Below are 144179 nucleotides of genomic sequence, written 5' to 3'. Positions count from 1 at the left end.
GAGGCAGAACTGCTTGGAGGGTGGGGGGGCACATTACCAGGTTTTTTCCACAAAGGGGAAGTACTATTGGGGGAGGGCTGTAATACCAGGTTGTGCCACCGGGGGGAAGCACTGCTCAAGGAGTACTGCGCTGTATATAAGGGTCGGTCTGAAGATTGCTTGATATGCCTCTCAATCATCGTCAGACACTGATACCCTGAGACCCCTACCACTCACTTTGGGCAGGAGCTGCTGGGCCTGGCAAAGTTGGATGCTTACCAATGGACTGTGTTCGGGTGTGTGCTTTACTGTCACGGTGCACTGCGTTCAGGCAGGTACAGGCTAAAGGAACTGTACTTTCTGTATCTGAGCGACAGGCCTCACACACAACAGTCCATAAATCTTCCCACCTTTTGACCAACGACCACTCGCCTTAAAACGGACTATAAAATGACTACTTTCTGTAGAGACTGCCAGATTTCTTTCTCCCCATGGAGGGCAGACATTGACGGATGATCTGAGGACGTCCCATCTGTTGGTAGCTAACCCCCTCACTCTCTCTCTCTCTCTCCTTCCACACCTTTATCCCTCTCCCTCTTCCCCTTATTCTCTCTCTCTCTACTTCATCAACTGTATCTCTTTCTCCCTCTTCCCACTACCCCAAAACTGAATTGATGGCCCTCAATAAACTGCTTTACTGCTTGTTACTGAGCAAAACTTTAGTCTCTTACTGTTGTCTTTTGCACCCTGTGGTCAAACGAACCATCACCATCCCTGCTCCAGTTGTGCGGACCGTGACACTGTAGTACTTGGTTGTGTCCCCCAGGGGGCAGCACTGACAAGAATTGGGTGGTTACAGTACTGGGATGTATCCACAAGGGGGCAGTACTTTCCTGAGAGGCACAGTACTAGGTTGTGTTCACCAGGGGGCAGCACTGCCCTGGGGGTAGGGAACTGCAGTTTTGAATTCTGTCCACCAAGCAGAAGCACTGCCTGTGGTGTGAGAGCCCGGTACCATGTTGTGTCCACAAGGGGGGGGCACTAAACAGAAGTGGAGGGCTGCACTACCGGTTTGTGCCCACAAGGGGGCAGAACTACTAATCAGGGCAGGGGCGGTTGCGGTACCCTGTTGTGTCCACTTGTGGGCAGAACTACTGTTTGTGGGCTACAGTACCACGTTGTTTCCAGAGGGGTGAAACACTTCTCAGTTTGTGTGGGGCGTGGGAGGAGCTCTACTAGGTTGTGTCTTAAGGAGACAGCACTTCCTGGGAAGTGGGACACTGAAGTTACAAGTTGTGACCACCAGAAAGCAGAACAACCAAAGGGGTGGGGTACAGCAGTACCGGGTGGTGTCCACAAGGGGGTAGCACTGCTGGGAGGGGGGTGCTGCAGTACCTGGTTGTGTCCACTGGAGGGTTGCACTTTATGAACAGGTGTGGAGGTGCTCAGTACCAGGTTTTGTCAACAAGGGGGAGGCACAATTGCAGGGGAAGGGCAGTAGTACTGGGTTGTCCTAAGTAGGGGGTAGCACTGCCCAGGAGGTATGGTTGTGAGTTCAGTACTGGGTCGTGTCCACAACAGGAGAAGCACTTCTCGATTAGTGTGGAGGAATGGGAGGTACTGTGCTAGATTGTGTCTTAAAGAGGCAGCACTCCCTGGGGGGTGGGAGGCTGCACTACTGGGTTGTGTCCACTAGGGGGCAACAGTGCCCGAGAAAGGGGAGATGTGTGCAGTACCAGTTTGTGTCCACCATGGGGTAGCACTCCTCGGCAGTGCAGAGCTGCTGTACCGGGTTGGGTCCACCAGGGAGCAGAAACATTTAGTGGCTTGGAGGGCTGCAGGACTGGGTATTGTCCGCCAGGTTCCAGTATTACAAGGAAAGGGGCGTTTGGGTGCGCAATACCGGGTTTTGTCCACCAGGAGGCAGCACTACTGGAAGAAGGGAGAAGGGGAGGGGTCACGTGCAGTTCTAGTCTGTGTCCATAATGAGGCAGCACTTTTGGAGGAGGGGATGTGGTAGGTTGCAGTACGGGGTTATGTCCACCAGGGGTCACTAGTGCCCAAGACGTGGGAGTCTGCAGTTCCAGGTTGTGACCACCAAAATGTAGCACAGCCCAAAGGGTGGGGTACTGAAGAATTGGGTTGGGTCCACAAGCCAGTAACACTATTGGGGGGGGGAGGAAGGTTCAGTACTGGCTTGTGTTCACCAGGGGGCAGCACTGTTCAGCAGTGGGGGGACTGTAGTACCGGATTGGGTCCACCAGGGGGCAGTACATTCTGTGGTTTGGAGGGTTTCAGTATAGGGTTGTGTTTGCCAGGTTCCAGGGCTACCTGAGCAGGGGGGTGTGGGGGGCACAAACCGAGGTTGTGTCCATAAAAGGACAACACTTTCCCCAGGGGGCACCGTACTTGGTTGTGTCAACCAGAGACCCGCACTGTCTGGGGGGTGGGGGGGGGGGGGGGGGGCACAGTGAGGGTTTATGTAAACCAGGGGGCAGAAGTGACCAGAATTGGAGGGGTTGTGTCCAGAAAGGGGTAGCAGTACGGGGGGCATGGGGGCGCAGTTCTGGATTATTTCCACATGGGGGCAGAACTACTGGGCGAAAAACTGAACTACAGGGTGGTTTCAAAAAGAGTGCAGAGTTGCAGGAAGGTTAGGGGAAATGGGGGGGTCACACTACCGTGTTGTGTCTACAAAAGGGCAAATATGCTTGGTGGGATAGAGAGGCGCAATACAGGGTTTTCTCCACAAGGGGGCAGAACTGCTGAGCAAAGGGGGGAGCTACTGCAGTACCAGGTTGTGTCCACTTGTGGGCAGCACTGCTAGGGGTGGGCTGCAGTACCCGGTTGTGTCCAGAACGGTGAAGCATTTCTCAGTTTGCGTGTAGGTGGGAGGAGCTGTACCAGGTTGCTTCTCAAGGAGGCAACATAGCCCAGGAGGTGGGTCCTGCAGTTGCATGTTGTGACCACCAGAAAGCAGAATAACCCAGGGAGTTGGATGCTGCAGTATCGGTTTGCATCCACAAAGGAGCAGCACTCCTGGGGGGGAGGTCGCAGTAGCTAGTTGTGTCCACTACAGGGTTGCACTTTTTGGGTGGGGGTCGAGGTGTTCAGTACCGGGATTTGTCAACAAGGGGGAGGCACAACTGGAGGGAGGGGGTGTCATGGTCCTCGGATCATCCGTCAATGTCTTCCATCTGTGGGGAGAAAGAAGTCTCAAAGGTCTCTTCAGAGAATAATAATTTTACAGTCCATTTCAAGGCGAGGGGTTGCTGGTCAAAAGGTGGGAAGATTTATGGACTATTGTGTGTGAGGTCTATTGCTCAGGTGCAGAAAATATGATTCAGCCTGTGCCTGCTTGAATGCAGTGCACCGTGACAGTAAAGCACACACTCGAACACAGTCCATTGGTAAGCATCCACCTTGGCCAGACTTGGTGGCTCCTGCCCAAAGTTATTGGTAGGGGTCTCAGGGCCTGAGTTTCTGATGATGATTGTGAGGCAGAATCAGGCAATCTTCGGACTGACCCTTACAGGGGGCAGGAGTACCGGGTTGTCCCAACTAGGGGGCAGCACTGCACAGGAGGTTGCGGCTGTGTGCAGTACCTGCTTGTGTCCACCAGGGGGCAGGAGTGCTGGAAGGGAGGAAGGGTGCACCTGTAGTTCCAGTCTGTGTTCATAAAAGTGCAGCACTGCTGGGAGGGGGCGGGGCTTCAGTACTGGGTTGTGTCCACAACGGGGGGAAACACTTCTTGGTTGGTGTGGGGGGTGGGAGGCCCTGCACCATGTTGTGCCTTAAAGAGGAAGCACTGCCTGGGGGGTGGGAGGCTTCAATTTTGGGTTGTTTCCACTAGGGGGCAGCACTTCCCCGGAGGGCACAGTACTAGGTTTTGTCCACCCAGTAGCACCACCCTTGGGGTGAGGAGCTGCAGTTTTGGGTTGTGTCCACCAAGGGACAGCACAGTCTATAGGTTGAGGACGCGGTACCATGTTGTTTCCCCGGGGGCAGAACTGACCAGAATTTGGGGGCTGCACTACCGGGTTGTGTCCGCAAGGAGGCAGCAGTACGCGGGGGATGGGGGCACAGTACTGGGTTATTTCCACATGGGGACAGAACTACTGGGGAGAGGGCTGCACTACAGGTTGGTGTCAACAAGAGTGTAGAACTGTTGGGTGGTAGGGGCGTTGGGGGTCACCTTACTGTGTTGTTTCTACTAGGGGCAGAACTGTTTGGGGGGCGTGGGGGGACACATTACCAGGTTTTTTACACAGGGCGACAGGACTGCTGATTGGGGAAGGGGGGGTTGCATTACCAGTCTGTGTCCACATGTGGGCAGCACTATTGGGGGTGGGTTGCAATACCGAGTTGTGTCTACAAGGGGGTAGCACTCCCCTGAGGGGATGGGGTCTCAGTGACTGGTTGTGCCTAAAAGAGGGCAACATTGTTGAAAAGGTTGGGGCGGAGCAATATTCTCCCCACCCTGTTACAGTGCTGCCCCTTGGTTGTCAGAATCCAGTACTGCGATTCCACCTCATTGGCAGTACTGCCCCCTGGTGGACACAACTCGGTACTGGAACCTGCCACCTTTTTGACAGTGCTGTTCTCTGGTGGACACAACCTGGTACTTTGCACTCTAGTGCAGTTCTCCCCCTTGTGGACACAACCCAGTACTGTGCCACTTCCACCCCCCCGGCAGTGCTGCCCCCTGGAAGACGCAAACCAGGACTGCAACCCCCCCACCACTTGGGTAGTACTTCCTTCTGGTGGACACAACCCCGTACTGAGCCCCCTCCCCAAGAGGTGTGCTGCTTCCAGGTGGACACAACCTGCTACTTACCCTCTACCCCCCAGGTAGTGCTACCCCCTTGTGGACATAACCTGGTTCTGCAGATCCTAACCCCCAGGGCAGTGCAGTTCCCTGGGGGACACAACCCCATAGTGCGGACCCACCCCCAGGGTCATGTTGTTCCCTGGTGTACACAACCCAGTACTGCATCCTCAAATCCAGTGCAGAGCTGCCCGCTTCTGGTGGCCCAGTACTGCACCCCCACTCTGAAGGTTCTGCTGTCCCCTTTTGAACTCACCCTAATACTGCACCTCCCCACTCCCTGGGCTGTGCTGCCCCCTGGTCGACAAACCCTGTACTGCAACCCTCCCCCCAAGCAGTGCCACCCCCTAGTAGACACAACCCAGTACAGTAACCCCACATACCTAGGCAGTGCTGCCCCCTCGTGGAAACAACCTGGTACATTAGAAGCCCAGGCCCAGGCCAGTGCTGACCCCTGGTGCACACGACCCGGTACTGCACTACCACCTTCTGGATACTGCTCCACCCTGGTAGACACAACCCAGTACTGCGGCCCTCCAAAACCTGAGCACTGCTGCCACCTGGTGGACACAATCCGTTACTGGGCAGGCACCCAAGGGAACTGTTGTGCCCTGGTTGACACATCCCAGCACTGCGCCCCCACCCCCCCATCCCTGGGCAATGCTGCCCCCAGGTGGACGCAACCCTGTACTGCAGAACCTCCAATCAATGCTGCATCCTAGTGGAAAGAACCTGGTACTGCAGCCCCAACCCAGTAGTGCATGGCTGTTGTGAACACAACCTGGTTCTGCATGTGCCTGCCCAAGTCCACTTGTGTTCCAGTTTGTTTTAGTGTTCTTGAGTATGGTCGAGTGTGCCTTTGTATAGATGAGTGTGTCAGATTGCGACTGAGTGTGCCAAGTGTGTATGATTGCACCCGTGTGAGTGTGGTCGTGTGTGGTCGGTGTCCCCAAGTGATCCCGAATGTGTGTGAATGTTGTCAACTGTGCCCGAGTATATTTAAGTGTGTCTGAGTGTGCCCGAGTGTGTATGAGTGTGCCTGAGTGTGTGCGAGTTTACCCAAGATGGTCTGTGTTTGGTCGAGTGTGTCTGAGTGTGTCTGATTTTTCCTGGGTGTGTCTGAGTGTGTTCGAGTGTGTCCGAGTTAGCACGAGTGTTCCCTAATGTGTCCCTATCTCTTTTGTCGTCTGAATTGAAAGGGAAATCTTCTCAACAACCTTCCAAACATAGAACAGCTTCACAACAGCTTCACACCCAAACCTGTTTCTCTGTGGCTTCATTCTTTCCATTTGTGATTCGGGCAGACATGGAAGCACTGCAATGCCATTCAAAACTTTGCCGCTATTCAACACGCATACTACACAGACCTCCTGTGTGTCATGTACGGCTATTCCTTTACTTCAGGTATACTCGTATCTTTTCTGTTCCACAGAGAACAAACTGTTCTTGCCGCTCTAGTTCAGCGAAACTTGGCAGGAGAGAGAAGCACTCTCTGGATTGGTAGCTCTGTGTCCAAGGCACTCAAAACAATGCAGCATTTTGGGCCACGGGTTGGAGACGTGAGGAACGTGACTTTGTTCCTGCACATTTAGCTGCACAAGATGTTTCCCTACATTTTTGGTTCTTCGAAACTCTAGTGTGGTACTTCGCGCTGAGAAGCACCGTGCAGAGAGAGCGGTGACCTGCCAGAACTTTGTAGGTTGCAAAACAAAAAGGACTGACCCTTAAATGTGAGTCAAAAACAAGTTTCCACAAGTTTAAAGCATGTGTTCTCCACGCTCAATGACACTCACACACAAGCGGGAACACTCGACCACACTCGGACACACTCAAACACATACAAAAACACTCGGGCAAAATCAGGCACACTTGGGCACACGCGATCATACTCAGGCATTCTCAGGAACACTCGCACAAAATTGGACACACTCACACACACTCGGGCACACTTGACAACACTCACAGGCATTTGGGAACACTCGCACACACTCAGACACACCCAGGTGCACTCAAATACACTCAGGCACACCTGGCAACACTTACACACATTCAGGAAATCTGGGGCACACTCGTGCACATGCCACAACACCCGGGCACACTCAGGCACACTTGGCACACTCAGACACAGTCGGACAAACTCATGCACACATAGGCACATGGGGGGAAAATTCATACACACTCGGGCACACTCAGATACACTCAATAACACTCTATAAAACTCAGGCACTCACAGGCACCTTTGTACACACTTGGACACACTCGAACACCCTCATACACATTCAGGAACACTCGGGAACAATCAGGCACACTTGGAGGGGAACAGTACAGTGTCATGTCCACCCGAGGGTATCATTGACCGTGGGTTGGTTACGCAGTACTGATTGTGTCCACTGGGGAGCAGAACTGTCTGCAAGGATGGGGGGCAGAAGTACTGACTTGTTTCCACCAGGGGGCAGCACTGCTTGGAGGATGAGGGGGGGCACAGTAGCTGGTTCTTTCCACCTATGGGTAGCACCTCGCCTAGGGTGAGGGTGCCGTTCTGTGTTGTGTCCACCGGGGGCAGCACTGACCAGATGCGGGGGGCTGCAGTACTGGGTTGTGTCACGTGAAGGAAGCACTGCTTGTTCGGTGGGGGCACACTACCAAGTTGTGTCCACAAGGGGGCAGTCCTGCCCAGGTGGTGGGGAGCAGTACCGGGTTCTGTCCACTAGGAGGCAGCAGAGACCGAAAACGGGGGGCTGTGGGCAGTTAAGGATTGTGTCCACTGGGGGCAGCACTGACCAGATGTGGGGGGGCTGCGGTACCAGGTTGTTTCCACAGGGGGGAAAGCACTGACCGATCAGTGGGGGCGCAGTATCGAGTTGTGTCCATAAGGGTGCAGTACTGCATGGGTGGTGCGGGAGCAGTATCGGGTTGTGTTAAGCAGGGGGCAGCACTACCCGGGGGGATGGCGGGGCTGCAAAACTAGGTTGTGTCCACCAGGGTGCAGAACTGCCCTGGTGATGGCGGTACAGTAAAGTGTTTTCTCTACCACAGGTCAGCTCAAATCGGGGAAGAGTGGGTCTCAATATTGGGTTGTGTCCACAAGTGGGAAGTACTTCCCTGGAGGTGGGGGGTCACAGTACCTGGTTTTCTCCATCAGGGCGCATCAGTGCCCTGGGGGTGGAGATGCCACACCGGGTTGTGTTTATCAGGGGGCAGCACTCCCTGGGATGTGGGGAGGGGCGCAATACTGGGTTGTGTCCCCCAGGAGGCAGCACTGCCCAAGAGGTGGGACGCTGCAGTACCAAGTTGTGTCAACCAGGGGGCAGCACTGCCCTATGGGTGCGGGGGGGGGGGGAGGTGTACTACTGGGTTGTGTGCAACAGGGGGCAGTACTGCCTGAGGCGTAGTGCGGGCACAGTACCCGGTTTGTCCACCAGGGACTACACTACCCAGGGAGTCGGGGGGTTGATGTACCGAATAGTGTTCACAAGGGGGCAGCACTACCCAGGGAGTGGGAAAGCCACATTGTGTCCACCAGGATAGAGTACTTCCTGGAGAGTGGGGAGGGACGCAATACTGGGTTGTGTCCCCCATGGGGGAAGCACTGCCCAAGAAATGGGGGGTTGCAGTACCAGGTTGTGTCCAGAAGGGTGAAGCAATTCTCGGTTTGTGTGGGGGGTGGGAGGAGCTGTACCAGGTTGTGTCTTAAGGAAGTAGCACTGCCCAGGAGGTGGGGGCTTCAAGTACAAGTTGTGACCACCAGAAAGGAGAACAACCAGGGACTGGGGTGCAACAGTACCGGTTTGTTTTCACCAAGGGGCAGCACTGCTGGGGGGGGAAGGACTTCAGTACCTGGTTGTGTCCACTACAGGACTGCACTTTTTATGTGGGTGTGGAGGTGCTCAGTACTGCGTTGTCAACAAGGGGGAGGCACAACTGAAGGGGGAGGGCAGCAGTACCAGGTTGTCCCAACTAGGGGGCAGCACTGCCCAGGAAGTAGGGGGGTGTGTGCACTACCGGTTTCTGTCCACCAGGAGGCAGCACTGCTGGAAGGGAGGGAGGGGGCACCTGCAGTTCCAGTCTGTGCCCATTAAAGGGCAACACTACTGGGAGGGGGCGGGGCTTAAGTACTGGGTCTTGTCCACAATGGGGGAAGCACTTCTCGGTTGGTGTGGGGAGTGGGAGGCACTGTACCAGGTTGTGTCTTAAGGAGGAAGCGCTGCCTCAGGGGTTGGAGGTTGCATTACCCGGTTCTGTCCACTAGGGGGCAGTACTCTTTGGCAGTGGGGGGCTACTGTACTGGGTTGGGTCCACCATGGGGCAGCACATTCAGTGGCTTGGAGGGCTGCAGTACTGGGTTGTGTCCACCAGGTTCCAGCATTGCCAGGGGAGGGGGCCATAGGAATGTAATACCAGGTTTTGTCCATTAGGGGGCAGCACTGCTTCAAAGGTGGAGGACTGCAGTACATGTATGCGTCCACCAAGGGGCAGCACATGTGGGGAGGGCAGAGTGCCAAGTTGAGTCTACCAGGGGGCAGCACTGCCAGAAGGTAGTTCTGGTCTGTGCCCATAAAAGGGCAGCACTACTGCAGGTGGGGGTGGGGGGGGGGGTAGACTGCAGTACCAGGTTTTGTCCAGCAGGGGTCCAGGGGTCACCAGTGCCCAGGAATTGGGGGGGGGGGGGGGGGGGGGGGGGGGGGGGTTGCAGTTTCAGGTTATGACCACCAGAATGCAGCACAGTCCAGAGGGTTAGGTGCTGCAGTACCGGGTGGTGTCCACAAACATGTAGCACTATTAGAGGGAGGCTGCAGAATTAAGTTGTATTCACTAGGGGGCAGCACTGACTGGGAGGTGGGAGGTGTACGCAGAACTACCTTGTGTCCACAAGTGGGTAGCACTGCTTGGCGGTGGGGGGCTGTAGTACCAGGTTGTGTTTACCAGGTTCCAGCGTTGCCTGATAAGGAGGGAGGGGGGTGGGCAAAAACAGATTGTGTCCACTAGGGGACAGCACTTCCCTGAAAGGCACCGTACACGTTGTGTCCACCAGGATGCAGCAGTGCTCGGGGGGGGAAAGGGGGGGGGGGGGGGTGAGGGCGTGGTACCATGTTGTGTCCACTAGGGGGCAGCACTGACAAGAATTGGGGGGTTGCAGTACTGGGTTGTGTCCACCAGGTAGCAGCACTTCCCCGACAGGCACAGTACCAGGTTGTGTCTACCAAGGGAGAGCACTGCCCGTGGGGTAAGAGTGCGGAACCATGTTGTGTCCACCAGGGGTCAGAAGTGACCCGAAGTGGGGGGCTGCACTACCGGTTTGTGTCCACAAAGGGGTAGCAGTATGCGGGGAATGGGGGCGCAGTACCGGGCTATTTCTACTTGGGGCAGAACTACTGGTGGAGAGTGCTGCACTAAAGGGTGATGTCAACAAGAATGTAGAACTGTTGAGGAGTTAGTAGCATTGGGGGTCATAATACCTTGTTTCTAGAGGGGGACAGAATTGCTTGGGGGGATTGGGAGGCACATTACCGGGTTTTGTACATGAGGGCGCAGCACTGCTGATTGAGCCAGGGGCTGCTGCAGTACCAGGCTGTTTTCACTTGTGGGCAACACTACTGGGAGTGGGCTGCAGTACCGGGTTTTGTGCAGAAGGGTGAAGCACGTCTTGGTTTGTGTGGGGGGTAAGAGGAGTTGTACCAGGTTGTGTCTTAAGGAGGCAGCACTGCCCAGAAGGTGGGGGGCTGCAGTTACAAGTTGTGACCACCAGAAAGCAGAACAACCCAGGGGTGGGGTGCTGCAGAACTGGAATGTGTCCTCAAGGGGGCAGCACTACTGGGGGGGGTGGCTGCCATACCTGGTCGTCTCCACTCCAGGACTGCACTTTTTGGGTGGGTGTGGACTTGATATGGTCCCTTCCACTTCTCCTGGATTGGTCTAAAGTTCCAGGTTCTGATGCACACTGCATCTTCTGGTTGGAAAAGATGCACATGTGAGTTTAGTTCCAATGATCTGTTGATGACAATGTACCTTTTAAAACTTAAAAGAGTTAGTCCCAGTGCTATTAATTTGAGTAAAACCTTTGTGACTTCCCTAGCTTTGTCGGTGGGACATGGGAAAGTTTCTGGTCATCCAGAAAAAGTATCTACCAATAACAAAATGTACCAGTCCCCATTCTGCCTGGGCAGTTCCACAAAATCAATTTGCCAATAACCACCTGGTGAATTCCTCTGTTTTACTAGCCCTGGAAGTGGCCTTCTTCCTTTCTTGGGATTATTTTGAAAAAAAAATCACATATTTTTCAACAACTAATCTATGAATTTCTGTCATCTTTGTGCTCATTATATTTCTTTATAAACTAGTTACTATATTCTCTATTTCTTTCTGTGGTTCCTGATGCTTTAGTTCTGTTATACATTAATTGTGGAGGTACAGTTACCAGTCTGCATGAGGTTACCAATCACCTTCTAATGATGGGGTTAACTGCCTGTCCTGATTACTATAATTTGATTTTTGTTCCAGGACATTCAACTTTTTGTTAGATATTAGTGCAATGATACCTTTTTTACCAACCTCTTTAGTTGTTTTGTCAGCTAATTGATTCCCTATATTAACTGGGGAGTCTCCAAACTGTTGGGTTTCACAAGGGTATCACAGCCACTTCTTTTGGATTTTGCACACTCTGTAGTAGTTGACTAATTTCTTCTTTGTGCTGAATATGAGACCTCTGTGCTGATAATAATTCCCTCTTCTTCCATATGGTTTAGTATTCCAAAAACATATATTAAATCAGTCTGTATATTTACCCTTTTTTCCTTCAGTGATTTCTAGCACTTGGTATAAGGTCATTCATTCTGCTTTTTGTGCTATTTTAAAAGATAAAGGCTGGGTTTCTATTACCTGAGTCGAGGTTCCCACTGCATATCCGTCTGCCCGTTTTCCATTTTGTACCATGCTGTTCCCACTAGTGTGCAGGTCCAGTTCTGGGTCCTGGATGAGATTGCTCTTGAGATCTGGTCTGCCAGAACACACTTGTTCAATGGTTACCAAACAGTCATGGCACAAAGGTCTCTGGGCTTCTTCTGAAACCTGGAGAAACATGGCCAGGTTTAAAGTAGTTGTTACCTTAAGTTCAACATTGTCCTGCTCCAATAGGGCAACCTGGTATTTCAGCATTCTGCTGGTGATACCCAATGTCCTTTTTGCTTCAAACCATCTATTACTATCTGGGGTACATATCAGCTTTTGTGCTTCTCTGCAGCTACCATCAGTCTCAGGTATTCAGGTCCTTCTTTACTCGCATTGTCCAATTGTTTGGATAGGCTGCTTCCATGACCTCAAATGCTGCACCAGTACCGCTAGTGCCAGGTGTATCCTTTCATGCACAAATAACTCAAATGGTTTGGCTTAAGTGTGGGAGTCCCACTGCAGGAGTTGGCATTAAGGTTCTTTCAGGGCTTTCCAGGCCCTCTGACTCTCAGCAGTCCATACCAAGTATTTTCGGTGGAGGACCATACAAGGGTTTTTCCAGTACCCCAAAATTGACAATACATAGCCAACACCATCTGGCTATACCTAAGAAGGCTTGTAGTCCTTGGCTCTGGATTTCAGCAAATGGTTTCTTTTCACCTGCATCCCAATTTTCTTTTTTTCCTGCAAGATCTCAAAATTAAGATATATTACATCTTCTTTGCTTATTTGTGACATTTTCTTTGACACCCTGTATCCAGATTGTCCCAAGAATTATGAGAGACTTACAGTAGCATCGAGGTACTAACTTTCAGTCTTGATTGTTGGTCATCTACACACTGTAGTAAAGTTGTGTACAGATTTTTTCCCCAGCTTTCCCATTTAAAATTTTTTTTCCCCAACTGATTGTCATAGTGGAGCTCTTTTGAAGCCCTGGGGTAGCACAATCCATGTTAGCTGCAACTTCCACCCAGTGTTTGGATTCCCTCACAGAAAAGCAAACAATTTCTATCTGGGTCAGGAGGTATTACAGAAAAAGGCATCCTCATGATCAAGCACCGTGAACCATTTGTATTCCCCTTTCAGTGCTGTAAAGAGTGTGTACGGATTAGCTACTACTAGATGAATATCAGGTGTTGGATCCCAGAAATATGGGGTTTTAGAGCTTTCTGTGCTTTCTGGCACTCATCCCCTGGAGAACACTGATTTTGACCTGAGGCCTTGGAGAAGGCTTCTAAATTTGAGTGATGAAGTTAAAATCACGGGTGTGTAGTGAAATAGAAGTGTGTGCTTTCACATGGTAAAGGGTTTTAAATTTGAGGTTTTTATAGTATAATAATAGGTATGGGACAAGATGAATGATTTTGGGTGGTGTCCCTTTCAGTGTTCATCTTCTTCTTTCTTCTTCATGGGTTTCAAGTAGTAGTTTCGGGTTGGTCAGTCAGTGTCACACTGAGGGTCCCAGGAAGTTAGTTATTGGGTTAAATAATATAATATAGGCGTTAATTCTCTATTGAACTGTTTAGCTTTAAGAGACCTTGTAGCAGCTGGATCTTCCTCCATTTTGCTCGCTTCTAGCAGGTGGCTAGAAGTGCTGCTGAACGCTCTGTACTTTTTGATAAGATTTATTAAACAACCAAACCCGAACACGAGAAAATACATTTCTTTAGTGTATTTTTTAATCCTGGCTCTGAGTGAAGGCAGAAGAGACTGAGACAAATCGCTAATTAAGTGGCGCAAAACTCCCACCACTGTTACAATCAGGTACTTTCTATTAATGGCCCTTAAATCTTGTACTAATCTATAACTGGTAATATTGGTGTCCTTTATTCTGATTCACACTCTTTGAATAACCCGTATTCTAAATTTTTTAATATAAGTTCCTCTGACTTTCTCCTTGTCTCACATTTAATAAGATATTGTTTTTGTTTTACCAGTCTGGTTTCATGTTTGAGAGTAATCTTCACTGGTTTGGTCACCTTTGATCATCCAGATATCTCAGTTGTCCATACCATCAGGGTTATAGCATTCTCTGCCTCCTCTGGGATTTCTTCCAACTCTTCTGATTCCTGTAACATAAAAAATCTTTGCCACAATGGCTTTTGATTCTGGTGTTTGTATTTGTATTTCCCCATCCCAGAAGGTTATTTGAACATCCACTTTTCCCAAAAAATCTCTCCCAAACAAGGGGATTGGACATTCAGGCATACAAATTGGTGTTTGTGGCAGGATGTGTCCCCCCACCCAACCACAGAAAACTTATTGCCTCTGTCCATCAGCTTGTGCATATGGATGAGAGAACCCAGACCACAGATGCCCAGCAGGGGGTTATCTCTGGTGCCAAGAGGCCAAGACCCTCAGCTGAGAAAAACATCTTTGCCTTGTGAGTGAGATGTAGAGAGAGATAATTATTGACTGAAAGACACTACTTTTACACTATAAAAGCTACACAAATTTTCACAGAGGCAGAAACCTCCTACACACTCCCTGGAAATGTGCAGGACTTCTCCCATGAAGTTTAGATGCATCTCCATGGATACGTTTCCGGAAACTGAGTGAAAGTATCATATGTATGCCTCATCAGAAATTGGATGGTAAGATACACTGAATCCTAATCTGTACTATTTCTCCACTAGATGTAAAAATATAGGTACCTCACTCATGTCCTGAATTGTTTATGTACTAGTAGTGTTTCTTTGTTTATCCTGCATAGTAAGTAATCTGGTAAATTTGTGTCTATTAAATAAATAATTCATTTTTTAGTTGACCTAATCTGTCATTATTAGGAATCTGCGAACTAGAGTGGGTTTTGGGCTGCTGGTTGCCTGAGTAAAGCTACTGTCTACTGACAGAGGCCTGGACAGAGACAAAAACTTGTTTAAAATTCCCCTCTCCATTTGTAACAGTGTTTCCCCCACTGCTTTCTTAATTCAAGTAGTAATAGTAGTAAAAAAAAGCCTGTTCTCTTTCCGCCCTGTCACACTCACAGAGCTTACAGGTTCCAATCTATGTTTCCCTCTGCACGTATTCAGTACTGAATAAGTTACTCCTGTATCAATTTAAAAAAAATATCTTTTCATTCCCCAGAGGTAATGTTACCAGGGTCTCAGCTGAGGGTGATTCCCCTGGTCCCCTTCAGGGGGATGCTTCATCTTCACTTAAGGTCTCGAGCTTGATGGCTTGAAGACCTGGGTTTAGATTTTCTGTCTGATTTCCCCTCACTTAGGAACACTCCCTTTTTCAGTGTCCCCTTTGTTTATAAATTGCCAAATATACTTCAGACACTAATTGTTACAATACAAATTGCCAAAGTTTACTTCAGCTGCCAAGTATTAAAATATTCAACCAATTGTTTCTGAGTGAGGGGGTCCTGAGCCTTAATTACAATTTGAAATACTTTAGCAACTCTATCCATATCTTCCCTATAAACTTCCCCTGCCTTTCTCCATTACATTATATCCACTACTAAAAATCTGTTTATTAATGTTATAGACAATGATTTTTGACTGCCTGCTGGAGGGGAGCCATCAGAACTTCCCCAGCATTCCCCTGAACATCTACTTGCTGCCTTCTAGTGCATCCCTCAATCAGACTAAAATTCTATGATCCCCTAAAACATTTTCATTCCAGTACAATTTCCTGCAACCTACTCACACATCTAAACATATTTCCTGGTGATTCATCATTTCCCCAGCTATTCTTTGCTGAGGAGCAACCATCCATTCTCAGTCCTCCTCCTCCTCTTGCCTGTACTTTAAGCGCCTCTGTCCTATGCTGCATGCAGAACAACATATCTTCAACCCTTTGCCTTTCTTTTCCTTTCAAGTTCTAAAATTAATGGACCTTGCTGGGTCCTCCTGCATTCCTTTTGCCACTCCAGATGATTTCTTAGGGTGAAAAACAAATAAATATAAGGAACTTCATTCCACTTATTCTCTTTTCTACAAAACAACATTAACTGCAATATGGTATTATACTGTAAGGTTCCCTCCTTAGAGCACTTCCAATGTGTAAAGTGGCCAGCACTGATTACAATCTGTAATAGGTTTTTGTTGTGTGAGGGGATTGTGACAGCTACAGCTGGTCTGTAAGCTGCACAGATAACATTGACCATAACAGATACCAACTCAACTAGCCTAGTTTGATAAAGAGTAGAAGTAAACAAGTCCTCACATAAGAAAATCATAGGTTGGATCCAAACTCAAACAAGGGACCCCAGACAATCCTATTCAATCCTGAATGCAGACATCTAATTGGCCAGTGAGCTAGGTGTTGTTGGGACCTCGACCAATCGGGTGTTCAAGCGCAGGAATTTTCAAACCCCTATAAAAGGGGGCATCCATCAATAAACATTGGCTGTTGTTGCATGAAATTGGTGTGTTCAGTCGTTTTCTTGTCTCCAAAACTGTGACAGGGATCACCCCCAATTTGTTTCCAATGTTTCAAGATACATCCCAGCAGTAACACCTGTGATACCTCTATCAAGGTTTTTTTCCCATTATAACCAATTACCATTTAGGAGTTCGTGGAAGAGACTCTAACCCTTCCCTCTTCCCACCTTAGGTACCATTAAACCAAACCCTTCAAAGCTTTTGCTGTACCTTCCAGGCAGGTTAACAGTTAAAACCTTTAAAGTAACTAATGCCTTTATCTTACTAGGGGGCTTGCTGCAATTTCCTTTGGACTGGGGATCAAAGGTTCTAACCTAGAATCCCTTGGTGGTAGCTGTAGGTCCTGCGATCCCTCAGATCCATTGAAATTTAGGAACATGTTCCATCTGGGTTACCAAAACTGTTACCAAAAATTTGATAAAATAAACAAACTCCTTAACACTGATGTAGCATTAAGAAGCAGGCATTCTTTCTTTGGCCAGATGCACAATGGGATATCTCCTCCTGAAGTCATGCATGCTGAGTATAGGAAAGTTTCTGTTTATATACCATATTCTACATATATATTCATTGATTGTCCCAGAATAAACATATATATTATAATAATTTTCTCAAAATCATTAACATATTTCCCCTTCCCTTTATGCATGCGTTGTTCTGTCCTGGGGGTTGATTCCAAGGAATCTACTCCACAGCAGGTTGTGTAAAGTAAAGCACAGCTTTATTGGCACCAAGAGAACATGTAGGGAATAACACTTCCATACACATGTCTGGCTGTGGTTCATTTTACACAGGTTTTCACACTTTAACAATTCTGGCATCCACCCTTGTTTGTTTGCTTACCTAAAAGTTACAGTTTTAAGGGATGGGATATTATATAACGTGTGGTTTCTTTATCTCAGGGTTACAAACAGCACACAGTATGCACCTAACTTTACTGTTACAAGACATATATACTGTTTATACCTGTGCTTTATTGATTATATCCTTCTGTTTCCTAATCAATACAACACAGTTTGTTTTTCTAGCCTTTTCTGTCAGTTTTCCTTCTTATCTTCTTAGCCCACCAAGGCTAGAGGTTTGTTTACAGAAGTAGTTACAGTTAGACACAGCAGTCATGCTTAAGCCTCTTCCTTCTTATATCCTTAACCCACCAGGGATAGACCCCTGCTTTGCAGAAGTGGCAGCAGTTACATTCAAGCTCTTCTCTTCTTTTCTCCTTAGCCCACTTAGGGCTTGGTCCCTATTTGCAGAAGTGGTTACAGTTATGCACAGCAGTCACAATTATTTTACTAACTTATGTGGAGGCAGACAAGCCTGCCCCAGTTCTGCCCTGGAGGGATGTCCCTTGAATGGGCTATGGTTAGTTTATCTCAACCCTCCTAGAGAGATGCCCCTTAGGTGGGCACATCCTCCCTTATCATGATGAGATATCCCAAGGGTTTCAGTTATCCCACCATGCCTTAGTACCCATGGTAATCCTTTGTAACACATTGGTCTTTCCCCCTTTGGTATCACCCTTGCTTTCCCCCATAAAAACCCCAGCATCTGCCCAGTTCAGCAGGGAGTCGTCATCCCTGGCCCCCTTCACAGAGCTGCTGGATAATAAAGGAATCTCTGTGGAATTTGCCATATGACACTTCTGTCTCTCTGTCCCTGAGTCGGCCTGGGATAGCCTTGCAAGCAGAACTGAAATCACTGAGCTGAAATCACTGAGAGCTGATCACTAGCAGCCTCTGGCTGCCCGCTTGTTGAGGTTTATCCAGCGGCTAGGAGACCTGCCAGAAGACCCCCCCTTAGAAGGCTATCCCTTGCGGGACCCTCTCTCTGGGAAGGTTGCGGCTTTCCAGGTCAGAGAAACAGATCTCCACAGACCCCCGCCTAGCCACTACAAACTTATACCTTAATTCTTCTTAAACCTTAATTCTTTTGCTAACTTATGCTAAGGTGCTTATGCCAAAGTGAGGTCAGTGTTTCAGGGTCTCCTTGGTGGTCCCTGGTGGTTGAGGATCCCAATGTTACATTTGACCTGGTCAAGTTGGCAGGGCACTGGGGTTGGTGAACTTCCAGTTCTCCTTCTTACACAATGGGCATTGTGCAATTCGATAGGTCAGTGGTTTTTGGAGAATAAGTATTGTGTTATCTCACCAGATGTGGACAATTTATCATCTGGTAACACCAGTAAAGATCATTTTGAAACCAAATGCCAGACCATTAAGATATAAACAGTAGTCTTTGGAATTGGAGACTAGGAAAGGACTGGAATCGTTAATAGAAACTTTCCTAGAACACCAACTGACAGGGATCTGTGGACAATACAAAAAGAAGTTTCAGAAATCAGGCTCATGACAACTTTGTGCTGTACTTTTAGATAAAACAGTCATACTAGTTGCATAATCACCAGTACCAAGTTTCTGGTTGTCAGCTCCTCTGGTACAATGAGCTGGTTTAGTTTGTCCTGCAGCCAAGGGGTTGGTGCGACACCCCTGTCTCAGTTTGAAAGACAGGTGTCTGCCAAGGAAGGCAGGAACCTCCCTTGGAATGGCAAATATGAACCCCCTCCCTCTGAATTATTATAATTTTGAAATTAAGGGGCTTTCAGGCAAAGATATGGGAAAAGGAATAACAGTTCTTTAGTAATATTTATGTGTATAAGGCAAACAAACAACAACAGCAGCAACAACAAAAAAAAGGAAAAAAACCCAGGAAACCCAATAAAGAGTCTCTTCCCTGCTCTTTAAGCAATTTCTCCTTTGGTGTAGTTATGGTCACAGCTGGCAGAGGTGGTAGCAGTCTCCCAGTGGGCAGGGCAGGTGTGATGCTTTCTCTGTGCCTGCAGGGGGTGCTGTGGTGCAAGCTTGGAGACCACATGATTAATGGCAGCTTGGCCAAGACAGGAAGGAATGGAAAAGGGGCTTGCTTTACAAACCCCCAGGAGCAGTCGATCCTGGTCCCCCAGCAGGAACCTTTGGAAGTAGCAAGCTGGAACTGCAAGAATGAGCAAAATTCCGGGGTGGTAGACGAGATGTATCACAAACTCCCCAGCTGTAGCTGGAACTGCAGGGTGTCTTGGTAGGCAGGGGGCTCCGGGGTTACAGTGTAGCAAAAACCTGGATGTGAGAAACGACTACTCACTTCAAAATTTTAAAGGTTTATTAAGCCTCAACAAATACAACAAAGGACTGAATAAGGAAAAAAGAGCACTTCTGGGAGTGTAACTGACTGCCACAAGCTCCCCCACAAAATGGTTGCTCCACCTTTTATACCCCTGATGTTGCATCAGCCAACCCTGGCCCCTCCCAAAGTCTGCCAGTCAACTCTTCTTTGCCATCCATTGGTGGAGACTTTCTTGCAACTTGATTGGAGGTGAGGTGTTGTCATGCCACACCTCCTCAGCAAGAAGCTTTCCCTATTCCCAACTGCCCCATGCAAGGGGAACATGTACACGCCCTCATTCCACGTCCATGACAACCCTGACAACCAAGGCTGTCCAGTAGCAAAAATACAGGGGGGGAAAGGGGACTATGGGGAGAACAGAGGATGTCCAAACAACAAACTACAATAACATAACCATATATCAATAAAACTTCTTTTAACATACTCACAATAATCATCCCTTAATTGTGAGAACCAATCATATCATCCATCTATAACAATCTTTCATTTTCCTTTTCTATAAATTATTTGACTCAAGCAATTAATTCCCATAAACAAAATGATTGGTGACATTTGTGACATGAATTGGTATGAGAAGACAAAAGGGAGTAACAGAGGTCCGGTATGGCTTTTACTCTCAACTACCATGCCTAGGGGGTTGCTACCCATAGCAGGTATGTGATCTTAGTGGTGAGTACAGAGGACAACCAAGTCTTGCCCTCTAGTTCTCATTGAACTCCACTTGTCAATTGTACCCACACTGGATTCCAGGAGGGAAAAGACAGTTAAGGAGTAATAGACAGAAAGGGAATGATAGAGGTCCAGTATGGCATCTACCCCCACCTACCATGCCTACGGGGGTTGCTGCCCGCAGCAGGGCTATATAATCTTCTCGGTGGTGACCACAGGGGCCATCCCAGTCTCGTCCGCTAGTCCTGTCGTACTCCACTTGTCAATTCCCAAGCAAATCACCCCAGCACTTCCTACCATTTCCTGTGTGTCGCAGTACAAGCTGGCTTGTACTGTGTCAGAACTCCCTTTTCTCTCCCGTCCTCTTAGCTAGCTCTGGATCACGAGAGATGGAGAGGACAAGGACAAGGGTAAAAGACAAAGGAGGCTCCTTTTCCTGAGGTACAGTCCACAGATTTATTCCCAAACCGATTCCAGGGGAAAAGAGAGGGAGAAAAAAACATGGCAGGGAATTTTAAACTCAGTGGGAGAGGAGGGGAGGAACCGAACCATAACCAATGGGATCCAGCCGAAGGGGAGTGACGAAGGGAGGACTGAACCAACTCCATAGACCTGGGGGAGTACAGAACAAACCATTCAGTGCAATATACAAAACAACAACTTAGTGCAATACAACACCTTCCCTTTTTTTGTTAAATAAGGTCAAAACAAGGGAATAAGGTCAAAAGAAGGGCGTTGGGCTTATTCTGATTCAGAATATGGATTTGCCCACCACTTATGATTTGCAGGTGAGTTAGATTGCTTTTGGTTCACCAACTCTATGTGGTTGACTTCTGAGGTAATAGGGATTAAACTGTTAATGGCTTTAAAAATTAGGCAACATAGAACTCTCAACGCCAACACTATTAGAAAAACAACAAAAAAACACAACAGAATTTTTTTTACTATTAAAGTCCACCACCTCATGAGTCCCCAACCTTTGAACAGTCCTCTAAACCAGTCCTCAGATTCTTGCTTTACTTGTCCAATCAAGTTTTTCACTTCTTGGAGGATTGTGTGGATGTTGGGAGCTTTTGAGGTTGGGTTCATGCAACAAAATCTGTCAAATTCCTGGCACTCGTGTCCATGCAGTAGCAGGAGGAAGTCTATGACTGCAAGATTTTGGAGTGTGGCCTGCTTGGTAATCTCTTAGTCTTCTAGGAGGGAGTTGATGGTGGTGGATGTTAATTTTGCCTGTTTGACCACCCAGCACTCTAGGTGGTCCAATTCACCTAGGGTTTTGACTGCTGAACAGTAACTCTTTTTGATTTGGCCCAATGAAAAATTTCAGAATTGCAATTTGGGTCCAAATTGTCAGCACTTTTCTTTTGAATTTTGTTGATTGAATTGTTTTTATGAATCCATTCACTAATTAAGGTTTAATTGGGTGCTAACAGGGACAACCACCCGAAGGTACATGGCCCTCCTAATAGCCAAGAAGGGATCCCTGCCCATGCCCGATGCTTGCAAATTAGGAACAGACCCCTAGGGAGGTTTTTGGGATATGAATGGTAGGGATTGTCTGCTGTAACATGGTTCAGAATATTACACCACTTTTTGGCTGTGAATTCTTCTCGATATTGCAGTATGTTGTGAAAGGCTTTAATGCTAGATAATGGGCTGAAGGTAAAGTGAACGCAGTATGGTGCCGAGGAGGAACCCAATAGCTCTAATTCTTGGGGTTCCTGAGCTGCTTTGGGCAAATTTGGTAGCCACTCCTCTACGGGGTTCTTGATCATTACAACCCGCAGACGACAATTTTTGCGTTGTCGGATGCTGTACGACTCGGGAACTTGGTTAGGCATAGGTGTGTTAAAACTGGCTGGATATTCTCCAGCCTGCAATGGAATCCCTACCAGGCAGGTAGACATAGGGTCTCTTGCTGCTGAAGTGGACAGGCATATATTTTCTTCTTGGAGTATCTGTGCCAGGGTCACCCAGATGTGGTGTGGCTGAGGGAAGATCCATGCAGCTGTCAGACTGCTCAGCACAAACAGGATGACAACTTGGGCTCATCGTGAGGTTGAGTGGGAGGTAGGTTTTTTCTAAAAAGAAAAACAAACATTTATAAACATATTAAAAGTCAGTGTGTCTGCTGGAATGTAGCCAGATCATTGGAAGGTTTTCTCTCCTCTTTCTGGCAGTGTCTTCTTTTTGAAGCAACGGTTACTTTCTTTTCATCCCCTTCTGCTGGAGATGGATTTTTGGGGACAAAAGGTTTTACCCACTTTTGGGGTATCCATCATGGACCTGAGGGGGTGGATACACACACGTAGCCATGCCCCCAGGTAACGAGTTCATAATGGTCCTTGGTCTCCCAAGTGTCTGTGCCCTTAATTAGGACTGGTAAAAGCTGAGACAACTTAAACTGATTACTGCTGTTAAAGTGACGTACCCCCAGAGGACTCATATTCTCAAATTAACAGTTAAGAAAATTAATCGTAAACATGGCTTTGCAGAGCTTTTGTTGTGACAACATCCACACTGTAGAACCGCTCTGTCTAGTCAGGACTTGCTTGAGCGTCTGATGGGCACGTTCAATCACAGTTTGACTTGTGGGGGAGGGGGGGATGCTGGTTTTATGTTCCACTCCCCACTGCTGGACAAACTCTAGGAACTCCTTGGATGCATATGCTGGGTCAATGTCATTCTTAATTTCCCTAAGGATCCCCAGCACTGAAAAGGCTTGCACTAGGTGTTCTTTGGCATGCACAGCCCTTTCTCCTGCATGGGCAGAGGCATAAACCACACCTGAATACGTGTCAATGCTTATGTATACAAACTTAAGGCGACCGAAACTGGGAATGTGTGCAGTCTGTCTGCCAAACTTCACAGCTCCCAAAGCCTCGGGGGTTAACACCAATACCCAGCGATGGTAGGGCCTGGAGCTGGCAAGTGGGACAGGTAGCCACAATGGATCGAGTCTTACTCCATGTTAGCTGGAACTGACGGATCAGACCTGGCACATTCTGATGACATTGCTGGCGGCTCAGCTTTGCCTGTTGGAAGATGTCTGGGAGGCGTACCCTTTCAGCTGGGGTGGAAAGGGAGTCTGCCTTACAATTCCCTTCTGTGATTTTGCCTGGAAAATCTCTATGTGACACTACATGCATCACATAGAACAGATGTTCTTGATGTGAAACTAAATAAATTAGTTTTGAAAGCAACCTAAAGAGATGCTCGTTCTCGATGTCTTTGAGAACTGCCTGCTGCGCCCTGGACACTACCCCCGCCACGTAGGTTGAGTGGGTTAGCAAATTAATTGGTTCTGAGAACTTCTCAAAGACTCTCACAACTGCAGCCAGTTCGGTTACCTGGGGCAACCCCTCCAAAAACTCCACATCAGTTTCCCAAAGCTGTGTCTGGATATTTCTCCAAGTCATCACTGACTTATGGGACACCCTGGATGCGTCAGTGAACACTGTGGGAGTTTTGAGCGGCCTACGGCGCCTTTTCTCACGAGGAATGAGGTGGAATTCCTCATAAAACAATTTGTGAGATGGGGCATGGATTGATATTTGTCCACTGTATCTGTCCAGAGATCATTGGAGGTTGGCATTGTTCTAGAGCAGGTGCTCAAACATCTTTTTGGTCGACCTCTCGGGAGAGTTCTTTCCCTACTCAGAAAGTTTGACCGGGATGTGAATACAGACAAAGTCACAACCAACCAGCTCACGCAGTCTTATCCTGGCTTTCCGGATCAGCTGAGCCGTCAGCCCTTGTGGTTTGGTGATGGTCTTGAATGATTGGTGGGAGAGGAAGACCCACTCTATGATTAAGAGTGAATCTTTCTGTCCTTCGATCCACTGGAATATCAGACCATGCAAGTGTGGCAGTTTTCTCAGGACTATGAATTTGAAAGGCAGCTCAGGCTGATAACGATGAGCCTGCCTCTCAACCAAAGCCTTCTGTGCTTTTCTTACTGTGGCTTTTGCCTCTGGGGTCAGTTCCCTGGGAGAAACCATCTCTCTCTCCCCCTTCAATAAAGGAGGGGGTTTAGGTCCTTGTTGGTGAAGCCTAACCAGGGCCTGACCCACTTCAAAGACCCACAAAAGGAATGGAGATCAGCTAGGGTTTTGGGATCACTATCGATTTCCAATTTCTGTTGAACAACGGTCCGCGCAGTCATCTCCAATGGGTCACCCTCTGGACTTTGTCTTCCTGCAGTTGGAATCCAGCAGAGGTTAAAACTTTAACCATTAGGTCAAGTGTGTGTTGGAGTATAGAGTCATTAGGGGCAATCACAAGCATGTCATCCATGTAGTGGAGGATGACAGTTTCCCTTTTTTGAGCGGTCACAGGGGACAGCAATGAGTCCACGTGCCACTGGCAGATGGAAGGACTGCACTTCATGCCTTGCGGTAGTACTTTCCAGTGGTAGCACTTCATTGGGCCTTCTCGATTGATAGTAGGCACCAAGAAGGCAAACCATGGGGCATCTTCTGGGTTTAGGGGAATTTGGAAGAAACAGTCCTTGATGTCCAGGACAGCCAATTGCCAATTTTGGGGGAGCATTGTTGGGGAAGGCATACCAGGTTGGAGTGACCCCATGTCCTCAATTACTTTGTTTATTTCCCGGAGGTCATGGCGTTGCCTCCACTTATCCTTCCCTGGCTTCTTTATTACAAAGACCGGGGAATTCCAAGGGCTGGTTGTCTCTTCTATGTGACCTTTGGTCAATTGTTCCTCCATGAGCTCCTCGAGCACCTTAAGCTTTTCCTTACTGAGTGGCCAGTGTTCTACCCAAATTGGAGTGTCATCCACCACATTAACTTGTCGGTAGAGGGCTCCACAGTGGCCGCCTCTAAAAATCCTGAGGAGTCTTAGAGATAACTATCTTGACCCCCCCACTGGGACATGGTGTCTCTCCCCCATAGGGGGCACTTGTAATCGGTAACAAACCAATGGACACTGGTCAATTTTCCATATGACCCCTCAATTTGCATGATGCTTTTTGAGATTTTTGCAAGTTTGACCCCTCCTACACCTTGGATTTTGCCAGTCACGAGTTCTAACTCCCAATGTGATGGCCACATCCCCTCAGGTATGATCGTCACATCTGCCCCCGTGTCAAGCAACCCTTCCATGTGGAGATGGTCTGATCCACAGGTTAGGTTGCATCCCACAGAGGGTTTGTACTTTCCAACCACTTCTGCCCAGTAGATGTGAGGTGCTTTTTCATCTACTGGGACCTCCGCTGGAATGGGAATGGCCTGGGCAAGGATTTGCCCCTTGGCTTAATAGAAGGGTGGCTGAGGGCAGCATACCAGGAGAATGAGGGGAGTTATGTCTCCCTTGATGGTCATGGGAGTCACCTCAATCTCCAGAGGTGTGTGTGCGGTGTCCCCAATAACAAAATATTCACTGTCCAGTCCTATGTGATTTATCGTCAAATCTCGTGAGTTGTCCGGCAGGTCCACTCTAATGATTGTCTAGCCAGTAGACCTGAAAAGAAAGGCTTTGGTAGTCACAAGCCTGAAACACTTGTGAGGCTGGGAAAGTTTGTTCTCTTTATAACAATCCAAAATTTTATTTTTCTGCTGTCCCGCACCCTGCTTCCCTTCTTCCCATTTTTTTGTTAAGAGAGAGGCTTTAGCCTTGGTGGAGCCCGTTGTATTTATATCATGGCATGCATTTATATCAGACACGGGTCCATGCTCTGATCCTAGTTTTTTTGTTTGTTTGTCACTCCTTTTTGATTTTTCTTCTTCTACTTCTGGCTTTGAGGACAGTCTCTGGCGAAGTGTCCTGGCTTTTTACACTGGAAGCAGATGACATGTTGAAGCTATTCCGGTGACATCGGTTGCCTCTTTACTCCTGGTGTTACAGCTACTGCAGTCTTTGGGTTTGCCAGCCCTAGCTTCCTCTCTTGTGCACTGAACAGCTCTGCTTTCTTGGCACACGCTTCTATCATCTGTGCTAGAGTAGGTGGAGGATCGATAGGCAGTCCTAGGATTATCCTTTGGCAAGCTTCGTTGGCATCCCTCTGAACCATCTCCTTAGTTAATTCTGCTTGTGCCACTGGGTCTTCCATTTGCCTCTCTACTTGTGCACAAAGCCAGTCAACAAACTGCAAAAAACTTTCTGAGGTATACTGTTTAATATTAATATAACTACCCTTAGTCTCAACTGCTGGTAACTAGTTAGAAACCTTTTCTGTAGCACCACAGATTTTTATTTAAAATTAATTTGGATAACACCCGAGCTTGGTCCTCAGGGTCAGCCCACTCCCCCTCACTGCATAGATGTTCATAGGTGATATCATTCCTGTCTGTGTCTGTTGCATCTTGGGTACTTTGCTTAAGCTCCCCGAGGAGTCCCTTTATTGATCTTTTCCACATGCTTTCCCACAGATCAAACTCTGTGGGGGTTAGGAGATACCAGAAAAAATCTCGGAGATTGACCCAAACTAACTCATGTGATGTTAAAATAGCTTTCAGCACTCCTTTAAAGATCTCACTCTCTCCGCCAAGTTCCCTTTGGGTTTTGCAAATCTCTTTTTTGTTTCAGTAGGGGAAAGGTTCATAGCTTCTAATATTATTTTTCCTACCAGAATATATGATAGGAGTGGTTGAGGGCATTGCTTCCTCTTCCTGATTCTGATCTCCAGGGTACCCCCCCCCCCCATCCTCACCCCTGTGGAAACTGGTAGGCAGCCACCCTCCCCTGCCCCCACAGTCATGGGAACTGGGAGGCGGGCCACTTCCCCGCCCCCCCCCCGTGGGAACTGGGAGGTGGGTCACCTCCCCCCATCCCCCGTGGGAACCAGCAGGGGGAGCGTGGGAAACAGGAACAAGAGAGGAGGTGGAGCTGCCAAGGAAGGAGGGGCAGCTGTGGGAACTAGGATTGCAACACATGGGAGCGGGGTTGCAGGATGACACCATGCAGGGCGGGATCATGGAGGAAGGGGGAGGGGTGTCCGAGGGGAGGAAGGGGTTGAGGGATGGAAAAGGGTTGGGGGCAGGAACAAGTGGGTCAAAGGGATTGTGGGAAAAAGAAAGGTAAGATGGAGGGCCTGCCAGCGCCATCCTGGATCTCTGCCATGTGGCTGGAGCCATATCAGTGCTTAGCCACATGGCCAGCGCCATCTTGTGGCTCAGCAATGCAGTCACGGCCTTGTGGATGGGGAAGTCATCTCTAAACCTAACAGAATGCCAAATTCGAGGTGCAACAACTGGGGTACTGGGGTGCAGGGAAGGTTCTCTGTCAGTCTGCACACAACTGCCAGAGCCAGGGTACTGATCGTAATGTGTGGGGCCAGGGAAACAGTGGCTGTGCCGGGTACCATTCGTGTCTCAGGATGCCCCGTGTGTCCCCTCCAGTTCAGGGGAAGATGGTTTAGTAAAACGGATAGGGGAAATCGGGGGAGTCTGCTGCGGCTGTCCCTTCACTCCCTTCTTAATCAATTCTTTGCGAATTAGAACTAACAACGGGAGAAACTTAGACACAGTATCATCTCCCTGTTCCATTTTTAGAGTTACAGTAATTTCATGACCATAAGGTGCACCAGACTATAAGGTGCACCTCCGGGAGTTGGCAAATTTCGCAACTTTGTACATTATATAAGGTGCACCAGACTATAAGGCACACTATTTTTTTGCAGCGAGGATCCACCGCCGGCTCCCCCCACACGGCTGATGACCGCGGCCCTGCCTGCCCCTATTGGCTGCAGCCCCGCCGACCCAGGAGCCGCGGCCCCGCCTGCACCTGCCAGCTGCGGCACCGCGGCCCTGCCTGCCCCTATCGGCTGTGGCCCCGCCTGCCGGTGCTGGCTGCAGCCCTGCTGGCCGCACCTGCCTGTGCCAGCCGTGGCCCCGCTTGCTCTGCCTGCCCCTATCAACCATGGCCAACTGGCCCCACCTGCCCCTATCGGCTGCGGCCCCGCTGCCCCTATCAGGTATGGTCCCACCGATCCCAGCACCGCAACCCCGCGGGGCCGCCCTCGGCTTGGGGGCAGCGTGGGGCAGGGCCACCCTCGACTCAGGGTCACCCTCGGCTTGGGGCGGCGCGGGGTCGCCCGCTCCCTCCCTCCCCGCGTGGCTTCTGCTGGCAGGGGGCTGCCCGGTCCCGCCCACCCCGCGCGGCTCCTGCTGGTTGGGGGTTGCCCGGTCCCGCCCCCCCTCGTGGCTCGGCTCACGGCTCGCACTTCCGGGTTTGCAAATTTTGCAACTTTGTACATTATATAAGGTGCACCGGACTATAAGGCGCACTTCCGGGTTCAGACCAAAATTTTAGTCAAAAGGGTGCGCCTTATAGTAGTGAAATTACTGTAATAGGTCTCCAATTTTGTCCCAGGAAGAGACAGAATCTACATTCTGCAGGGTGAACTGAGGGGAATGGAGAGATAGCCAGCAAACAAACTGCTTTAACCATTTCTTAGAAATTGTAACATTCCCACCACCTAAGGTTTCCTGAACTCGGGAATATATGCTCCTTTGTTGAGCAGAGAGCGGAGAGCCCATCCTGATGTTAAAAGCAAACTACACAATCTTATCTACCTTTCTTTGCAGTGAAACGCCCACAGGCAGCCATTTTTCCCTCCCCATAACCCCGGGATAGGAGGAGAAGCCACACGCTTTGGCAAACTGCACAACTTTTAAAACTGCAGCCAACAGATGGTGCCAGCGCCGCGTGGCGGTCTGCACCACACTGCCAAAATCATGCCATGTGCAGCCTGCCTTGCTTCGCCGCGGATGCTTGCAGAGCTGCTGCAACCACGCACAACATGCCGCCCCTTGCAGCTGGTCCGCGCTGACGGCACCTGTCCCCCTGTGGGACCCTGCCCCCTCCACTGCAATGGGGGGCCACTACGGGGTCCCTGTTAACCCTGAGGGGTACTGACCCCTCTCCTGGGGACCTCAGCTGTTTTAAAGAGCTGCAAAGAAAGTCTTTTGTCTGGACCGACTTGTCCTTGGGCTTAGACAGGCTGCCGGTCCCGTCTTTGTCGGCGTTTGCTGCACAAAAAAAACCTTCCTGCTGCCAAACTTAGCTGAACAGTTCAAAAGCTTGTATAATCCACACATGGGTTTCTAGCTGCTGCGTGGGGTCTCGGAGGTCATGGAGGCTCTCACGTTGGATGCCAGCTTTTGCTTCTTTCTTCTCTCCAACCCTTTTTGTGCTAGCTCCAGACCGGGGGAGAATGAATCTCCTATATAAGAAGGATCCGAACAATAAAACAGGTTGTTGTCACATGGAAGATCTGGGGTGATTGTTGTCTCTGACCCAAAAATCCTGAAACACCAGTGTACTTCCCCTCAACAGACACCTGCAAATCTCCCATCCACTAAATAGGACAGTTACTTCAATGACCAGTACAATTCAAATCTCCTGCTCAAAATGTTACTTAAGTAGTCCTCAAGTTGACCGGTGGAAGCTTGACTCTACTCTTTGGACGCCCTGGGGCTTTTCTGGTTGCCTCTCAGTCTCTGCTTAAAAGTCAGTCTTGTCTCACCCTGTTCGGATGTTATAGTCCATTCCTTGGGTTCTTCCACCGGGCCCTTAATTCTTCTGTTGGCATGAGTCCATCCCTGCTCCGCAGTTCGCACAGCTGATTCTGTGGTAAGTTACCTGAAAGGGACCTTCCCTCTGAGGGGATAGAAGCTGATCTTTCCATGATTTGATCACTACTCAATCTCCATGGTTAACATTATGAATTCTGAAATCCAGGTTAATAGTTTGAGGTATCATTCCTTTATGCCTTAGCTCTTCTAAGGTCTCTGCTATAGACATATTATCTGGCACTGACTTCCCCTTCCTCATAGATGGAAACTCTGTGGGGTGAGGTCAAAAAGGGTAGTCCAAACATCATTTCATAGGGTGAGACTCCTAAATCTGACCGAGGTTGGGTTCTAATTCTTAACAGGGCTAAAGGGAGGTGTTTTATTCACGACATTCGGGTTTCAATCATCAGCCTAATTAGAGTTCTTTTAAGAGTTTGATTCATTCTTTCAACATGACCAGAACTCTGCAGATGCCATGAAGTAACTCCCATTTTACCCCCGTGCTTGAACAACCTGCTGTAATATCTTAGATGTGAAATGAGTTCCTCGGTCCAAATCAATCCTATTCACCACCCCATATCAGGGAATGATTGATTTTAGGAGGGTTTTGCTTACAATACTGGGATTGGCTTTAACAGTGGGCACCATCTCTACCCAATGGGTTAAGTGATCTACTATCACTAGCAAAAACTTCCCCTGTTGCACCTGGGGAAGCTCAGTAAAGTGTACCTGGATGTTCTGAAAAGGTCGTAAGGCTAGGTCCCACCCGGCTTTGGGTGTTTTCCTCACGACTTTGCTATTTACTTGTTGACATATCACACACCATTCAGTTACCTGCTTAGCTATTCCAAAAACTCCTATGTAGCCCCAGTCCCTTAGGAACTGATCACTCAGTGCTTGTGTACCTCAATGTGTTCTGTTATGCATGCCTTCTAGCATTTTCCTCGCAAGTGGTTTATTTAACAACTGTCTCCCATCTGGTAACTCCCACTTCCCTTCATTATCTTTCCTTGCTCCCATTTGGAGGAGTTCTCTCTCTTCCATTTCACTAAACACTGGGACTTTCTGCATTTCTCCAGTGAGGGTTAACACTATAATTAATTTTTCTGTCCCAGATTTGGCCACATCCCTAGCTTCCAAATTGGCTACATTGTTTCCCCATGCCTCCAGGGTCACCCCGTTTTGATGTCCGTTAACATATACCACTGCTACTTCTTCTGGTATTTGTAAGGTCTCCAATATCTCTAGAATAAGCCTTTCATGAACCAATCCCTTCCCCTTTGAATTTAATGACCCTCTCTCTTCCCAAATTCTTCTGAATGTGTGCACCATCCCAAAGGCATAATTTGAATCTGTATACACCATTCCTCTCTGTGCTGGTTTTGCATTAATTGGCATTTAGAAGAAGGCATCTATGGAAGTTTTCTCCCTGAGAACTTCCTCTGTAAGTTGATGGGACCAATAGGAGGCTGGTTTAATTGTTAACAACCTGGGAAACCAATTAGAAGATTTGGTCTGCCTCCGTGAATTCACATTGTGAAGTGAGCAAACCTGGGAAAAGCCCCTTTTCTCTTCTGGCAGGAGTGCGGATAACAGGGCCTGGGCCTGGCTCCACTGCAGGCCTGTGGGCCTGGCAGGGGGCAGGACCAGGCCCCCTTGTCTGGGAGGCTAGCATGTGCCGGCAGGGAGGAGGGGTGACCATTGGCAGGAGGTGCTGTAGCTGGAGCCCAGGGAGGCTGAGGTCCCAACAGTGTCCTCCTCCCCCCCCCCCCCCACCTCCCGCCCCGCTTCTTTCCAGAGAAGCTGCTGCTGTTTCTGGCTATGGCCAGCCCCTCCCAGCACAGCCTGAGTCTCTTGAGATCCTGGCACAGCTCCAGCATGGCCTAGCCACAGCCTCTGCATCCTCCATGTGAGATTTTAACCCTCAGATAATGTCAGTGGCCTCTCAGGAGCTCGAGATGACCACCTGGATATGTTTGAAAGTTTCTGTAGCCCAACCCGAGAAACGGAGAAAGAGTCAGGAGTCTTCACTTGCAGTTTCTGAGGTTGTTTATTTTATCTTATCTAACAAGTTCTCTCCCTGACCAGCTGAGGTCTGTTCAGCAGGTCAGTCCAAGGCACACTGCCTGCCTTCAGGGCAGTATTATCTTTTTATACTACAAACTACATGAACATTATTTACAGTTATTTTCCAATACCTATCACCTATGTTGTACAGTCCAGTTCTACTCTAAACCAATCCAAACGTGCCAACATCACCCAGAAAATGGATGCCAAGAAGAAGGAGAAATAAGGACAGAACACGCCCAAATTCCTCCATCTTGACTCCAAACCCCTATCCCAAAAATCTTAAAAATTTACTTTTTCACCTTGTGATAATCTAACTTATATTCTACTTATTTTTTGTGACTTGTAACTCTTCATACAAAGGTGGTAATTTTTCTCATGGGTTGAAATCAAAGGCACAGGGGTCCTAGGCTCCGTGCCAAGGTCTCTGAGCCCCCTGCCAGGGTCTCAAGCCATCCAGGGCGGCCAGAGGGATGTCCTGGGTTCCGACAAGATAAGACTTACAGACCTTCAATCTTCCCCTGAGTGAGAGAAAAAAAGAACAGAAAGCATACACCAAAGTCAGTAAAACAGGACTCAAGTTTCAGATAGAAAAAAAATGAGGAGATGCCATGAATTTATGCTACAAATCCTTTTGTAAGCTATAGAAATGGACTGTACTACACTAAAAATTCCTATAAACTGTGAAGAAAGAAATGAGGGTTTGGAATGCTAAACTTAGTAAATCATGAATAAAGACACTTGTGTAGAGGACCATTTGCCACAAGAAAAGAAGACCTCTGTTCCTGGGAACAAAGCATGAACAGATGTCCTGGTTTAGGGGACAGTATTGCCAGAAAAGAAAAAAGCGAGAGTTTTTTCCCAAAATGGAGAGTGAAAATTCCCTCCCTCCCAGTTTACTATAATTTGGAAATTTAGGGGCTCCGAGTCAAAATATATGGGTTTAGGAATAACAGTTCTTTACTGATATATCGACAAAAAAAACCAAGAAAAACATCAGTTATGAAAAGATCAGTGACAAAACAAAAAAACTCAGTCTCAGTCCTTTGGCCAGTCAGGCTCCCTCCTCCTCCACATGGTCCCAGTGGAGTGGTTTTTTTTTCTTCTCTCAGTCAGGGGAACTGCAGGAGCAGGCAGGCGGCAGCGGCAGGGGGGGTCCCAGGAGGGACAAGGGTGAAGGAAACCTCCACTCACCGTTTGCGTCCCGGTTCTCAGCGCTGTTCTCAGAAGCAGGAAGCTGTAGCAGTGTCGGAGTGCAGGGCCTGGTTGCACCACAGAGAAAAATGAAGTTCTCTGCGTTTGGGCCAGCGAGCCGAAGTGGCTCCTCGCAAGGACAAAGCAACTTACAGCTATTCATCCCCACCCCTCTCTTTTGTCTTGAGAAATCAAAAACCAGGGAGTTGCCCTGGCCAGGTTCCTCCGACATGCTAATGGGAAAAATTTTCTCCACCTAGGGAAAGAGTAAAAACTCCCGCAACCCCCAACATAATCCACCCCAAAATTTTTTCCATGTAAACATACTACATCAAATTGGAACCTTTAAATTACAGTAGTTTCACGAATACAAGCCGCACGGATTATAAGCCGCACCCCCGGTGCCTCGACAATGTTGCTGTCTTTGTCAATAGATAAGCCGCACCCCGAATATTAGCCGCACTTTCGTTCGTAGCGAGAATCCGTGCGCAGCTTTCACAAATTGGCCAATTAGTAACAGGATCGCGGCATAGCGGGCTTTACTGGCTCGGGGCGGGGCCAGGAAGGCTCGGCCCGCTCATGGTTGCCGACGGGGCCGGGTGGCCCAGCTCAGTGCCACGGCTCGGCGGGGCTGGCCGGCTGGTGCTGCCGCCGCCGCCGGGCTCGCTGGCCCCCCTCTCCCGTCAGCACCGCCCCGCTGCCGCGTTCGCTCGCCCGGCTGGCAGGGCTGCCGCCGCCGGGCTCGCCGCCCGCCCCGCTGCCGCTTTCGCTCGCCCTGCGCCGCGCCTCGCGAGCGCCGCGCCTCGCGAGCGCCGCGCCCGCCCCGCGGCGCCGGCGCTTCGCTCGCGGCGGCGGCGCTTCCGCGAGCGGCGGCGCTTCGCGAGCGCCGCTTTCGCTCGCCCCGCCGGCAGGGCTGCCGCCGCCGCCGCCACCAGGCTCGCCGGCTGCCCCCTCCCGTCTGCACCGCCGCCGCGTTTCCTCGCCCTGGCCGGCACTGCAGGCCCCCGCACCGCCGGGCTCCCCCACGCTGCTGGCCCCGATTATGCTGGGCTTCCCCCGCTGCCAGGCAGCCCCACCCGCCGGCCTTCCTGCTTCTGCCATGCTCCCCTGCACTGCTAGCCCCAGTTCTCCCGGGCTCCCCCGCCATGCTGGCTCAGGCTCTGCCGCCCTCCCTGCCCCGCCCTGCTGGCTCAGGCTCTGCCGCCCGCCCCCCACACTGCTGGCCCCGCCTCTGCCAGGCTTTCCCACCTCTGCCGGGGCCGGCCGGGCTCCAGCTTGGCTTGGGGCTGCCGCGGGCTCTCACTTCCGTGTTGGCAGCTTTTAGAATTTTGTTAATAGATTAGCCGCCCCGGAATATTAGCCGCACTTCCGGGTTTCCACCAAAATTTTGGTCAAATTGGTGCGGCTTGTATTCGTGAAATTACTGTATATACATACATGCAGTTACAGACACAGCATCATAGATAGTTCACCCTAGAACAAGATCTCCTTGGGATATGCATCGGGTGTCTCCATCCTTTTGAAACACCCACCAGGTGCAACCTGGTCCTTGAGCAAAAACCACCCCACGGACAGGATTGTCTTTGCTGGAGGCAGAGTTCACCCAAACAGTTTTCCCTAGCATACCTCTTATGTGTACCACTGGAAACTTATCTCCATCTGGTGTTCCCAAGGGCTCAGATTGGGCAGGGCCTGCTCGGTTAATGGAGTCTCGGGTATTCACTAACCATGTGCCCTTTGGTAGATTGCTCTCCCAGTTCTTGAAAGTCCCCCCACCAAGTGCCTTCAAGGTGGTTTTAAGCAGGCCATTGCACCGTTCGACTTTCCCAGCTGTTGGCGCATGGTAGGGGACATGGTACACCCACTCAATGCCGTGTTCCCTAGCCCAGTTGTTTATGAGGCTGTTCTTAAAATGAGTCCCATTGTCTGACTCAATTCTCTCAGGAATACCATGCCTCCAAAGGACCTGTTTTTCAAGGCCCAGGATGGTGTTCTGAGCAGTGGCATGAGGCACAGGGTAGGTCTCCAACCATCTGGTGGTGGTTTCCACCATGGTCAGTACGTAGTGCTTGCCTTGGCAGGTTTGAAGCAGTGTGATGTAGTCAATCTGCCAGGCCTCCCCGTACTTATATTTGGACCAATGCCCACCATACCAGAGGGGTTTCACCCGCTTGGCTTGCTTGATGGTAGCACACGTATCACAGTCATGGATAACCTGAGAAATACTGTCCATGGTTAGATCCACCCCTCGGTCTCGTGCCCACTTATACGTGGTGTCTCTGCCCTGATGACCTGAGGCATCATGGGCCCATCGAGCCAGGAACTATTCTCCCTTGTGTTGCCAATCTAAGTCTATCCGTGACACCTCTATCTTTGAGGTCTGATTTACCTGCTCATTGTGTCGGTGTTCCACATTAGCCAGACTCTTTGGGACATGGGCATCCACATGACAGACTTTCAGAGGTAGCTTCTCTACCCGGGTGGCAATGTCTTGCCACTCACCAGCAGCCCAGACTGGTTTTCCCCTACGTTGTCAGTTTGCCTTTTTCCACCTTTCCAGCCAACCCCACAGAGCATTGGCTACCATCCATGAGTCAGAATAAAGGTAGAGATTTGGCCACTTCTCTCGCTCAGCAATGTCCAAGGCCAGCTAAACAGCTCTGAGTTCAGCAAGTTGACTTGATCCACCTTCTCCTTTGGTAGTTTTTGAAACCTGTCGTATAGGGCTCCATACGGCTTCTTTCTACTTCCGGTTCATCTTCACGATGCTGCAGGAGCCGGGAGTGAAAAGAGCATAGCATGTTTCATCTGCTGGCAGTTGGTTATACAGTGGGGCTTCCTCAGCCTAGCTCACTTGTTCTTGCTCCTTGCCATCGGCGAGACCAAAGTTTCCACCTTCTGGTCAGTTCATAATTATCTCCAAAATCCCAGGGCGATTCAGGTTTCTGATGCGGGTGCGTTGCGTGATGAGGGCAATCCACTTGCTGCATGTGGCGTCAGTGGTGTGGTGGCTAGAGGGAACCTTTCCTTTGAACATCCACCCCAGCACTGATAGTCGGGGTGCCAGGAGGAGTTGTGCTTCCATGCGGATCACTTCTGAGGCAGTTTGGACTCCCTCATTGGCAGCCAAGATGTCCTTCTCTGTGGGAGTGTAGTTGGCTTCAGACCCTCTGTAGCTTCAGCTCCAGAATCCCAGAGGTCGGCCTCGAGTCTCCCCAGGCACCTTCTGCCAAATGCTCCAGGACAAGCCATGATTCCCGACTACAGAATAAAGCACATTCTTCACCTCTGGTCCCGTCCTGAATGGGCCAAGGGCTACCGCATGAGCGATCTCCTGCTAGATCTGGGCAAAGGCTTGCTGCTGTTCAGTACCCCAGTGGAAATCGTTCTTCTTGCGGGTAACCAGGTAGAGAAGGCTCACAATCTGGCTGTACTCGGGAATGTGCATTCTCCAAAAGCCTATGACACCTAGGAAAGCTTGTGTTTCCTTCTTATTGGTTGGTGGAGACGTCGCGGTGATCTTATTGATGACCTCAGTGGGGATCTGGCTCTGTCCATCTTGACACTTTACTCCCAGGAACTGGATCTCTCAGGCAGGTCCTTTGACTTTGCTCTTTTCAACGGCAAAGCCGGTTCCCAGCAGAATCTGGATGATCTTCTCTCCTTTCTCAAATACCTCCACTGCCGTGTTCCCCCACACAATTATGTCATCGATGTATTGAAGGTGTTCTGGAACTTCACCCTTTTCCAGTGCAGCCTGGATCAGTCCATGGCAGATGGTGGGGTTGTGTTTCCACCCCTGGGGCAGACGATTCCAGGTTTACTGCATGCCCCTCCAGGTGATAGCAAACTGAGGCCTGCACTCTGTTGCTAGAGGAATGGAGAAAAATGTGATAGCAATGTCAATTGTGGCATACCACCTTGCTACCTTGAACTCCAACTCGTACTGGAGCTCCAGCATGTCTGGCACGGCAGCGCTCAGCGGTGGAGTCACTTCGTTCAATGCACGATAGTCCACAGTCAATCTCCATTCTCCATCAGACTTGCGCACGGGCCAGATGGGGCTGTTGAAGGGTGAGTGGGTTTTGCTGACCACCCCTTGGCTCTCCAGCTCACAGATCATCTTGTGGATGGGGATCACGGCATCTCGATTCATCCTGAACTGCCGGCGGTACACTGTCAAGGTGAAAATTGGCACTTGCTGCTCTTCCACCTTCAGGAGTCCCACTGCAGATGGGTTTTCTGACTGTCCAGGCAAGGTGTTCAAATTCCTAATGTCCTCTACCACTACAGCAGCTATTCCAAACGCCCACCTGTATCCCTTTGGATCTTTGTAATAGCCGTTCCGTAGGAAGTCTATGCCTAGAATAGATGGAGCCTCTGGGCCAGTCACAGTTGGATGTTTCTGCCACCCCTTCCAAGTCAGGTTCATTTCAGCCTCCAGCAAAGTCAATTCCTGCGATCCCCCCGTCACCCCAACAATGGAAACACGCTCTTGCCCCACATGTCCTGATGGTATCAAGGTACACTGTGAGCCAGTATCAACTAATGCCCTATGTTTTTGTGTCTCTGATGTGCTGGGCCATTGGATCCACACCGTCCAATAGACCCTGTTATCCCGTGCCTCTCCCTGGCTAGAGGCAGGGCCCCTCTAACCCTGGTTATTATTTCCTTCCTGGGCATACATAGTAGAGCTTCCTTCAAGTGAGTCTGACACATTATCCTCCCTTTATGTAATACCCTGCACCTTGATTATGGGAGATTGAGGCTACCTGCACTTGAGTAGACCTTCCTTGGTTAGTATTTCCCTCCCTGAGTTGGCGCACTCATGCTGCCAGGACAGAAGTGGGTTTCCCATCCCATTTTCCCATTTCTTCCCCATGGTAACGTAAAAAAACCACAGATCAGCTTGTGGGTTGTACCCTCTATCACTAGCTGGGCGGCGTTGGGTTGTAATTTTGGGGCCTGTGACTCGCACTGGTGCTGCATTGATTTTCCTCATCTCCTCTCTCATCCCTCACGTCTCCTCCTTAAACTCCCATTTGAGTTCTTTAACCACAGCAAAGACATGAACCTGCATTGGGCCATTGGTCATGCTCTCAAAATTTCTGAGTTTGTTAGCAACAGAACCCACTGTTTCTTTGTTTTTGCCGGCATTAATCGTTGCAATGAATGTGGTGTATTGAGATGGTCCAAGGTTTTCCAAATTCCACAGCATCTGCCCTGTGCACCTGACGTTGTCAGGGTCATTGTCATGCTGTCCATCCCTCCCAAATAGTACCTCCAGTACTGCCACTTCTCTCAGTTGTTGAATTCCTTCCTCAAGGGTCTTCCAGCGCATTCTATTGTGGTGCTCCTGCATTCTTTCTCTGTTGACAAACCTCTCTCTTACACTCATAAAAAGCTGCTCCCAGAGGGAAAGGGGGCCTGTCTCTCTTACGAATACCTGATCTACACCTGAGTCCTGGGTCAAAGGTCCCAAATTCTTTGCCTCAGTACCATCCAGTTGCACATCTGTACCCATAAGGTCCCAGACCCGAAGTAACCAAGTTGTAAAAGCCTCACGGTCCCGTCGTACACTGTCTTTTCACATATTATGGAGACTTTCATATGACAGGGACTCAGTGACAATCTCAACTTCTGGTTCCCCTGCTGGTTGTGAGGGTCCTCATTTATTATCCTTATTGTTTAGGTGCTTTGTTTTTGTCTTAGACTTCTAGTTTCCACAGGGGCGACTGCTACTGACTGAGTGCCCCTGTGGTTGAGTTGGAACCTGGACAGATGTAACGTTTGTAGGTTCCACTGCAACATCATTGGATTCCCCCTTTTTAAGGCAGGGGGAGGGTCTCTCACCAGCTGGGGAAAAGTACGCCTTCATCATCTAGCTCGTCTCACTCATCTGCTTCACTAGAACCCCCACCCACTCCGGGTGGCTCCTTTCTGAGGCAGGGTCAGGCTCTGGGGCAGCATTCCTGGTCTCTGGGGCAGGGTCAATGTCTGCAGCACCATCCCTTTTTCCTGGAATAGGTATCAGGGTTGTTATCCAGATCAATCTCTCCTTATCTCTAAATGTTAAATAGTACATGCCTATCAGTAACATCAGCCACTGTATGATATCATTAGCATTTAGAGGAGATTTGAACCCTTCAAAAACTGGTGGGGTAGACCCAAAAATCTGGGTGAAGGGTTGGGAGAAAATCTCCCCTGGTGTCATTCCCTTACAGTAGGTACCATTATTAACGTAACCCCAAAAACATGCACTTAGTGTGTGATAGCCCTGGATCCATGTACACGCCTTCCAAAGGAAGTTAAAAATCCATGAATTCTTCACCTTATTAACCCATAAAGCAAACTGGATAACAGCCACAGTAGCCTTAGTTATGGGGCCCATGTTAGATAAGGGCCTGCAAATGGGAGAAATACAGCCACAAACACATGCCACCCAAACCAGGGTAAACTAGACAACATATTGCCACCTAATAAGGTTTCTGTATCAGCACACAAAAAATTAGGTAACTCAAGAACTGTTGTTTCTTTTATCTCTTGATGCCCTCGAGCCCCATGTTGGGCGCCAAAATCTGTTCTAGTTTGGAGGACAGGTGTCTGCTAAGAAAGGCAGGAACCTCTCTTTGAAATGGAGAATGTAAACCCCCTCCCTCCAAATTAATATAATTTAAAAATCAAGCGGCTCTCAGACAAAGATATGGGAATTAGGAATAACAGTTCTTTTCTAGGGAAATTAAAATAAAAATACAGTACTGCAAAGGAACAAACTCCAAACCCTGACAAAGTCAAAGTACAACCTGACACCCCGTCAGGCAGGGTGTTGGTAGCAGTCCGATTAAATTATGGTTGCAGTCCTCTTGTAGTGACAGATGTGGTTCAGTTGAGGCAGTGGTCCTGTAGAAAGTGCAGTTTCCCTCCGGAGGTCCAGTGGTGATGTGGAGGGGTCCCGTTTCTCTCTGGAGTCCAGTGGAGAAAGGGGCTACCTTAGTGTCCCAAAACCTCTGTTTTTATCTTGGTGAGAAATGTTGGGCTCTTCCCCCTGGTTGGAGCAACTTCCAATGGGATGAAGTAATTTTATCAGTCACACAGTGGGACTCAATGGGTCATTAGCAGACAATGACTCGCTGGAGGAAGGATGGGTTGTGAAAACATAAAGACCAATGCCCCACCTGGTTTCAATGGATGAGACATTAGCAGAACATCTCCTGCGGAGATAAGGATCACTGCCCCCACCCTCAACAGATGGTGATAGAATAGATACCTTTTATCACACCCTGTGTTGTAACCCAAGATATCGTCTATTCCATTTGTGCTGGATATTAAATTCTACAACTTTAAGACTGGTTCCAAGAGTGAAGTGGGAGAGAAGAGGTGCAGAGTTTGTTATTAGAGACTGCACTTGCTCCCCCGCAGCCTGTGAAAAACACGTTTCGCTGTCCTGGTAAAATTTAAAAGGTTTAATAAAATGAGAATAGGAGACACACATAAAGCAAAGGGTTAAAATGACCGGGTGCTTGGCAAGCCGCCAAGAGCACACGGTTGCTTCGGGAATGCCCCTTTAAATACTTTTTACAATACATTGACTTGTTTCATATTCATAGTCCTTCATGCATAGTCTAACTAGTCCAACTTTTTCTGAGAGTTATTTAGCATGACCACTCCTTGAGTTCGCCTTTTTAGAGCATGCGTGTTTCTTGGTTTGTGCTTTTAATCTTCTTCTTATCATCTTTTAATTTGGATGGTGGTTTTGGCTTTTTGCAGCCAGTGAGTGTTGATAATTGTCATGTCAACTGCAGGGTCCTCATCACACATTCACGGGCTGTTGTCTCAACTAAGCGGGTAGTTTAAGCATACTATCTCTAAAAAAAGTATGTCTAACTTTTGCTATTAGAAGTAAAAAAAACTTATACAGAAAAGCTATTTTAACATTATACATATAGCATTTATCCCAATAGTTGCGAAAAACCAACGATGTTGTGCACTTATAACACAGCCTTCACACAGACTGTGTTGTCTGCAGTTGACAGCAGGAAAGTGCTCTCCTTTGCTTTTAGTTAGTTTTTGACTAGCTGAAGCAGAGAAGTTCCCTGGACTGTAGTTTTTTTTCTTGGAATTCTTTAAACCTACTCTGGACTGAAAAACCCAGAAGAGCACTGGGAGCTCGCACCTGTGGTACACCGGGCCTGCCCTGGACTGCAGCATTTCCCAACACTGGAGGGACTGATAGGAGACTGAGTGAGCCTAGCTGCAACCCATGAAAGAGACTCTTCTGAATTTGTAATCTCTTCGGAACAGCAAGAGATTTTGTTGCATAGTATTGTTAATTTTTGCTCTGGGGAGTGCTTTGCCTGTTAAATAAACAGTTTTTTTCCACTTCTCTCTGAGGAAATCTTTTCCCGAACCAGTTGAGGGAGGGGCCGCTTGAATCTGTTGCCTAGAGGGACCCCATTCAGAGGTTTCCTTCCAAATTTCCCCTAAATCAGGACAGGTAGGGTGTTAATAAGGTCCCAGTGCAGCAGCTGCTCTCACAAGCAGCGTTCCACTCACAGTAGAAGAAAGGTAGCAGGAGATGGAACCCCACAGTGGTGATGAATTCTCTCCACAGTGACTGCAGCCTCTCTCTCCTCTGAATGCTGAGAGTACAAGAGAGCTGGCAGCTGTGTCCAGCCCCCTTTCCTCCCAGTCTCAAGTCTTTATATCTCTGCCCCTTCAAGAGAAGCCCTCAGATTTTCAGAGTAGCCAGCTGCACCCTTCCTGGGGAAACTTTTGTCTCTCGTAAGTACCTGGTCGTTATTGTCTCTCAGCAACAAAATGAGAGAAAATTCCCTAAGAGAAGAAAAACAAAAGGAAAAACCCTTACCTCCCACATTATCCACCAAGAGTTTTTTTCCCATTGTGAAAAACACGTTTCACTGTCCTGGTTAAATTTAAAAGGTTTAATAAAAAGAGAATGGGAGACACACATAAAGCAAAGGGTTAAAACGACCGGGTGCTTGGCAAGCCGCCAAGAGCACACGGTTGCTTCGGGAATGCCCCTTTAAATACTTTTTACAATACATTGACTTGTTTCATATTCATAGTCCTTCATGCATAGTCTAACTAGTCCAACTTTTTCTGAGAGCTATTTAGCATGGTCACTCCTTGGGTTAGCCTTTTTAGAGCATGCGTGTTTCTTGGTTTGTGGTTTTAATCCTCTTATTATCATCTTTTAATTTGGATGGTGGTTTTGGCTTTTTGCAGCCGGTGAATGTTGATAATTGTCGTGTCAACTGCAGGGTCCCCATCACACATTCACAGGCTGTTATCTCAACTAAGCGGGTAGTTTAAGCATACTATCTCTAAAAAATGTATGTCTAACTTGCTTTTAGAAAAAACCTATATTCATACAGAAAAGCTATTTTAACATTATACATATAGCATTTATCCCCAATAGTTGCAAAAAGCCAACAATATGTCATGCACTTATAACAATACCCCCATCTTTCTTTTTATACGTCATTTGGCTTGAGCAATATTCCTTGTTTTCTAGCCTCCATTATTTTCTCTTTTTTTTTCATAAATCATATTCGCTTCCTTCAAGGGGTCTTTTATATTACTTTGTTCCTTTATAACCATGATCTTTTGTGCTCTTCCAGATGTAGCCAATTTTGGGTCCATAGTGTGATATATGTTATAAAGTAATTTGTGTTTTGTAAAAAATAAATCATGTTTGTAGAAATAAAGAATTTAATAAAGAAACTTTAGGTACACTGAGCCCCAGAGAGTAGAAAGGTTGCTTCACCAAATTCCAGCGCTGCAGATGTTAACAAAGCAACAATTAGCAAGTTAATAGAACCAGTCCCAATGGAGGTAACTCGTTATGAGACAGTCCAGGAAACTCCCCGGCCACGAGGACTTGGTAATGACCACCGATCAAGATAACCAGAGTCCTCAGGAAAACCTACATTTCAGTATCCAGTTGCAGTAAACCAAAATCTGCACGCATCAAAATTCATCCGCTGCACCGAAACTGTTTTTGTCCAGTCCATGACGGTGGAGAAAGGAAACTATAGTAATTTCACGATTATAAGTCGCACCTGATTATAAGCCACATGTCCGGGTGTCGGCAATGTTTAGGTCTTTGTCCATGTATAAGCCACTCCGGATTATAAGCCGCATCTTCGTTTGCAGGGGGGACCCGTGTGCAACAAAGTAACAAATTAGTAACGGAATTGCAGGATCACTTGCCCTGGCCCGGCACTGCCCCGCAGTGCCGGCGGGAGGGAGGCAGGGAGCCTGCTTGCACCCATGGCGGCAGCGGGAGGGAGGCACAGAGCCCACTTGTGTTGTAACCCTGTACCCTGATGCTTTAAGAATGGTATGTCCCTTTAACCCTGTAACCCCTGCAAGACCTATGGACTGACCCCCTGAATTCCTATTGGAAAGAAGCCAAGAAGCTATCCCCTCCCCTTTTCCTGACCCATAGAAAAACCCTGAGACCTTGAAGATCTTCCTCTTTTTCTCCTGCTCTGCCCTCATGGAAGCCTAAGAATTAAACTCCTGAGATTAAGAACCTCTAATATCTCATCTGTTCTACATGATAGCACCCCAGGCCAGCTCTGCAGAGTATTTGGGGAGCGGGGCAAGGCCAGGGTGTTGTATCACACTTGCACCCTCGCCGGCAGCGGGAGGGGGAGGCACGGAACCTGCTTGCACCCACGCCGGTAGCGGGAGGGAGGCACGGAGCCCGCTCGCACCCGTGGCAGCAGCGGGAGGGAGGCACGGAGCCCGCTCGCACCCGCGGCAGCAGCGGGAGGGAGGCACGGAGCCCGCTCGCACTCGCGGTGGCAGCGGGAGGGAGGCATGGAGCCTGTCGTCACCCGTGGTGGGAGGGGGAGGGAGGTATGGAGCCCGCCTTCACCAGCGGCGGTAGCGGGAGGGGGCGGCACAGAGCCCTGGCCTCCCCCCCGGGCTGCAGGGCCGACAGGAGCAAGCCCCCCGCCTTCCCCCCGCGCTGCCAGCATGGAACCCGTCTCCACCCACCACGCAACAGAGTAACCAATTCATAACTATCGCGCAATCCTGGGTTTTACTGGCAGGTACTCGGCTCGGCACCTCGGTTTGCACTTCCGGGTTTGGAAACTTCAGAACTTTTTTCATATATTAGCCGCTCCTGAGTGTAAGCCGCATTTCCAGGTTGGGAGCAAAATTTTAGTCAAAATGGTGCGGCTGGGGTGGGACTTTACTCAGAGGGGTATAGGGTTGGGTACCACAGGATAACGGGTCCGAGTTCTCTTGTTAACTTCCCGTAAATCTTGTACTAATCTATATTTCTCATCAGGTTTTTTTACTGGAAGAATAGGAGTATTATGAGGAGACATACAAGGTTCTAATGTCCCATCTTTTATTAGTCCCTCTATCACCGGCTTTAAGCCTTCTCACCCTTCTAAGGATATAGGGTACTGACATACATATATGGGACATTCTTCTCTCTCAATTGTGACCCTTATGGGGTCAATACCCACCCCGCCCCCCCCCCCCCCCCCATTTCCTTCTTCTGGTATCACCTCTATTCCTAGCTTTACCTGTAAGTCCCTCCCTAGTATGTTGCTGCCTGCCCCAGGAACCAATAAGACATCTCCCAGCCAAATTTTTGTTTCCCCCTCAATTATATCATCTTTAATTATAGGCACTGTGAAATCTTCTCCTTTTGCCCCTATTGCAGTGTCTTTACTTATATTGCAACCTTTTGGGGTTTTTAATAGGCAGGTTCTTTCTGCCCCTGTGTCAACCATAAACTCTAATTCCTCCCCCTGCGGACCCACTTTTAAAGTTATCACAGGCTCTAGATGGTATGGCTCTTCCCTTTTAAGAGAAGAGGCATCTTGGATAGCCGAGGCAATCGTTGCTAAGGGAACAGTGACAGAGGCAGGCGAGCCTGAGTCCTCCGAGGATGGGGAGGGGGTGTAGGGGGAAGCTGCTACCGGAACCGCCGACGGGGCAGAGCCTTTTGGTGGAAACCAGACCGAAGCACAGACAGCCACATGGTTTGGAACAGCGGGGTCCAGCGTTGACAAAGCAGTTGGGCCGGGGACGGCGGGAAACGGGGCAGTCGGGGCGGTTGTGGGATAGGCAGGCGGGAGTGGAGCCGCTGGGGAGGGGGTCATAGCAGGAGGAGCGGCCGGCGCTGGCAGGGGACCTGGAGTGGCCGGAGGGATTCCCGCTAGCAGCACCACTGAGGCCAGGGCCAACGGGAATTCCAGGGCTGGAGTGAGGGGGTACTCCGGGGCTGGGGCGAACGGCGCAGTCCCGAACGGTGTGGGAGCAAGAGGGAACGGAGGGGACAACATATCTAGAAGGTCCCAGTTTCTTTCTTTTTCTTTTTCTGATATTTTATAAACTTTTACCGCCAGTGGTTCTTTTTCTCTTATCCAGCATGCAGCATATTCTCCTTCTTCCGGGTTAACCGGTTCTTTTGAATTTACAAATATGTTTAAAGCCTGGCAAATCCAAGCTTCAAAAGAGCCATATCTGGGCCAATAAACATGGTCAGATCTTATTTCCGTTTTTGCCCATTCTATCGTACAAAACTGGATCATTTTTACTTTTTCCTTTTCTCTTGTAGAAGGGTCAGCATCTCAATTAGCTATCATAGCTCCCGGAGGGCTATCTTCAGGTATCTCTGCTGGCACCCTTTTATCCCCTTTTTCTCCTGAGCCTATTTTACTATATATTTGTTGTACTCTGACTTTGTCAGGGTTTGGAGTTTGTTTCTTTGTAGCACTGTATTTCTATTTTAATTTCCCTAGAAAAGAACTGTTATTCCTAATTCCCATATTTTTGCCTGAAAGCCTCTTGATTTCAAAATTATAATAATTTGGAGGGAGGGGGTTTACATTCTTCATTTCAAAGAGAATTTCCTGCATTTCTCAGCAGACACCTGTCCTCCAAACTAAAACAGCAACTTTTTGTTCTTTGTCCGTATATAAGCCGCACATGATTATAAGCTGCACTTTGGGTTCAGACCAAAATTTTAGTCAAAATGGTGTGGCTTATAATCGTGAAATTACTGTACTTACAATGCTTTTTCTTTTCCGGGACTTCGTGCACTTAGAATTGTGAAGCTAATGCTGCAGTCTTAGGGAGTCTTTTTTCCTTCTCCTTTTTCCTTTTGCTTTACTGTCTCCTTCTTGTCCTTCGGGTTGTCTGACCTGCAAACCCCAATCAACAACAGGGAAAGCAGAGCGAGGTTGCTGAAATCAGGTGGGGCGCGCCCCCCGCTCTGGGACCCCTGGGGTAATGGAGGCTAGGTGTTTATCCCGTCAAGATTCCCCAACTGTGAAAAACACGTTTCACTGTCCTGGTAAAGTTTAAAAGACTTAATAAAAAGACAATAGGAGACACACATAAAGCAAAGGGTTAAAATGGTTGGGTGCAGCTGCTTCGGGAATGCCCCTTTAAATACTTTTTACAATACATTGACTTGTTTAATATTCATAGCCCTTCATGCATAGTCTAACTAGTCCAACTTTTTCTGAGAACTATTTAGCATGGCCACTCCTTGGGTCCACCTTTATAGAGTATGCGTGTTTCTTGGCTTGTGGTTTTAATCCTCTTCTTATCATCTTTTAATTTGGGTGGTGGTCCCAGCCTTTTGCAGTCGGTGGGTGTTGATAATTGTCATGTCAGCTGCAGAGTCCCCAACACATTTTCACGGGCTGTTATCTCAACTAAGCGGGTAGTTTAAGCATACTATCTCAAACAAAAGTATGTCTAACTTTTGCTACTAGAAAAAAACCTATATTCATACAGAAAAGCTATTTTAACATTATACATATAGCATTTATCCCAGTAGTTGCAAAAAGCCAACAATATGTCATGCACTTATAACATAACTATATACTAGGATGTCACCAGAAAAACCTAAGAAACAGACACGTTTCCTTGAATAGTTTTGAATTGTTTTAGTTATTACAAAAGGGTAAATGGTATTTTCCAAAGAGTTATATATATTTATATGAAATTAGATTTGTTTATAACTTCTTCATAATATCATGAATTAAAGGTTTATTGTAAAGATATGATAGGGAAATGTACCAGTTTAGGTTCGGCTCAGGCCAAGTTGTAACCTTAACTAGGCATGAAACGTTTTACCATCAAAAACCTTTTCAGTCTGAAGTCTCTGCCCTGGCCAGGTTGTGGCTTTGACTGACAAGGAAAAAATATTAAACCCAGATGTTTCTGAGCTAAAGATGAAAGCGAGTAATTTTAACTAGCTGATTTAAACTTGCAAAAGCTGAAACCCTTTCCTTTGGGATAAATATGGAGAACCTTATCTGGAGAAGATTCTTTTAAGTTATCATTTGAAAAGGAAATTCCTCAACAATGACAGACACTGGAAATGGTAAAGTATATAGGCAATTATAAGTCTCACCATATCACTTTCATTCAAAAGTACATGTTTTGTTCCTGTTATAGTTCTTAAAACAAAGAAATTGGAAGAAATGAGAACTATATATATGTGTGGTTTTAATTAAATGGTTTTGAGTTAAATGTTTTCTTGTTTTTAGTGTTAATGGTTTTAAGCTAAATGGGTTTTTGTTTAGTGTTGGATTGTAACGTTATAACTTCTAAGCATTGAGCCTGTGACATGTTAAGCTGAAAAATTGTGATGTTAAGAGATTTTGCCTAACAGTGTCTAAATATGAACACCACAACTCCAACGATACATCAAGCACATCACTGGCTGTGGAACACTAAGCTTATTGAGCTCAGTAAAAAGTTTTATTTTTTAATTTAACCGAAAAGGGTGAATTGTCACATTGCATATTGCAGCTGATCTAAAAGCTGTAACCTAAAACTCAACCAGTCTGGAGGTGGGCAAGTACCTAGGTGAGTGATGATAGGAAGGATTTGAACAGAGACAGAGAATCCCAGCCAATCCATTGAACCCTAAAGTGCAGATGTATCATTGGCCAGGGAAATGAGTGACTGGGACTGTAACCAATCACATGTGTATGCCTGGGAAATCTGAACCCTCTATTTAAGGACAGTTCACAACAATAAAGAGGCTTTTTGTCACATGGATCACAGAGAGTCATTTGTCTCCGACCCGGCTCCAGTCAACGTTATAACTATATATACCTAGATCTAGATACAGGTACAGTGTGACAGACGGTTAACCCCAAAACAATGTCCCATTGAGGTATGTATCAGATCTCTCTCTTCTTCTGCATCACACACCATGTGCAACTTGGTCCCTGAATGAAGAGAGCCCCATGGATGGGTTTTTTTTTGCTCAAGGCAGAATTATTCCAAACAGTTTTTCCCAGCATACCTCTGTTATAGATGGATGATATGATGCTTAGTCCTCACAATTAAGAGACTAGTATTATGGGTATGTTAAGAGGGTTTTTTTTAGATGTATAGTTATGTTATTATAATATGTCCTCCCATAGTTGTCTTTCCCCTCCCCCTTGTAATAGTCTTGGTAATCAGGGCATTTGGGGAAGGCTGGCTTGTTACTAAGAGGCGTGGCATAACAACACCAGACTTTCAATCAAGATATAAGATCTACTAATGGACAGCAGAGAAAGAGTTGACTGAAAAGACTTTGGGAGGGGCTAAGGGTATAAAAAGAAGAGTATCCATTTTGTAAACGAGCATGTGGCTGCAAGCCATGGGGACTCTCAGAACTGCTTTTTCTCCTTATTCAGTCATTTGTTGTATTTTTGTTAAGGTTTAATAAACCTTTGAAATTCTAAAAGTGAGCGTAGTTTCTCACACTTATCTACGTCTGTTGTTCGCAGGGGTTCAGATTGGGCAGGGCCTGCACAGCTGGTGGAGCCTCTGGTGTTAACTAACCAGGTGGCCTTTGCTAAATGCATCTCCCAGTTTTTGAAAGTCCCCCCACTCAGTGCCTTCAAGGTGGTTTTAAGTAGGCCGTCGAATCACTCATCTTTCCCAGCTGCTGGTGCATGGTAAGGAGTATGGTACACCCACTCAAATGTCATGTTCTCTAGCCCAGGTGTTTATAAAGCTGTTCTTGAAATGAGTCCCGTTGTCAGACTCAATTCTCTCAGAGATACCATGCCTCCAAAGGACTTGCTTTTCAAGGCCCAGGATGGTGTTCCAGGTGGTAGCGTGAGGCACAGGGTAGCTGTCCAGCCATCCAGTGGTGGCTTCTACCCTAGTCAGTACATAGCATTTGCCTTGGCAGGTCTGAGGCAGTATGATGTAGTCAATCTGCCAGGCCTCCCCATATTTATATTTGGACCATACCATAGGGGCTTCACCCACTTTGCCTGCTTGATGGCAGCACACATCTCACAGTCATGGATAACCTGAGAAATACTGTTCATGGTTAAATCCACTCCTTGGTCTCTTGCCCACTTATAGGTAGCATCTCTACCCTAATGCCCTAAGGCATCATGGGTCCATTGAGCCAGGAACAACTCTCCCTTCTATTGCCAATCCAAATCTATCTGTGACATCTCTATTTTCACATTCTGATCTACCTGCTCATTGTTTCGGTGCTCCTTATCAGCCCAACTCTTGGGGACATGGGCATCTACATGATGGACTTTCACAGGTAGCTCCTCTACCCGAGTGGCAATGTCTGTCCACTCATCAGCAGCCCAGATTGGTTGTCACCTACACTGCAAATTGTCCTTTTTCCACCTTTCCATCCAATAACACAGAGCATTTGCTACCATCCATGAATCAGTGTAAAGGTAGAGTTTTGGCCACTTCTCTCTTTCAGCAGTGTCCAGGGCCAATTAGACAGCTCTGAGTTCAGACAGTTGACTTGATCCACCTTCTCCTTCAGTAGCTTCTGCAACCTGTTGTGTGGGGTTCATGCAGTTGCTTTCCATTTTTGATTTGTCCCTACGATGTGACAGGAACCATCAGTGAAAAGAGCGTAGTGTGTTTCTTCTGCTGGCAGTTGGTTGTAAGGTGGAACTTCCTCATCACAGGTTACTTGTTCCTGCTCCTCTTTGTCACTGAGATCAAAGTTTTTACCTTCTGGCCAGTTTGTAATTATTTCCAAGATCCCAGGGCGATTTGGGTTTCCAGTATGGGTGTGCTGCAGGATGAGGGCAATCCATTTACTCCATGTGGCATTGGTGGCATGGTGAGTAGAGGGAACCTTTGTTTTGAACATCCACCCCAGCACCGGTAGTCGGGGTGCCAGGAGGAGTTGTGTTTCAGTGCCTATTATCTCCGAGGTGACTTGGACTCCTTCATAGGCTGCCAAGATTTCCTTCTCTGTTGGAATGTAATTGGCTTCACACCCTCTGTAGCTTTGACTCCAGAGTCCCAGTGATCAGTCCTGAGTCTCACCAGGCACTTTCTGCCAAAGGCTCCAGGAAAGACCATGGTTCCTGGCTGCAGAGTAGAGCACATTCTTCACTTCTGCTCCTGTCCTAACTGGGCCAAGGGCTACTGCATGAACGATTTCCTGCTTGATCTGGGTAAAAACTTGTTGCTGTTCAGGGCCCCAATTGAAATAATTTTTCCTGTGGGTGTCCAAGTAGAGAGGGTTCACAATCTGGCTGTACTCAGAAATGTGCATTCTCCAAAAACCTATGGTGCCTAGGAAAGCTTGCATTTCCTTTTTACTGGTTGGTGGAGACATTGCTGTGGTCTTCTTGATGACCTTGACGGGAATCTGACACCATCCGTCTTGCCACTTTACTTCCAGGAACTGGATCTCTCAGGCAGGTCCCTTGACTTTGCTTTTCTTGATGATGAAGTCTACTTCTAGGAGAATCTGGATGATCTCTACTTTCTCAAATACCTCCATTGCCATGTTCCTCCCATACAATGATATCATCAATGTACTGGAGATGTTCTTGAACCTAAGCACCAGTACCAAGTTTGTGGCTGCAGGTTCCGCAGCAGCTTGGAAAAAAACAAACAGGGACCAATGCTTCTTCTAGCGGGATCCATCTTTATTACACACACTTCAGTATTTATATGTTTCTACTATGGGAAAGTTTTGGGAAGGCACAGAAGCAAAGACAAAACAGCCACACCACCAAGCACCTGTTAGAGCAGATGTTTCTGCTCTTATCAGTCATTCACTCAAACATGCCACCTCCTGTGGGAACCCAGGGTATTCCCCTGGCTTCCCTGGAGCCTGTACAGGGGGCTCAGAAGCCTTGGCAAGGTACCAGAAATCTCTGTGAGTTCGATCTAAGTCCCTGGGAGAAATTACCATCTTTATATACAGAATTACAGAGTCACAGAAATAAGTAGAGTGTAAATTGATGTGTTAAAAGGTAGAAAAATAAGGTTTTAAAGATTGTTTACATTAAGGGGTTTTTGGACACAAGATGGAGGATTTGTGGCGTAGTAAGAAATTCTTCTTCTTCTTCATGGCATCCATCTTCTGGGTCGGGATGCCAACTCGGGATTGGTGAAGGGAAAACTGCTCGGTGTAAAGTGGGTATAAAGTATTGGTGATTAATTGTAAATAAAGTAGACGTAAATTAGAGTATAAAAGATAAGTCCTGCCCCAGAGGGCAAGAGAACAGCCTTGGATGAGTTGCAGAGTGGACCGCTGTAAGGTAGACAGAAAATTCCTTAGATAAGGAAGAATAAACGACCTTGGAAACCTCAGAACAACAGCTCTCGAGTCTTCTTTCGTGCCCTGCTGCGCCCTGCCTGCAAAATAAGAACTCTTAGACCACCCTTTACTGTGCAGGTGAGTGATCTCAGACCATAAAAGAGGTCGCCGCCTGCCACAACCTCCCAGTGTTCTGGGTGGTAAAGGAAAACATTCATATGTGGTGTTTATGGCTGCAGTCAATCCTTCAGTATGAACCTTTCCCAAGAGAACAGAGCCTTTATCAAAGTTCAGATAAATGTGACAGGCCACTGCTTCTACACAAAGCTCTCATCAAGGACAGGATGCCCCGAGCAGGTCACTGCTTCTTCAGGCTCCTCTGATACAATGAGCTGGCTTAGTTTGTCCTGCGGTGAAGGGATTGGTGCAGCACTACACAGGCGTTGGCCTGCTCAGATTAACTGTTATTTGGAAAGGCTTTATCACGGAACTGGAAGGTTTAGGAGATTTGCTATCTCACAAGGACAAAAGAGTCTGGGCCAGGAAAGACACGAGGCTTTCTGTCAAACTCTTGAGCCCTTTTAGAAAAGAGAACTGAGCCTGAATGTAGGAAACCCTTTCAGGAATGGAAACATTTTAATGGCTGCTCCTGCATTGTGACTACTGGACTTAGAAAAACCTTTTGAATTGTTTGTGCATGAAAGGTCCCATTTGACGCTGGGGGCATTGACATGACAGGGATCCTGGAAGAGGAAAGGATGGCCAAACTGCCTTAGGGCAGTAGCTGCAACAGTCCTAATCCAGGAAGCAAGAAAATTAACCCTGGGACAGAAATTTACTGGTTTTGTGCCTCATACAGTTACAGTGGTGTTGTAACAAAAAGAAGGACACTGGTTATGACCAAGCAAGATGTCAATATACCAGGCAATATTTTTAGAACAAGATGATGTGGAGTTAAAAGTAACTGCCCTTCTGAATCCAGCAGTTTTCTTAACAGCTGACCCAGGAAAAAGGGGAACTGATCTGTGATTGTTTGTAGACTATTGAACAAGCATACTCCAGTCAAGATGATCTACAAGACACTCCCTTGAAAGAAGTGGATTGGGAAGTCTTCATGAACAGGAACAGCTTTGTGAAAATGGAATCGGAAAAGTTGGGTATACAGTGGTAACAACATGAGGTAATAGAAGCCAAAGCTCTAATCCCCCAAACATTGGCTCAAAAAGCAGAACTGATTGCACTGATGAGAACATTAGAGCTCTCACAGGATAAGACTGTAAATATATGGACTGTCTTTAAATTTGCTTTTGGAGTGGTCCATGCCCATAGAGCCATTTGGAAAGAGAGAGGGCTGTAAACCTCTCAGGGATCCCCTGTGAAACATGGACTATACAGTGATTGTTAGAGGGGGTATAACTACCTCAAAAGATGACAATAATGCATTCTAAAGCTCATCAATTAAGAGACACCCCAGTGAATATTGGAAATAGCCTGGCTGACAAAGCAGCTTAGGAGGCTGCTGGTGGAGACATCCTGTTGGTCTTACCTGAGAAATATCGGCATTCGGACAAGGAGGCTGCCAATTATCAGGCTGAAGATGAGAAACTGGCAAAATTGTGAGATGCTGAAAAGAGTCCTGAAGGATAGTGGATTACACCTAGCAAAGAGATAATAATTCCCCAACATCTTATGAGGAAAATCGCAGGAGAACAACATAAGGTAACTCATGGGGGAATAGAGGCTATAGTAGTAAAAATGAAGACTCAAATTTTGAGCATATGAATGACTGGTATCATTGAAAGAAATTATCCTGAGGTTTGGAGTGCCAGTGGGAATGTCATCAGTCAGAGGTTCACATTTCACTGCTGAAATAGTGCAAATCCCAGCTAAAATGTTAGGGGTGAAATGGGACTTATACACCACATGGAGATCTCAGTTGAGCAGCAAAGTAGAAATGAGTCAGAGTCTAACAGAGTATGTTATATCCCTAGGGAAGGTGGTGTCTTCTCTCCACAGATACATTGTACTGGCAGTACCCACGATGCTGGACATCACTGGCCATCCATACCAACCCGGAGACTGGGTGCACCTCGAAACCTCGATTGAATAACTTCTCTGAGAAAGATGGAAGGGATCATATCAAGTAATCAAGTAAAAGATATAATTAATTGTATAGCATCATGAATCCCAAATTTAAGTGCAATCGCAAGAAAACTGATTGGCATAATTATCATAGTTTTGATATTAATTGTTGGTTTACGAATTTTATTCCAAATTTGCAAAACGGGATGTAATAGAATGTATAGATCCAACAAAAACTATCTTTTCTAAAACTGAAAAATATCTCAAAAAGGTGGCTGGCTACTCTGTATAATAGAATTTTTTTGAAAATTAGGTTTGTTTACCTAGTGTTAAGAATCTTGATTACAGTAATTTCACGACTATAAGGCGCACCCTTTTGACTAAAATTTTCACCCGAACCCAGAAGTACGCCTTATAGTCCGGTGCGCCTTATATAATGTACAAAGTTGCGAAATTTGCCGACTCCCGGAGGTGCGCCTTATAGTCCAGTGCACCTTATGGTCGTGAAATTACTGTAGTGTGGAGAATTAGGGATAGGCGTGCGGAAGATATCGGGCTGTACGGTTAGATAGGACCCCTCCCCTCTGCAGTCGAAGTTGCCTAACCCCTGCTCGGCAGCTGGCCGCACCCAGCCGGACGTGAGCAGAAGGAAACAACGCTGACTGCCCAAGTTATAAAAACCCCTGTAACCTTTTAATAAACACCATTTGCCGTCCACCAAATTGGTGCCCGCGAGCACATGGACCGAGTGGCCCTGGGGTAGGGTCGCCGTGCCGTTCCTGAACCAGGTCGCTACACCTTAGGAAGGCAACGAGTGGTGCCGAAACCCGGGACACGATTATTGTCCGGGTTTTGGGGATCGCCTGGACGGGTGAACTGGCGGCTGCACAGCTGGACCAGTGCAGCGGGGAAGATGTTCCCGGACCAGCGAGAAGGAATGGACTGTCTCATGCAGGTCGTAAGTGAAATCCACAGGCAGTGGGGTATTGATTGTAAGCTCAAGGATTTTATTCTCGCGGTGCTGAGACTGTTAAAGTTAGGGGTTATAGATCGCCCGGTTGATATACTTCATCTGGAGATATGGGAAAAATGCACTAAAGCCCTGGTCGAGGAAACGATGTCCTCAGGCTCAGGAAAAAACCTTAAATCATGGGGCAAGGTCGTGCAGGCTCTTCAAAAGGCTCGGCAAGTGCAAGAGACCTGGAAGTCTGCGCAAACTTGTTTATTAGCCATGCCGCTGCTGGAGGTCGGGGTGACGATGCAGACCGCGGATGAGGTCGACCCTGCCAAACGCACGGACGCGCAGTCGCAAGAACTCCCTCCGCGGTCCCTGGGGCCGGACCTACCATCAGAGGGAGGGGACCAAGCTCGGTCGTTCTGGCATGGGCTAGCAGAGGAGGCGCGGAACGCCGCTATAACATCAGAAACCGAAGCGGATGCAGAAATGCCGGTGCACATGTTTAAAAATGGCGCCGAACCTCGTGAAGATGGGAGGGGCGCTGACGCGGGTGGTGGAAATGCAGAAGGCTCACCAAACGGCACGGGCAGGCAGGAAGGAGGGGAGACTGCCAGAGAGAGGCTTAAGACTAATCAAAGCGCTCGTTTTAAATCATGTCCTTATAAGGCAAGAACCTCCCCCAGCAGGAGGCGGGGTGAGCCCAGGGGGAGGGAACGGCCGGACCCCAGGAAAAAGGGGCGGGGTCGAAGCCCGAGAAAAAGGCTCTGGAGCCCAGAAACACCCAGTCAGTCGACTTTCGGCTCCGAGTCGAGCTCCAGCTGGGTGGTGCTCCCGGTCACAGTCCAGCCTCAGAGGAGGGGGGTCCCGACCCCAGCACAGCCTCTACAGGGCATGTTGTCGGCAGAGAAAGAAGGCATCATTCTGCCCCGGGTCACCATGGAAGCCCCTGCCCACAGCTGCCCGGAGAGGGAGAGCCCCGAGGACACCACTCTGGGAGTGCCCAAAGCACCTTGGGAAGCCACCGGAACCAGGAAGTGAAAATGCCGGAACTCCGAAAACCTCTCCAGCTCAGAAAACTCCTAGCTATGATTCTATGGCAATAGTTTCTTTGTATCAAAAGCTGAAGGTGGATCAATTTCAAGAGATAACAGCACAAAAGGACGTTCAAAACATCCAAGAAAAGAACACAAGCTATCCTGCTGATACTACGAAGCTAGGAGTAACTCCAGCTCCATCTGAGCCTGCTGTGACCTCCGAAGCCAAAGCAGCCACCACACTTTCAAATTAATTTACATCTCCAACTGAAAACTGTAAGTTTTTAAGGGAAGAGGGAGAAAAACTGCCTAGTTCAATTAACACCCAGCGTCCATGGGGACAGGGAAATTTCTCTCCGGGAAATAAACATTTACACACTAACCTTTCATTAAACTATAAAGGAGAAAAACATAAAGATATAAAAAGAGAATGTTTGCAACAAGTATCATTTCCAAACAGCCCCAATCACACGAAAAGCCACCATCTCAAGGAGGAAGTGGGACTCAAACACCTACACAAATTAGAATGTAGAAAAAACCCTTAAAAATATCCACCAAGTAAAAATAAAAACTGGAAAACTTAAAGAAACTAATCCAAGCGATGTTTGCCCTCAGGAAAGTTCAACAGCTGCTTTACCCATCTCAAAACTAAATTTGTCAAAGCCTGTATATTTTGCAAACTTTACTAAGCTAATATTTGCCTTGTTAACTTGTTCTCTTGAAGTTGCTAAAAACGTGTTTTATCAATGCAGCAAATACATGTTAATGTCTTTTAAGTGTATATTGAAGTTGGCACCACAATGTTTGTTAATGTCGTTTGTGTACATTGCACTAGCATTATATATTATTAGCCATAGAGAAAAACTTTAAGATGTTACTTCCTTTAACATTATAGGTTTAATGAATCAAAATTATGTGAATTAGTTTAGTGGAAAATATTTCACTGTCAAATTAAAATTGCATAGTTTTCTATAACTTTTCAAATTTGAGTAAAAGTTTAGTTTAAAAATATAATAGAAAAATATTTTGCCTAGTCTAATATTTCAGCCCTGGCCAGGTTGGAATATTAGCTAAGCAAAAGAATGTTTACTATCAAAACCTTCTCAGTCTATTTCAATTGTGGCCAGATTGGAACTGACTGACAAAGGGAGAAAATTATAAAATTCAGATATTTCTGAGTTAAAATTGAAAACAAGTAATTTCACGAATACAAGCTGCACCATTTTGACTAAAATTTTGCTCCCACACCGGAAATGCGGTTAATACTCAGGAGCGGCTAATATGTGAATAATTTTCTGACATTTACAACCCCAGGAGTGCAAATCCAGGTGCTGAGCCGAGTACCGGCCAGTAAAACCCGGGTTTACGCGATTGTTACACATTGGTTACTCTGTTGCACAGCGGGTGGAGCCGGGATGCCTGCTGGCAGCGCAGGAGGGGGAGGGAGACAGGGGAGCTCCCTCCTTCCTTCCTCTGCCGCAGTTTGGGGGAGGCAGGGGCTCCGTGCTGCCAGCCCCGCGGCTCGGGAGGGAGGCAGGGGGCTCTCTCCCGCCATCCCCGCGGGTCGGGGGAAGGCGGGGAGTTCTCTCCCGCCATCCCCACGGCTCAGGGGAAGGCGGGGGGTTCTCTCCTGCCATCCCCGCGGCTCGGGGGTAGGCGGGGGGCTCTCTCCTGCCATCCCCGCAGCTTGGGGGTAGGTGGGGAGCTCTCTCCTGCCAGCCCCGTGGGTTGGGAGGGAGGCAGGGGGCTCTCTCCTGCCAGCCCCGCGGCTCGGGAGGGAGGCAGGGGACTCTCTCCTTCCAGCCCCGCGGCTCGGGGGGAGGCGGAGGGCTCCCGTCCCTGCCTGCCGCTGCTGGAGCGGGGGGGCTCCCGTCCCCTCCTGCCGCCGCCGCCATGGGTGCCAGCGGGCTCCCGTCTCCTCCCGCCGCCGCGGGAGCGGGGGGGCTCCATCCCCGCCTCCCACCACTGCCGCAGGTGCCAGTGGGCTCCGTACCCCGCTGCCACCGCGGGGCAGCACCAGGCCAGGGCGAGTGAGCCCAGCGGTGGCCGGCCCCGAGCCGCCCCGCCGAGCGGCAGTGCTGAGCTGGGCCACCTGGCCCCGTCGGCAGCCCCGAGTGGGCCGAGCCCTCACAGCCCGAACTGAGTCGGTAAACCCTGCCTTGCCGCGATTCTGTTACTATTTGGCAACTTTGTTGCATGCGGGTCCTCGCTGCGAACGACAGAGCGACTTATAATTGGCTGCGGCTTATTTATGGACAAAGAACGAAATGTTTGCCAACACCCGGCGATGCGGCTTATAGTCCGTGCGGCTTGTATTCATGAAATTACTGTAATTTGGACTGGCTGATTTAGCCTAGTAAAAGCTAAAACCTTTTCCTCTGAGATAAACATGAAGAATCTTATCCGGAGAAGATTCTCCTAAGTTATCATTTAAAAGGAAAATTCTTGAACAATATTAAACACTAAAATTGAATTGTAAAATATCAACAATTATGATTTTCACCAAACTAAGGTAATTCAAAATGCATGTTTTCCTCTGTTGTAATTTCAAAAACAAAAAAAAAAGGGGGAGAAAGGCAGGAAACTTGCCCAGAGACACTGGGCCACCCGAGCACTAGAGAAAGGCCCACTGGTTATAATTGAAAATGAGCTAGGAGAGTGGGAACAAGGTTGGAGACTAGTGCTCATGGGGCAAGGGTATGCGGCCATTAAAAAAGATGGTGAAATTAAATAGCGTCCACTCAAATCCATCAAACCAGACCTTCAGAGTAAAACTAATGAGAGTTGTGAGATTCTATTTGCAGGACCAGATCATCAGATGCCCCTGCAACTTGTACACCCCACTACCTGAAGAGAGAGAGAAGCCATCAAGCAGCCCGGCACCGCCCAAGATGCCAGCAAACCCAAAGGAAAAAGAAGCTCAACCGGGATGGTTCGAGTCATGGTTCAATCGGTCCCCATGGCTCACCACCCTAGTTTCTACCCTAATAGGCCCTCTCACTATAATCCTACTAACCCTGATCTTCGGGCCTTGCATATTAAACAAATTGGTGTTGTTTGTTAAGAAGTGTTTAGAAAAGGTTAACATTATGTTTGTTGAATGCCGACAATTACTTTGAGGCGTGCCTGTTACTAACATGTTTACAATTTTTATAGCAGTTTTACTAACCTTTGTAGTTTTATAACGTTTACATTTTATACGTTTTTTACTAATCATGAGGGAGGGGGGAAATGTGGAGAATTAGGGATAGGCGTGCGGAAGACATCGGGCTGTACGGTTAGATAGGACCCCTCCCCTCTGCAGTCGAAGTTGTCTAATCCCTGCTCGGCAGCTGGCCGCACCCAGCCAGACGTGAGCAGAAGGAAATGACGCCGACTGCCCAAGTTATAAAAACCCCTGTAACCTTTTAATAAACGCCATTTGCCATCCACCACATTGGTGCCCGCGAGCACATGGACCGAGTGGCCCTGGGGTAGGGTCGCCGTGCCGTTCCTGAACCAGGTCGCTACGCCTTGAGAAGGCAACACTGTAGTATTGCTAAGGTACTAGATAATTTTAACTTTACCTAAGAAGTTTTATTAATAGTGATTATTGCATTTTATTGCCTTAAGTCTTGCTAAACACTCGGTGATTTAAGTGGAAATAATCTTAAAAAAAGTAATTAAGATCACTTCCAAAGGGGGAAATTGTTGGAAATTATAGATGTTTCCTAACTAATTTTTAATTAGTTGTTTTAATTAATTGCAAGCAGCATCCACTTCTACCCAGCACTAGTTAAGTTTCTTCACAGACTCCTATTGTTACTTTTATCATTAAATCACTGAAACCTTAAGTTTTTTAAAACTAACCCAGACAAGCTTCAATAAACAAAGCCAACAGGATTTGAATACTGGGCATCTGCGATCTTAAGTGTATGGCACTTGAAGGACTTTGGAGTAACCAGATGAAGTAGTAAGGCCTGAACAACAGGCCTTGAGCCAAAGTTGACTTCTGGATGAACCTCCCAACCAAATGTTATATGTACCCACTCATTAATGAAGTATTATTAGCAATTGTAAATTAAGTAACTGTACTACCTATTTAGTGGCTTGTTTTCATTTTCTTGTCTTCACTTAGAGTTAGGATTAAAAATACGATGGAGATGAATTTTCTCGTGTTTGGACTTTGTTGTTTATTAAATCTTATCTAAAGTACGGAGAGTTTTGTAATACTTCTAGCTACCAGCTAAAAGCGAGCAAAATTGAGGCAAATTTATCTAGTTGCAAGGTCTTTTAAAGCTAAACAGTCCAATAAAGAAGTAACACTTTTATTATTTATATTTTTGACCCAATAATCAAACACCTGTGTCCCGTAGTGCAGCACTAACTATACAACCAAAAACTACTACCTGAAATCATGAAGAAGGAAGAAGACAGAAAGAGACAATACCCAAACCTCTCCATCTTGTTCCATACCTATTACTATATTTTAAAACCTGCAAATTTAAAACCTTTTGCCATGTGAAATCACACACTTCTATTTCAACTACACATCCGTGACTCTAACTCCATTACTCAAATTTGGAAGTCTTCTCCCAGGCCTCAAGTCAAAAGCAGTGTTCTCCTGAGGGGTCACTGTCAGAAAGCACAGAAAGCTCAAAACTTCCAGGTTTCTGGGTTCCAACAAGCAATATGATATATGTATCATTAGTGAAACGTGTATTTACCTTTCCTTATTTAGAAGCCAAACAAGGCCATGAAATCAGCCATCTAGCTTTGTTTGGAAGTGTATGATCAAAGACAACTCCCTTTTTTCATCATAGAGCCCTGGCCAGACTTTGGGAGGAACCCAAGAGGTGGATGAAACCAGATGTTCCCACACTAGAAGTTATTTCAGCTTGTTTATTCAATAATATAAAAGCTGGGCCTTCTCACAGCAAAGTTGGAAGCCTTGCCTTTGGGTGGATGTACCATGCAGGATTCCCCAGTTGATGGGAGTGGCTCTCCAGTCCTTTGCTGTGACAGGAGCTTCCCCAGCTGTTGCGCAGACCTGGATGAAGGAGTAAAGTATTAGGGTAGCTGGTGATGTATCTTTCTTAATCACCATAGGCAATGTTTTGTAATAACGATTATGTGCATTGCTTAGCTTATCCTTTTGCAATTCTTTGCAGTTTTGCATTATAGTAAATTACACTTGTTCCTTAAGTTTGTGTCTGTGTCTTTGGTGCCAACTCTGCCTATTGGCAAAACACCAGAAGATACAGAGGAGATTAAAGGCCTGGAAAACTGGAGACTCTCCACCTGATAAAAAGATAGCAAAAGGATTAAAGAATGTGGACCAGATTAGCATGAAGAGGGAGAAATCAATAACCAATAGAGGATAGAATACTAAATAATGAAAAGAATTATGTAATTTAGAACCAATGAATATTAATGTCTTTGCTGAAAATGCATAAATAAGTGAAAAAGTTTTGTATAGGTGTCTGTGTGGCGGCCAGAACTTTTTCAGCCCCACACAAACCTCTTGGCCAAGAATAAAGTAATATCTTACTTGCCAACATCAAAAAGACAGTGTTAGGGAGTCTCATTTACCCCAAAGATTTTGATGACACTGTCACTTGTTACATGGGAGATAGGACTGACCCCTACCTGGCTACAATCTCCTTTCAGGCAGTTAGAGAGAGAGGTCTCCCCTCAACCTACTCTTCTCGAGATTAAACACCCCCATCTCCCTCAGCCGTTCCTCATAGGACTTTTTCAGCCAAACTTCACTGCCCTTTTCTGGGCACCCTCCCGCACCTTCATGTCTTTATTGGAGTGAGGGGCCCAAAATTGAACACAGTACTCGAGGTGCAGACCCACCAGTACATGGGCACAATCACTCCCCTCGTCCTGCTGGCCACACTATTGCTGATACAAGTCAAAATGCCCTTGGTTTTCTTGGTCACCTGGGCACATGCTGGCTCATATTTGGCTGTTGTCAACCAAAAGATTCAGGATGCGATCAGGGAAAAGGAGCCTGGTGAGGGCTGGGGTGCAGGCCATTTTGTCCTCACCATAGCTGCGGGGACTGTGCACTATTGTGCCCCTGAGGGGTCACCGTGGTTGCCATCCGTACCTGGACTCTGAGGGAAGAGATTTTGCCCTCCCTTATCCAAGGAATATTTAAACCTCGATTTAGTTACGGCTTTATTGGTCGCTTGAGGGCAGGAGACCCGGATGAATGGAGGTGGGGTAGTGTCACCATGCCGGGCCCGCCGCGGCTCCTGAAGTAATTTCTGTCGGGAAACAGCGCACTACTTTTTTCAGCTCCGAACTGCGCCCGGCGCGGAATGTTACGGCAACGGCGCGCGCGGGCGCACACCCTCAGTGCAGCTGCGTGCCTGCGGGTAACTCAAACTTCCGCTCCGAGATTGTCCTTTCTGGATCTACCATCCTTAATGGGCGCGTGGAACGAGGAGTGATCAATAAGCGCCGCCCCGCCCTCACCGCGCAGAGCACACCACCCCGCCCAGCCGGATGCATCTCTCTTCGCCTCGCGTCTTTTTTTTTCTTTCCTTATTTTTTTTCGGGCCGCGTGCACTCGATTGGCGGCTAAATGCGCCAATCGGCGGCTGGGGGCGGGCCTTGGCAGTCGTTGCCCAATCCTCGTCCACTGTTTTTCAAGTGACGAATGGCCAAGCCAATGCACCGCCTCCTCGCCCACTGCTGGGGGCGGATCTGGGCGGGAGCCAATGGGTGTGGGGAGGGCGGGCACCAAGGGGAGAGCAACGCTGAGGTAGCAGGGCGCCTGGGCTGCTTGCTGAGGAGGAGGTTGGTTTTGGGGTGGTTTCGATGAGCGGCTTGGCCGCGCTGTGGGAAGGAGCGTCCTTGTCGGCGGTGTATGGGCTGCTTAGGCCCGGCCTGGTCCCGGCGGGAGACGAGGGGTCCTCCCCGCGCCCTCTTCCCCCTTTGTTGTGGTGGGGCGCTGCTGGCGCTGAGGGCGGCAAACAGCCACGGTGGGCCCCAGTGGCGGCGGCGGCTCGGGAGGCCGCTTCTCCTAGCGGAAGGAAACTGCCGCGGGGGGGGAGGGCGGCGGCGGCGGCTTCTGGTGGCTGCTCACAGGGTCTGCTCCCAGGAAGTAGGGCCGGGGTAGCGAGTGTCGCTGCACCCCTTCCGCCTTTCACACGCCAGAATAGCCCTCGACGCAGGGTGTTGAAAGGTGGGACGGGTGGACCTGTGCCATCTGTGTGTATGAGGGGTGAGGGGAAAAAGAATATATGCTTTTCTTTTCTCTCCTCCCTTTCTTGCCTGGCCTTTTTTTTCTTACAGAGGTTAGGTGTGCAAGACTTCGTGCCGGGGTGGTGGAGAAAGCTAAAAGCAAATTGAAAAGAAGTGTTTAGGATTGCAAGGTTTCACTTCAGTCAGTGCTCTCTTTTGTGTATTCCAGAGCCATGCATGTGAAATATACACAGTCTACATGAGACATGTGCATGCAAATTGATTAGCGGTTTTCTTTATGGTATTAGCTTTAATGCTGTGGCTATCCATGTATTGTAAGATGTAGACAAACATCATCTGTAAAGTATGTAATCTACCTAGATAAGCACACGGGAAAAGTTGTGATAAATGCAAGTAGTTGGTGTTTCTGCAGTGTTCCTTTTTGTAATTTTGTGGAGTTCCTATTTGTAATTTTTTGTAGGGAGTGGAGGGGAAGAGAAAAAGTGCTACACTAGTCTTTTAGTCTTCATTCTGGGGAAATAAAAGAATGCTGAAAAGTGGGTGAATGAAGAGCTCTTGTGATAGTCTTGGAGAGCTGTTGAATTGAGCAGCTGGAATTCGTACTACAGCATAGTCCTATGTATTTTTGTCTGTCACAATTTTTGACTAAAAAATCCCCAACGGGGGTGTTGTGCTCTTTTCAATTCCTTTACAAACAAGTGGATAGCGTTAAGGAAAAGTTTTGCTTACTGGATTTGCCATCAAACTATTTCTGAAAATAGTGCTCCTGAGTGCTGCAACCTGTGTAGGGCTCACATTATCACAGTGCATGGTTATAAATGAGTCCGATTCCATATGTAGCAAGAAGTTTATAATAACAGCTTATTAGGAGACTGCACATAACAGCAGATTTGTCTTAAGTGTTCCTCCTAGCCTTAAGAGCTGTACTTTCAGATTGATTTGTCACATTACTTCTGTGGAGACTGGACTCTCTAGTGAGAGACTGATTAGTCTTTGCTCTGTTCTCCAAACTGGAAAAAAACCCCAAACCAGCAAAACCCCCTTCTGTTAAAGTGAAGGACTTCCCTTAGTCTATACAGCAACATCGTTCTTTCCTATGCTTCACTGCAGTGTTGGAACTTGCATTGTGTAAGTAGATTGACTATGTGTTTGTTCTGAGGTATAGCTTTAAAACTTTAATGTTTACAAACTTAGTGAATTAGAGGGGAATGAAAATGTGAGTAAACAGGAGGTTTGTGCAGTCCCTTCCCCCGTTTTCTTATCACTATCATGATGAAAGATAACATTAGTTATAAATGCCTTTAAAAAGAGAAAGGGAGGGACTAATTTAAAATTGCTTAAATTTAACTCGGACAAGTCTAAGCACATATTTAAGAGCATATTGTGATTGTAATAGAGTAACCTGGTAGTTGACTGTTGTTCTGCATTTGTGTAGGTCAGACTCAGATTACACTGACAGTCACCAAAAGGAACGAGAGTGTTTGAAAATCCAGTTTTCTTTATGGAAGATACTGGGTTTGTGTAATATAATCTTGGAGAAGAATTTGTCAACTTTCCTGAGGTTCTACTTGATGATTAAAAAGAGCACCACAGTTGGAAAAATTACAGTAATTTCACGAATACAAGCCGCAACAATTTGACAAAAATTTTGGTGGAAACCCGGAAGTGCGGCTAATAGTCGGGGGCGACTAATATGTGAATAATTTTCTGACATTTACAACCCCAGATGTGCCAGCCAGGGCGCCGAACCAAGCACCTGCCAGTAAAAGCCGGCATTCTGCGATTGTTACAGTGTTACTGTGTTGCCCTGGCTCCCTGCAGGCAGCACGGGGGGAGGGGAGAGAGGCAGGAGAGCTCTCTTCCCTCCTCTGCCACAGCCCAGGGGAGAGACGGGGGGACCCCGCGCCACCATTGCCGCGGCCCAGGGAGGAGGGAGGGGGCCCGTGCCGCCATTGCCGCAGCTCAGGGAGGAGGGGGGGGGCTCTGCCCCCGCCCTCCGCGACCGTGGCGGGAGCAGGGGGTACTCCGTGCCCGGCCGCGAGCAGAGCGCTCTCTCCGTGCCCGGCCGGCGCCGCGCCGCGAGCGGGTCGCTCTCTCCGTGCCCGGCCGGCGCTGCGCCGCGCCACAAGTGGAGCGCTCTCTCCGTGCCCGGCTGGCGCCGCGAGCGGGTCGCTCTCTCCGTGCCTGGCCGGCGCCGCGCCACGAGCGGGTCGCTCTCTCCGTGCCCAGCCGGCGCCGCGCCGCGAGCGGAGCGCTCTCTCTGTGCCCGACCGGCGCCGCGCCGCGAGCAGGGCCGAGGCGAGCGAACCCAGAGGCGGTGGCCAGCCCCGAGCGGCAGCGCCCCTAGTGGGCCGAGCCTGCACAGCCTTAGTTGAGCCAGTAAACCCCCCGCCGTGCCGCGGTTCTGTTAGTATTTGGCAACTTTGTTGCACGCGGGTCCTCGCTGCGAACCACAGAGCGACTTATATTCAGGTGCGACTTATTTATGGACAAAGAACGAAATATTTGCCAATACCCATAGATGCGGCTTATACTCAGTGCGGCTTGTATTCGTGAATTTACTGTAGGTTAAAATCGTTGGTCTCTTAATCAGTCTTCTTTTATTCCACCCAGAAACTAGATTCATGAACAAAGTCAAATAATTACAGTGAATCTCCAAATAAAAGCCCCTTCTGGGTCCTATGTTTTCCTGTTCCGCTTGATCTTTCAGAAGTGTAGAGCACCAGTTGATATACAGTAATTTCACGATTACAAGCTGCATTTCTGGGGTGTCGGCAACATTGATGTCTTTGTCAACACACAAGCCGCACCCAATTATTAGCTGCACTTTTGTTCGCGGCGAACTTTCACAAAGTCGTCATATAGTAACAGAATCGCGGGATCGCCGGGGCTTACTGGCAGGTGCCGACCTTGGAAACATTATTTCCAAGTGAAAAAAGACACAGACCATAGCTGCGGCAGCGTACCCTGCAAGTTTTATTTACAAACCAAAAAAGACACGAACAATAGTGTGGTCATTTTGCGAGCATTCCCAATGGATCCGCGTTGCCTTTAAACAGCCGCGCGGGCGAGCAGCTGAACTCCGAGCAGAGCCGCATCTCCGTGCCGGCATGGCCAGCCGCTCCTCCGTGCGAGCACGGCCCAGCCCCTCCACTCATCTGCGCGAGCGCGGCCAGCTGCTCAGCCGCACAAGGACAGCCAACCGCGCAGCCGCACAAGACTGAAAACACTTAAAAAAGTACAGAGAAATATCACACGCTTTTATCAAACTGCCGAGGTAACTCACCCCGATAACACCCCCCGCCCCTCAGTAACACCGTCATCCACAGGCAGGCAATAAGCTGTTCTCTGATTGGTTCATCGTCGGAACAACGGGAAACCATGGATTTCAAACCATTTTTGCTCGGGACAGGACTGGCACGGTACCAGGTAAGGGCAGATATCACATTTTTGTTAATATATTAGCCACCCCGGATTACTAACTGCACTTCCGGGTTTCCACCAAAACTTTGGTCAAAATGGTGCGGCTTGTAATTGTGAAATTACTGTAATTGAGTTTATTTGAGCTCCAAAAAAAATTTCAGCTACTAAACACAACTTAAAAAAACTTGTTTCCACTTCTCTAATCCCTTTCCCAGAAAAGTACTGTGATAACAGGCCTGGATAAGAACTCTGATCTCTGCTTGAGACTGAAATGAATTCCTAAGTTTTGTTTGTATAAAGAGCAGTGCACAAAAGTTTTAATTATTGTCAAAAGTATTTTTGAGCTTTCAAATGTATTCAATGCTGCATTAATGATTGTGCATATAAATGCCCTGTTATTGAAAGCATATATTTATGGGCCTGACTTGCTTAGTGAGCTGTAAATTCTACTTATCAGATTGGATTAAATGACTTTTTATCATAAAACCATTAACTGATTGTGAAGTGTGCTGAGAGGCAAACAATACCTAAGCTTACTTTGCCAAAATATTTGTAGTTCTTGACTTGTTAAACTGAATTGCTGCAGGTCGTGCGATGGGATTAAGGTTTTTTTTTGGTAATAGAATAGAGAATACAGGCAACCCTGTGTTCAGTGCTCTGGGCTACTGCAGAAAGCCTTCCTAAGCATTCCTCTCCACTTTCAATAGCGAAACTGTTACAAACAGTATGGTTTTGTTCCATATGACTTTTTATTATTATGATAAGTGACAGCCATAAGTGGTCAAGTAAGAAGAGACTGTGAGAGAGCAGTTCCTGGGTGTCCTATCAGTTTAGTCTGGGACTCAAGCTAGGTTTAATTACACTGGAGCAATAGGAGCTTATGCAAAGTGCACTCTGCTTAACAAGTGGGATTGTTTGAGAAATATTTGTTTGGCCTGTATTGAATGTGGTCTTGCGTTAACTAATTGTTAAATGCAATTGTTTGGGATTTAGTGAAGTAGAGAAGCTGCTAAGCTATACAGATAAAAACTGAAACAGGTACCTAGGTACCTGATAATCAGTTCTGTGAATATCCCTGTCAAATTTAGCCCAGGAGTATTTATTTTCTAAAATAATGAAGTTGACACTTTGTTGCACATGAAAAATTTTAGTCAAAATTGATCAGGTAAGGGCTTAAACTCCTGTGGTTTGGAGTGCTTCTTTGGTGCTTTTGTGGGGCTATTATAACCTTTTAAGGAGCAATACTATTAGGTTGTTCATAACCCTAAGTGGAAGAAGTTTGCTGCTTTGCAGAGACAGGTGGTTTGGCTGACTGCAGTTGTAATTTTCCTCATTTGCAATTCTAGATGAGTTGCTAAAATACCTTGGTCCTATTAGTAATTTCATCAAAGGTTAGTAAAATAACATCTTTCTTGTGTCTCCAGTTGCATGCAATTTTAGTATACCATGAATGAATTTGTTACATACAGTGCAATTTTCTAATAGCAATATAGCTTTTCATTACTACATTTGGATGTCATTTGCAGTAGTCCTCAGTATTTAAAAAAATCCAACTTCTGAAGCTTTTCTAATGTCATGATTGTGCTTATTTTAGTTCTGTATATGAGAAATATGAGTTTTCTCATTTGATTCATAACCAAACTTCATTAAGAGAGTGAGAGGAAAAAAGTCTACTTTCAAAGTAGGTGGGTAATTCTGTTTTCAGTGAACTAAAGGTACTAGAGTTATGCAGAGTTTCAAAATGCATTGCAATATGAGAGCATAGTATACTTAAAAATTGTGCATGTTGAGTCTCTGTAGGCATGTTTGAAATTCTAAAGTTGACACAGAGCAAGAATTTTTTCTTGCTCCTGTCCCTTTAGATCACAAACAGCCTGCCTCATTCGCTCATGTCGAAGCTCAACCAGGACCACGGCTTTTTGCTCCTTGGAACTTTAGGCTGTGAGCTGGCCAGATGGAGCCCCTTGGGAGGGAGCTCTTCAGAGCCACCCCCTACTTCTGGGCTAATTGGCTGAAAAACTGAACTGGGAGGTAGATTTGAGGGCATTGTTCAGTTGGACTGCGTTCCCCTTCCTCCAAAGCAAAAGAACCTAAAACACTAACACCCAAAAACCAGTAAGGGAATACTTGAATCTGTCCTACTATGATTGAAATATGAGAAGATGAGCACCCTCTCATTTTCTTGTGTGCTTGTTTTTCAGAAAAGTATGTATGTGATAGTAGGCTTGAGCTTTTCCAGTATGACAAAACCAGGTGTCTAATATTAATTTGTAGAAAAAGAATTAGCTCTTATGAAACTGCGAAAGGCAGTTTTTGGAGGGATTGTGGCTGCAATAGAAGTGAAATGTCTTTTCTGTTACACTGTGTAATTTAACTAACGTGTATTCTAACTGAAAGGAAAAAAACTGGCTTTGATTTTAGTTTGAAGTTCATGCAAAATTCAGGTTTCCTGCAAGTTGGGATCATTAACATGGAGAACTTTCTCAGATTCCAGAGAGAATAAACTGTCTCTTTGGATGGAATAACACAACCTGAAGAATCGAGAAGCAGACAATAAATTAGTTTTTTCTTCTGTTCAATGCAAGATGAAATACTTGTTGTTTTTCTAAGTCTTAATGACTTTGACTTAATATAGGTGACATGCAAGTGCTGCATAAACTATGCCTTTTAAAACTTCAACTCCTGCTATTGTTTAACCTAAGGTCTTGATTCTGCCTTAAATAGACTATATTTCAATTAATATCACTTTATTGTGAAAGCAATAATATCACAGGGGCACATATGAAGGGAAAGGGTGGATATACTCTTGTCTTCTGAAAGATCTGAAACATTGTGCAGTTGGTGAAATTGATAAAGAATCTCTTCCAAATTCCAAGAGAAATGAAAAAAATTGCCTTAAATCTCAAAAATAGGACTAAAATTGTGAGGAAATGAGCTTGTATACTCTCTCAAATACTACTAATTATTTTCCTTGATCTTCTTTCCTTAGGAGCTTAACTTCTGTCCTCTTTATTCCAGAACAGCTCTTGCAAATGAAATTCCTCTAAGACAGAATGCTTCTAGTAAAACTGAGAGATCTGATTTCTTTATTTTCAAGATTAAGATGAATAAGCAGACTGATATTTCATATGTTGCATAAGGTTTTAGAATAAATTAACCAGAAAGCACTTGGTACTTTTGGTAGCACCAGTGTGTTTATACTATGTTCCAGATACTCAGGAAAGGAAAATTTCTCTTGAAGATGTTAGTCTGATAGCATGCTGTCTTTAAGGTTTACTTTGTATTTTATGCCTAGTTATTGCTGGAATAATTGGCTTAATATTTAATACTTGTTCCAGAGAACCACAGTAGAATGGAATAAATAGCAGACGTGATTTAAGCTGTGACTTTAGAAGCTACCAACTATGACACTGACACACTATAGAAACGTGTGCATCAAGAAGCAGAGCTACTATGAGGGCAAAGATGAAATAAATATCACCAGAGTTAGGCACTTTGTAGCTTTTCTAGTATTAATCTGTTGGGAATAATAGTATGTGTTCCCTGTGTTCCATCAATCTAAAGAAACTCTTGTACATCTCTGGGCAACAGTGAGTGCATCTTGAGTATTTAAAGCTGCAGTTTTAAGGCACAATCCAGAGAATGTGGAAAGGGATAAAATAGTGGAAGTTTTCTGCTATGTATTGTACTGCTACCTTGATACTAATAATTCACCTATAGTTGAACTCAGAAAGAGATCTTCAAAATCTCCCTGCAGTTACTCAGAGTCCCTATATGTTGGTGTGTTGTAGAGGAAATTGAAATGGGAGTTAAAAATCAGATTTGGGCTGTGGTGTTGGGCCTCAGTAGAATAATGTCCTGGAGCAAAGGAAGAGGCAATGAAAAGAATAAGTGATTGTGAAGCACACTTAAAATCCTTAAAAACAAAGGCTGTAAATGAGTACAGTAATTTCACGATTATAAACCACACGAGTATAAGCCGCACTTCTGGGTTTCAGCAACTTTTTGGTTTTTTGTCCATATATAAGCCGCACCTGATTATAAACCACACGTTACAATACAGAGTGTGATAAAAGGTATCTCTTCTATCACCATCTGTTGAGGGTGGGAGCAGTGATCCTTATCTCTGTGGGAGATATTCTGCTAATGGACCATCCATTGAAACCAGGCAGGGCATTGTTCTTTATCTTTTCACAACCCATCCTTCCTCCAGCGAGTCATTGTCTGCTAATGGCCCATTGAGTCCCACTGTGTGACTGATAAAATTACTGCATTCCATTGAAAGTTGCTCCAACCTGGGGGAAGAGCCCAACATTTCTTACCAAGATAAAAACAGAGGTTTTGGGACACTAAGGGAGCCCCTTTCTCCACTGGACTCCAGAGGAATACCGGACTTCACATCACCACTGGACCTCCAGAGGGAAACTGCACCTTCTACAGGACCACTGCTTCAATTGTATCACATCTGTCACTACAAGAGGACTGCAACCATCATTTAATCGAACTGCTACCAACACCCTGCCTGACAGGGTGTCAGGTGGTACTCTGACTTTGTCAGGGTTTGGAGTTTGTTTCTTTGTAGTACTGTATTTTTATTTTAATTTCCCTAGAAAAGAACTGTTATTCCTAATTCCCATATCTTTGGCTGAAAACCCCTTGATTTTTAAATTATAATAATTTGGAGGGAGGGGGTTTACATTCTCCATTTCAAAGAGAAGCTCCTGCCTTTCTCAGCAGACACCTGTCCTCCAAACTAAAACAGCAACTTTTTGTTCTTTGTCCATATATAAGCCGCACCTGATTATAAGCCGCACTTTGGGTTCAGACCAAAATTTTAGTCAAAAGGGTACGGCTTATACTCGTGAAATTACTGTATTTAAAATGGGATCCTTAAAGCAAAAGAGGTTATCTTCTTTGTTTTGCTCTTTTTCAATTTCTCGCATATGCCTCTGAAGCATCTAATGTTGGCCTTGCTCAAATATTGAAGTCTTTTTATAACAGAGTGACTGCTATTCTCTGTTTCAGAAACCTAGTATGAGAGTTTTTTAAAGCAGTAAAGGGCACGCAAGCCTCCTGTTTAATTTCTGGATTTACTCTGTGTACTGCATTAGGGGGCTAACATGTTTCACTTCCAGACTTGTGAGCAGTTCAGAACATGCGAAAAAGAGAGTGTAAGACTGCCTATTTGGCTTTGCCATCAAAATAAATGATCTAAGTTAAATGTACATGCCCAGATTTGTATTTCCAGCAAAGCAGTGCTACAATGGCTGCTGAAGACTGGGACTGGAGTCTTCTATACATACTCCTGCAACTCTCCTGACATCAGCTGGAGTACTTACAGTACTCTGTGTGAGCTGCTGCAACTTGTTAAGCTGTAAGAAAACTACCTCAGCAAAAAAGAAAAAAAAAAACCCCCCTAAATGGATCAGTTTTTCCATAGTTATCTAGCTGAGTCTTTGTGGAAAGGTATTAGCACAGGTGCAGAGGTGGTAGTGGTGGTGGTGCCACAGGGAAGAAAAGGAGGGCTCTGTTTCCTGTGACAGGAAACTGTTGGGTTGGCTTGCCTCCCTATGAAACTGTACCCTGAGTGTCCTAGTCAGTGTTTAATTTGAAAATTTCTATGATTTTCTTATTTAGGGTAGATTATTTTGAATGGCTTGCATAAAGTTTCCGGTGTTAATCTTGAGTCCCCATTAATTGGAACCTCTGTCTCCCAGATCCAAGAAAACTACATTTCTTGCTTCCCCTGTGTTTTGAGGTGCTCTCAGAAGCTGGTTTATGGAGGTATAATTTAGTTGAAACTGCAATGTCATGCCTACTGAATGTTCTGTTTTGCAGAAGTTGAAAAGTTATGATTTAAAGTTACTTGTAGAATATAATCTACTGTCTGTTGACTTGATTTTCAGTGAAACTGCAGATGTGACAAGGCATAAATTAACCATAAATACTGTAGCCCAAAGTATCCCAAATCAACCATGCTGTTTTGCAGATGGGAAACTTCAGTAAGATTATGTTTGTGTATTTTGGATAGAAGTGAGGAGTGTACCTGTACAGGATGTAGAGATATGTAAACTGCCTTGAAAGCTCAAATTGAGTAGACTGAATCTAGTGTTAAGTTTTAGCTAAAACAAGTTTTTTTCAGCTGGCTGAACTAATTTATACATCTGGGAAATAAGGGAACTTTCTGGAATTTGTTGCCTGGAAAAAAGATTGTTTTTGACTTCAATGTCGTACTTCTATCCATAAGACCATTATGCACTTGAGCAATTTCGAACAACTGTCTACCTGAAATAATGGGGTTGGGTTGGATCTTATATTTTAATACATAAAACCAGTCTAATAGAAACTCCAAAACCAAGATTTTTTTTCTAAATGACTGTAATTTTTCTTTCAAGTTATTTGAAGTGCAAGTTGTAGTGAATGTTAAACATAGCCCAACTTTCAGCATATCTTCTAATATTTGATTTTATATAAACATCCTGATCATGTAGTTGATATTGAAAGGCTATCAAAATTGAAAAAGGAACAGTTCTACTACTCATGTATCTCCAAACTAAGGTTTTAACTATCCTTTAATAAATTTTGAAAGACTTGATGATTTTGAACACTACCAACTGAGAAGATTATCTGTAAGCCATTGAACTCTAGATTGAAAGATGGGAATAAGCTTATTGCCAGATTTATAAGTGAATTTCAAATTGGTGTCCCCAGTGCAACAAAAATTGGTAGTTATTTAAAGCATGACAAACAAAGAGAAAAGGCTTGTGAAACGGCTAGCTGTTGGAAGACTTCTGTCAAGTTGTCATGACTAAATGACATTTTAAACAATTTTACTTGCTAAATTAATTTGGAGGTGGGCAGAATGTGCATATCACTTGTGGAAAATTTTAATAAATTAATAGACCCAACCAGCCTAGGTGCAAAGCTAGACTAAAGTTAACTTGTTTTTTTAACTGGAGTAGATTTAGCTGGGAAAGACTTGAGGAAAAATTACAGTAATTTCACGCGTATAAGGCGCACCCTTTTGACTAAAATTTTGGTCCAAACCTGGAAGTGCGCCTTACACCCCGGAGCACCTTATATATGGACAAAGTTGGGAAATTTACTGACACCCGAAAGTGCACCTTATACTCCGGTGCGCCTTATACTCGTGAAATTACTGTAAATGTCCAGTCCAACAGTAACGTCTGTGCTAACTGTTGAAGAGTCAGCAGCAAAGTTGCATTTGAATTTTATTGGTGAAGTACCTAACCTTTATGCAAACTTATCTGACTTATTTTAGGATGCAGAGTCCTATGGCATTTGGTAATAAAAAGTCCGAAGCAAGGTATTTGTTTCATGTGAAACCGCAGTGCTAATGTGTCTGTTTTGGTTTGTGTTTTTAGGGATCAGATGGGAATATCTAATTTTTTGCTTACTGAGTGTTCTGTCTGGTGAAAGTCATGTCATCCATATTGCCATTCACTCCACCAGTTGTGAAGAGACTTCTGGGGTGGAAAAAATCTACTGGTGGCTCTGGAGGGGCTGCTGGTAGTGAGCAGAATGGTCAGGATGAAAAATGGTGTGAAAAAGCAGTCAAAAGCTTGGTCAAGAAGCTAAAGAAAACAGGACAACTGGATGAGCTCGAGAAGGCAATTACCACTCAGAATTGCAGTACAAAATGTGTGACAATTCCAAGGTAAGTACTGTTGTGTTTGAAATTGTTACAACCACTTAGGAAATAAGTGCAGTAATTTCACGTTTGCAAGCCGCACCTGATTATAAACCACAGCTCCGGGTGTAGGCAATGTTTAGGTCTTTGTCCATATATAAACCACACCGGATTATAAGCCGCACTTTCGTTTGCAGTGAGCATCCGTGTGCAACTTTCACAAAGTTGCCAAGTAGTAACAGAATCGCGTGATCATGGGGTTTACTGGCTCGACCCTGCTCGGGGCCAGGTGGCCCTGACCCCACTCAGGGCGACCGCCAGGGTGCGGTCCCGACCCCACTCGCCGCTGCCGCCGGGAAGTGTGGGTGCAGCATGCCTGGCCGGTGCTGTCGGGAAACAGGGGTGCGGCATGCCTGGCTGCTGCCGCTGGGAAGTGGGAGAGCGATGTCCCCGGCCGGTGCCGCCGGGAAGCGGGGCTGTGGTGTTCCTGGCCACCGCCACGCCCCCCGGGGCCGGGCAGCGCCGCCGCGCCCCCTGGGGCCAGGCAGCACTGCCGCTGCACTGCCACTGCCCTGCCGCCTGGGGCCGGGTGGGCTCTGGCTCGGCTCAGGGCTGCTGCGGGGTCGGACGTCCGGGTTGGGAAATTTCCAAAATTTGTTCATATATTGGCCGCTCCTGAGTGTAATCTGCGCTTCCAGGTTGGGAGCAAAATTTTAGTCAAAATGGTGTGGCTTATAATTGTGAAATTACTGTAAATTGATGTTTAGGGTATCTGAACAAATGACTAAAAAATGAGTTGCATGCTTTGATTCTTTACAAAGTCTTTAAAACCTATTTTGGTTATATATATAGTGCTTGCTTATAACTGAATTGCATGCTTTGTAAAGTTAGAGTTTCTAATATCTTTGTTTCAGTTTTCATTGATACTTAAATTCAAATTCTGTGTATTCTGGTGGTGCCTAGCACAGTTCTTAGTTTGTAACACTGCCTTATGGTTTTATTTAATAACCCTGTCTATAATCAGAGTGGCATACTTGAAGTTTCATTTTTAAAATAAGACTAGTCTTTCCTTGGTCAACAATTCAGTCATCTATTTTCTGTTGTGTCTGGTAGTTTCAGTTAAATTTTACAAGCTGTATCCATTCTCCCTTTTGAAGTTTTGTCTTTAGAGGCACACTGTCTGAAGACCATTTTAATAATTTGTTATTGGTTAATGTAAATGCTTTTTTATTTAATAAGTTGAAGTATTTCTAGAACTGTTCTTCCACTCCTGATATGTATATACATTTAGGTAAATAACTTGCATTCTACCCCTTTGTCTTTCTCAACTTAATTCATAGCAACTACTGTGCGAGGGGCAAGGGTTATGTTTCTAAGTATAATGCAGTCTGTTTTCCTTTTGTGTTGTACAGAAATACCACTAAAGTGCCTGTACAAGCTCATTATGTGCAACACAAGTATCAAATCACTTCACAGGTGTGTTTTTCGATGAAAAAGAGGATCTGGTGACACGGGAATATTTAGGGCATTTAGTGCCATGACACTTAATTTCTAGGGGAGAGAAACTGCATCTGGTTTATGACCCTAATTTCTGTATTAGCACGTTCGTCCCAACTAGTTTTAAACTTTGTATTAATCGTAGCACAAACTAGGTTTGACTGGTGTCACTAATGATTTCCATATATCAAATGTGTTATAACTCTTATAATGGTTCTCATGTTCTTTTAGATTTGACACAGCTGTTTGGGAAAATCATGAGTATGCTCTGAATAAATGACTAATTGTGTTTTCTCTTTTCTATCCCCCTTTTGTTTCTAATGCTGCCCTCTGCTTGTATTTTCTTCCCTAGAGCAGTTCCAAAATTCTCTGGGTTTCCCTTCTGCTTTCTTCCTTTTGCTGCTGGAAAACAATCGGAAATAAAATATTAGCTCTTTCTTGTCTTGGTGTATATCAGTAAACTAAGATTGGAACCTGTAGGGGTATGTATTTCTTGACTTAAGATGACTATGTATTTAGCAAGTCTTTACTATGATAAAGACAAAATGCTTTAATTGTGAGGTGTTTCATATAACAGAAGCTAAATATTCCATATAGAGAGTCACTTGATATAAAATGTGTATCTATCTTCTGGAGCCCTTCTGCAAGGGTACTTGGGGCGGTAAATATTGGTATTTCAGAAGAACAGTTGTCTAATTCTTCTAGAGGATACAAACAGTATGCTAGTATATAATTGTTTTCCTAGTCTACATTTGGTATGTTCTCCTGCTTGCATGACTGTTTGTGTGACAAATAATTCTTTAAAACAGAATACAAAGCGCTGTGGTACTCCGTATAGCCTCTATGTTGTGACCAGCAGTTCTTGCTGGGCAGTGATATACTGTTCTCTTCTGTCCTCCAGTAAGCTGTAAAAAGTACTGGACCTAGGTTTTACTTTTCTTAACTACCTTAGGAGTAACCTAGTAGCTAGAGAGATCTTGAAGTGATGTTCGCAATTGTACAAGGTTTAATTTTAAACTTAAGAAATGGCTTTGGTATTAAGCGGTGAGATTATATCAGGGTTGCCAGAATTCTTGAGTTTCATAGTTAGCTTTTGGACTGTTGATATTATTTCACTTTGATAGCAGGAGTCTGGGTTCCCAGGAAATAACAAATGTCAGTTTAGTACTGTAATGACTTCTGGAGATTCTTGTTCTTGGATTTAGCGAGTTAACGACACTGCTGATTGAGACCTATTTAATGAATGTCTTAAAGATCTGCAGATCAACCAGGATAAATAATAAAATGCTGAATTTTGAACTTTTTTCCTTCCTGGTCAACAGAAAGTTTAAGGTGCCAAGATGCTGTGATGTACTTCTGATGTGGCAGCTGGGCTAACTTTCCCAACCTTGTTTTGCTTGGGAAGGGTTTTAGTGTTTGGTTTTGTGTGGGTTTTTTAAACTTCCTTTCTATTTACTTACTAATACTCAGTGTAAATATTGACAAATGTGGGATGCTTCTGTTTGCCACTGTTGCATTATTTCCTCAACAGAAGTCTCATTTGTGGTTTCACAAATTTCTGGTCCCCTTGGAGATTGCCAGAGTTTGATATGGTACTTTAGTGTACTTTTTCATCATTGAAACCTAAAGCAACTAAACACCTACAAGTTTTTCTCAAAACAGAGCAGCTTGGACAAAGGTTGTATTAAATTGCCTCTTCAGAAATCTACATATTATATATTACTGTATGTCATTGATAATCCTGTTGAATTAGGATTGCTCTGTTCCTATGCTGTTTGTCAAGATGACTACATACTGAGGCTGTTACTGTGTATGCTATGCAAAAACTGCTCATGTGGTAATTAACCAAACTTCTTATGCAGACTAATAGAGGTTCTGAGAAAGCAGAAGCCAACAGATGGAGTGGGTGTTGGCATTGCACAGCAGGGATGCTTAGCTCTTCATAAGTGGGTCAGTAATCTAGAGCAGAGGCTAAATAAGTACAGAGGTTCTTTTGACACTAGCCCTCTAAGTAATTTGTTGTCATCTTGCTGAATCCTCCTAGCAAGCCAGTGGGATTTTGATCACATAATCCCTGAGTATCTTGAAACTAAATGTTGGCATGTGAGTTCACCATTTATGAGTCTTCTAATGGAGCAGTTTCTTCCTTATTATCATGGATTGTTCTGTTGAAATAGAATCACAGAATTGTCGAATGTTTTCAGTTGGAAGGGACCTTAAAGATCACCTAGTTTGAACCTCCCTGCCATAGGTAGGGATACCTTCCACTAAGCAAGGTTGCTTAGAGCCCTGTCCATAAATACTTTGTAATTAGTGGTAGCTAAAATCCAGACCTTTAACAAACCAAACTGTGCCACATAGTGAATAGTCAAATGGCATAGTCATAGTCTATCTTCATTATTTAAAAAGTTCTTTCAGTGATGACAGTACAGAGTATTGGAATCCAAAGCAGGGAAACAACTAGTTTCATCATCTCAGTATTTTGGTTTGATCAGCTGAGTGGCTTTTCTGTCATTAAAAGAGTATAGATATGTTTCATGCCTTCTTGCTTCTTTTAAATAGACTTGCCAAATGCAGTTGCTTTTGTAAAATGCCTGATAATGTACAACTAATAAGAGTTTAGTTGGGGCAGGTTTGGGATAATGTTGGCCTGGAATGTTGTACTCCTATGTTTTTAAAACTGAAAAAAAGCTAGTCGAATGGAAACATTGTGTTTAGACTCCTTCACAATGTCCTGTGTTCCTCTAGAGCATATGTCTGAAACCTAGTGCAGAACTGACTGTGTCCTTCTTGAACTGTAACTGGGTACATCCATATCACAGGTTGAGTTCTGCTTCCATGTGAGCATTTCTATAATGTGATGACTGTATTAGGGATTTATTTTATATGAAGTATTACTACTAAAACTGCAGAATCTGGTGAAAGTTCATCAAACATATGAAAGCAAGACCATTTTACATGGTCAAAATTCTCTAAAGAAATTATGAATTTCTCTAGTATACTAATGTTATTCCTTTGCTTGCTTGTCCTGCAGCCCTTTTGTTCATTCCCTGCAGTGAGTTGGCACTAAGGATAAGATAAGCAACCGAGGCATAGCTTATGATACATGTTAAATTGTTTTCTGAAGGCTCACTCTCTCTATTAGTTAATATGAGCCTCTATACATGGAACTTTAGTGCTGATCACAGTGTCTACAAAGGAGTTAACAGCAGAAGTAAACTAGGCAAAAATGAGATAACTGGCTTGGAACTGTTGTTTCAGAACAGAAAAATCTTTTTAAATTATGACATTTTGAGGCCTTTTTTTCTCATAACTGAATAAAAAATTTCTAATTTAGGTGTAAATGGCACAGTTTTTCCTGAATATAACCTGTGCTACTTGTTAACATGTTTTCTTTAATTCCTTGGGAATATTTGTCAGGAAAGTGATCACATAACTTGTCCTGGTTTGAAAAGACAGGTGTGTGCTAGGGAAAGCAGGGCCTTCCCTTGAAATGGAGAAAGTAAATCCCTCCCTCTGAATTAGTATAATTTTGGAATTAAGGGGCTCTCAGGCAAAGATATGGGGATAGGAATAACAGTTCTTTACTAATATATATATAAAACAAGGCAAACAAAACAACAACTATGAAATTAACAACAGAACAAGAATCCAGTAACAGTTCTCTTGACCATGGGCACTTTTCCCCTTTGGTGCACTTACTGTCAGTTGGCAGTGAGCATCGGCTGGCTCCTGGTGGGCAGGGGCAGGTGTGACGATCCCACATAGCTACAGGGGCACTGGGGTGATGGCGGCTGTATCCCACATGGGAAGGGTGGAGGAGAGACTTGCTCACGAATCCTTGGGGCATTGTCGGTCCCAGTGATCCAACAGGATGCTTGGAGATAGCAAACTGAAGCAGGAGAGCATCATAGCAGGGGTGCGGGTTCCAACAACAGAAGAGGCAGCTCCTGGCATTGGGATGGTGGGGGTGGGGGTGGGGGGAGGGTGGGTTCCAGCAACCTTCCTTCTCCAAGAGCCAAAAGCAAGCTAGACCGCAACTGCCCCTCCCACCCTCCTTTACTTGTTTCTAATCTCACTGTGTTCCTCCCCCTCCCCTCCCCCTCCCCCCCCGAAAACTCCCAAAAAACCAGGGAGGTTACCCCTCCCATCTCAAGGACCTAGCCATCAGTGCTTCTTAGCATGTCAATGGGAAAAAAATTTCACAGGCAACCAGGAAAGGAGAAACCAACCCCCAACATAGCTGCATGAAATAACCTAGTTTTAGGGATGCTTTTGATCACCAGTAGAGGTGTCAAGCTAATGTGGCTTTTAGAATAGTTTGTTTTCAAGCTTTAACATCTTTCCCCAAAATAGGTTACTTCAGAGTATAGCAATGCAGGTTAAAGCCATAGGAAATGGGTGCTTTCAACAACTACACTAGGGGGAAGGGAAAGTTCCTCTGGAAGCTGTTTTAGGAGAGTTCCCAACATCTACTGCTAAGTTATGAGTGCATTAGGTAAGGGGACAGCAGCAGGCAGTTGGATTGGCACAGTAGATCCTAAAATAACATTGCTATCCAAACAGAGGTGAAGTCTATTTTCCCAGAAGCAGAAATTGGCACTGTTTGCTAGTTTGGAGCAGAGCCGGGATAATTCACTATTCAAGTTGGGGAAGGACATTGATTTTTAATCATATCTCACAAGTTGAGAGTTCCTGTGTATAAAAAACATTCTCATGGCATATACCATATCTCAGTCTGGATGCATTCACTTAGCTGTAAATTGATTCTATGAATTGTGAAGACTACCGGACTATAAGGCACACCTCCGGGAGTCGGCAAATTTCGCAACTTTGTACATTATATAAGGCGCACCGGACTGTAAGGCGCACTTTTTTTTTGCAGGGAGGATCCGCCCCCAACTCCCCCCACGCGGTTGCTGGCCGAAACCCCGCCTCAACCCGGCAACCATGGGCCCCCGGGACCGTCTGTAGCCGGCAGGGCTGGGGCATGCCCGCCACCGCATCGTGCCGCCTCCCCATGGCCGGGGCACGCCCGCTGCCGCTCCGTGCCACCTCCCCAGGGCCGGGCTATGCCTGCTGCCACTCGGTGCCGCCTCCACGGGGCCGGGGCATGCCTACTGGGGCGCCGCAAGCCCCCGGGCCCCCCTGCACCTGGCAGCCGCGGCCCCACGACCCCGCCTCCACCTGACAACCATGACCCCGCCAGCTCTCCCGCGACTTGCAGCTCACACTTCCGGGTTGGCAAATTTCCGAACTTTTACCCATATATAAGGCGCACCAGACTATAAGACGCACTTCCGACTTCTGGCCAAAATTTTAGTCAAAAGGGTGCGCCTTATAGTCGTGAAATTACTGTAATTTCCTTGGAGCCTTTTGCAGAGCTGGAGCGACAGAAGCTGGCACCTGGTTTTCCAAGACTATCTTGCACCCAAAGATAAATGGTTCCAACTCTTCTTAGTTCCTAAATTTTCAGGATGATGTGCTTATAGACACAAGAATGCTGACCCTAATTACATATGTGTAAAATGACATGTTCAAACTCTAGGTTACAGAAAACTTTTAGATGCTGTATGGATATACAGTGGGAAATAAAAATTCATGTCAGGTTTGACTTCAAGTCTTTATGTAACTTAATTTCTAAACTTGATGTTAGCAATTGTCGCAGTACAAGCTGGCTTGTATTGGGCAATTACAGTAATTTCACGACTATAAGGCGCACCCTTTTGACTAAAATTTTCCCTCGAACCCGGAAGTGCGCCTTATAGTCCGGTGCGCCTTATCTGATGGACAAAGTTGCGAAATTTGCCAAACTGGAAGTGTGAGCTGTGAGCCGTGGGGGGAGCCGGCAGTGCCACGGCAACCGGGTGAATGCGGGCCCAGGGGCCCGTGGCACCGCCCCTCCTGGGTCCAGGCAGTCCCGGGGGCCCATGGCTGCTTGGTGAAGGCGGGCCTGGGGGCCCACGGCACCGCCCCTGCCGGGTGGAGGCGGGCCCAGAGGCCAATGGCTGCCGGGTTGAGGCGGGGCCTCGGCCAGCAACCGCGCGGGGGGAACTGGGGGCGGAGCCTCGCTGCAAAAAAAATAGTGCGCCTTATAGTCCGGTGCGCCTTATATGATCTACAAAGTTGCGAATTTTGCCGACTCCCGGGGGGTGCGCCCTATAGTCCGGTGCGCCTTATGGTCGTGAAATTACTGTAATTCAGCTATAAACAGGAGACCTGACCCAGTTCCATGGGCCAGTCCCTGGGTCGACAATGATAGGTTATATTCAAACCCAAACAGGGACTTTGCCCAATGGCGTTCCACCCTGGGCTGCAGACATCTCACTGGTCAGGGAGCTGGGCAATGTTAAGGCCAGACCAATCAGCTGTCTGGACCAGGGACTTTCGAATCTCCTATATAAGAAGGATCTGAAAAATAAAACAGCTTGTTGTCACATAGATTTCTGAAAGTGGTTAGTTTCTGTCTCCAGCCCACGAATCCTGTAACAAACAATAAATAAGACAGTGTTGTGAGTTTTCTTGCATCTGTTTGCAAACTACTCTTATGCTTTTATTTTAACTAAAAAAACCTATTTTAAAAATCAAATAAGTTCATGTTTCATTACCAAATTAAGAATGAGAACTGGTGGTCACTCAAATTTCTCAAATTCTTTTGAGCTGGTGAAAAATAAGTCTGTTCAGACAAACTAACCACATGGAAATATCACTTTTTCTGGCATTAGTATTCCTGGTTTGTTATTTTTTTAAAATGCTTATTCAGGGAAGGAATTGGATAAATGTATGATGTCTGTGGTGCTTGTCTTCAGAAACTGACTTGAAAAAAATGCTTTTTTGAACCCTTTTGTGAAAACAGTAATCTTTTAGTAAAAAGCATTTTTTAGTAAAATCTTTTGTGAACTGGTCAACAGTCTTGAGGTCCTTGTTCACTGAGAGGAACCATCATGGATAGGGATATAACAGAGTACAGTGAATGGTCAATGCAGAATAAGCTAAGAAGTTAAATATTGTTGTTCCCTTAACCCTTTCTACATGACTTCCACGTTATAACCTAAAGTTAAATGATTTACTTTCTCCTATTTGTTTCATAGTTTCAGTGTATTTCATATGTAGTGTAGGCACAGGTTGCCCAGAGAAGTTGTGGCTGCACCCTCCCTGGAAGTGTTCAAGGCCAGGTTGGATGGGGCTTTGAACAACCTGGTCTAGTGGAAGGTATCCCTGCCCATGGTGAAGGGGTTGGGACTAGATGGTCTTAAGGTCCTTCTGTGTGGGAACCCAGGATATTCCCTTGACTTCCCTGGAATCTGGGCAGGGGGCTCAGAAGGCTTGGCAAGGTGCCCAAAACCCCTGTGAGTTCGATCTAAGTCCCTGGGAGAAATTACCATCTTTATATGAAGAATTACAAAGTCACAAAAATAAGTAGAGTATAAATTAGAGCATTAAAAGGTAGAAAAGTGAAGTTTTAAAAATTGTTTATATTAGGGGTCTGAACACAAGATGGAGGATTTAGGGCGTGGTATGTCTTTCTCTCTTCTTCTTCATGTCATCCATCTTTTGGGTTAGGATGTCAAATCTGGACTGGTTTAAGGGAAAACTGGACAATGCAATGTAGGTGTCATGTATTGGAGATTAATTGTAAACAATGTATGCATAATTTAGAGTATAAAAGATAAGTCCTGCCCAGGAGGGCAGGAGAAGAGCCTTGAACGAGTTGCAGAGTGGACCGCTGTAAGCTAGAGAGAAAATTCCTTAGATAAGAAAGAATAAACAACCTTGGAAACCTCAGAAAATCAGCTTTTGAGTCTTCTTTCATGTGCTGCGTGCCCTGGCTGCAAAACAAGAATTCTCAGACCACCACTACTGTGCGGTGAGTGATCTCTGACCATAAAAGAGGTTGCCGCCATCCACACTTCTGAACCCAAATAATTTTGGTATCTGTATACAGAAGAACGTATGTGCATCAGTAGTGCACTGTCTAGATACTGTGTATTACGGCAGTTAGGGCCTTGCAAATCAGTTTTGCAATTTTGAACATGAAGAAAGACTGACAACTGGCATGGAATCTTGCAGCTTTGTGCCGTGGAAAGTTGTGTTTGGAACAATGTTTGACTCTCAGGTGTTTGGTTGAAGTCTTTTCTGTTTAATAGATAACTCAAATGTTGAATTCATGGACTCAAACTACATTTTCCAAGATTGGCTTCTGAACCTTGATGTGTTAGTGTAAACCTACAACAGTGCAGCCTCTAATCACCAAAGCTTATTGATAGTTCTTTACTGTCTTTCTGTAATAAATCTCCTCTTCTGGCGGGGGGAGGGGGTGGAACTTGAATATAAACTTAACAACCATATCAGGGAAAGAATTAAAGTGTGTTGATTCTGATGAATTCCACAAAGTTAATAATGAAAACACCTTTTTAGTTCCTTTGTATTTAGAGTGTCTAATGTTCTGCTTGTCCCATGTACCTGTCTTGCAGACTGATGTCTTGTCTAAGCACAGTTAGTAACAAAAACTCAAATTACAGTAATTTCACGACCATAAGGCGCACCGGACTATAAGGCGCACTTTTTTTTTGCAGCGAAGATCCGTGCCGCGCACAACAAAGTAACGAATTAGTAACAGAATCCCACAATCGTGGAGTTTACTGGCAGGTGCTCAATTTGCAATCATTTTTCACAGATTGGCGTAACCTTTAAACGCAACCCCAAGTGCCCTCCCCGTGTGCGGGGCCCAGCATTCCTGCCCACCCCCGTCTGGCGAGACGGGGCTCGGGGCGACCGCGACTCGCGGCAGCCGCGGTTCGTGGCGGCCATGGCTCACACCTCGGGGTTGCTGCGGTTCAGGGCGGCTCGGGACCATTCGCGGCTCGGGGCGGCACGACGCTACCCGCTCACTCTCTCCCTGTGCAGCTACTTCTGGCCTAAGGCTGGCTGGCGCTGCCCAGCCCGCCCGGCGGTGAGTTGGCCGGGAGCTACCCGCTCCCTGTCTCCCTGTGCGACTGCTGCTGGGTGGGGGCTGACCGGTTCCACCCAGCTCGCGCTGCGGAGGCTGACCGGGGGTTGGCTGGTGCCTGACTGGCACCGCCCAGCCTGCGTGGCGGGGGCTGGCTGGGTGCTGACCGGTGCCTGACCGGTGCTGCCCAGCCCACGCGGCGGGGGCTGGCCAGGAGCCGGCCGCTCCCACCCCACCTCACGACTCGGCACTCCCGCGGCACTGCCCCCCCATTGCGGCTCACACTTCCGCATTGGCATTTTTTGCAACTTTGTCCATTATATAAGACGCACTGGACTATAAGGCGCACTTCTGGGTTTGGGGGGAAATTTTAGTCAAAAGGGTGCGCCTTATAGTCGTGAAATTACTGTAGGTGAATGTAGTAAGAGAGCCTGTACCTGTTGCAGGCTGCATTGGTGGCAGCCATTTAAAAAATGCTGTAATAGTCTGTTTAATGATAAGAAACTTTTGCTCAAGCCCAGTGTCAATGTGTCTTTCATCATGTGGGAGACCTTCAGTGTTTTGACCAACAACCACAGACATTCCAATAAGGACTTAAACAGCTCTCCTTCCAACAAGAAGACATATAACTGTTTATTTGAATGCTAATGTTCCTCAAACCTTTGAAACTTCCATCTTTTTGGCTGCAATAGGACAGAGAGAGAGAGCAGGATAACTGCCACCTCAGCAGAGGGCAAATAATGGTAGAGCATGGTTGTCTCCTGCTAGGTGGAGTGAGGAAAATCAATTGTTGGATGTTGTGGGAAACTGCTTTAACTGTTAAGCACTTGCATATGAAGCAAGAGCACTTGTGGGTATCATCTTCAGATGCATATTCTGGGTGTGGATTGTTAGCAATATTCTTGAAGGCTTCAGGATTTGTCTGTGATCTTAATACGTCCTTTCTGTCTACCTCTAGGCAGTGAAACTCAGGAAATAGATTTTGATTCTTGTTCTATGGGTGTCCCCTGCATACTCAATTTTTTGTCAACAGTATCAAAATGGGGTCCTGTGTTCTGTTCTGGGCCTGAGGAGAGCAGGGGCCTGTAGTTAGACACCTTGGCTGCTAAGTTGCTTTCTTGATTTTTGCCTTGGCAAAAACACATAAGGTAATATATGTCAGCAAACAGGCTAAGTTAATTTTAAAAAGGAAATGCTGACCCAAATTGACCAAAGGGATATTCCATACCATATGATGTCAGGTCAGATATAAAGGCTGAGGAAGCAGGGGGCATTTGTTATTTACAATGTTTGTCTTCCAGAGCAACTGCTACGTGTGCTGAAGCCCTTCTTCCTGGGAAGTGGCTAGACATAACTTGCTGATGAGAAGTAGAGAATAAAATAATTTTTTTTGGTCTTTGCTTGTGCAAACTTTTGCTTTTGCTTTAGTAAACTACTTAATGTAAACCTATGAGTTTCTTTACATCTTATTGTCTCCCCTGTCCAGCTGGGGAGTGATAGAGCAGCTTAGTGGGTATCTGGTGTCTACCCAAAGTCAACCCACCACAGTCCATTTTGGCACCCAATTGGGGCAAGACAAAGTTTAATATATATATGTGTGTGTGCATATATATGTTTATATTTATATATTTGTATATATATTGCATGCTATAGCAATAGAAGTTACCAAGTACAAGCTTGTCAGAGTTTGTCAGCTGCACCACTTATCTTTTGCTGAGTTTGGGAACATGTTAATACAAGCAGTGGTTCTGTGCATTGTCCTTAGGTTGACGGCCTTGGGCTGGGGGAGCTATCTTCTGTGGACGATGAGGGAATACACCTCCCTCTGCCTGCCCAAGACTGATGTGAATGGTTTTATAATGCAGACTCCTGTGGTCCATGTTCATCCTTATGTGATCTATGTATTACTATTAATTAATATGGTTAACATATGATGTCGTTTGAAATCTGGTGTCATTCTGATGTAAGAGAAAACACTAGGTGAGGAGCTATTGAAATCTGCCCTGAACTGTCCAGTTCCTGGATGGCAGGGTGTGTGGATTTGGGAACCTTAGGGGGTGATTATCACCTGCCATTGCCTGGGACTTTACTCCTGAACAGATAAACAACCCAAACAAACTGACTGGTAAACTGATAGAAGGGTACCTTGCCTACCCTAATGAAAACCAGAAACTTCTTGCCCTGTATTGGGACCTGGTCTGTGCCTACAGAGCCACTGTTCAGTACTCTCGGAGGACTGTAGTTGAGGCAGGAACCCAAACTGCATTTGAGGACACTATGCCTGAGACAGGGACTCAAACCACAGTAACTACAGTAATTGCTCAAGTAGTGAAAAAGAAATATGGATAAGGAGAGCTACAGGTCCATATCATCAATTAGAAAGGGAGAATCGCACACAGAATGACTAGGTTGGAAGAGACCTTCAAGATCATCAAGTCCAACCCATGCCCTAATACCTCAACTAAACCATGACACTGAGTACCACATCCAATCTTTTTTTAAACACATCCAGGGATGGTGACTCCACCACCTCCCCGGGCAGACAATTCCAGTGCTTTATCACTCCTTCTGTAAACTTTTTCCTAACATCCAACGTAAGTTTCCCTTGACACAGCTTAAGACTGTGTCCTCTTGTTCTGTCACTTGCTGCCTGGAGAAAGAGACCCTGACTACACCCACCTTTGAGGAAGTTGTAGAGATTGATAAGGTCACCCCTGAGTCTCCTCCAGGCTAAACAACCCCAGCTCCCTCAGTCCTTCTTCATAGGGCTTGTGTTCCAAGACCCTCACCAGCTTGTTGGCCTCCTCTGGGCACAATCAAGCATCTCAAAATCCTTCCTAAACTGAGGGGCCCACAACTGGACACAGTACTCAAGGCACAGCCTCACCAGTGCCAAGTACAGGGGAAGAATTACTTCCCTGGCCACACTATTCCTGATACAGACCAGGATGATGTTGACCTTCTTGACCACCAGGGTACACAACTGGCTCATGTTCAGTCAGCTGTCAACCAGTACCCCCCGGTCCCTTTCTGCCTGGGCCCTGTCCAGCCACACTGTCCCCAACCTATAGTTTTGCAGGGGGTTATAGTGGCCAAAATTCAGGACGTGGCACTTGGACTTATTAAACTTCATCTTATTGGACTCTGCCCATCTATCCAACCAAGGAGGAAGAAGGAGAATCAGCAAAGGAGGGGTTAGATCAGAAAGCTGCTCCTTCAACATAGAAATTGAAAGTAGTGAGGCAAATCAAACAGGAAACCGAAGTTACTCAGTCCCTGCCTATTGACGATTGAGAGAGAGACAAGGACTACTGATTCGTGATCAGAATCCAAATTTTACTGTGAGCTACATCTGCTTATATACCATTTTTAGGAAGGCTAGTAATATTTTACTACATTTATTGGTTTAAGCATCACACAAACTTTACATTTCTACTTAGTTAAATGTTCTTTCCTATCATTGATCCAATCTTCTTGTAATCTTCAAAGCTCTGTTTGCTATTCCAAGGCATCTTGGTTATCAAACTGTATATGCTAGTTAAATCTACAGTACTATTAGTCTCAGCTACCACATCTCCCCCATTCCTTTCAACCAAAAATGCACTCTTAAATGACTTGTCTATTAATTTTTTCACACACTGTAAAATACAAGGAATAACTACTACAATGCATAATATAATGCCTAATACATAGAAACTTATTTTAACTAAATTTCTTATCCATCTACTAAGTCCATAAGTCTTAGAGATCAAACAGGTACTTATGAGGTTCTACTCACAGGCATCCCTAGAGGGTGAAATCACAAATCTTCAGAAGTCAAGGTCAGGGCTGGATGGCAATTTAGCTAATTTTTTTCTTTTCTCTGGGCCTCATTCTTTTGGAGGCGATCAATGTTTGTTCAGATGAACAGGTAATTTTGGACCTGTTGGTGATAAAGCACATGCATGCACCTTCTCCCTAGGTTAGTAAATCAGTTAGGCTTCATCATTGTACACTCAATTAGGCATCTTTACATAGTAACTTTCAGAAATTGCCTCTGTACGTGTAAATTTTCAAGGCAATATCCCTCTGCCAAGGATTACATTTGATTTGATTTAATTTCAAATTTTTTAGTATAAATATTAAAATATTTAAACATTCTTGAGGGGGCATATTCCTGCTTGACAACATGTATCTCTGATTACTGAGCATGAAGGCAACATAAAAAACAAAAAACCATGTGACAAAATGTAATGGGTGGTGTTTGCACCACTTAATTAGTGGCTTGTCTGAAGTTTCTTCTGTCTTCACTCAGAGCCAGGATTAAAAAACACGAAGGAGACAAATTTTCTCGTGTTCAGGCTTGATTGTTTATTAAATCTTATCTAAAGTACAGAGAGTTCAACAACACTCCTCGCTACCAGCTAAAAGCGAGCAAAATGGAGGTGAACCTACCTAGCTACAAGGTCTCTTAGTCTGTCCTAGGTTACAATGTAAAGATGTGCCCAAAAGTATTTATTCTATCACCATCTGTTTAAACCAGGTGGGGCAGTGTTCCTTATCTCTGTCAGAGATATGCTCTGCTAATGTGCCATCTGTTAAAAACCAGGTGGAGCAGTGTTCTTTATCTTTTCCATGACCCATCCTTCCTCCAGGAAGATACTTTCTGTTAATGGGCCATTGAGTCCCACTGCATGACTGATACAATTACTTCATCCCATTGTGAGATGCTCCACCCAGAGGGAGGAGCCAAACATTTCCTACCTAGATAAAAACTCGGATTTAGAACACCAAGGCAGCCCTTACCCACTGGTTTACAGAAGACAAGAGCTACCAAACCTTTCTACAGGATCACTACTTCAACAAGAACACTTCATCTGGACTGCTCCCACCACCCTAACTAGCAGGGTGTCAAGTTGTATTCTGACTGTCAGTGGTTTTCTTTTGTACTATTACATGTATTTTGGTTTTCTCTTTTTTCCTGTTAAATTGTATTTCTGACGTGGAGTCTCTCACTGGTTTTGCTTTCAAACCATTACACGATCAAATAGAGAATTAACACCTCTGTTATTTATACTTTTGATGTAATAACCGAACTCCTGTGACCTGCAGTGCAGCACTAAATGTCCAACCAGAAACTACTACCTGTAATCATGAAGAAGGAGGAAGAACACTGAAAGGAGTCACCACCCAAAATCTTCCATCTTGTCCCATACCTATTGCTATATTATAAAACCTCAAATTTAAAACCCTTCACCATGTGAAATCACACACTTGTATTTAACTACACACCCATGACTTTAACTCCATCATTTAAATCTGGAAGCCTTCTTCAAGGTGTCAGGTGAAAAGGAGTGTTCTCCAGGGAGTCAGTGCCAGAAAGCACAGAAAGCTCAAAACACCTAGGATTCTGGGATCCAACAGCAAAACAATAAATTCACACCAAGCAAAAATTAATTAGATACTACACATAATTAATAATACTCCAAAGATAGAATGGTGATTTTAAACAATGCATTATCAATTCCCTAAATACTGTACCATCACCCAGAGGCTGCAGTAACTGGGATGCCTCATTCCAGAGTGAGGGCTTGGAGAACCATTCCCAGGTAGGATTTTCCAAGTTCAGTCCGAAAAGGGTTCCAGCTATTTATTATAGGTCCAAATAAAGCAAGTTAAAATGACTTAAGTATAATTTTGATGCAGAAAACACCTGGGTTGTTGGCATACCTCTCGACTAGGAAAGGTTAGGATTGGACCAGGATCCAGGCCTTAACTGAAAGAGTCTCCCTAATATATTCTAAAAACCTCTCAGTAACAGTAGTTAGGAAGATTTCTTAAAATGATACATGTCTTTTAGATAACTATACAAGGATATATTAAATTTTGTAAAGCAGCCAGCTTTGTCATTTATCTTCAGTTAAACAGTCAGTGGTACCAGAGACAAATAGTAAATAAGTCAAGTAATAATATCTTATGGATAATGCCTGTTATAAACTCAGTGAATTCATATAATGAGATTAATGACATAATCAGGATTAATAATATCTCATTAGTTACTGTCTTAAGAAATTGAGGTAATAATTTTTTAGACATGTATGCATATATTACATTAAAGCAAAAAAGTAAAAAAGAAAGTACTAAATAGCTTAACTAATTGGTTCTGTCTTATCTCTACAATAACTGTATCTTGTAGTTTAAATGAACAGATTTTAACAGCAGTTACCTCCATGCAAACTTCACATTACTCATCTCTATATCAAAAGAATTGCATCTTATAATTCAAACAATTTTCACAGAACTTAAAACTAATTTCACTGAAACTGAATGTTGCTTCGATATAATAAAAGTACCCCTAAGAGAACTTAACGTTAACATTACTGAATTGATCTTAATAGCACTTAACGGAGCTTAAAATAATAGAACTTAAATTGAATAACACTTAAATTTAACTTTGCTTAGTCTAATACTTAATCATAACAGAAATTAACTTAACACTACTTAACAGATTCTTAATTCAATTTGACTCTATCATTACAAAAGTTACTGAAAGTTTGTCATACAGCAGTTAATCATGCAAGTAAACAACTGTATTGAGGTAGTAGCAACATGAATTTACCATAGGAATTCAACTGCTGCAGATTTTTTTTTAAGAATGCTTGTACGATAGATTTGAGTTTACCTTAATAAAAGTAATGGGATATACTGTAATTTCGCAACTTTGTAGATCATATAAGGCGCACCGGACTATAAGGCGCACTTTATTTTTTGCAGCGAGGAGCCGCGCGGTGCGCAACAAAGTAACGAATTACTGGCAGGTGCTCAATTTGCAAAAATTTTTGAAAGATCGGTGTAGCCTTTAAACGCAGCCCCAGGTGCCCTCCCCATGCAGCGGGCCCCGGCACTCCCGCCTGCCCCCGGCACCGACTGGCATGGCTACCGGCTCCCACCGCGCAACTACACTGTGTCCCGACTTCCCCCTGGCCAGCGGCGGTGGCACTTCTCGCCGCTTTCCTGCAGCGATGGCGCTTCTCACCGCTTTCCCGCGGTGGCAGCAGCGACGCTTCTTGCCGCTTTCCCATGGCAGCGACTGCAGTGCTTGCTGCTTCTCGCCACTTTCCCACAGTCGGCGGCACCGCCGCTTCTCGCCGCTTCCCCATGGCTGGTGGCAGCGGCGCTGCTGCTTCTTGCCGCTTCCCTGCAGCCAACGGCCGTGCCGCGTCCCCCTGACCGGCAGCCGCGCCGCATCCCGGTGTCCCCCCGCCTGGCGACCGCGGCTCCTGCGGTTCCCGACTCAGCTCGCAGCCCGCACTTCCGGGTTTGCAAATTTCGCAACTTTGTACATTATATAAGGCACACCGGACTATAAGGCGCACTTCCAGGTTTGGACCAAAATTTTAGTCAAAAGGGTGCACCTTATAGTCGTGAAATTACTGTAAATATTGAAGGCTAAAACAGTAAGAATTGCTTTTACACAAGTAACTTGGTTAGCTTAATGGATGTGTAAGACTGATCCTTGCATAGAAACAGTTGCAAAGTTAAGGGTTCAGTTTATTCTAAAGAGTAAGCTACTGTTTACTATATTTGTAGTCCCTCAATATACTTAAACGTGGCAAGGAAGAATAATTACACTTGAATTATTAAAGAGTTGTACCGAAAGTTTCACAATAGAAAACTTGTTAAAACTATGGAGTAAAAGGCAAGCAACTGATAATGCAAAGGTTTGACTGAGGCGAAGTGTCCCTCGGGGCTGTTGATCTGTATCAAGTGGCAGCTTTGATAGTTAAGACTGCTTCCCCCAGTGCCTGAAGGTGCCTGGGGCATTTCAGCAAGGGTCCATTGTGGGGGCTATTTAGCTTGACAGATAACAGTAAGTCAACCCCTCTGTCTATGAGACTGACAAATGATATCTTTTGTCCTTTTAATGTCAGGGTACATTGGCATATGGGGCATTTATAGGCTGTACCCAGCATATTTGGGGTGTTATGCGTTCGTTTCCCCAGTGGTCCGAAAACTCCTGTGGGAAGCAAAATGAACAGATGACCCAAGTAACCTTACTGTGTCGGAGGTTACCAGGTCCAGTCCAGCGCTCCCTGCTGTGACGGGTTGTAGATTGGCGAAGGTCCGGCAAAGGCTACTTGTGGCGACTGGACTGGGGCCTGCTGCAGTCCGCTCTGGTTTGCAAGCCCCACAGATTTCACAAGTAAAGCTTCTAACCCTTTTTCCACTGAGCATCAAAAATTAAATACTGAGTTGGGGTTAATACTACCTCCTCCAGTCCCTTTAAATCATGAGGGGTCATGAGTTGACAACGTAGACTGTAAAAGATTAACAAAGTAGGGAGATCCCAACCTGTGTTCTGTAGCCGTGCAGCATAGTTCCTTAATTACCGAATAAGCAAGGGGTTCCCACTGTGGGGTATTTCCCCTGGTGCCGTGAAACATGACTGGCGCAACTATTTTTACTGTGATATCAAAATCTCCCTCATTCAGAACCTTTTTCTTTAATCGCGCCCAGTTTTCATGGAGGTTAGGAGGGAATAGGTCAGGCTCAGCATCTGGATCTCTTGGTCTCAGGTCAAAGGGGACCCCCTCCTTCACTGCTAGAGCCTCAGTCGGCAATATAGGCTGCTAACAGCCATGAGAAAAAATGCCTTCCCCTCCTTTGTCTGGGCAGAGGGAGGATTGATGGCTGCAGTATCACTCTCCAGTATCAGGAGCGCCAGTTTCAAGCAGGCAGGGAGAGTCAGAGCGGGGCAGGGGGCCGACGGCATCCGCAGAGGATACCGCCTGAGACTGCTCTTGCTTTTTCAATGTTTCAAAAATCACCCTCCAGGTTGGAAGCATACGCATTGGCTGGTCATGTCCCATATAGCCAGTCAGATCATCGAACTTAACACTGACCTTGTCCCAGTAGCGGTGGGTAAAAATAGAAGAAGGGGTGGTATTGGGAAACATGCATGGCGCCCATCGTAAAAGTCACTTAAAGTCGTGCTTTGGGATGGGGGAGCCATGCTTTCCCAGGACAGTGAGCAAGGTTTTATAGTTCAGTTCCCCTGACTCACCTGTCATGTTGCAGCAGGACAGGTGATTGTGGGCCAATATGCGGTTCTTTCACCAACACAATCAGTGCTGGGGGCTCGCCAATTGCCACCAGGTAGGCCGGTTCTTCTCCTCACATGGGAGCATCAATTATCTTCGACTGAGAGAGAGATGGGGACTACTGATATGTGATCAGAATCCGAATTTTACTATGAGTTACATATGCTTATATACCATTTTCAGGAAGGCTAGTACAGTAATTTCACGATTATAAGGCACACTGGATTATAAGGTGCACTTCCGGATGTCAACAAATTTCCGAAATTGTCCATATATAAGGCGCACCGGACTATAAGGGGCACTTTTTTTTTTTTTTTTTCAGCGAGGATCCGTGCGCAACAGAGTAAGGAATTAGTAATGGAATCGTGCGATCGGGGGGTTTACTGGCAGGTGCTCAAATTGCAAACATTTTTCCCAGATTGGCGTAGCCTTTAAACGCAGGCCCAGGCGCCCTCCCCTTGCTGCGGGCCCCGGCACTCCTGCCTGCCCCCGGCAGCCGTGGCTGCCTCCCCTTGCAGCTCAGCTGCCGCGGCTGCCGCCCCTCACGACTCGCACTTCCGGGTTGGCAAATTTCCGAACTTTGTCCATATATAAGGAACACCGGATTATAAGGCGCACTTCCGGGTTTTGATCAAAATTTTAGTCAAAAGGGTGCGCCTTATAGTAGTGAAATTACTGTAATTTTTAATTACATTCATTGGGTTAAACATCACACAAACTTTACATTTCTACTTAGTTAAATCTTCTTTCCTGTCCTTTATCCAATCTTGCAATCTTCAAAGCTCTGTTTTCTCTTGCCAAGGCATCTTGGTTATCAAACTGCATTCACTTATTAAATCTACAGTACTATCGGTTTCAGCTAGCACAGCTGACCTCATCAGAACTTTGAGACTTGCGGGAAGATTACAACCACCAACCAGGTGAGCAGATTTCTGCATGGCTTCTTTGATGCTGGGATAATGGGACCGACAGTCATCAGTTAGAAAGTCATGAAACCAAACAGCTGGGATCCCTTGTTAAAGATCGGGAAATTGAAAGAGGAATTGGGAAGGAAGGATCAATTTGCAGCCTTTGGAAATGGCTTCTCTCAAGTGTGTGGGCAAGATATCCATTTAAGGAAGATCTTGTGAACTCCCCAGGGAATTGGACCACTGCTGACGAAGGTATCCAGTGCTTGAGAGAATTAACAGTGTTGGAAGTTGTCTATAGTGATCTAAAAAATAATGTCCCTAAAGATCCAGAGTATTTCTCTTGCTCAATGACCCTGCGGAGGAAGGTGGTTCAAAGTTCCTGTGCATCATATTCCAGTAACTTGGTAGCAATGTATTACCTGAAAATTGATGTGCCAACTGTAGAGATGGAACCAGGAAGACACTGACACTTAGAAGAAACTCTGGGTACTTCCACATCCCTGCAGGCCAGCACCTCAGCTTTTAGAGGCAGCCCAAGAGATCAATTGTCTCCTGCCCCAGTCAGAGGGAACCCCCAAGCGCAGGCCACATAATGAACTCTGGTTCTTTGTGACCAGAGGGAGGACATGAGGAAGTTGGATGGCGAACCCATCTCTAAACTGGAAGCCCATGTTGGTGAACTGAGAGGGAGAGTTGTTAAGAAGGGGTAACCCAAGAAGTCTGTAAGTGTAGTTGCTGCAGAGATAAGAAGACAATCAGCGATCTCCCAGACACAAGTGAAATCAGTTCCTTTGACCCTGGTGAGGGGACATCTGGTGTGGCATTGCAAAGGTCGGACAGCGAATACTCTGACCAGTAACAGGAAGAGAGGATTCCTGCCTTTGGCCAGGAGGAGGAAAGGGATGACTAGGGCACACTGGACTGTGTGGGTTCGATAGGCTGGCACATCAGATCCACAGAAGTATAAAGCTTTAGTAGATACCGGTGTACAGTGTACACTGGTGTCATCAGGGTACAGGGGCGCAGAACCCATCTGGATCTCTGGAGTGACAGGGGGATGCCAAGAGTTGTCTGTATTGGAGGCTGAGGTGAGCTTAATAGGGGAAGATGGCAAAATCATCCCATTGTGACTGGCCCAGAGGCCCCCTGTCTCCTTGGCATGGACTACCTCAGGAGAGGGTACTTCAAGAATCCAAAAAGGTATTGATGGGCTTTTGGTGTAGCTACAGTGAATACAGAGAAGGTCAAACAATTATCCGCCCTGCCAGGCCTCTCAGAAGATCCCTTCATCTTGGGATTGCTGCAGGTTGAAGACCAGCAGGAGCCAATTGCTACTAGGACATTGCACTGGCAGCAATATTGCACAGAGACTCCCTGGCTCTCATCCATGAGCTGATTTATCAACTGGAAAGCCAAGGAGTGATCAGGAAGACCCACTTGCCTTTTAATAGTCCATATGGCCAGTGCCAAAGTCTGATGCACGGTGTAGGTTAACAGTAGGCTATTGTGGCCTAAATGAAGTAATGCCACCACTGAGTGCTGCTGTAACAGAGTTCCAGTATGAACTGGAGTCGAAGGCAACCAGGTGGTGTGCTACAATTGACATTGCAAATGCATTTTTCTCAATTCCTTTGGATACTGAGTGCAGACCACAGTTTACTTTCATTTGGAGAGGTGTCCAATACACCTGGAATTGACTGTCCCAAGGGTGGAAGCACGACTCTACTATTTGTCATGGACTGATCCAAACTGAACTGGAAAAAAATGATGCCCCTGAATATCTGCAATATATTGATAATGATATTGTTGGGGGCAATAATGCAAAAGAAGTGTTTGAGAAAGGGAAGAAAATAATTCAGTTTCTTTGGAAAACTGAGCTTGCCAAAAAGAAAAGGAAGGTCAAGGGACCTTGGGAATAAAATGGCAGGATGGACACTGTCATGTGCCTACAGAGGTGGTTAAAAAAATTGCAACTTCCTCCACCAGCTAACAAGAAGGAACCACAAGCTTTCCTGGGCCTTGTGGGATTCTGGAGAATGCATGTTCTAGGTTATAGCCAGCTTGTGAGCCCCCTCTATCGAATGACCTGAAAGAAGAACCACTTCAAGTGGGGCCTTGAGCAACAACAGGTCTTTTATGAGAAAGGAGAGAGAGAGAGAAAGGGGGGAGAGAGAGAGAAATGAGTGGGAGAGAGACAGGAGTGAGAGAGAAAAAAGAGAGAAAAAAGAGAGAGAGGAGAGAGATATAAAGAGGAGGAGAGAGGGAGTGGGAGAGAAAGGATAGAGAAGGGTGTAGAGACAGAAAGGACAGAGAGGCAAAGGAGTTAGAGGGAGAAGGGAGGAGAGAGAGAGAAGAGAGGGAGAGAAAGGAGAGTGAGAAAAGAGGTGAGAGAAAAGGAGAGAGAGAAAGGAGGAGAGAGAAAAGAGAGACAAAGAGGGATGCGTGAGGAGAGGGAGAGAAAAGTGGAAGTAGAAAGAGGGAGAGAAAAGAGGAGAGAGCAGAAGACAGTCACCACCTGTGGATCCAACAGCATCCTCTGGGTTCTTCATCCTGGACTTTGTTGTGGGGGTCCCAGAGTAATTCTTCTGGGGGTACCAACTTTACGCAGTCCAAGTTTTGGGTATCTATGGGGTGATCACAATGGTGTTCCTATAACTTGGGGTGATATGTGTATGAGCAGTTGCTTCCTTTCCCACAGTTTACCATGGTTGGAATTTCTGTCTAGATGCATTAACCAGCATGTGTTAGCCAGATCTTACCCCTGCCTGACCTGGAATTAGCACCTTCCTGTCACAAATTCCTCCCCTCTGTGCTTATCTCAAGTTCCTGTGGCTTTTGACAAGTTCTTTCTGTGGCGTTGGCAGTGTTTGAGATGGGCAACTGTGCCTTTCAAGTCTTTACATCACCCAACACTATGGATGCAACCCCTTAGCTATATCTCCCAGTGCCAGATCTAGATGCCTCTTGAACACCTCCAGGGATGGTGACTCTTCCACTTCCCTGGGCAACCTATTCCAATGCCTGACCCCCCCTAACTGAAATTTATTTTCTAATATCCAATCCGAATCTCCCATGTCTCAACTTAAGGCCATTTCCTCTGGTCCTCTCACTGCAGGTATGGCAGAAGAGACTAGGCCCCCAGCTCACTACAACCTCCTTTCATGTACAGTAGTTTCACGAATACAGGCCGCACGGAGTATAAGCCGCACTTCCGGTGCCTCGACAATGTTGCTGTCTTTGTCAATAGATAAGCCGCACCCCGAATATTAGCCGCACTTTCGTTCGTAGCGAGAATCCGTGCGCAGCTTTCACAAATTGGCCAATTAGTAACAGGATCGCGGCATAGCGGGGTTTACTGGCTCGGGGCGGGGCCAGGAAGGCTCGGCCCGCTCATGGTTGCCGACGGGGCCGGCCGGGTGGTGCTGCAGCCGCCGCCGGGCTCGCTGGCCCCCCTCTCCCGTCAGCACCGCCCCGCTACCGCGTTTGCTCGTCCTGCCGGCGCGCCAACCGCCGCCGTCAGGCATGCCGGCCGCCCCGCTGCTGTGTTTACTCGCCCTGCCGGCGGGCCGGCCGCCGCCGCCGCCGCCAGGCACGCCGGCCGCCCCGCTGCTGCGTTTACTCGCCCTGCCGGCGGGCCAGCCGCCGCCGCCGCCGCCAGGCTCGCCGGCCGCCCCCTCCTGTCTGCACCGCCGCCGCGTTTGCTCGCCCTGGCCGGCACTGCAGGCCCCCGCACCGCCGGGCTCCCCCACACTGCTGGCCCCAATTCTACTGGGCTTCCCCCGCTGCCAGGCAGCCCCACCCGCTGGGCTTCCTGCTTCTGCCATGCTCCCCTGCACTGCTAGCCCCAGTTCTCCCAGGCTCCCCCGCCCTGCTGGCCCGGGCTCTGCCACCCCCCCTGCCCCGCCCTGCTGACTCAGGCTCTGCCGCCCGCCCCCCACACTGCTGGCCCCTCCTCTGCCAGGCTTTCCCACCTCAGCCAGGGTCAGCCGGGCTCCAGCTTGGCTTGGGGCTGCCGCGGGCTCTCACTTCCGTGTTGGCAGCTTTTAGAATATTGTTCATGTATTAACCGCCCTCGAATATTAGCCGCACTTCCGGGTTTCCACCAAACTTTTGGTCAAATTGGTGCGGCTTTTATTCGTGAAATTACTGTAATTGTTGAGAGAGATGTGGTCCCCCTGAACCTTCTCTTCTCTAGACTAAACAACCCCAACTCCCTCAACCATTCCTCATAAGACGTTTTCTATACCATTCAAAAGCCTTGTTGCCCTTCTCTGGACACACTCCAGCACCTCAATGTCCTTTTTGAAGTGAGGGGCCCAAAACTGAACACAGTAATCAAGGTGCAGCCTCACCAGTGCCAAGTACAGGGGGACGATCACTGCCCTAGTCCTGATGCCTACACTATTTCTGATACAACCCAGGATGCCACTGACCTTCTTGGCCACATTACTGGTTCATATTGAACCATGTGTCAACCAGCACCCCCAGGTCCCTTTCTGCCAAACAGCTCTCAAGCCACTCTTCCCCCAACCTATAGCGCTGCATGGGGTTCCTGTGACCCAAGGTGACTGTGTGGTCTGTGAGACAAAAGGGAGATGACAGACTTACCCCGCTCATCACACCCTTGCCACTGGAAGAAAAAAACAGGAAGATAGGAGCTTATGAAACAGTTTAGTGGCAGATGGGAATTGCTGACGTTTGTGGGGGTCAGTGCTACCACTTCCTACCGCCTACCACCCACTGGACTTTGCCGGTGGTGGCACTGCTGTCTTGGGTCCCTGCTTTCATGGGGGGGAAGAAATGGATTCTCAGACAGTGATGAATGGCAGCCCAACCCCAGACCGGCTTAGGCTTCACACTGCTGACAGGTGTTGTCAATTGTACTCTGAAACAGTTTTTGATGGTGAAATGCAGCTTCTTGACTTGCTACTTTTGTGAGTCCAGAAATCTGCCTTAAACAACCCCCTCCAGAGGCCAGAAAGAACCAGTAAATAAACCACAAAAGGGAGTCTCTGCCTTGAGTGAGAGAGAGAGCCAAAATAGCAAGAGAGAGAGGGCTCCCTGCATGCTCCAACTTTTAAAATCCCTGGGCACTCCCTGCCCCATCATTTCATTTCTGACTGCGTTGCAGGGTCTTAAAGAGATAGTAACAATTTTGGGCACAGATAGATATGGAATGCAATAACATTTTGGGCTACCCAGGACAAAGAAGATCAGGTTGGTCAAACAGGACCTTCCTTTTGTAAATCCATGTTGGCCAGGGCCTGAACCACTGATTGTCTTGCATGTGCCATGTAGTGACACTCAGGATCATCTCTTCCATAACCTTGCCTGGCACTGAAGTAAGGCTGACAGGTCTGTAGTTCACCGGATCATCTCTCCAACCCTTCTTGTAGATGGGCATTATGTTTACTCATTTCCAATTAACTGGAACTTCTCTGGTTAATCAGGACTGCTGGTATATGATTGAGAGTGGTTTGGCAAGTTCTTTTGCCAGTTTCCTCATTACTCTGGGGTGGATCCCCTCTGGGCCCATAGACCTGTGGGTATCTAATTGGCATAGCAGGTCACTAACCATCTCCTGGATTATGGGGGCTTCCCTCAGCTCCTGGTCCCTACCTTCCAACTCAGGGAGCTGGTTATCCTGAGGACAAGTTGTCTTGATATTAAAGACTGAGGCAAAAAAGGCATTAAATACCTCTGCCTTTTCTTTCTACCCTGACACTAAACTACCCTCTGCATTCAATAAATGGAGACTCTCCTTGAACCTCCTTTTTCTGTGAATGTATTTATAGAAACTTTTTGTTGTCTTTAACTGCAGTGGACAAATAAAGTTCTAGTTGGGCTTTCGTCCTTCTAATCTTCTCCCTATATATGTCCCTCATGACATCCTTATAGTCCTCCCAAGTTATCTGACCCTCCTTCCAGAGGTTATAGATTCTTTTTTTTTTTTTTTTTCCTAAGTTCCAGCCTAAATTTCCTGTTTAACCAGGCTGGTCTTTCCCCAACAACTTGTCTTTCTACACATGGGGACAGCCTGCTCCTAAATATTTAACTATTCCTTTTTAAAGCATATCTAGCCTTCCTGGACACCTTTGCCCTTCAAGACTGACTCCCCAGGTACTCTGTCAATAAATGTCCTAAACAGGCCAAAGACTGCCTGCCAGAAGTCCAAGGTGGAATTTGACAGACTTGGTAGCAACTGTCTGTGCTGAATACAATATTGTATGTAAGCCAACGAACTCTTTTAATAGCTGACTTGGTTTCATCTATATTACACCTAAGCTTGTCAAATCAGGCTTTCCTATTACTGTTGTCTTTGAGACCCTCTCTGAACTAGTTCCAAAGGTTTGGTATGTTTCCCTCCCAGCTGTTCTTGAACCTTAGGTGCATCAGGAAGAAGATAACTGGTATGGTGGAAAGGATTCTGTTCTTTCATCCATTAATTTGTTGATCCTCTTCTCAAAGTTAGTATCAGTAGAGTGTAATGGGACAGTGTCTTCACAGGAGCTTCATCAGAGATGAACCAAAAAAACCCCCACAAAAACCCCCAACCAACCAACCAACCAACCAACCAACCAACCAACCAACCAATCAACCAACCAAAAACCAATTAGTATGCAAGGTATGGATCTTCAGTCTGTAGACTTCAACCTGTTTTCTGAGGCAAATTTTACTCAAGCAGCTACGGGCAATGTTAATGCATTGGCATTTGCCCATTTGTTGTGAGAAAATGGGATTCTATAAATCTAGTGGTCATTTCTTACTGCTCTAACTCTTGTTTGAATAGCTTGGTGTAGCTCTCAAAGCAAATTCTCCACTTCTTTTCTATCCCCCTGACAAAGGTAGTAAGTCAAGGTAGTAAGTCCTGTAAATGTTAGGCTGGTATAAAGGTGTTAGTGTCCCTGTGCTAAGTAACTTCTCCAGTTCAAGTGAAAACCTGATCATATTTTTTGTTGCATTTTTCTTGTTTAGTCTTTCAGTGAAAATGTGAGTAAAAACAAATGTCAGTCTCACATATATAGGGAAGACTTTGCATAACAATTCTAGAATTTTGAAACTTTCATTTCCTACTTTAAAACAGATAGATGGGGTACTGTCATGGTTTACTGAAATTATTTTTTGTTTCAGTTACAGCTCCAGCACTACAAATACCTCAGAAAATGTAGGGGTAGACAGAGTAAATGGAAAAAAGGCTTGCAATTATAAGATGCAGGAAAAAAACCCACAAATGGAGATGATTGCCTTGAACGTAGACTTGACAAAGTTGTTAGTGGCTGTAGATTCTAAAAGATATGAAAGATTCAGTAGAAACATTAGTGTCTCAGTGTAATATTTCCACAAATAAGCAAGTTAAATGTACAAGACCATTCTGTAATGATTTCTGTATAATGTGGGCTTTGACTAGCGTGATGCTGTTTGCATTTTAGGTTTTATTTGACGTTTTTCTAGTGCTACCACTTCAGGTAAAGAGGAGGCTGTCAACTGAACTCGGTGCCTTTTAAGCTTCTTTACAGTTCTGCTTTCTGAGACTGAAGAAGAAGAAAATTATATTTAGCAACTTCTGTACAGTTTCTGGTACTTCATATGTAAATATCTTTGTAGTGGTTCTGATGATGTGCCATTCACAAACCTGGGAATTGTGTGGAAGAACAGTAATTGGCGTGACCCAGTGCTGGGAGAATGTCCTAGCTGCTTTCTAGCATAAATGATCATGTTCCAGGGCATGGGAATGTTTCCAGACAAGACTTGAGTACAGACATTAATCCTTGATTCTCCTAAATTCTTTATGGAATAAAGAACAAAAAGGACTCTTCAGAAGGGGTTTTGGATGCTTCAGAATGGTAGGTTTAGGAGAGAATGCATCCTATATATTTTGGGACAGTAATTCTGTGCTCCTGCTTCCCTTTCATAGGGTTTTAGTGGTTGTTTATAGTGGTTGTTTAAACATCTTTCAGAATGCAGTCACCTTTCCAGCACCACCTTTCTGGGATGAATAGATGTGTCTGCCCTCTGGCAGGCTATTGCTTGCGTATGAATGAACATATTGTGGTTTTTCATGGAAAGTGATGTGCATGAAGTATGCTTTTTTGGGTTGTGAGGAATTTCATTCTGATTTAGTGTGTATGTTTGTGAATATTAAGAGACCTTGTTTACTTGTCTGGATGATGTAGTGGGGGGACAGTCTTGCATCTCAGGCAATGGATCTTTTGTGTGAGAGACCACTTTATTTCCTCAGATGTTTCTTCCAGTGAACAGTAAAAGCTATTTTGAGCTGGCTTTATTGATCATATGGGTTGATTTCCTGCAGGCTCTTCTGTGTTTGATTGTGGATTATTGGAGTTGAGTATAGTCGTAGTGTAGATGAACTAGTAAAACATTTCTATTAATCCTAACTCTAAGCAGACATATATCATGGAAGATAGCATGTCATGTAAACTGCTGTATATTTGAGCAGTTTTGCTCTAACTGTTCACTTTTTCTATACCTCCTGACCTGCTCTCCCTCCATAGTGTCCTGAGCTTCATTGTAACCTATGACTCTGTTGCAGTCACTTCAGGATACCATTTGTCTTTCTGTAGATTATGAAATATGCTGTCAGCTTTGATAGTTTGAATATCTATAGAGAGAAGAGGTTAGCAATATAAAATATTTTTCCTATTCATCATGCTTTGTCAGGAACTGGGAAATTTTACTTTTGCATGTGCTATCTTAAGTCTTGTGCAGCAAATGTGTGGCATGCCATGCTTTCACCAGTGATGCACCCCACAATTTTGGGAATGTGTAATCTGTAACAATGTCAGCTTTGGAGCACTGCTTTGTATAAAGGATCCATTGCTCAAAGGTAATGAGGTGACTGTGTCCATTAATATGCAGCAGGTTTTGTGTCTGCTGATTGTTCTTCTGATTTAATGTATGTGATGGTCTGTCTTACAAGCAACAGTGGTGAATATTTAAGGATGCAGTACAGTGTTGGAATGCTCCCTGGCATCCCACAGGCTCCCTATGTGTCTTCAGGGCAACTATTTCAATCATTACGCAGCTTTTGGTAGTCTACCATACTAGAGACATCTTAGGAACGTGAAAAAGAGAGACTGTTTGCTCTGCTGATATAGTGATGCTCAGGATCCCTCTTTGCCCACTTTCTAGAGATCTGTGATGCTGCCTGTGTCTGAGATAGGTGTAACTTGTTCAGGAGAGTTGGCTCTTTTGAAGAGCTGGATCTAAATCAGAGAATGGGCCTTCTCATCTGACACTCTGCTGCTCTCTACTAGACAAATGTTCTCTACTACAAGATTTTACTTGTGTCCGTAATCAGTAAAATGTCAAAGACCATATTTAATGTAGCAATTTTATTTGTGATAAATGTAGACTGCTGTCCACAATTAGTCTTATTCCTAATTTGTAGTGCTCATGTAGCTCTACAATGAATAGAAGTGATCTAGATGAAAAGTAACTCTCAATAGTTAAATTTTCTGCTATGTATGTTCTGTGGTCAGATAGCCAGTTGATTGATTTGGATTGCTGCTCAATTGCATGAACATTTCAACCTCCCTGGAATGGCACTAAAAATTAGGTGTTTGGGACAAGCAAGAAGGGGACAACAACCATTAATTCCCTTCATCAGTAGCCCACATTTGTGTCTATGTCTTCTTGTTTCATAACACTAATGAATTTTCCCTGTGTAGGGAGGAGAAATAAAAATACCTACTTCTCTTCCTTTAAGCACTCAATCCAAACTTGTGACTGTATCAGCTAAGTTTAGTACAGTAATTTCACAATTACAAGCCACACTGTTATGACTAAAATTTTGCTCCCACCCCGGAAATGCGGCTTACACTCAGGAGTGGCTAATATGTGAATAATTTTCTGACATTTACAACCCCAGAAGTGCCAGCCAGGGTGCCGAACCGAGCACCTGCCAGTAAAACCCAGGATTTCGCGATTGTTACAAATTGGTTACTGTGTTGCATGGCGGGTAGGACCAGCTCAGTGCCGGCAGTGCGGGGGGGGACGGAGGTGGGGGAGCTCCCTCCTTCAGGCGGGGGAGAGGCGGGGGGCTCTGTGCTGACATCCCCACGGCTCGGGGAGGAGGCGGGGGCTCCGTGCTGCCATCCCCATGGCCCGTGGGGTAAGCGGGGGGCTCCTGCCCCCGCCTGCCGCGGTGGGAGTGGGGGTGCTCCTTCCCCTCCTGCCTCCACCGCTACCGGAGCAGGGGGGCTCCTTCCCCTCCCGCCGCTGCCGCCGTGGGTGCCGGCGGGCTCCTTCCCTGCCTGCCACCACGGGGCAGTGCCCGTCCGGGGCGAGTGAGCCCAACAGCAGTGGCGGCCGGCCCCAAACGGCCCCGCCGAGCGGTCCCGCCGAGCTGGGCCACCTGACCCCGTCGGCAGCCCCGAGCGGACCGAACCTGCACAACCCGAGCCGAGCCAGTAAACCCTGTTTATTGTTACTATTTGGCAACTTTGTTGCACGCGGGTCCTCGCTGTGAACGACAGAGCGGCTTATAATCAGGTGCGGCTTATTTATGGACAAAGAACGAAATGTTTGCCAACACCCGGCGATGCGGCTTATAGTCCGTGTGGCTTGTAATCGTGAAATTACTGTAGTTTAAATCGCAACACCTGTATTTAAAACCAGGACTTTGGTGAACTTGGATTCTTTTCTTTCTGTTGCAACTTTTCAGAGGCTATTTAGTTTAAAGGGACTGTAGCAGACAGTCAAACTAAAGGCTCTGTAAATAGGAAGTAGAGATGTAAGTTGCTTGTGAACCAAATTCTCATGTCTGAGCTGTGAAGTTTAGTTGTATGTCACTTATATAAAAATAAACTGTCCATTTTTAGTGGTCACAGAACAAGTCTGTGATAGAACTGAACTGGATTTATGCTTCTGAGTCTGCTTTCTGTTTACAAACCCATGCTGTTTTCTTGCTTTGTTTAAATCTGATGCTGCTTTTAGTTTGTGCCTATGACTGAAGGTTCCTTTTTCTTTACTATTGTGATCTTGTCCTTGGACCAGTTTGGTAAAAAATTAGTTGTGTCTCTTTTCTTCCTCATTGATTTAGCAATTAAAGGTTTGTTATCCTGTAGTTGAATCCTAAAATGCGATAGTCTAAAACTGTGTTAAACACTGTGTTTTGTATACTGTGGAAAAGAATATTTAGTTCTTTAATCAAGAAGAGTACAAAAAACAGTGAGAAGTATTAGCTGTGATGTGCTTTTCTTTAAAATCTGAATTTTCCTCTTTTGGGGAAAACAACAAATTAGTATGTGCATGGAGAATGAGTAATGCTTAAGTGGTGGTACCTGAAAGTTAGATAGAGATGTTCAGTTTCTGATATACATGGTATTTGTTTGAAATCTTAGGGAAGCTTATGTTTAAAAACAAACAAAAAATTCCCAAGAAACAAACCCAGAAACTACCCTTTAAAACTGAATCTTTTAAGACCTAGGCTGAAGAAGTTTTGCCTTTTTTAAGTAACATTACAACTCTACTGACTACTTAAAAGCAGAGAACTTGTTCAACTTTTAAAAACATTTATCATTTACCTTGAATCAGTTGTTCCATTTTGATAACCTCCTTCATATAGAAAATACAGCATGCAATGTCAGTCTAAATGCAAGATTAACAATGCTCTATCTTCTATGTGAAAGGAAGTATTCTGTATGTTTTTCCATGTTTGACACCATAGCGTTTTGAATAACCATGTTCCATATTCATATCAGTTTTTTTGGTTTTGTTTTCAATTTATTATGCACAGCACTTGTTCTGAAATTTGGGGACTGAGTACACCAAACACGATAGATCAGTGGGATACAACAGGCCTTTACAGCTTCTCTGAACAAACCAGGTGAATATTCTGCCCTCTTGCATCATAGAAACCTTGTGGGAGGGGTTGGCTTTGGAGGGTCTGTAATGGGGTGCTTTAGCTGTAAAATAGAATAAAATGCTTCCTAGGCTTCTCATGGTACAGCATTTTAAGATATTTGCTTGCCAGTGTAGAAATCCAAGTGTTATCAGCTGATGCTTTGACCAATGAAACTAATTCTGCAATATTGATTTTTCATGACAGTGCTATTGAAAGAATGGGAAGACTTGTTAAATGCAAGCTCTAATATGATTTGGTATTTATATTAACAAAGTTGGGAAGCTTGATTCTTTAGGCCCAATATTGCAAAGTATTTGAACTGATTTTTATGTCACAAGCTTTCAGTTAAATCTTGCTAATTGGCTCAGCTATGAGCTACTAAAGAATTGTTTGTAAATTCTTCAGTAGTTAATGGCAGGCAAATTCTAAACAGGGTCTTTATTTTTCCATGTCACATTACTTGATTTGTGTATTGAGGTTTGTCTCCCATCCCATAAGTCATAAACATCTGCATTTGTGTAAGTGTATGCAGTCTGTCTTAAAACTAGCAAAATTATTTCAGCTGGTAGTAAGGCAGACGAAGTCAAGAAGATAAACTGTACAGGCCTTAAAAGATGTGCATTCATGCTTTTTGCATTGCAGTTATACTGCCATGTGGATCACTTGGGCAGCTGACTGCTAATAGGCTTATTTGCAGTCCTGTGGGAATTCTTAAAGCCATAAAGCATCTGTGCCACAGAAAGCTTTGCAGTTTAGTAATGGAAGAGACCATTAAGTCTGTGGTTTCATTTTTTTTTAACAACTCTCTTCTGCATTTTAAAAAGTATATAAAGCAGTCATCCTAAATACTTAGTTGGAGGTAAAGTGGCTTTTAATGAATTCTAAATTTACTGACAATGATTTGAGCAACTCAGATACAAGTTAAGAGACTACTGATATGATCATTTTTATCACATTTGAAGCCTTTGAGCAAGAGTATAAATGTCACTAGCAGTATCAATCCACTGAATTCTGAGAATGAATAAACTACCCATCCTATGTGTGTACACTCCTGCTTGAGTGATTAAGAACATGCAGTCTGTAAAAACTTTTTAACATCTTTCCCCTCCAGATCTCTCGATGGCCGTCTACAGGTATCTCATCGTAAAGGATTGCCGCATGTTATTTACTGTCGTTTGTGGCGCTGGCCAGATCTTCACAGTCACCATGAACTTAAAGCAGTTGAAAACTGTGAATATGCTTTTAATCTTAAAAAGGATGAAGTATGTGTAAACCCTTACCACTATCAGAGGGTGGAGACACCAGGTAGGAAGACTACTTCTGACTTTATATAGCATCTGTACGTACTTGATCAGCATAATGTTATAAATGAAAAAGAAAGAGATGATGCTTTCTCTTGCCAGAAGTACAAGATTCTTAGAGATACAGCTTTTGAGAAAACCACACCTGATAGTTTTTAATAGTAGTTACTGAAAAATCTTTATGAATGTGGAGATACCTTTGCCCCCCATAAACATTTCCAGGACCGCTAGTAATTTCCAGATGGCTAAATACGACCCAGACTTAAAAGAACAGAGATGATTCACCTTTGCTAATGTGGAATAGTCTTACTCAAGAGCACTTCAGGAATCTGTTTCTACCACTAGCAGTACAATTGTAATGCTAGCAGTACTGAGATTCAGAAAATTTTAAAACATCTGAAGAAATTTTTAGATGGTTTGGATATATATTTTTTCCTTTTAGCTCACAGAAGTGTGCATTTTGAGAATCTTACTAATGCTTTGAATTTTGCTTTTCCAGTCTTGCCTCCTGTACTAGTGCCACGACACAGTGAGATTCTAACAGAATTGCCGCCTCTCGATGACTATACCCATTCCATTCCTGAAAACACTAACTTTCCAGCTGGACTTGAACCACAGAGCAATTACATACCAGGTATTTTCTTAACTTTTGCTGCAAACAGTACGTTTAGCATTGTGCCGCTGAAACAAAGATGGTAATCTTATGCTCCTAAGTGATCAAATTAATTGCAAGATGTGCCAATAAATTAGATCTAGTTGATTTTGTGTATTCGTTCCAATGGAAATACCTGAACATTGCTGTTTTCAGAACACGATCCTGTGTGAAACTATACTGCTTACTTGGTTTCAGTAGCTTATTTAAGATTCAGAATGCTAATGAGTGAAAAATAGACCTTTGTCTTGTGCTTTCAATCTGTTTTACAAGCATATAGGGGTTGCCAAATGCTATGTGTTGGAGATTGAACAGCAGTTTACTACTCAATCTCACCACGTGTAGTTTGTGGAGAAAACTTTAAGTTGCAAATCAGTGACTTAGTGTTTTGATCTGTAGTCCAAAATCGTTCAAGGTCTGCTTTGTGTATTTGTTACTTTTGTGTGCACAGTTTTGTCTCTTTAGTATGAAGGAACAACCTAACAATATTGAAATCAAAGAATTCCTTCTTCCCCTTCTTTGCCCCTTCCCCACCCCAAGACTAGCCTGCTGCAGTGCACCTGAAAGCTGGTACTATTACTGAAATATAAAATCAGTGAACTTTATTTCCTGCTCCAATTTTGTGTTTCTTATCCCTTCAGGAAGTTGCCTGGAGTGTAAAACCAAGTAAAGCTGAAGTTTTCTCATAAATGTTTATTGCAGCTATATTATGAACAAGCTGAAAATTCAGATCTGGACTCTCCTAAAGAATAAAATTACATGAAACTCAAATATGTGCAATGTAGAAATTGTATATATGTGCCTTAAACAGGTTGTTGCTTGTGTTTTCTTTAAATGTATCCAAGAATTGAAATGGCATTTAAAAATGCAATAAATTTGTTCTCATCTGTTTAATCTGGGCCATGTTTATTGCCACCTAAAGACAGCAGATCTTTAAAGAGCAATTTAAGGGGATAGAAATTGGTGCTGCTTTCCTAACTGATGTATGCCGTTTTTGACTCAATCTGAGGGCTTTTGATACCATTTGCTAACAACTTACTGGAAAACTATCATTTGCAAATCCAGTGTTATGGAAATGAGCTAAAGCAGCTAGGTAGTTATTTGCTGGAAGTATGTTCAAAGTGATTGTGGGTATTCACATGATTTTCAAATGTTTATGCAACTAAACACACCTTGCCTCCTTATCTTTGTCACTGACACTTCTGTTGTATTCATGGCATCTTACTTTATTTGACCTTGCTGACTTAATCTTGAACACTTAACTAGGTTCTGTTAAGTCTTGTGTGTCTTGACAGCCTGCTTCAGAGAACCATTTTCTTTAGAGGTAGGCCAGACTAAGACCCTGGTAGCTTTGCACCACAATATTCTCTCAGTACATGGTCTACAGAGAGGTTGGTTTCACTTACAGCTGGGAAGATGGCAGTCGTGAAGGTGCAGGATGGCTGTTGAGGGTGTATGTTCTATTAATACTACTACATGGAGGAAATATCTATTCAGAGATTAGTTATGGAAAATAATCTGTGCCAAAGACTCTAGATTAGCAACTAGAAACAGGAGGCGTGGGTTGGATTTGAAATGGTTGTTGACCTTTTACCATGGCTGTGGTCTTAACTATAATGAATGATTTGGAGAAGGGTGGAGTCCACTTTATCACAATGAATTCAATAAAAATGTTCAAAATTAGTATGATTCTTGATAGTGAAGATTTCCCTTAATCATCCTTTTAAATTATCTGAATTTTGTTACATAATATATTTAGCTCACTAGTTTTACAGAGTGAACCAAAGATATAATACTTTTGGTTAATTTTTTTAATCAACTGACTTAATCTGGTTTCCTCTCACTGACTTCCTTCTGACATTACTATATTGATGTAAATCTCAGACATTATATTTGATATAATTTGATTTTAAATCTTAAGCAAAAAGCTTTAATTTTTTGCTGTTTAATAATAATGTAATTAAATGTATTTAATCCCTCAGATGTCTCAGAGACAATTCTAAGGCGATTGTAGCATAGTTAGCTTCAAACACTTTCACTAAAGCAATCCAGGTTTTGCCTTTAATATATAGAATCATAGAATATCCTGAGTTGGAAGGGATCCACAAGAATCATCGAAGTCCAACTCCATATAGGAAAAGACATTTGCCCAGTTCAAAGAAAAATATTTCCTGAAAGGCAGTTGGTTAACTTATCTGGATTACAAAGTACCTTTTCAATGGAGAAAAGGAACTTCCATAGTCTTCTGGGTTTTGAAGATATTTCTGTTGAATTAGGCAAAGTTTCTAGTATCAGAATGCTTCAAACTTGTTACTGAGTTAGCTTTAGTTAGTGAAACTCCATCTTTAAAGAAAGCTAGTTAAAAGCATATATCATTGTTTTAATAGAGCTTGTGCAGTGTAACTAGTTAAATAATATACAGTAATTTCATGACTATAAGGCGCACCCTTTTGACTAAAATTTTGACCCAAACCTGGAAGTGCGCCTTATAGTCCGGTGCGCCTTATATATGGACAAAGTTCGGAAACTTGCCAACCTGGAAGTGTGAGCCGCGAGCCGTGGGGGGAGCCGGCAGGGCCGCAGCAGCCGGGTGAAGGCGGGGCCGCAGTGCCGGGGCTGCTGGGTGGAGGCGGGGCTGCGGGGGTGCGACAGCCGGGTGGAGGCGGGACTGCTGGGCCACGGGACCATGACTGCTGGGTACAGGTGGGCCCGCGGGGTGGCGGTGCCACGGCAGCCAGGTGAAGGCAGGGCCATGGTGCCGCGGCAGCTGGGTGGAGGTGGGCCCGCAGGGCTGCGGTGCCACGGCTGCTGGGTGGAGGTGGGACCGCGGGTGCATGGCAACCGGGTGGAGGCAGGCCCACGGGACCGTGGTACCGTGGTAGCCGGGTGAAGGCAGGGCTGCGGCACCGCGACTGCCTGGTGGAGGCGGGGCCACAGTGCCGTGGCAGCCAGGTGGAGGGGGGTCCGTGGGGACACGGGGCTGTGGCTGCCGGGTGGAGGCGGGCCAGTAGGACCACAGTGCCCCGGCTACCGGATGGAGGCGGGGCCCACGACAGCCGGGTGAAGGCAGGGCCGAGGTGCCACATCTGCTGGGTGCAGGCAGACCCGCGGGGCTGCGGGGCCGTGGCGCCTTGGCAACCGGGTGAAGGCGGGTCCACGGTTCCGTGGCTGCCGGGTGGAGGCGGGGCCGTGGTTGCTTGGAGGAGGCGGACTCGCAGGGCCACAGTGCCGCGGCTGCCGAGTGGAGGGGCAGCCGCGACCAGCAGCCGCGCGGGGGGAACCAGCAGCGGATCCTCACTGCAAAAAAAAAGTGCACCTTATAATGCGGTGCGCCTTATAGTCATGAAATTACTGTAGTTATTACTGAGTTAAATCAACTTTTAGGTAATGAAGAAAAATTGATTTGGAGTTTGAACTGAAAAGTAACCTTCAAATCTATAAGGCATGGGAGGGTATCTCATCTGATTCATCTGATGGTTATTGTACATTAAGATGCCTCACATGATTTTTTTTTTTTTGTGCAAGTCACCAGATGTGGGGCTTTTTTGACTTGCAGTTCTATTAAATATGAAAACTGTTGATCACATTTGCAAAACTGTTACTTATTATAGTGAAAGTATCTTGTCTTAAATGAAAAAGACAAGGATTATCTGTTAATTATATAACATATTTGAACAGTTGACTGGCATACAAGAGATGATACATTTTGAATAGACAATTAAGGCAGGTAATGTGTTTGAAGACCTACTGAAAGGAGAAAGGGATGGGAAATGACATTCTAATAAAGTATTTAAGTATTGAATGGCACTCATGAGGACTTGAGAATAAAAACTCTAAATGCTAAATCTTACAAATTTCCCCAGTCAGTGAACCATTAGGTGTTTTGTTGTTTTTTTGTTTTGTTTTGGGGTTTTTTTGACAGAAACACCACCTCCAGGATATATCAGTGAAGATGGAGAAACAAATGACCAGCAGTTGAACCAAAGCATGGATACAGGTAACTACTTTCAAAACTTGGGATCACTAGCTGTAATCCCTTTGCATAGCAGCATGAATTCAACCTAAAAGATGATGGCAGTTTCCCTCTACAACCTGCTGTCTTCTGTTTAAAATATCACTTTCAGTCTTTAGTGAACAAATTAATATTTTGTTAGGGAAATGCTTTTAAAACATTCTGTGCCATATTAAGTACATTACATTTGTTTTGTAACAAAAACATACAGGTCTAATTAAGTCTTCCTCAGATTTTAATAGCTGATTTGTTTTAACCATGCCCAACTTTACCTTCTGGAAACAGGTTCATTGAAGCAATGTGTCTGTTGGCCTAAAGTTACAGACTGAATTTTGAGAACCTATCTCTTACCTCTGGCACCTTATCATTTCTGCCATGTTTCAAATAAATTCTTGTATGGAAGGCTCTATGGAAAGAGTAATAAAAATATTAAGCATCTGTGACTTTGTATGAAAGAGTTTCTAGATAATGTGGTTGGCTTTAGACTTGGTCAAAGAACAGTTAATGTGCTGGAGAAGAACATCCTGCTATCTGCTGGCAGACTTGAGTGTATTTGGTTAGCTAATGCTAGCAATCTTTTTCAGTTAAACCTGATATCAGCAATCATTGTAGGAATGATTCTGTGCAAAACCTCTTTGTATTTTGTCTACAAGTGCACAAATTGTGTTAGAGAGTTCATGTTTTTCTAAATTTTTTCCTTCCTCCTTCCAGGAAATAATAATCTCAAGTGAGTAAATCCAGCTTTTTCTTCTAGATATAAACCCTCTCCTTTGAGAATAGAGGCAATATCTTGCTTGTCTTGTCCACTTTTTCTAGCTTTTTTTCCACTGAATTTGGGAAGAAGTTACTCCCTTCTCACTGGGCTGAAGCACCTCTCTTATGAAGACAGACTGAGAGAGTTGGGGTTGTCTAGCCTGGAGAAGAGAAGGCTCCAGGGAGACCTTAGAGCCTCTTCCAGTACCTAAAAGCACTACAAGAGAGCTGGAGAGGGACTTTGGACAAGGCCATGGAGTGATTGGACAAGGGGGAATGGCTTCAGACTGACAGAGAGTAGGGTTAGATTAGATATTGGGAAGAAATTCTTTCCTGTGAAGGTGGTGAGGCACTGGCACAGGTTGTCCAGAGAAACTGTGTCTGCCCCATCCCTGGAATTGTTCAAGGCCAAGTTTGATGGACCTTTAAGTAACCTGGTCTAGTGGAAGGTGTCCCTGCCCATGGCAGAGGGCTTGGGACTAGATGATCTTGAAGGTCCCTTCCAATCCAAACCATTCTATGATTCTGTGACAAGCACATAAATAAATTTATGTTCACAGAATGTGCATGAAGTGAAAGCTCTGCCAAATACAACACTAAGATGTTAATTAAGTTTATGAGGAGGGGTAGGGTCCCATGAGTCTGGAAAATTAAATGCTGTCTTAATTCTCAATAAGTGTGTGATATGCTGGAAAAGTGGTGTTCGTATTTGAGGTTTCTTATTCCAAAGAATTTCAATGTATAACTATATCTAGATAATGGTTATTCCTACTTATCTGAAATGACAAGGGTCATTTGCTCTAAAACAATCTGTATTGCTTCAACAGGATCTCCAGCAGAACTGTCTCCTAGTAGTCTTTCTCCAGTTAATCATAGCCTGGGTAAGCTGGAAATACTTGTAATTGTTTCTCTGTGTGATGACTTCTTGATGTATATATTACATTACAACTGAAAACGTACTTAATTTAAGAACTATATTAGGAGGAGACTATTGGATTTGCTTCCTGATGATAAACATAATAGGGTTGGGTAAATAACTTCTTAACTACTACTCTATTTCTGTAACTTTTGAGTTCCTAGTAAAGAGAAAGAATAATATGGTTGTATGTGCAGGACTAGCATTTATAAAATAGTTTAAAGGATGTTACCCAATCCATAGTGCTGCCCAGACTTGCTGACTCCCTTGTCTATATGTTCTGCTACTCTTCTCTCATGTACTGTGTCACCTGTAACCGCAACACAGTCATTGTTCCCACATTAGTTGCCCACCTGCTTTGATCGGGTGCCATTGATGTGTATATGTACAAATGCCTCAGGAAGATCAGATTCCCCTGGGTTTGTTTAAGGAATGATGACAGAAAAATGCTGTTCAGAATGCTTAGTAAGTAATGAGGGTAGGTAAAAAGGGGAAGCAGCTCAGGAAAAGCTGAAGATGCACAGGGAAGATACTGAGCTCTCATAGGAGAGAGTAAAAGAAGCTTAGAACTTCATTTAGAGATGTTATAAGATCTAGTGTAGTATAAGGAAATATCATTTTCATATTAATATTTTTTCCTTTGTGTGGTTCAGTGTTTGATAGTTTAATCTTTTCTTTAACATTGCCAAAATGTTTGCAAGTTATAGAAAAGCAACAGAAATGTCTCAACGTCTGGCACTCACAGCAGCATTGGCTTGATCATTTTGCCAAGCAAAATGCAAGTACTGAACTAAATGAGATGTGGTCAGATTAGATCACCCCTCTTCCCCTCCTTCTTCCTTTGTGTGAAAGTCTAAATTCCATTCTGTTTACTGGAGTAGGTAAAAATGACAGCAAGTAAAATATAATTTGAGGAGACTATCGGCTGTTGTTTCTGGGAGAGACAAATAGCAGGGCAGACAGATTTCTTTTCAACCTTGAATTCTGTATTAAGCTTGTTTTAAAATCTTTTTTTATAGACTTGCAACCAGTTACTTACTCGGAGCCTGCGTTTTGGTGTTCAATAGCATATTATGAATTGAATCAGAGAGTGGGAGAAACCTTCCATGCATCCCAGCCTTCCCTGACTGTAGATGGCTTTACAGATCCATCAAATTCAGAACGATTTTGTCTAGGCTTGCTTTCCAATGTAAACAGAAATGCTACAGTGGAAATGACAAGGCGACACATAGGTAAAGATCTCTGATCTTTAATTTCATTTTAGACATTAAATTATCTGGAATGATCCAGAGATGGACAGATCTGTGTTTTGGGTTCCTTTCACCCTTGTGCAGCCAGCCATAGAACTTCTCTCTTGGGGCTTCCCAAGAAGAGCTTGATCTCTCTTGCTAAGGACAGAAGTGGAAAGATACAGAGGTTGCTGCTTCTGAAATTAAGGAGAAATATAGCTGCTTCTGTTACCACAGCCTGTTGCAATTGGGAAGAGATGTAGTGATGGCTAGAATGGAAAGGAGCTCCCTTTCCTCGATCAGTAGTCAGTAAGTTGATAGCAGCAGCAGTCACACAACTGTCAGAATGCAAGTGGCACAGGAGGAAGCCACTCAGCTGTAGGGGATTTGTGTTGCTCATGTTGTTGTTCTCTGCCTTCTGGAAAAAGATGACGCACCAAAGTATCCCAAGGGGGAGGTTTTTGGCTTTCAGGCTCCTCATTGGACTGCTCTGCCTTAGGTATCATTTATATTCAGAGTTGCTTATAATTAAAATTTAAGTTTTAATTGCAAAATATTAGCATGTTGCTTAGTTTATTCTAATTTATAAAATGCAGAATGAACATTGGTAGTACTCGAATACTTTTCTAAAATTGGAAAAGCTGCAATTGAGATAACGTGCTGTTTTGACATGATTAGGATTTTCTTTGTAATGGTTAGTAAAAAATATTGTTTTCTACAATGCAGTGTCTTGGCTTTAGGTTCTTCAATAAACTATCTTTTTATTTCTGGATTCTTTTATTTAGAAACATTCATGAGGTTTTTTGGTTTGATTTTTAGTAAAAATTCAACCTCTTTAATAGAACCTTCTGATGTTATCTATGCCAAATCCAAATGCTTGTCTAATAAAAATTTAGATGTGCAGAAGCCCAGGCTACACCTGTGCCAACTAATCAAAATGATCAATGATGAGGAAAAGCAAAAATGTAAGGAACTCTCACTTTTTTAAATAGAGTAATTCACATTTTACTTGAAAAAAAATTTTAAAAGGGGAAATAGAAACTATGGCCTTGAAAGAATCTGTTGATTATAAATAACTTTCTTTGAGAACTCAATAGTACATTACTTATCTTCTGCTAGAAATAATTCATATAGGTTTTCCACTGAGAGAGAGAGAACAAAACCACAGTTTAAAAGTGAGCAATTATGTTTCTTATGGGGTTTTATTTTGTAATAGAGCTAAATGAAGTCCTGTTGGTTTTGTTCGAGTAGCAAAGAGAAAGGAGTATGCAATGGGTTGTGAAATACTATGGGTGCATGTAAGCAGAGAGTGTTGACGTGGTACACTGTGTTTTCCTTTTTTGCCATAGTGACCTGTGCTGCTTCATATACAACATTTTAATACTAGCACAAGTTTTAACTCTGTTGAACCTAATATTTTTATTTTGATTCTGGTATTTCTTTAAGTAAAAAATTATTTGGTAACGAACACTGCTTTCTAATTTTTATTTGGTTACAAGCCATTACATGGCTAAAAAATGCTCTCACTCTTTACCAAAAATTATTCTGCTTCTCCTTCAAATATTTTGAGTTCGTGGGAGGAAAAATGCAAATTAATTGTGTTCTGCTCCTGCTACAGCTGTCAACCCAGCAGTGTTGTCCTGTAGATAATTGATTTCTGTTTCTGTTATACAGAAAAACCTTGGCCTTCTGAAACAAAATACTCTCTTGTTTGTTAATCTTCTTGGGTCATATCATAACTAGAGTTCTTTTGAATTTTGCTACAGGAAGGGGAGTACGTCTCTATTACATTGGTGGAGAAGTTTTTGCTGAGTGCTTAAGTGATAGTGCTATTTTTGTTCAGAGCCCCAACTGTAATCAAAGATATGGCTGGCATCCTGCAACTGTGTGCAAAATTCCACCAGGTTAGTAGCTTACCAAAGATCTTGTGTAAAAATATTCAGTGAGTGTATTCACTGGACATTTGCTTTCCTTTTCATAGTTTCTTCATAGTTTTGGATTTCTGTGTAGCAAACACAAGTATTCATTGATTGATTGTACTCTTTGGACTTTTTTTCTTTATAGGATGCAACCTAAAAATCTTTAATAATCAAGAATTTGCTGCTCTTCTGGCTCAATCTGTGAATCAGGGTTTTGAAGCAGTTTATCAGCTTACTAGAATGTGTACTATAAGAATGAGTTTTGTTAAAGGATGGGGAGCTGAATACAGGTAAAAAACCTTTTTTTTATTTTTAGAGTTAATTTTTCTTCTTTCACTAATGCACTATTTCTGTCTGATTTAAAAACTGTACCTACATGTTTCTTACTGCTACTGTACACATGCTGTCTGCAAGTTGAACCCCATATTTTCCTTTTTCTACCTCCTCAGCTATTGAGTTTTTGAGTTATAAAGACCAGAAATTGATTTTAGTATTACAGTCAGCTGTTGAGCAAGGACTGTTGTCAAAGTTGTTTCTTTGCTTGGTTCTGCTTACTTGCTTATTATGGCAAAATCACTGACAATATCTAGAAGTTTCACAGTTTGTGCTGTGAGATTATTTGCTGTTTGTTAGATGTAGTCATTTTGGTCTCTGTCCTGTTCTTTGTGGAGTATGAGTTCATTAGGTTGTGGTGAGGGATGCAGTTGATAGTATCTGACAAAAAGAATTGAAGTCATTTGGACTGCATTCTGCAGAATGAAACAGCTGGAGAACATGCATTTAAGGGATGACAAATATTTCGGAACTTGTAACAGAAAAAACTTTGTGGGAGTAAGATTACTGTGTTTATGTAGTAAAACTGCTATATTTTTTTTGAGTGGAAAAAATAGCCTTTTATCTACTTTTTTTAATAGATTCCGGTTGTATTCTTTATTTAAACACATTCCTTAAACCTCTCTAGAAATTGTCCCCTGAAAAAATGAAGTCAGACATATCAATATCCTGTTGTAATACATTGTAATACTTTTTAAAAATTCATATAATTTCTGAAGTTTAATAATGGTGTGTAGGTTCCACTGTGAATCTTGAGGCTTTGTTTCTTTTATGTGCTCTTGAAATATATGCATGTAAATATCAGTGTCAGTATGTGGGGGAGGCTTCTCAGATAAATGAAACCAATTTTGTAGAAGTCTAATTAGATGAAATGAGAAATTTGAGTAATGGAATAAATTAATACCTCTTTGTTAGTTAGAGACAAAAAAGAATGTGGCTCAAGTTTAAAGAACTATTGGATTTGTCTCAAAAGAAGTATATATACAGTTACGCATCAGTAAATGCAACATTCAAATCATAACAGAAGAGGCTTAATCAGTCAGATTATATGGAGACCACTTGAAGTGAATGGAGTGTAAGTGCTGAATTAAAACAGTGAGGAGCCTTTTGGTAAATTTATTTCTAAGGAGGGAGAATGTTGGTTGTTAGTAGTCTATAAACTATTGAGAGATCGTAGGATTAAAAAAGCTTCAGTGCAAACACTGCCAGAACACCACAGAAACTGATTACTGGCATAATGCTGAACTAGTTTCTTTGCATCTCTATTTAAGATGATGCTAATAAAGTATTGATGCACAAAACCTGTAAGTTATGCTGCAGTTGTGATTAAAGGAAGACGAGGTTGCTCCTGCAAACACAGCCTTGAATTTAAACTAATGCCGTCTGAATTGTCAAAATAGACCAGGAGGCACTGCAAAATCCATCATTCTTGTTAAAACTTCTGTGCTTCGTCATTATGTCAAAAAGGTTTCTTATAGAATGGGCTTGGGCAAAGCCAGAGCACTACTTACATTTTATGCTATGTGAGTAAATGCACAGGTATGGCAAAGTGGTATATTTTGTTTATTTACCAAACTTATAAGCTTGGTAGACAAAATAGTTTACAACTTTTTGCTCAACACATGTTGTCTAGAATTGAGGAGGGTGGTAGAAGTTCAGATCATCAGTCAAGTGTTCTTGTTATCACAAGAACTATCCAGGTCTAGGATCATCTTCTGAAGAGAGTTCAGTAGAGACATAATTACAACAAACAGTGATATTTGAGCTGGAAATCTGTGAGTAGAAGAGGCTGAGTTTTAGCATTGAGACAGCTGCTAAGCAACTCTTGCTATTTTATCAACTTCTGCCAGCGTAGTGCAAAGCTAGGATTGTTGAACAGAACCAGTTATAAAATTCTGAGGAAGTGTGTTGTGGAACACATTGTAGGGGAGTTAACAGCATTGGAATCATGAACTTCCTTCTTTGGGAAAGGATTTAAGACTAAACGAAATTATATATCCTGTGATTTAGATTGTTCTATTGGATCACTTTATTTTGGCAAAGGCATTTGAGGCTAAGATAAACAATGTTTTTAGAGTGCTAAGAGTGCACAGACCCCAGCTGCTTTCTTTTCCTAGAAAATATGAAATCACGGACAACTTTGGAAATTCATCTTCTCTCTGGCTTAGTTTTTCCGCCTTTTCAGTTCCTTTGTTTATATAAACAGATTTCCTTAAAGCAAAGGGTTGCAGTGCCAACAGTAAAAATAAAGGGGCTGGGTTTGTGTCTGACTAATCTGCTACCTTTGAATCTTAATGCCTTCTTGTTTTGACTTTGGGATAGCTATAATTACTAGGAAAAACTGGCTTAGCAACAGTAGTCTTGGCAGTCTAGTTTGGGAAAATTGCCATGCCTGGAACAGGTATACTGAAAAAACCAGGATTTTTCAGGCAGAGTAAATCTGATACTGATTTTTTTACTTTGGAGATGAAAAAGAAAATTTTTGAACAACAGATCTCTGATACAAGGATATGTGGGAGAGTAAATGAAGCTTTTTTGATTGTAAGCCCTTCAGCTTTACTGAGACTTGTGATATAGTGTTTAATTAAGGGCTTCTACTGTGAAAAATTATAGGTAAGTTTATATAGAAGACAATGGAAGCACCTTTTTTACTTTGTTTTTTTGACGATTTTGCAGTACAAAACACGCGTAGAAGTGTAAGATTACAGAAAACTGGAGATAAAAGTTTAGTGTTCCTTTGAGATAGCATCAGTTAGCACAGAATAACCACACACTGTGTTTTGGCACAGTGTTTCTGACAACATCTAGCAGTTTCCTTATACATTTATCTTGTCATTTACTCCAAAAAAACCAGACCTTATGATCATCATAGCATTGTGCTGTTTGGCCATGCTAATAGTGCAGAGTCAAGGGTTTCTATTTTGTATTTCTCAGTAATTATCTACAAAATTCAAACCCAGTTATACATGAAGACTCTTTGAAGGTTGCGATGCGGCTGCACACAGCTGTGATGTGAATACCACATTGGTTGGGCAATCTTCATTTTTAAATTTATTTTTAGATGTAAAGCTCTTGGTTTGGTACTTGACGCATACTTGAAGCAAATGATGAAGCTCTTATTCTCCAGAGCAGAATATTCTCGATGTATTATGGACAAGCATGTAATTATTGATGTGTCTTACAGATATGGAGTGTTTTGGAGTTTTTGTTGGGTTTTTTCCCTTCAAAGACTGTCTGAAAAAAGTTTAGTAACTGTTATGGTAATGGTTGTGGATTTTTATCTTTCTGTATATGAGATATAGATGGAAACAGATTTGATCATATGATGGAGAACTTTATGGTAGCTTGTTGCAATGGTGGGAGACAGAGAGACGGCACAACACTTATGGTTTGTGCAGCAGAGAGAGCGTTTAATGGCTTACACAGTTCTTATATACCCTATTCAAAAGACTCAATGTTCAAACCTGATTGGCTATGATTGGTTACCACCCAGCTCACTGACCAATAGCTGCCTACTTGCATTCTCATCAGGGATTGACTCTCTATAGCCAAACCCCTCCTCCTTTTATGATGCATACAGTCCATCTGTATGCTGTCATAGTAGCTAAAGCTGCTTTCTGACTTCTCCATTCTTTATTTTCTAGGCGGCAAACAGTAACAAGCACTCCTTGCTGGATTGAACTTCATCTGAATGGACCTCTACAATGGTTGGACAAAGTATTGACTCAGATGGGCTCTCCTTCAGTACGCTGCTCCAGCATGTCATAAAACACCTTCCTCTGTTACCAGTGGGCTAAATATCAAGTCTAATCAACAGACTTAATATAACACCTCATCTGTCATAGCATTTGTGTGGTGCCCATGAACTGTTTACTATCTAAAAAGGTTTTTCAAAAAGAAAAAAAAAGAAAAACAGCACTTGAGGTTTCATCATTAAAGCACCTTGTGGATTCTGTTTCCTATACTCTTCTACTAGATGAAAATTTAGTGTATAGAAATGCCTTCTTCAGAAAGAAGATTGGACTGTTCTCAGGATTCTTAATGGTGTTTTTATTTGATATATAATTGAGTGTCCTAATGGTTTATCAATAACATGAATAACTAAGTATATGTACAGGTAATGCATCATGATCTCAAATATCACAGTATTGTGCTGTTCTACATTTTAGTTCCCATAAATAGTTGCTTGGGGTTTTTTTGATTTGGGTAAATCTCTTATAAAATTTCAAGACTCTACTCCCTTATTCTAATTTTTTATATAAACAGATTTTTGAGTTTTCCTAAACATAAAGAGCTCAACTTTTTGCTGCCCTCTTAAAGACAAAGAAAATCCCTCAATTGAAAGGGAAAGAAATGTGTTGAGATTCATCTGTGAAGTTTTAAGACACTATATACTTAATGGGGCCTAAATCAATTCATATTTTAAATTCCAAGTATCCATCACACTAAGAGTCTACTTTTCCCTACCCATCTGAGTTGATTAATCTGGTGCCAGCATTATTGCTGGCAATGGTGTAATATGGGACTTTTTTGTTTACCTTGAATCATTGAAGTCAGTGTTTTTTTCTCATGGAATGAGAATTTATCATAGCATTGGATACTGGATTGAGTATACAAGGTTATTCTCTTACCCCTTACATCTGTATTTTTTCATTGAACAGATGTCACTAAAAATCGTGGTGTTTAGTTTTTGGAGCTAAATGCCTTGAAAAACTCTTTCCCAAGGTAAACTACTCTTTCATATAGGTTTTAAATAGATGCATCTTCTTAATATATTTCACTAACAGATTTTAAATTTCTGATCTGTGTGGCTTTGTATAGCTTACTTGCATACCAGATCATACACATTCATTAGGTCATAATGGGTCTTGTTATTAAAAGTAGTTGCTTTTGCAAAACCTCTAGGGTAGTGGTTGCTGAGGTATGACCAGCAAAGGAGGACTTCTAGGTTCTTTGTGACAGTGCATGTTATTGTGAACCCTTGGACACTATAACTGCACCATAATAAAAATATTCTGAAATATATTCTACAAATAAGTCTGGGAATGGGTTGGGAAGCTATATAGAAGGGTTATTCTGACTTGAAAAATATATATCTTACTAACGAACTTGTGATCTAGCCGTCTGTCATTCTTTTGTTATTGTGGCAGTAGTAGGATTGTCTTTGTCTGTTTTTCTCATTGTTTCATCCATTACACTAGTACTGTACTTCGTAAGTACAGCTAGTGATAACTGTTAGAACAAAAATGGGGCCAATGTTACAGCTTTTAATCTGTTAACTGAATTGACAATAGTGATGGATATTTTTATGCCATAATGACTAGGGCATAGAAGCAATACCAAAAATTAAGCCTTGAAAAAGTGGGACAGGCACCTTTCAAAAATCAGCAAACAAGTTACCAAGTTATGCTAGTTTTACCACTAGACTAATGTATTGGTAGAACTTGTGAACCTAAGAAATAATCTTCATGTGTGTTTCATTTGCCTAATATGTGAATACACTAATAAAACTTTTAATTCTCATGATGGTTGGGTTTTTTATTAATTGCTGTTGAAGGTTAGGAGTCATTCTAACCCACCCAAATAAATGGCACAACTGTCCTGCATGTTGTGGCTGGAAAGGTATAGTTTAGATGTTAAAATCATTTCTCATACAGCTGTTGTGCAGGTTCTGGATCTATGTGTGTTTAGTGATACAGATCTCTACTCTCGATCAAGTTTATTAAAGCAGTTGCTTTTTCCTACCACAATCAAATTGCATCCTACTAACTCAGATGATTACTTTCACCTGTGAAACAGATAAGAGCGACTTGTCTAGGTGAAAGACTCCCATTGCATTTATGAGCAGTTTGCAATTTGAATCAGTTGAATGACCTAATTCTGTAGTCCCCTTACTGTGGATTTCTGTATGTGTTCTTTCAGTTATGGCAATATTACTTGCTTTGCCTTGAATATTGTAATTAATAACCTTTACCATACCCTTTTTTTGGTGGGCACTTCCAAGTAGACAAGGGCACTGCAGACATTATCTGTGGACCTGTGGTGCTGCCTGCATGCAAGGCCATCTCAGCCTATATAGGTCATTTTTTTAAACTTCTGTTGGTACCACTAAGACATTGTCTCCTGCAATTGCTGTTTTAGCCACAGCTTTGTGGCACAAAGGAATTTATCTGCATTTGAAACATTTGCTTGCCTGTATTTCATTTAAATTAATTTTTCAGTTCTTGAGTAACTTTACCTACTCCTGTTTCCTAATCCAGTGCCTTTCTGACTTATCCCACTGCTGTTTTGCTCTTCAAAATCTGCCCAGTGCCTGCTCAAGCATCTTAATGTGGAGTGCCTGTGGTATGTAAGGAATGCGACTTCATCCCTCTTCTGCCAAAGTACTGATGTCCAAAGTACATATGAAAAGGGTTTTTTTTTTCATTGAGGCTGTTTTTTTAAATAAAATAGTTAGCAATCAGGGAGTACTCAAATGGGGATGCTTAAAGTATGGCTAGCCAACTGCTTATCTGTATTGTCAAACTGGAAAAACTCTGCATGTAATTGGTACTTTAAGTTTGGACTGTGATTCTGTAACCCTGGGTTCCGATCTCTTTTGTCACTAGCCCTGTCTGAGTTTGATTTTCATAGCATTGCCAAAGCCAAGTAATCAAAAATCAGATAGTTGATGTGAAAACCCAGGCCTAAAAATTATTTTTGAGTTACCTTTTGGCAACTTGGGTACGCTGAGCTAACATTTAAGAACCTTTTCCATCCAAAGGAAAACCTGATTTCATTTTGATGTTGTTTCAGGGCTGAGACTTTGAGAACAATGTCAAATGTCTGGACTCTTGTGGCTTTAAATTGTGAGAACTGATAGTAGAGCGTTTTCTCTGCGTATTTCCCCCTTACTTTAGTGCATGTTTCCTATCTAGGTGGTAAGGTCTCTGCAGCAGGAATTGTCCGCTGTTACTTTAGTGTCTTGCTGAGTACTTTGGCTTTCAGGTGCTGTTATATAAATCTAGACCAGCAAGAACTGTGGTGTTTTCCTGCTCTTATTGAGGACATTTGGCTTAATCAGAACCTCCTTGAAACTGATTGCATTCAAAGAGCATAAATAGTTTAATTTCAGACTACCTGTATAATCAGAACAGAGATGTAAAGTCTGGTAGAGAACTTAGGCTGTTGGCTGACGTGCCTGATTTAAATGCATAAAGTAAGTAGAAATATTGGCTTGTCCTGGTTCTGGCCAGAACAGGGTTAATTTTTGCAATAACCAGGAGGGGACATGGCTAGCACACAGAGGTTATTCTTTACAACCTCTTGTCATTTTCTGGGAACAGGGGAGTGGGTCCCTTTGGGGTCATGTAGTGGTGGATGGACAGGTATTGCCAGGCTCTGTGTGGTGAACAAATCCTGTGTGAATCGTTCACCTCCGTCATAAACTTTTGTTATTAATATTATTGCTATTACTGTTTGTTTCCTTATTTCATTGCTGTTTCCAGTAAACTGCTCTTATCTCAACCCGTGGTCTTTACCTTTTGTGCTTCCAATTCTCTCCAGCCTACCACAGGGGAAAGGGGGGAGTGAGAGAGCAGTGCATGGTTTGGAGTGTTTCAGTAGGAACACTAAATTGGGAAATATCATTCCTAAACCATGACAACTTTATTTGGTGCCCAATTTGGGGCTCAAAGGGTTGAGATAACAACAGATCTTACCAGAGCAGGTTGGAACCAAATTTGATCTAAGCATTTATTATATATATATATATATATATTAGGTCCAGAGCCACTGGTCACAGTGTTACTTGGTCTGTTCATGTGGTTGTGGCACCTGATGCTGTATATATTCCCGTATATGCAACATGTGCTCCTTGTGATGATTTTCAGAACAGGGAGAGGGATCAGGAGTGTTTTGTTGATGTACTGTGTGATATCAGTTTATGACAGAACTCAAGGGCAAAGAGGATCATTTGGGATGTGTCTTCAGTGCTTCCCTTCTGCCCTTACCTTGCATGCTACTTCTAGGAGTCCTTTAATAATCATACTCGGCCTGTGGGGGGAACAGGGGAGGATGAATTTCCCCAGCTTTTTATCTCCTTTTCCTTCTTCAACCCCATTACAACTGGTTTTGAGAATTTTGAATTCCCTTTGGGTGTTAAGGAAAGCATATTCTTGTTGCTACGTCTGCCAGGTCTCCTCAATGTCTGCCAGGTCTCCTCAGTGAGGTCCACACCATGTTTAGAGTTACAAGAGATTTTTAGGAGGGTCTTTCAGAGATCTTCCCTGAGGGTGGATAATCATGAGTGACATGGAAGGTAGAAGAAAATCAGACAGCTTTTGAAGGACTATTCTGCTCCAATGATTTGGAAGTTCACCCCTGAACAACTACAGGACCCTGATAAAGTGGCAGTATATTGGAAAGAAAAATGCTATAGCAGTTCTAGAGAGGTGCGAAGTTATGCAAGGTGCTAGGCTTTGGCTACTATTTATGGGACACTGCCCATTACTAAACAGCACCCTCAGGGGAAGGAGGAGGAGAAAAGCAGACCAACAGGCACTATGGCAACTCAAACTGCAGCTGAACCAGAGGAACAACCTGTGCTGGTAGCAGTTGCCCCTGTACAGAAGAAGAAAGCCAAGACAAAATCAGTTCTTTTAGGGATGAAAAAGTAGGGCACTCACAGCAAGAGGAAGAGGCAGGGCCAGAGATAATCATCCAATCCTTATTCCTGGGTAAGATGCAAGGTATGCAAAAATATTTCAACTTTCAGTTGGGTGAACCCCTGGTGACCTGGTTGCTCTGATGTTGGGATGTCATAGCCCACAATATGAAACTAGATGGTAGTGAAACCAAGCAACTGGGATCCCTGCCCCAGGATGTTGGCATTGACCAGGAGATTTTGAAAAGAATAGAAACTCACCCTCTGAAGGCAACTCCTGTCCAACTTGAAGTTTGCAGGTGCATCAGCAAAAGGAAAAGTTACAGTAATTTCACGACTTTAAGGCGCACCGGATTATAAGACGTACTTCCAGGTGTCGGCAAATTTCTGAACTTTTGCCGATATATAAGGTGCACTGGACTATAAGGCACACTATTTTTTTGCAGTGAGGATCCACCGCGAGCTCCCCACCGCGCAGCTGTCGACCGCGGCCCTGCCTGCCCATGCCGACTATGGCCCAGCCAGCCTCGGCACCGTGGCCCCAACCGCGCCCCCACCGGCCGCACTGCTGACCCCGCTCGCAACCCCGCCCACCGCGCTGCTGGCCCTGCCAACACCCATGCCGGCCCCACTGCTGGCCCTGCTCGCACCCCCACCGGCCCCACTCGCCCCTCCACCGGCCCCACTCGCCCCCCCGCTGGCCCCAGCCACAACCCCGCCAGCCACACTGCTAGCCCCGCTCGCACCCCTGCCGGCCCCGCTCGCACCCCCACCAGTCCCCCTCGCACCCCCACTGGCCCTGACCGCACCCCCGTCGACCGCACTGCTGGCCCCGCTCGCACCCCTGCTGGCCAGGCTACCGGCCCTGCTGACCCTGCCTGCGCCCGTGCTGGCCGCACTGCTGACCCCGATCACACCCCTGCTGGCGCTGCTCGCACCCCCGCTGGCCCCAGCTGCACCCCCGCCGACCACCCTGCTGGCCCCGCTCACACCCCCACCGACCCCCCTCGCACCCCCGCTGGCCCCGGCCGCACCCCCACCGGCCACATTGCTGGTTCCGCTCGTACCCCTGCCGGCCGTGCTGCTGACCCCGCTGGCCTTGCCTGCCCCTGCCAGCTGTGGCCCCGCCAGCCCTTGAAGACCACGGCTCTGCCGCCTCCCCCCGCGGCTCTCACGGCTCGCACTTCTGGGTTGGCAAATTTCCAGACTTTGTCAATATATAAGGCGCACTGGACTATAAGACGCACTTCCGGGTTTCCATCAAAATTTTAGTCAAAAGGGTGCACCTTATAGTCGTGAAATTACTGTGATCTCTACTTCCCATCAGTGAGGGATATTCAACCACTTCCCCGGAAGCAGGGCTTTAACACATGCAGCAGTTGCTCTGGAAGACAAACACTGTAGATTAACTAATGCCCCTCCCCCATTCCTCCTCCCTCCCTTAGCTTTTATATCTGAGCTGACATCATATGGTATAGAATATCCCTTTGGTTACTTTGGGTCAGCTGACCTGGTTGTGTCCCCTCCCAGAATCTTGCCCACTCCTAGCCCCTTGATGGGAGGGGAAGGAATGTTAGAGGGACAGCACTGCTCAGCAGTAGCCAAAACACTACCAATGCAAAGCACAGAACTGTGAGGGGTGCTAAGGAAAAATGAACTCTATCTCAGTCAGACCCAATAGAGAGGGCTGATGTCACTTGTGATCCTCTTGAAAGGACCTCCAGTTCATATTTAAAAGAAGTGAGAAACGAGTATTATGACCAGGACTAAAGACCTCTGACCAGGTGGAGGAAACGGACAATCAGATCTATTGGACTGCATGGATCCAATGGCCTGGCACATCAGACCCACAAGAGTATAAGGCTTTAGTTGACACCCATGCACAATATACCCTGACACCCTTGAGATATGTAGGGACAGAATCCATCTCTATTTCTGGGGTGACAGGAGGATCCCAACAACTGACTGTACTGGAAGCTGAAGTGAGCCTGACTGGGAACAAATGGCAAAAACACCCCATTATGACTTGCCTGGAGGGCCCATGCATCCTTGGTATAGATGACCTCAGGAGAGGGTATTTCAAGGGCCCAAAAAGACATCATTGGCCTTTTGGGATAGCTGCTTTGGAGACAGGAAATTAGACAGCTGAATACCTTTCCTGGTCTCTCAGAGGACCCTTCTGTGGGACTGCTGAGGGTCAAAGAACAACAGGTACCGATTGCTACCACAACAGTGCACTGTCGACAATATCACACCAACCAGGACTTTGTGACCCCCATCCATGAGATGATTTATGAACTGAAGAGCCAGGGAGTGGTTAACAAGACTCGCTCATGCTTCAATAGCCCCATCTGACCAGTGCCTAAGTCCAGTGGAGAGTGGAAACTGACAGTGGACTATCGTGGCCTGAACAAAGTCACACCACCGAGTGCTACTGTGCCAGACATGCTGAAAATTCAGTACAAACTGGAATCCAAGGCAGCAAAGTGGTGACTCCCCGACATTGCTAATGTGTTTTTCTCCATTTTTCTAGCAGCAGAGTGCAGGCCACAGTTAACATTAACCTGGAGGGGTGTCCAGTACACCTGGAACCACCTGCCCCAGGAGTGGAAACAGCCCCATGATTTGCCATGGACTGATCCAGACTGTACTGGAAAAGGGTGACACTCCAGAACACTTGCAATACATTGATGACATCACTGTATGGTGCAACACAGCAGAGGAATTCTTCGAGAAAGGGAAGAAGAAAATCCAGATTGTCCTGAAGGCCATTTTTTCCATAAAATTATGGTGAAGAGACCTGCCCAGGAAATTAAGTTTTAGGAGTAAAATAGCAAGATGGACATATTCAGATTCCAATAAATGTGGTCAACAAAATAGCAACTATATCCCCACTGACAAGCAAGAAGGAAACACAGGCTTTCCTAGGTAATGTGGGTTTTTGGAGGATGCATATTCCAGATTACAGTCAGATTGTAAAACCTCTCTTTCACCTGACCCAGAAGAACAGTTTTAAGTGGGGTCCTGAACAACAAACCTTTGAAGAGATTAAACAGGAGATTGTTCATGCAGTAGCCCTTGGGCCATTCAGGACAGGACAAGATGAGAAAAACGTACTCTATACCACAACTGAAGAGAATGGTCCTTCCTGGAGCCTCTAGGAGAAGGAAGCATGTTACATTCACTGTGTTTTCATTAATTGTAATTAAATCTATTTAACTGTCAGAAGAAAAATTAATGACAATGGATTTGTAAAGATGTCAGACCTCAAAGCTCTTGATCTTATTCCCTCATGCAGAAGTTGTAGTCAGAATGAATTGAATAACGCCGAGTTGCTTGTCCTGTTCATTTTGGAATAGGATCCAGAGTGGCAATGGGCATACATGCTTCAGCCCCTACTGTTTTTTAATTTTCAACCAAGGAAGTTGAAACAAAACTTCGGTCACTCTTGATTTTTCTGTTAACAGTAGGATTTTTGCTCTATTTGCTTGTCTAAAACTATAGTAAGATATCAAAAATTTTATGTATGCCTCATGAATTAATTGAGCTTATGAGCAATGTGTACCTGACGCTGAAAATTCTGTTTGATTTTAAAACTTATCTTTGCTTTCACATATTGCTTACTTGCCTTTTCATTTTGAAGTAAAATTCTGAGAATGGCTCTTGTGGTACCAAGCATAGAAGATGAGTAAACTTAGGTTGCCAGCATTTGCAGTTTATCTTTGGATAAACAGATGGGTGTTCTCCATCTGTTTGTATTTAATCTTTAAGGGGAGTTGTCTAGGCAACTGGTCACCTTTGATCAAGAAGTAACTGTTACGAATGGAATGAGACCTTATACAAGTCCTGCATTAGGTTCAGATTTCTGGCAGTAGCTCTGTTTGAGGTGACCTGCACCCCAAATTACTCTTGCTCGCAAGTTCTTAAAAATGGCTGATAAGGTCTATTATAAAATGAATTATTTATTGAATAGACACAAGATTAACAGACAAAAGACTTTAAACAGACTACTTACTACACGGGATAAACAAAAGAACTACTAGTAGATACATAAACAGTGCATTATAAATGTTCATATATTTCAGCTAGCAAAGAAATAGTATAGATTAGGAGTCAATGTAACTTACCACCAAAATGATGATGGAGTACACATAGAGACCTTTCACTCAACTTCCAGAAGAATAACCATGAAATTTGTGTCCAAACTTCAGGGAGAAGTCCAGCATGTTTCTGGCGAGTATGCAGAAGACCTGCTTTGTGAAAGTTTTATATAGCTTTTATAGTTTGTACAGAGAAGTGTCTGTCAGAAATTCAAGGCTTATCTCCCTTTAATCTGCTCTCAAGGCAAGATGTTTATCGTCAGCTGGGAATGCCACCTGTCTGGCACCAGAGATAACTCACTACTGGACAGATGTCCAGCTTGGGTTATCTCACCAATTCATGTGAGGAGGAAGATGCCCTGAGCTATTGTTACGATCCAGTTTAAACCCAGAAGAGCAAAGAAAAGTACATCTCTTCGTACAAACTGGAAATAACTTACAAGGTTCAAAATATACCCAAAATCAAGATTAAAACCAAACAAGGTTAGATGTTGCTGCCAAAAAATTGATATGCTTTTTTAAGGGTAAAAAAAACACAGAGAAAAGAAAAGAAAAGAAAAGAAAAGAAAAGAAAAGAAAAGAAAAGAAAAGAAAAGAAAAGAAAAGAAAAGAAAAGAAAAGAAAAGAAAAGAAAAGAAAAGAAAAGAAAAGAAAAAAGAAAAGAAAAGAAAAGAAAAGAAAAGAAAAGAAAAGAAAAGAAAAGAAAAGGAGAGAAGGAAGGAAGGAGTGCGTGGGGATGAGGGAGGGGGAGGGAGAGAGTGACAGGGCTTGGATGGAAGTATATCACCCATCCAAGGGCCCCAATGATGTCTCGTTGCTCCCCTCCATCTGCTCTTCTTGGTGGTAAGGGTCCTCCATCACGGCTGCCATGTCATGCCACACCACACCAAATAGTCTAGAATTCAGTGGATTAATATACATTTCAGGCCAACTGGGAACACCCATGTACCTTCCTTGCAGGAGACAAGTTTGACACTGTCCCTTGCAACACCGTGGATCTGTTGCATCATGCTTCAGTGCTCTGGTTCAGGGTCTGGGTACCCTTTCGGGGTGAGGCCTTTGATGGCCCATGACAGCCCTGTGATATATGTGATAAAGTTATTCATGTTTTATGAAAGATGAATCATGTTTGTATAAATAAAGAGTTTAATAAAGTAACTCTAGGAACACTGAGCCACAGCGAGGAGAAAAGATTACTTCATAGGATTCCAGCGCTGCAGATGCTAACAAAACCGCAATTAGCAAGTTAATAGAACCAGCCCCAATAAAGGTGACTCATTATGAGGCAGTCCAGGAAACTCCCTGACCATGAGGACTTGGTAATCACCATCAATCAAGCAAACCAGGGTCCTCAGGAAAACCTATATTTCAATACCCAGTTCCAGTAAACCAAAATCTACCCACATAAAAATTAATCGCTGCCCTGAAAGTGTTTTTGTTCAGTCCACTTCGGAGAAAGGAGACGACAGTAATTTCACAACCATAAGGCGCACCGGACTATAAGGCGCACCCCCCGGGATTTGGCAAAATTCGCAACTTTGTAGATCATGTAAGGTGTACCGGACCATAGGGTGCACTTTTTTTTGCAGCGAGGCTCCGCCCCCAGTTCCCCCCGCGTGGTTGCTGGCTGAGGCCCCGCCTTAACCCGGCAGCCATGGACCCACGGGCCCGCCTGTACCCGGCAGGAGGGGAGCCACGGGCCCCAAGGCCCCTCCATGCCGCCTCTCCGGGGCCGGGTTATGGCCACCGCCCCTCCATGCCCCCTCCACAGGGCCGGGGCGTGCCTGTAGAGGGGCCACTCCGCCTGCACGGGGCCGGGCTATGCCTGTGGAGGGACCGTCCCGCCTGCACAGGGCCGGGGGGTGCCTGTGGAGGGACCGTCCCACCTGCACAGGGCCGGGGGGTGCCTGTGGAGGGACCGTCCCGCCTCCACGGGGCCGGGGCATGTCTGTGGAGGGGCCATCCCACCTCCACGGGGTCGAGGCGTGCCTGCCGCCGCTCCGCCCCACTTCCACCTGGCAGCCGCGGCCCTGCCAGCTCCCCCTGAGGCTTGCAGCTCTCACTTCCGGGTAGGCAAATTTCTGAACTTTGTCCATCAGATAAGGCGCACCGGACTATAAGGCGCACTTCCGGTTTCAGGGGAAAATTTTAGTCAAAAGGGTGCGCCTTATAGTTGTGAAATTACTGTACATGAATATGGGAATCCATGGCAGAAACAAAGGGACTTTTGCCCCAGGACAGAAAAACTGTCTAAAAACGGACTGCCCAGGATGGCATTTGTGAACACAGGGGGATCCGATGCAATAGAGGTTGGAGCAGTGTCTGTGTTTACCCAGCGCCTATCCCAGTCTCGGTGTTGTCTTTTGAATTGTGGCTATTGAGGACCATATTTTCGGTCGCAAAAAAAATTGCTTCTTAAATTTTTTTAATTTGGTTTGATTCATTTATTATCTATAACAATCTTGGTGACCCCAACGTGATCCTGATTTAGGGGTCCGGGAAGCCCCCCCTTCTGCTCAGAAAGTGCCCTGCTGATTTCAGCGGCCTGACGGAATCGGGGAATTCCTCAGAACCAATCAGGATCCTGTGGGAATACAACTAGAGAGCAGAACTGCTAGTACTGCTCAGCTTGTCACAACCGATGTGGATCTGTTAGCCGTAGTAGGCCGTAAGCCTTGGCAGGAGTGAGTTGGTCCAAGTCTTGGCAGAAGAAAGCGGGATTTTGGAGAAGGAATGTAAAAGATAAGAAGGTGCTTGGTACAGAGTGCTTAGCCTGCAGTTTCTATGGGGATTTGCAGGAAATATTGTATCTACCTTGCTAGCTTAAATGAGGCCTAGATTGAGCAATGTTATCTAGTTACAATTAAGATACCTTAGTTACATGAATATTATTGGTGCGCTATTTTTAGTAAAAATAGAAAAAGTATATAAACTTTGCTTTGTGGATCAATAAACGGCTTCATGGCTCCTTGAAAATCATGAAGACCCCGTCCCTTCTTTTCTACCGCCGTCAAATGGTGCCCCATGTGAGGACTGCAACTGCCGGATGGCGGAGTCCCCTGTAGGATGAGACTCCGCTTGGAGGAGCAGGAGGGAGGATACGCTCAGAGAAGCAGGAGACGCTCGGGAGAAACAGGAGACACTGGCCAGTGACAAGCCTTCTACCCTTCTAGAGAAAAGGTGAGCCACAGGAACTGGTTCCCCTGAATTCTAATTTGCTACAGGGAAACATGGGACAGGCAATGTCCAGAGATGAAGGGGACGTTTTTGAACTTATGCTAAAACTGTATGGCAGATATCTACCTTCAAATCAGTTAAAAACTTTATTGAAATGGACATCAGTAAAGCTACCGGAGGTTTCCCGAACCACAATTTTACAACAGATCTGTGGGACGAAGTGGGAGTGAAACTTCGGAATGCTGTAACTAAAGGAGACAATGCAACTACAAATATGATTCCCTCTTGGAGGGTCGTCTTTGAAACTTTAAAAACCCCAGAAAAATCACAGGCTCAAAATAAGGGGGATGCTCCCACCCCTCCCTCCGCAGACGCTCAGAGCTCTTCGCAATCTGAAGAGACAGGAGAGACTGTTCGATCTCTCTCTGAGCAACCCACGGCACCCCCTCTCGCAACCTCCACTCGACCAACCGTAAGGGTGAGAGGCTTTTCACAACCCATTGGGGCTTTTGCTGCTGGCTACAGCCCAGAGAACAGCAAAGAAGGAGAAGAGGATCCCTTTGATCCTGGGACTGTTGATCCTGATGACAAGCCAAATTTATTTCCTCCTGACCCTCATGAAAACTGGGTTTGTTTGAAACAATAAGCATTAATACAGGGGGATCTGGACATTGCTGAAAATATTGTCGCTCTGGTTGTTTATTTGGGAATGCGAAAATGGACAGCTTTATGGGAAAAAGAGTGGGAGAGAGGTGTGCAAAATTTGCTTGTTACTTATAGGGGTCATGCTAATGCGACTCTGGCAAACCTCACAATCAGACAGCTCATGGGGATGGGACCACATACTGATCCTGCTACTCAAGCCTTAGACTGCCCGAGAGAAGCCTTAGATGGAACCTGGGAGGCAGCTTGGCAGGCGTTCTTTAAGGTCCCTGACACTAAAAGACCCCAAAAAGCTTTTACCTCCATCACTCAGGAGGCACAAGAACCATACATGCATTTTGTGGACCACCTTAAGCAAGCACTCGAACACCAAATTGAAAATCCAGATGCTCGTGAAATCTTATTTTGAAACTTGCTATTGAAAATGCTGACAGACTGCAAAAACCTCCTTAAGTCTTTGCCAAATCAAAACTCAACTTTAACAGAAATGGTTGAAGCATGTAATCGTATTGGGACTTTAGAACATGAATATGAAACTATGGCCAAAGGTCTTGCATCCATAAGAGGTCCCTCTGAGTCTGCAGAAGTCTGTTATGGGTGTGGCAAGCCTGGCCACTTTAAGAAAGACTGCTTGACTCTGAAAAAAGCACCGACTTTGTGTCCACAATGTCAAAAGGGATGGCACTTTGCTAACAAATGTCGTTCTAAGTATGATTTTGAAGGTCGCCTGATCCAGGGAAACCGGTTTCAGAGTGTGGGATGGAGCCGCCACGCTCCAACACAAATGCTCTGGTCGCCTCCACAGATGCCATCACAAGTGCCACCACAACAGGTGTCCCACGTAGCGTCTCCTCAAGTCTTCGACCAACAACCACAAGTAGTGCCAGAATGGACTTGGCCACACCAGTCACAGTAATGTTACTTGATTCTTCTATTAATTGACTCCCTACAGGAATCTTTGGATCACCTGGACCGCGAAAAGGCGTTTTGCTCATAGGGAAAACTTCAAGTAACCATGCAAGACCTTTTGCTCTCCCTGAAGTAATAGACTCTAACTTTACTAGAGAAATAAAAATCATGACATTTACACCCTTTCCCCCCTGTACTATCCCTAAAGGGACCTGCATTGCACAGTTAATCCCTTTCTCACGATTCAGTGCTTGTTGCTGGGGAACAACAAGAGGAGGTGGAAAGACAGTCTTATCCTATGGGTACTTCACAAATATTATGGGTACAGACAATTTCTGGTAAGCGCCCCACTTGGAAATGCACCTCATTACAACAGGGACAAGAAATAACAATCAATGGTATCATAGATACCGGGACTCATGTGACTGTCATTTCTCAAGATAAATGGCCTTCTAATTGACCCCTCACCGAGGTACCCCATGCCCTCACCAGAATCGGGGTGGTTAGCAAAAGCTTTCAAAGCCATAATCTCATTCAAATCACAGGACCAGAAGGTCTCATAGCTTCTGTTAAGCCATTTGTCTTGTCTGTACCTATGGTGTTATGGGGATGTGATGTACTTTCTCAATGGGGTTTCAAAATTCAGTCTGATTTTTAGTTGGGGCCATTGAGGTGCGCAACACCCTGAAACTAACCTGGAAGACAACAGCACCCGTCTGGGTGGATCAATGGCCCCTGCCATTAGTTACAGTAGTTTCACGAATACAAGCCACACGGATTATAAGCCGCACTTCCGGTGCCTCGACAATGTTGCTGTCTTTGTCAATAGATAAGCCGCACCCCGAATATTAGCCGCACTTTCGTTCGTCGCGAGAATCCGTGCGCAGCTTTCACAAATTGGCCAATTAGTAACAGGATCGCGGCATAGCGGGCTTTACTGGCTCGGGGCGGGGCCAGGAAGGCTCGGCCCGCTCATGGTTGCCGACGGGGCCGGGTAGCCCAGCTCAGCGCCACGGCTCGGCGGGGCTGGCCGGGTGGTGCTGCCGCCGCCGCCGGGCTCGCTGGCCCCCCTCTCCCGTCAGCACCGCCCCGCTGCCGCGTTCCCTAGCCCTGCCGGCGGGCTGCCGCCGCCGCCGCCGGGCTCGCTGGCCCCCCTCTCCCGTCAGCACCGCCCCGCTACCGTGTTTACTCGTCCTGCCAGCGGACCAGCCGCCGCCGCCGCCGCTGCGAGGCACGCCGGCCGCCCCGCTACCGCGTTTGCTCGTCCTGCCGGCGCGCCAGCCGCCGCCGTCAGGCATGCCGGCCGCCCCGCTGCTGTGTTTACTCGCCCTGCCGGCGGGCCAGCCGCCGCCGCCGCCGCCAGGCTTGCCGACCGCCCCCTCCTGTCTGCACCGCCGCCGCGTTTGCTCGCCCTGGCCGGCACTGCAGGCCCCCGCACCGCCGGGCTCCCCCACACTGCTGGCCCCAATTCTACTGGGCTTCCCCCGCTGCCAGGCAGCCCCACCCGCTGGGTTTCCTGCTTCTGCCATGCTCCCCTGCACTGCTAGCCCCAGTTCTCCCAGGCTCCCCCGCCCTACTGACCCGGCTCTGCCGCCCCCCCTGCCCCGCCCTGCTGGTTCAGGCTCTGCCGCCCGCCCCCCACACTGCTGGCCCCGCCTCTGCCAGGCTTTCCCACCTCTGCCGGGGCCGGCCGGGCTCCAGCTTGGCTTGGGGCTGCCGCGGACTCTCACTTCCGTGTTGGCAGCTTTTAGAATTTTGTTAATGTATTAGCGGCCCCGGAATATTGGCCGCACTTCCGGGTTTCCACCAAAATTTTGGTCAAATTGGTGCGGCTTGTATTCGTGAAATTACTGTAAATTGCACGCACTCACTGATCTTGTCCAAGAACAACTTCAAAAGGGACACATAGTCCCATCCACCAGTCCCTGGAATTCACCTGTGTTTGTAATTCAAAAACAGTCAGGCAAGTGGCGTTTGCTCCAGGACCTCTGCAAAATACAGTAATTTCACGAATATAGGCCGCACCCTTTTGACTAAAATTTTGGTCCCAACCCAGACGTGCGGCTTATAATCAGATGCGACCAATGTATGAACAAAGTTCAGAAATTCACCAACCTGGAAATACGAACCCACCACCACTCCAGGGCGGCACCCAGCCGCAGTAGGGATAGCCCGACCCCGGAGAGGCGGCACGTAGTGGCAACAGGCATAGCCCAGCCCTGGGGAGGCGACGTGGAGCGGCGGCAGGCATAGCCCGGCCCCGGGGAGGCAGCCCCAAGCCGGTCTCGCCTGGCTCTGAGCCAGGAAACCCCGCGAGCCCGCAATTCTTTTACTAATTGGCAACTTTGTGAAAGTTGCACGCGGATCCTCACTGCGAATGAAAGTGTGGCTAATAATCCAGTGCGGCTTATATATGGACAAAGAACAAAATGTTACCGACACCCAGAAGTGCGGCTTATAATCAGTGCGGCTTATAATCGTGAAATTGCTGTAAATTTTGTGATGGAGCAAATGGAGGCTTTACAACCCGACCTTCCCTCCCCTACCATGATCCCTCGAAATTGACATTTAACAGTCATTGATTTAAAAGATTGGTTTTTTGATATTTCTTTGCACCCTGATGATGCTCCTAAGTTTGCTTTTTCTGTACCTAGTACTAACATGCAAGGTCCCTTGCAACGATACCACTGGATTGGGCTTCCACAAGGAATGAAAAACAGCCCCACTATTTGCCAGTGGTTTTTTGCAAAAGTCTTCAGTCCTGTTTGCCAAAAAATTCCTGCTGCCTTGTTGTATCACTATATGGGATGACATTCTAATTGCAGCAGAAAAACAGGAGGTGATGGAGGAAACCTTAGCCCTTGTCATTGCTGCTGTGACTCAGGCAGGACTCAGCCTTGCCTCAGAAAAAATACAACAGCTACCTCCTCGACTGGCACATTAGGACCCAGTCTATTTCTCCTCAGCCTTTGCAAATTCACACAACCATTCACACTTTGCATGACACTCAAAAACTTTTGGGGACACTTAATTGGGTTTGTTCCCTATTGGGAATTTACAATGCAGACCTAAGCCCTTTGTTTAATCTGTTAAAGGGAGATTCAAATCTCCAATCCCCTTGTCAGCTCACTCCAGAGGCTTGCCAAGCACTGCAAAAGGTAGCTGATGCTATCTCAAGCAGGCAAGCTGCCCGATGGGCCCCTGAGCTGCCTTTCTCTTTAATCATTCTAAATCCAGCTAAGCAACCTCATGCTTTAATTTTTCAATGGGATCCTAAAGCGCCAGACCCACTGTTGATTATTGAGTGGATTTTTCTGTCACATCAGATGTCCAAAACAATCAGTACTCAACATGAAATGATGGTATTTTTTATTATCAAAGCTCGAGACAGGCTCACCACACTTGAAGGTGTGGATTTCAATCTAATCTGTCTACCTGTTAGTAATGTTTATTTGCAGTGGCTACTGCAGCAGTCAGATGCGTTTCAAATGGCTCTCACAAATTTTTCCGAACATCTTTCTTCACATCCACCGAAGCACAAGCTCGTGACAACAAGCATCTCCTGATGCAGCCCAAAAGGAGTGAGGTTCCGTTGCAAGCTTTAACTGTCTTCACAGACGGATCCGGCCGCACCCACAAATCAGTGTTACTTTGGTGGGATGATGACCTCAAGCGATGGAACTCAGATGTTACTACTGTTTCGGGTTCTCCCCAAATAACTGAATTAGCAGCTGTTGTACGGGCCTTTCAAAGATTTGCTACCCCTTGCAATTTAGTAACTGACTCTGCTTATGTTGCAGGAATCGTGGAGCGAGCTGAAGCTGCTGTACTTAAGGAAGTACCTAATGCAGGATTGTTTCAATGGCTACAACAACTTGTTTTTCTTTTAGATATTAGACAACATCCATATTTTGTAATGCATGTTTGTTCTCACAGAATGTTACCTGGTTTTATTACAGAAGGGAATGGGCAAGCAAATTTACTTACTATGCCAGTTCAAACAACTCAACCTGTATTACCAGATCACTTTGCTCAAGCAAAACTCAGTCATTTGTTTTTCCACCAAAATGCTGCTACACTTGCACGCACCTTTTATTTGATCACTCACCAAACCTCCAGTATTGTGGCTGTGTGCCCAGACTGTCAAAGACATTCAGTTCTCTCTTTAATATTTTTAGTAGATTCAGGAGCAGTGCGAAGTACTGTCCAACGGTTGCCCCCAGGATGTACTAGAAACAAAGAGACTATGATGGTTATTGGGGAAAAAGTGGAACCTTTCAGGGTGCCAGTGATTAAAGATGTTGAAATAAAATCAGAGACCAGGTTTTGTTTAAGAAATCTATTATTAGTCGAGAAAGCTGATTATAATCTGCTAGGGAGAGATTTAATGGTAGCATTGGAAATAATTTTAATTGTGGATGGCTCCTGACTCATAGTAAGTCTATATAAATTAACAATAGAGGATGAAAAATGAATCAATCCCAAAGTCTGGCACACTCAGGGGGAAGCTGGGAAATTAGAAATGGAGCCAATTCATATTAAAATTGACAAGCCAGAGGATCCTATTAGAATTAAACAGTACCCCATTCCCATGGAAGGAAGGAGAGGATTAAAATCTGTCATAGAGGACCTTTTGAATAAAGGGACTTTGGAACCTTGCATGTCCAGGCATAACACTCCTATCCTAGCAGTCCAAAAGACTGATGGTAACTACAGGTTGGTACAAGACCTTGGAGCAGTAAACATGAGAACTAAAACATTATTCCCTACTGTCCCAAACCCATACGCATTATTAAATGAAATTTCTCCAGAGGATACCTGGTATAGTGCAATAGATTTAAAGGATGCATTCTGGACCTGTCCCTTAGTTGAAGACAGTAGGGACTATTTTGCCTTTCAATGGGAAGATCCAGATACTAATCGTAAGCAGCAGTACAGGTGCACTTCCCTGCCGCAGGGATTTTTTGACTCACCTAACCTGTTTGGTCAGACCCTTGAACAGCTGCTAAGCCAATTCGTGCTGGTAAAAGGAACAAAGTTGTTACAGTATGTGGATGATTTACTAGTGGCCGGTCAAAGGGAAGAGGATGTCAGAACAAGCTCCATAAAATTACTAAATTTCTTGGAAGACAAAGGATTAAAGGTTTCCAAGTCAAAGTTACAGTTTACCAAACCTAAGGTAAAATATTTCGGGCATTGGCTAGTAAAAGAGAAAAAGAAGCTAGACCCTAAAAGGGTAGCAAAGATTGCTGCTCTGCCTTCCTCACGAACAAATAGGGAAATAAGCAACTACTGGAACTTTTGGGTTATTGCAGACAGTAGATTCAAAGATACAATGAGAAGGTAAAGTTCCTAAAGGAAAAACTCACTACTGATAGATTAAAGTGGACAGAACAAGATGAGGAGGGGTTCAAAGAAATAAAGGAAACCCTCATAACCGCTCCTGTATTAAATCTTCCAGATGCAAAAAGGCCATTTCAGTTATTTGTGGATGTTAGTAACCACACTGCCTATGGAGTTTTAACACAGGAGTGGGCAGGAGCTAAGAAACCAGTGGGGTACGTGTCAAAACTGTTAGACCCAGTAAGCAGGGGATGGCCTACTTGCCTACAAGCAATTGTAGCAGTAGCATTGTTGGTAGAAGAAGCTAAGAAAATAACGTTTGGGGCATCACTGGTAGTATACACCCCTCACAATGTGAGGAGTATATTACAACAAAAAGCAGATAAGTGGTTTACAGACACTAGGCCTTTGAAGTATGAGGTTATATTGATACACTCACATGATTTAGAATTGCGGACAACCATGGCACTGAATCCAGCTCAATTTCTGTATGGGGAAGCATCAGAGGAACCAACCCATGAGTGTGCTGAGGTAGTGGAATTACAGACAGAAATAAAAATGGACTTGGAGGAAAAGGAACTCGAGGGAGGAGAAAAATAGTTTGTAGATGGGTCAGCAGGGGTGGTAGAAGAAAAAAGAAAGTTGGGATATGCAATTTTTGATAGCAAGATGGGGGAAGTAGCAGAATCAGGACCCCTCAGTGCGAGTTGGTCAGCTCAGGCATGTGAATTGTATGCAGTATTGCGAGCATTAAAAAGATTAAAAGGGAAAAAAAAGGAACGATCCTTACAGATTCGAGATATGCATTTGGGGTAGTCCATACTTTTGGAAAAATTTGAGAAGAAAGAGGATTACAGTAATTTCACGATTATAAGCTGCACCATTTTGACTAAAATTTTGGTCCGAACCCGAAGTGCGGTTTATAATCAGGTGTGACTTATATATGGACAAAGAACAAAAAGTTACTGTTTTAGTTTGGAGGACAGGTGTCTGCTGAGAAAGGTAGGAGTTTCTCTTTGAAATGGAGAATGTAAACCCTCTCCCTCCAAATTATTATAATTTTGAAATCAAGGGACTTTCAGCCAAAGATATGGGAATTAGGAATAACTGTTCTTTACTAGGGAAATTAAAATCGAAATACAGTACTACAAAGGAACAAATTCCAAACCCTGACAAAGTCAGAGTACAACCTGACACCCCGTCAGTCAGGGTGTTGGTAGCAGTCTGATTAAATGGTGGTTGCAGTCCCCTTGCAGTGACAGATGTGATTCAGTTGAAGCAGTGGTCCTGTAGAAGGTACAGTTTCCCTCCAGAGGTCCAGTGGTGATGTGGAGAAATCCAGTATTCCTCTGGAGTCCAGTGGAGAAAGGGATTACCTTAGTGTCCCAAAACCTCTGTTTTTATCTTGGTAAGAAATGTTGGGCTCTTCCCCCTGGCTGGAGCAACTTCCAATGGGATGAAGTAATTTTATCAGTCACACAGTGGGACTCAATGGACCATTAGCGGAAAATGACTCGCTGGAGGAAGGATGGGTTGTGAAAAGATAAAGAACAATGCCCCATCTGGTTTCAATGGATGGCCCATTAGCAGAATATCTCCCACGGAGATAAGGATTACTGCCTCCACCCTCAACAGATGGTGATAGAATAGATACCTTTTATCACACTCTGTATTGGAATGTGCAGCTTATAATCAGGTGCGGCTTATATATGGACAAAGAATGAAAAGTTACCAACACCTGGAAGTGCGGCTTATAATCAGATGCGGCTTATAATCGTTAAATTACTGTAATTAATACTCGAGGACGGGGATTAATTCACAGGGAAATAATAAAGCAAATCTTAGAGACTATCCAGGAACCAGAGGCAATCTCAATTGTGCATGTAAAGGGGCATCAAGCTGGAATGCAGTTTCAGACCCGAGGAAACAATTTAGCAGATAAAGAAGCCAAAAGCGCAGCACTATTACAGAAAAGTACCCCAGAATTCAAAGAGGGTGAGACTTGGTAATATCCCCCTTGTCCCTCCCAGAAAGAGATTGAGAAGTGCAAAAAGATAGGGGGAATATTGGAAGAAGTTAAGTGGAGATTACCAGACGGGAGGCAGTTAAAATCTAAGGACTACACTAGAAAGATTTTAAGGAGGCTACATCTGCAGACTCACTGGGGATCCCAGGCCCTGGCGGAGCAGTTTCTGAGGTTTTTCGGGTATAAAGTGATTTATGAACTGACTAGACAAGAGGTACAAGGATGCCTAGTATGCAAACAGGTTAATATGACCAGGAGACAACAGGTAATATAGGGAAGTCGTCCTATGGCATACTGTCCATTCAAAAGGATCCAAGTGGATTTTACTGAATTACCAAAGGTGGGAAGATATAAATTTTTACTGGTACTAGTAGACAAATTGACCCATTGGGTAGAGGCTTTCCTGAGTTCTAGGACTACAGTCCAGACCGTATCAAAATTTTTTCTAAAGGAAATTATTCCTCGATATGGAATAATCAATTATATAAATTCAAATCATGAATGCATTTCACCTCAAAAATTATTAAACAATTGGCTGAAGCCTTAGGAATTTGGTGGGAATATCATACCCCATGGCATCCCCAGATTTCGGGACAAGTCGAGAGAATTAATCAGACACTAAAAGCTCAATTTTCAAAATTAATGATAGAGACAAAAATGTCCTGGCCAAAATGCCTCCCCTTAGCATTATTAAATATCAGAACCATGCCTCACTCTGAAACAGGGTTGTCTCCTTTTGAAATGTTATATGGAATGCCTTATGATCATGGGATGTCATTGGGACATCCTAGGACAGAGGACAGACAAATACAACTCTACCTAATAGCAATAAATAAAAATTTGCAGGAACTGCGAAAACAGGGAATTATAACACAAAATGCTCCTTTGGGGTTTACCATACACAAAATCCAACCGGGAGATCAGGTTCTTATAAAAACTTGGAAAGAGGTCCCCCTCTCTCATCACTGGGAAGGTCTTTTTCTTGTCCTTTTGACCATAGACACAGCAGTCCGAACGGCAGAAAAGGGCTGGACACACGCTTCTCGGGTGAAAAGGATTGAGACAAGGGAAGAGACACCCGAGTGGAAAGTTTCTTCCTCTCCAGGGGATCTCAAGATAAAGTTGCACTGGTCAAGTAAATGAACAACAGAGATCAAATAAGGTGTATAATACCCTAGTGTGTATGTTTTCCATTTATCCATTGTCCTTGTTTAAAGGGACAGTATTGTCAGGAAAAGGAAATTCAGGAACTCTCAGGCAAAAAAGGTATGGGTTTGGAATAACAGTTCTTTACTGATATATTTATAAGACAAACAAAAATAGCATCAACTATATGAAAGAAAAAAAAACAGTGACAGAACAGAACGGAACTCAGTCCCAGTCCCTTTTTTTCAGTCACCGATGCCCCTCGTCGTCCGCACAGTTCCGATGGAGCAGGGCAGGCAGCCTCTCAGTCGCAGCTGCTGCAGGAGCAGGGAGAGCGAGGCGGCACCGGCCGTCCCAGGTGGGAGAAGGGTGAGGAAAACACTCTACTCACCGTGGGCGTCCCAGTTCCCAGTTGTTCAGAGGAAGCAGGAAGCTTTAGCAGTCCGAGTCCAAAGGAGCCTGATCCCAACCACGGAGAAAGCAACCTCTCCCCTCGAGTTCAACCGGAGAGTTGCGAGTGTCCTCCCACCCGCTGAAGGACAAAAGCAGCACTCCACTTTCGACCATCAAGAAAATCAGGGCCCGCCCAGCCATTCCTTTAAGCACTTAAATGGCTAAAAGGGGAGCCTCCCCGGCTAGCTTAACATAATAATGGGAAAAATTTTCTAAACCTCCCCCAACCCACAACACCCTTTTCAGATGTGAAATTTGTCGAAGGGTTTGGGTCACACATTGTATTTGAAGGAACTAGACCTAGGGACCTGTGCACTAATTGTCTCAAATAAGAGCTGTCTGTGACTGACCAAGTATTCATATTTGCCACTAACTTGAATCTCATTGAATTAGACTCTCCAGTGTGGTTACTCTTGTACCAGCATGGGGTTAGTGGAAAACTAGAGTGCAGGGCTCAAATTCTTGCAGTCGCCTGTTGAAGGTCAAATAAAGTACCCTGCGGGGCAGACACAGTCAAATTATCTAGGTGGGGTGTCTTTAAGAGGCGATTTGGGGCTCGACTTGAGCGTTGGTCCCCAGAAGAATACTTCTGCTGCCCAGAAGATG

The 144179-nt window shown here is 45.2% G+C and overlaps 2 protein-coding genes across 4 annotated transcripts; both read left to right on the top strand.

Moving 5' to 3' along the window:
- Positions 1-54162: 54162 nt before the first annotated feature.
- LOC117005027 lies at positions 54163-59566 on the top strand. The gene is made up of 2 exons (XM_033076253.1): positions 54163-55695; positions 58224-59566. Exon 1 carries the CDS (start codon positions 54341-54343, stop codon positions 55421-55423), a length of 1083 nt encoding a protein of 360 aa, XP_032932144.1. The 5' UTR covers positions 54163-54340; the 3' UTR covers positions 55424-55695; positions 58224-59566.
- A 2578-nt stretch (positions 59567-62144) lies between these two features.
- Positions 62145-122635, top strand: LOC117005101 (mothers against decapentaplegic homolog 2-like). 3 transcript variants are annotated; one of them, XM_033076382.2, is made up of 11 exons: positions 62145-62211; positions 73428-73720; positions 105890-105979; positions 107109-107302; positions 107798-107932; positions 111873-111947; positions 113543-113596; positions 114651-114863; positions 116627-116764; positions 116925-117069; positions 120757-122635. In XM_033076382.2, exons 2-11 carry the CDS (start codon positions 73485-73487, stop codon positions 120878-120880), a joined length of 1404 nt encoding a protein of 467 aa, XP_032932273.1. In that variant the 5' UTR covers positions 62145-62211; positions 73428-73484; the 3' UTR covers positions 120881-122635. The 3 variants fall into 3 exon arrangements, with proteins under 3 accessions (XP_032932273.1, XP_032932276.1, XP_032932275.1); XM_033076384.2 differs by lacking the exon at positions 62145-62211 and adding an exon at positions 63731-63747; XM_033076385.2 differs by lacking the exon at positions 105890-105979.
- The last annotated feature ends 21544 nt before the right edge of the window (positions 122636-144179 follow it).

Source organism: Catharus ustulatus, chromosome W (genome assembly GCF_009819885.2).
Source record: "Catharus ustulatus isolate bCatUst1 chromosome W, bCatUst1.pri.v2, whole genome shotgun sequence".
Taxonomy (NCBI): Eukaryota; Metazoa; Chordata; class Aves; order Passeriformes; family Turdidae; genus Catharus; species Catharus ustulatus.
This window is presented reverse-complemented; position numbering and strand designations above follow the sequence as displayed.

Excerpts from the sequence above, each read along its gene's own strand:
- LOC117005101 (XM_033076382.2), top strand. The coding sequence starts at position 73,485 with ATGTCATCCATATTGCCATTCACTCCACCAGTTGTGAAGAGACTTCTG. Across the intron at positions 73,721-105,889 it reads AAATGTGTGACAATTCCAAG|CACTTGTTCTGAAATTTGGG; the intron begins GTAAGTACTGTT and ends TATTATGCACAG. Across the intron at positions 111,948-113,542 it reads GAACCAAAGCATGGATACAG|GATCTCCAGCAGAACTGTCT; the intron begins GTAACTACTTTC and ends TTGCTTCAACAG.
- LOC117005027 (XM_033076253.1), top strand. The coding sequence starts at position 54,341 with ATGTTCCCGGACCAGCGAGAAGGAATGGACTGTCTCATGCAGGTCGTA.